Raw genomic sequence first — 144,179 nt, forward strand, 5'->3', positions numbered from 1 at the left:
ACACTGGCAGCTGTTGTAATACATTTACTCATTTAATTTAAAAGGCCATTTGAAAAGGGGACATTTATTTGAAGAAACTGGACTGAGATGTATCAATTTCAGCATTCATAAGCAAGACGGATGACAGTATTTGTTACAATTATACTTTGAATTTCACAGCTGGATATGAATGAGTGTTAAACTAGTTGCCAGATTGGATGTCTTCTGCTAGATTTTTCAAGGATGTTCAAAGATGTACATTCAGATGGAGGCTGCTGGTCTAAAGAATTAACATTCTGTACTTGTTAAAACAAGGAGAGGAAGACAAGAAAATAAACCATTAAAAAATGCTGACATCTTAAAGAGAAGATAATCACACATTTTCTTGACCTGTGAAACCAAACTGAGCTTTCTCCTTCCTATAAAGAAAAAAAGCACAAAAGCATGGTATACTAGCCATGTCTGCATTTTGTGGCCACAAAATTGGATTTATTTGTACGAGATACAAAAATGTAAACATTGCAAAATAAATAGTTAAAACAAGTGATGCAGGACCTATATTCATGCTCATGATCCCAACATGAACTGATGCACTTGTCTTGCTTGCATTTCCAAGTGCAAAAGCATGATGAAAAAAAAAAAATCTAATTTCAAGTAACAGAAATGACAGACTAATGATACAAATATGCTATTTTACAAGGTAGTGATCATTCCCAATTTTGCAAAATGTACACTTATAATATTGACAAATTTATCTTAATATTTTGATATGCTGCTATTGGGTATAAGTCCGTGTAGAAGCGCACAGCTCTCAGCACTCAAGTCTGTGCGTTTATGGTTGGGCTATGTGACCTCCATGGCTACTGTGGTCTCTGATAAGCCATTGAGAGCCAGTCTCTCTGGTTCGTGGTTCTCCCTGCAAATGAAAAGCAACAAAAAAACAGTATTGAGAATAACACAATGTTGTCACGTCATGAGCAAGCACACATATTGTAGGATAAACATAAATAGTGTTAAAGAAATTGTTCACTAAAAAATTAAAATTCTGTCATTTCTGACTCACCCTCAGGTTGTTCCAAACCAGTGTTTATAACAAGGGATAGGGAATGAAACCTTGTGAAGCTCTGAGGCTTTCTTCTAACTGTGCTACAAAAAGATTAAAAGCAGCAGAGTACTGACAACAGTGCCATCTGGTGGTATTTTGTTTTGTAAGACACGTTATTGGAAGACATGAATTCAAAATGTTCTTAAATGGAGGAACCTTTCCTTTGCCTGCATATGCCATGTCTTATTCAAGTAGGTCTGTCTGTCTGTCTATCTATCTATACACACACATACTCACCGGCCACTTTATTAGGTACACCTGTACATCTACTTATTCATGCGATAATCAGCCAATAGTGTGGCAGCAATGTAATGTATAAAATCATGCAGATATAGGTCAGGAGCTTCAGTTAAATGTTCGCATCAACCATCAGAATGGGGAAAAAATGTGATCTCAGTGATTTCGACCATGGCATGATTGTTGGTGCCAGACGGGCTGGTTTGAGTATTTCTGTAACTGCTGATCTACTGGAATTTTCACTCGCAACAGTCTCCAGAGTGTAAAGAGAATGGTGCGAAAAACAAAAAACACCCAGCGAGTGGCTGAAAATGGCTTGTTAATGACAGAGGTCAGAGTATGACCAGACTGGTCCAAACTGAAAGGAAGGTGATAGTAACACAAATAAACATGCATTACAACAGTGCTATGCAGAAAAGCATTTCTGAACACACAACACGTCAAACATTGAGGCAGATGGGATACAGCAGTGTGTGTGTGTGTGTGTGTATATACACACACACACACACACACACACACACATATACATATATACCTAGTACCGCTTAACAAAATTTCAAAGTACAGTAACACTACTCACAATCCAATGCAATCAACCAGACTGTGCCAACTACGACCCATAAACTAAGGTCTGGATTCGAACATTCCAACACCCAAAGTGGAGCACGCATGTGATTAGACAAAAAGAGAGACTTGGTTTGTCATTGACTATGTGACCCTGAAAATACATGCCTCGATATGAAGCTTCACTGAAAATTGCGCTATGTACTTGGTACATGCTTTGCAGCCTCATTGTCAGAAGTAACATCACCATTTATGACAGAATGTCCAAGCTGCTCTTTTCCATGTAATCAATATGAACTATGATCATAATTGTTAAAGCAGGATTTTCAGAGAATATCAACTAAAATTTCGGTTGGTTCCTCACACAAAGCCACCATATGTCTTCAGAAGACATGGAATATTAGTATACAAGTCAAATTGACCTTTTTTTTTATGCTATATTTTTTTAAATATATTTTTAGAGCTTGACAGTCCCTGGTCCCCATCCACTTTCATTTCTTCTCATTTTGTGCTATACTGAAGAAAGTAATACTGGTTTGGAACGACATACGAGTAAGTAAATGACAGAATATACATTTTTGAGTAAACTATCCCTTTAAGGCCAGATCATATCAAGTCTGATAAGTATTTTATTTATTTTGTATAAATAATAAACAAAGGATCAATACAATATTTACAACATTTTTGCAGTACAATATTTCAGGTATTTCTCATTCTAAAAAATTGCTGATAGGGCAAATTCTTTAGTCCTTTTTGGTGTGAATGATTGCTGGCATGTCAGGGTTCAGACCTGGCGATGCTGTCGATGGCACTGGTAGGGGTGACCTTGGGTACCCGGTCCAGACTGCTAGCAACACTGGCCAGTTTTAAGGCGGAGGGGGCGCACAGGCGTGCGCTGTGGTGCATGTGGGCCGGAGACACGGCTCTCACTGTGCTCAGGTGCCCATGGCCGTGAGGCAGAGACTGAGGCACAGGCAGTTGGGAATTGGATCCGCTTGATGCCAATATTAATGATCCTGAATCACCACCTCCACTCTGTGCAGAACAGTTCAATTTGTCTTGTCTAAAGCTTCCTGCAGGAGACAAAATTTTCACAAGTCAAATATTCGATCATACTGGCTTCTGTTTCAATTAACCACTCAATATAAGGCTGATGTTATCATTCAGGTCTAAATAACAGTTTTGCCAAGCAGTCCTATGATTCCCCAAACAGTAGAGGTGGTGTATTTCCAAATGTAATGTATTTCCATTCCAAATATGCATTTTTCAAATGCCTTTATTCCAAATGGTAATATATTTTTCAATGTGTGTGCTCCCTTGAAATCAAACCCACAAACTTATTTTGCAAGCACAAGTTGAGCTAGACGAACAGGAATTTTATCAAACTTATGATATAAATTTAATTGTATAATGTTTGGACCAAACTATACAAATTAACTACTGAAAAGATTCTTTTATCTTCCAATGCCACAGTTCAATTCCTCTTCGAACTGGTGTTCTTAGAGGAGTTACACTTGCCTGAATTGGGAAGGATGCCATTGACACTAGCAATCTGGGGTCTGTTTTCATTGTTGGGAGTGTTGACTACAGCAGAAGCAGCAAAATGTGCACTAGCCGAGTCCAGAGTCTTAGACATGCAGTCAGACAAGACCATGTTCTGTGAAAGCAACATTTTCATACATCATTCAAGTTGTGTGGTTTCTCTAAGCTGTAACTCCCATGAGGTGACCAGTTCAAGCTCTTTTTGGGCTACTGATATGACTGGATTCTTAATCTGAAGTTAATATCAATATGATTCTAAAATTTTTCAAAAGTAATACTTATTTATTTATGTGTAAAACTTTTTCAATAAGGGAAACCTTTTAAAAAGTGTTAATTTTTAACTACAATTAAATAATTGTAGTTAAATCGGTTTAGCCTGAGTGGTGTACTCACAGGTGGGTGTGTGTGAGGTTCTGGTGCTGTTGAGTTCTGCTGGAGTTCTTTTTGCTGTAACTGTTTGTGCATCTGAACCAGCTGTTGCTGGTGGGAGTTAAACTGCTCTTCTGTTATCTCACCTGCATGCGCAAAGCAGACACACTTCAAACCAGAACCAAGAGAACAAAATGCAGACCACAACAGCTGTTATTGTTCTGATTTTAAACAAAAGACTGTCCCCCAGGGTGACAATAAAGACATCTGAGGTAGTGTCCCATTTTCTCCAAGATTTTAAGATCTATGCATCATATGTCTTCATATTTGAGCTTGTTTTAATTGGAAGCATTTGCTGTTTTTATATTGCGTTTATGTTTCATGAAGTTCCAAGCAAAAACATTAACAAACTGTTTTCTCTGGACTTTTACTTAATATACGTATATTTGGTATGCAATGGAAACAATATTTGTTGTATTCTACTCTAGACCTTTCCTAGCTGTATGATGCTTTGACCTAATTGACAGTATGATGTACAGTCAATAATCACATTTCCTAACTTAAGAAAACTGAACACTTCTCATTTATAAGCAAATTAAAAAGCACCTGTTAAGAGTTGATTATATTGCCTATATGCATTGTAATGTCCAGTTTCTAAGCTTTAAAATGACACCCATTTTGTGGTGGTCAAGCAAGTAGTTAATCAATTTGATGTTGTTTTAAGCACGGAGCAAAGTGTGCAAAAATATTTATTATTTAAGCTACTCTAGAGCAAGCATATAGTATATGCCCGATTTATTTTCTCTCTGCATTGCAGACATGTATAATAAATAATATGTACTTAAATCTCAACTTGTTCACATACTTCGATGAACTCTACTAACAAATCCACAAATAACATTACTTTTGTTTATTTATGAAATGTATAATTATTTCAGAAATGAAGGCATTTTCACTAGCATTTTGACCGTTTACTCACAGAACGATGCAGACGCACCAACGCAGAACTATAAATGAAAAAACTGCATTGGCCACTACACAGAGCCTACAGTGTAAGTTCAAATCAGAAGTATAAACCGGCCTTTACGGAACCATGAATCCTGTTCAAGACTGCAACACAGACGCCTCACCTGACACACAGTTACAAAGAGGCGTCCCTCCACCTTTTTCCAGCTGCTGAGTCCCTTTCTTGTCCTCCCCTCTAAAGTTAATCTGTAGCAGCCGAGGGCGGAAAAACTTCCACCTGCGGGCCTGAATGTCACTCAGGAGCTGAGTTAGTGAGCGCTGAGAGTTTGATTTGGAGACGGCGTGAGAGTTTGTGTTTGTATGAACGGGGAGGTCAGGCACACTAGAGTCAGAGGAGGGATAAAACATGTCAGGGTCCAGGTGTCTGAGGGCTCGGTCCAGATCCGAGGAGGTGCGATCCAAAAGAAACCTGATGGAATACAACAAACAGAACACGTTCAGAGAGATGTGGTACCTACAGTCAGTGACCTTTAGCACTGATAATACAGCAGTATCTCCAAGTGTTATCCTTAAAAACAAAAGGACAACATTTTCACTAACTGAAAAATAACCACTCACATATTTGGAAAAACTGAAACTAAAATATATTTTTATGACTCCAAAACGAAGTAAAACTAAGAATGAGCACAAATTAAATGTTAGTGTTCCACAGACAGTACACAGTGGCAAGAAAAGGTATGTGAACACTTTGGAACTACCTGCATTCATGTAATCATTTGTCTTAAAATCTGGTTTGATCTTCATCCAAGTTACAATAATGAACCAAGACAATCTGTTTTAACTAAAAACACAAATTATTGTATTGTTCTTGTACATACTGAATACATCATTCAAACATTGACAGTGTAGGCTGGAAAAAGTATGTGAAACTCTAGGCTAATGGCATTAACAAAATCTAATTAGTGTCAGGAGTTGCAAACCTGGCATCCAATTAATAAAAAGAGATTGGAGGTGTGGGTTAGAGCTACTTTGACTTATAAAAAGCACTCAAACATTTTGAGTTTGCTATTCACATGAAGCATCTGCTGACGTGGACCATGCCTTGCACAAAAAAAAAAAAAAAAATCTCAGTAGACCTACGCTCAAGAATTGTTGCTTTGCATAAACCTGGAAAGGGTTACAAAATCTCGAAGAGCTCAGATATTCATCATTCCACAGTTAGACAACTTGTCTATAAATGGAGATGATTTAGAACTGTGGCTGCTCTCCCTAGAAGTGGCTGTCCAGCCAAGATGACTCAAAGGGCACACCGTAGAATGCTCAATGAGGTAAAAAAAGAACCCTAGAGTGATGGCTAAAGACTTGAAGGAATCACTGGAACTGGTTAACCTCTCTGTTCATGAGTCTACTATATGGAAAATATTAAACAGGCATGGTGTCCATGGCAGAAAACTAAAGTTTTCAGAGAGCAAAAACGAATGAAAATGAAACAATTAAAAATATAACTAAATATTCAAAAAACAATAATCCTGATATCCATATAAACCAGTGGTACCAAAGTTTTTTAAACTATGGCACTCTTTTACAATGTTTTTTTTTCTTCCCACGGCACCCCAAAAAATGAATAATAAAACAAGTATATTAACAAATTAAAAACCTTCATGTTTTTCCTATACATTGCATGTTTTTTTTTAAGTAATTATTCAAGAGCTAGTAATAAAATAGTTATTAAACAGAGTAAACAGTGCTTTAAGCTTTAAGTTTCAGCAACAGCAGCAATTAAACATTAAGAAATAGAACTACTTAAATTATTGAACAGTCATTTTAGTATGATTATTCGATATATACACTAATAATGATGCAGCCAGAGTTTGACTGAGAAACAGATCTGTCGTTGAAATTTATAGGGCGTAAAGCTACTGAAGATATTCAGCCAAGGAAGTGAGTGCTTTTCTCTTTTTCTTGTCAATATTGTTGTTTGGATTAATATGCTGGTACAGATGGCTATAACATTTTCAACTGAGCAGAGATTTTGCAGCACCCTTAGGTAGTCCTGGCAGCATCCAGTTTGGGAACCACTGATAACAACTTTTCTACTTTAATTTAAAGTAACAATCAGGATGGCGATAAACTAGTTCACTACATAAAATATTTTTTACAAAAGGTTAAAAGGGTGCATGAGAATCTGAATAGAAGAAAAACATGTACCTGCCACCTCTGCCCACCCTCCCACGAGCCACTGCAATACAGTGTCTGGGCACAGAGAGGGCGGTGAGACAGTTCCGCTGCCATAGCTGCTCCTGGCCTGTCTGATGCCAGTGTGGAGAGCAGCTCTGGTCCACCAGCGGCTGAGGACACAAAACAAACAATTAGACTAACACTGGAAAAGCAAATTACCAATGCATTGCAGAGCCAAATAATAAGCTGCTCCATCACTTTTGAAGTATAAAACAAAAACAAAAAACATCCATGACACTTTCATAATATACACACACATCTTGTTCATAACTACACATGTTCCATTTAGCCACTGTTTAAACATAAACTATAAACATGAGAGGTGTGTGATATAGGATTTTTGGATTGTATTATGAAAATTGAAGGTAAATATTGGAAGCCAACAATATGATTGCATACTCCTTCTATGCCAGGTGGGCACAAACTAGCTATTTATGTTTTTAGTCATATGAAAGGCGCACAGAAACGTCAATCTCAAGAAACCTGAAAAGAACATCTCAAGGTCATCTTTCACCCCAAAATCAAAAGGCAAAGAATCTTTTTTTGACTCATCCAATCAATATTATGCCTCAAATGTTGTCGATTGAGCTCAACTTGTATTGAACCCGGAACATTCCTTTAATAGTACAATGTAGATGCATAACAGAAGAGCAAATAATTTCACAACCCAATTTTAAAGGCAATTTATGGTTGGGCATGTTAATGTGAACATAGATTATAGAGCAAATGTCACTAACCAAACAAACAGCAGCAGCATAAGGCACAAGGTAGCCCAATTTAATAACTACTAAATAGTACTACGAAATTCCACAGGGTCTGTGCAAAGGGCAAAGCCATCACAGACAAAGTTATGGGAATGAGAGCACTTGACGACCATCAGTATTCATCAAGGATCTGTTGAGGTCCAGGTATTTCGCAAGCTAATTAGAGTATTCAACCCCGTTAAATCATAGCCAAATGTTTATCACTGATGTCCCTCTCTTAAATGGCAAACGTCCTCATTGATTAATGAAAACTGAGATGAACAGAGCAATGCTGATCAGGCATGCATACTGGCGCTAGGTGATATATTTAATATTTATACAATATTCATGATCAATTAAGCAACATCCTGAAAATGACAGTGATTTTAATGAGCTGTTTGCCAGTGGATCTAGTTTCGCACCCTTCTCCCAGTCTCATGACTTGCGAATAGAGATTTTGATTTATTTATATTAAACTGCCCGTTTCAATAGATAAGTTCAAAGACTAATTCAATGATTTGCTTGAATCATCACCTCTAACTGTTTAAGGATGTCCTTGCATGGCATGTTACAGCAAAATATATGTAGGTAAATATTAGGGATGGTTAACTAATTGTCCACCAACTGACTAGTCGATTAGTGGGGTCGACTACTAACATGAATATTTTTAGAGGTGGTGGTTTTAATGGGAGGTGCATTTCTCAAATTAATTACGAACTGCAACTTCTTGGAGAGTGTTTTTGTGTGATAACTTGCTGTGCTTAATAGTGTGCTAACAGAAGTTTCCCCTCTTTAAATGGTTAGTTCACCCAACAATGAAAATTCTCTAATCATTTACTCACTTGCAGAACACAAAGATTTTTAGAATAATATCTCAGCTCTGTTGGTCCATACAATGCAAGTGAATGGTGATCAGGCCTTTGAAGCTCCAAAAAGCTGATAAAGTCAGCATTAACAGAATCCATCAGACTCCAGAGGTTTAATTAATGTTTTCCGAAGCAATCCAGTTGGATTTGGGTGAGAACAGACCAAAATAGAACTAATTTTTCACTGTATATCTTCCCATTGCAGTCTCCTTGGCGATCATGATTTCAAGCTTGATCACACTTCCTATAGTGCCATCTAGAGCTCTGTGCATGTGTCAAGCACTAGGAAGTGTAATTGAGATTTAAATTATGATCGTGCCAAGAGAATGCAATGGCAAGGTGTATAGTGATATATTTTGGTCTGTTCTCACCCAAAACCAACTGGATCGCTTCATAAGACATTGATTAAACCAATGGAGACTTATGGATTACATTTATGTTGACTTTATCTCCTTTTTGAAGCCTCAAAGGCCTGATCACCATTCACTTGCATTGTATGCACAGAGCTGAGGTAATCTTCCAAAAATCAATAATAAAAAAAAAAAGATTTAAACTTTTTGCAGCAAAAAAGATTTAAACTGCTTGATGTCGTGAACAGGGATGTGCGGAACGTCTAATTTCACTGACGTTTAAATGAAAATTTTGGAGTCGACTAGTCTAAAAAGAAAGAAACCCTCAGAAAAGAGTCAAAAACATTGTTTTTAAGCAACCCATTTAAAATACTTCCAACAAACAAATCCGACACTAAATTCAGCTGAAAAGGGGGCATTTATCTGCGATGTGCTTAACTTGCACAATCATCATTGCAGGCTACATTAAATACAGAACATGACATGCATTTAATTAATGTTAGCAAAAACAGGCATAATTATTGAAAACAATTGAGTAAATAGTGCAGGACCCACAGAGCAACCCTAATAGCCTTTTCTAAATGGAAATTGCCAAGTAAACTTAACTTAACATATTAAAACAGTCAGGACATTGTTAAAAATAATTCACAAGTAAGCAAAATCTACGAGAAAAAAAATGCGCTGGAAAGTTATGTGTATTTTACGACGTGCATTAGCCTATGATCTAATATGACAGCTGTTCGGTTAAGACCATTAAACAATAACACAATGTAAAGAAAATAGCTAGGATTGAAAAAAAAAAGGCCTGAGAAATGTACAATAAACCTAATGTATTGTTCTAAACATGACGTGCACACAGAATAAAAGGGTTTAACCCATAGATGCAGTCGGCACATCACTGAAAATACAAACAAAATTAATGTTAACATGGTCCGGTGAAAGACGGGACCTGACTCACCTGACTTATCCTGCGCTTGAAAAAGCCCGCTCGGTGGGAAAATAAATTTTAAGCACGCACAGATTTGAAGACTCAAATGTGAAAACATCCATAGCGACTTTGCAAGCCAACATTTTAGAAATCCGCTTCCCGCACCACCACCAAAGTGATTTCTAAAGCTACTTTGCTGGTCTTGCAAGAGGAAATTTTTCTGCGCATGCCATGAATGAGAGAGGGAGGAATTGACCGACTAGTAATTCGTGTTGACTAGCAGCATCAGAACCATTTAGTCGACTAGTCACACACATCCCTAGACATGAACTAGAGGTGTACCCACAATATTATCTAGCAGTTCTGCCTTTTTTAATGCGCAGCGAGGATTACCCTGAAGCACTCCAGTTACATTGAAGCATGTCATTCTGCGTTCCTAAGTGGTTTTGTGCCTCTCTGAATTGGAGGCTTTCTTATTTCTTACTTTGATAGTTTTGTGCAATATGTTATAGATATTTAGCCTATTTATTTGTTTTTTGTTGAATATCTGTTTGTTACTGTGTTAAAGTGCTGCTCTTAGCGTCCATTTATCCCTCTGAAACGTGTCTGATCGGGGTCACGTGAACATAACAGAGCCTAATTAACACCCTTTACACAGACTAGTCGTTCATACAACTGACCGACTAGTCAAATATGGACATCCCTAGTAAATATAACAGTTTATTACTATGTGTTATATTCGTGCAATTAAATATTGATTAATCCTGCATTCATTTAATGCAAATACATACATATCAAGATATAGGCTATACTGAATATTGTCTAAGGGTTGAAAAATATTACATTTTACAGACACAGTTACAGATGCTCTGATGTACAGCCAGTGCTGACGTTCAATAGTAAAACTCACAGCATGGTAACTGCAGCCAGCCTTCCGTTTGAAGGCAAAGATTCCATCTGGATCATTCTCTTCATCCGGCTCTGAAGCTGGAGACTTGGGTAGAGAATGAAAAAAACAAAAACAAATTGGTAACACTTTACAATAAGGTTCCATTTGTTAACATTAGTTAATGCACTATGAACTAACAATAAACAATTCTGTTTATTAACTAACATTAACAAAGATGACCAAATTATGTAATAAATATATTGTTCATTGTTAGTTCATGATACCGAATGCATTAACTAATGTTAACGAATGGAATCTTATTGTGAAGTGTTACCAACAAATTACAACTCAATTGAAACATTATCAGAAAGCTTTCATAAGATTTAGAGGTTTTACTTCAAGACATGAAATGATTATGGCACACAGCATCAACCACGGAGTACATGTAGCTAAACACTGAGCTGCGTACTGACCAGCGGGTAATCTTCCTCTCCAGAGCTGTGGAAGTCGTACTGTTTAATGTCTGCCTTGTTGATGATCTGCTGCCTCTCTGGCCAACCAGGCTGCCGTAATAAATCGAGTTTGGGCCTCTTGTTGTACTTCTTATGAGACCGCACAAAGTCAAAGTGGGGCTCAGCCTTGATTGTGAAGGGGTGCAGGTGTTTGGGCCCAGATTTGTGGGACTGAAGCAAACACAGAAGAATTGCTTTTATAATGATCAATGATCACATTTTGATACCTGGTATACCACTGGCAATGTACTTTCATGTGCCCTATTTCCCAACTGCTGTTGTCTTTACCTTAAATTTGCTCTCTGTCTTGTGCCGACTGCCGTTTGGTAGGGATATTGGTGCAGGGTAAATGGTTTTCTCTGCCAGAGGTACAGTTACCTCATTTAGAATGTCTCCAGAGAAGTCTCCGATTTGATACCTAAAATAAATAATACAGGGGAAACAAATAAAATATTTCAAGCTAAGTGAGATGTGAAAACCAGCAATGAGAGAGAAATAAGTCACTTTAAGTAAAACATCAAGCTGTTCTAACACAGATTTATTTATAAAGTGCATTTAACAACACACTCAAATCAGCTTAACCCTCTTGTGAACAAACAATTTTAGTCTAGGTGATGAGAGGTAAGGCTGGTGGGACATATTTATGCCACAGTAGGTGTGTGTGTTATGTAAGCATAATGAGAGTGGGGTAAGGTGTGTGTGTACACACCTTTTCTCAACCACCTCCAGCGTCAGATGCAGCAGCTCTCGTTTGCTCTTCTCTCTCTTCTTGATCATCTCCAGGATGCTCATTGTTCGGCTGAACTCTCTCCTCAGCTTCAGCATCTTCTCATAAGACGCCTCGTCATTCTTACGATTCTACAGAGAGAACAGATCCTGTTCCTGTGAAGTAGGTGTGAATTCTATTTCCAACACACTTCTATTGAGGTGAAAATGTGATCTTTTCACAGAATGCTGTAATGCACTCTATAGTAAAAAAAAAAAAATTATCAGAAAGCTCAAGACTATTGATAGGCTGATTAATTATTATATGGTGTGTTTTTTTTTTTTTTTTTGCAAGATCAGCCATATTAACCACATGGCTGATTAGCAGTAGCATTACCTACTAGGGATGTACATTTGACATTTTGCCACCACAATAAGCACAATAAGGGGGGGGGAAACAGCACCACTGTTTCAGGGCTCTACAGTGCGAGTGTTTCACTTGCATTTGTGAGTAAAAATTACAGTGTGCGAATGGGGAAAATTATTTGGCTGCAAGTGACAGCTGATCTAAAACCCAAAGTTATAAACTTATTATTGCAGCTTTCCATCAGAATAAAAACTCCCTAATGCATCTTGCCTTGTATAGCAAGTATTTCTAAAAGAGGATTGTTAGTAATTTTTGCATTAAAAGTGCCGTTTTTTCCTCTCCCTCTTTCATGCGCAAGCAGAGACCGAGAGAGAGAAGCGGCACTCTGCTGCAAGAGCTGAATTCTATAGAAAACACTGTCCCATGTAAAGATGGTTAAAGTGGAGTTTCTTGTTTGTTTTTCAGTCAAAATGACTGACAGTGTTTTGAATAATGACAAATGTCTAAAAAAACCTTGCAATCACAAGCTAGATTCTAAGAAAAATAGCCAGTCAAACAAAAATGTGAAATACCAGTAGGGATGCTCTGATTGATCGGCCACCAATCGGTATCGGCCGATATTCACGTCCTATGACTCGATCGGTGATCGGTAATTTGGCTGAAAGCTTAAACTGATCGCTCCTGACGCAGAAGATATCAGCAGCACTGTCATGGCATCACGGAGTGTGGGGAATACTGGCATAGTGTTGCAGTGGAAGAGGTATGGCGAATATGAAATGTGTGTGTACTGTACTGTTAATGTGGCGTTTCACACGCAACAAGGCAAAGGGAAAACAACGCAAGCTTATTCAACAACTGACTAGTCAATCTCAGTAATAACATGAGTTACAAGATGTGGTTTATTATTCAAACATCTTTATTAAATATCTCCCGATTAAACGGCATTAACAATAGCAGTACATGTAGAGTCCAGAACCATGAGCTCTTTCTCAGCTTTCCTTTCATATCTTGCCCTCAAGAGAAAGTGCGTGTTCCCCTCATTAAAGTTCAAGCAGCAACAAGTGAAAAATGAAATACTAATAAAATCATCCAACTAAATGAAAAAGCAAGGAATTTGTAAATATAATAATTCTTTATACAATCTTAAGATGCCATAATATAATGTATTGAATATAATGCAAAAATAAAACAGAAATAAGAAATAATTATTATTTGAAACAATGACAATGAATCAATAACCAAAAATGTCACATTAAGCTTAATTGCAACTATCAGTTATCAGTTTGTCTTCGGTTTGACACAAAGCTTCATTTTTATAGGGCTAACTATCTTAATACAGAGAATATTTTGTTAGCCTATAAAAGTCTTATTAAAAAAGCTTTTTTAATAACCATTTTAAACTTTGTCTGCAAAACCTAGGCAAAATGATATATACACTGCCTGCCCCCCCAAAAATAAAAAATAAAATATTATTTCACCGTTTGTATTTAAATAAGCAGATACTTAAGATAATTTTTGCAGTGATTAATATGTTTCAGCTGGCAAAAATTATTTTAACCCTAACTGATGCAGTGCGTAGTTTCTCATTTCTAAAACAAACATGAAGTTACTGTGTTTCAGAAGGGGCAAATTATTGGCCAGCATCAAGCAAAGAAAGGAGATTGCTGAAATCATTGGAATTGGGTTAAGAACTGTCCAACGCTTTATTAAAACTTGGAAGGATTGTGGTGAATCGTCAGCCTCGCGGAAGAAATGTGGTCGGACAAAAATCTTGAATGATCGTGATCAGAGCTCACTAAAATGCTTGAAGTCACATCGTAAAAAAAAATAAAACAAAGACAGTAGAACACACTGCTATGTTTAATAGTAAAAGTTAGAGCACTTCCACACGCATAAAGCGACGAGAACTTACAGGATTGGGACTAAACCGCTGTGTGGCCACAAGAAAGCCACTTGTTAGTGAGGCTAATTGGAAAAATGACATCAGTTTGCTAGGGAGCATAAAGATTGGACTGTGGAACAATGGAAAATGGTCATGTGGTCTGAAGAGTCCAGATTTACCCTATTCCAAAGCGATGGGCGCGTCAGGGTAAGAAGGGAAGTGCATAAAGTGATGCACCCATCATGCACAGTGCCCACTGTACAAGCCTCTGGAGGCAGTGTTATGATCTGAGGTTGCTTCAATTGGTCAGGTCTAGGCTCAGCAATGTTATGCGGCAATAAACTTAAGTCAGCTGACTACCTGAAAGTACTGAATGACCAGGTTAATCCCATCAATGGATTTTTTTCTTTAACCCTAACCCACGACGAATGCACACCACAATCAAAGCTAAAGGTGGTCCAGCAAAATATTAGAGTATGCAACTTTTTTTTTGGCCAGACAGTGTAACTGAGAAAAAATTCAATAAATAGTGACAGTGTGCAGAAAGCTTACATATAGCCAGTTGTGACAGAGATCTTGATAAAAGGTGAAATGATCGGTATCGGCCGATCAGGTGACAAGATCTGTGATCGGAATCAGCTGTAAAAAACCTGATTTTAGCATCCCTAATTACCAGTAAAACAGCATGTCAGCATCCTCATCTATATCAACGTGATAAGCGAAATCTTAACAGAAAATTAAATAATAAAAAAAAACACCCTGGTAACTGTAGCAAAACTTCATGAAATGTCGCTCTACCAACCAGATACTCTTTGCATAACTGTGTGAGGATTAGGGCTGCAACTAACGATTATTCTGACAATCGATTAATCTTCGATTATTTCTACGATTAATCGAATAAAAGTGACATTTTATTTCCTGTATTTTACTCAAATATGATTTTTCAAAAAATTGATATGATAAAGGGCATAAGGATTTGGTTTGATTTACATTACTGAATTCACAATTCTATATGCTCACAAAACTTTTAACAAAGTTCATTATTATTATTACTTTCAGGACATATGCAAAACAGCTCCTTGTAAAACGGAACAAAAAGTGCTCTTTAAAGAGCAAAATGATCAACAGGGCATGGAGTTGACAAAAATCAGCCCAGCAGAGGGCAATAGTGACACGAGAACAGAAATATTAATAAATATAGCTGCAAGCAGCGATACTGGGGTCAAGCCAATTATCGGCACCATGAGCAGCAAAAGAAGCTTTGTGACATGTTTTTGGTTAGAGTCTGATGAACAGTGTATGAGGAGTTAGAAAAAGTAAACTTTCAATCACAAAAAAAACAACAGATAGTTCTTAGACTTTTTGTCCAGTATGTGGCGCTGTTCTGAAACTGCTCAGGTAGTATCTGAGCATGATGGTTATCATGCAGGAAAGCATTCAAGAGTTATAAGCCAAAATAGCCATTTTTCTATCTCCTGACCAGTAGGGGGCAGTGTGCCAAAACAATGCAGGTAACCTCAGGGCCTAATATTGATGACACGTACCAAGTTTTGTCCCAATCCCTCAAAGCGTTGCGGAGACACAGCCTCAAGTTCAATTTTGCACGTTCTTCATTGAATTTGTTGAAGCGCCATTCGAAAACAGTATGGTTTATCAAAATTCTGTGAATACCTTTTTGTCGTGAGTGCCTCTAGATGATGCGGGCCAATTTTCGTGCAAATCGGACAAACAATCTAGGAGGAGTTCGAAAAAGTAGGTTTTCAAAACATTTAAAAACGGCAGACAGGAAGTTTGTTCGACCATGACATCATATCAATGTTCTCGGCATGAACCACGGAATCTATCAAGACCAGTCTCATGACAGTAGGCAAAAGGAGCCAATAGCTATTAGCATTTTTAGAAATAGCATTATAATTTGACCACAAGGTGGCGCTGTCCCGAAACTTTGAGTCCCTTCAGAGCATGGTGCCAAAGACACATACCGAGTTTCGTAATGATACGCCAAGTCATTTGTAAAATACAGCATATTTATTTAGTGCTCTTTGTCTAATTCATTGAAGCGCCATTCGAAAACGGTATGGTTTATCAAAATTCTGTAAATAACTTTTTGTCTTGAGTGCCTCTAGATGATGCAGGCCAATTTTCGTGCAAATCGGACAAACGGCCTAGGACGAGTTCGAAAAAGTAGGTTTTTCAGAAAATTCTAAATGCCGGAAAAATGTTCGGGGCTTGACCCCTAATTCTGCCCAGCTGAAAAATACATAATTATGTTATGATACATATGCTTGTGCATGGTCACTGATTACAAACATTTAAGTATTTTAATATTATAGTTTTTAAAATAGTATTTTCACTGATTACATGTTTCTAAACTTTTCTTTTAAAAAAATTGTGTATGCATATCCAGTAAAATAATGTTTTCCATAGTATACATTTACTAGTGAAATCAAACATTACATGTGGCATTATCAGGACTTTCAAATATCAGGACCCTTAGAATTATTATACATTATATTCAGCATTACATACAGTTTAATATAGTACAATAATCTGTAAAACCTGTGCAAATTTACTCTCGCGCTGAAAAGACTCTGAGCTTACATGAGCAGGAGAAAACACTTTAAAAACCAGCACACCTCGACTGCTGAGACATCAGTCTGATATCCATGAAAGCTTCACAACTGATTACATTGAAACAGAAATCGTGGTATGACGTTGGACAGTTTAATCAAAATGATTGCTCTCCCTTTCTCAATTGTGATCGGTTTGATTGACGAGGATGCGCATGCTCGCTTGCTCAGAGTATAACGGAGACTCGCTTGTGGTAAGAACAAACAGTTTTGAGAAATATGTGACTGATTTTGAATTCATAACATGTTTACATTATAAAACATAGAAAACAGCATTAAAATGTAAGTGATGCGCTGGAGAGAAACAACTCTCGCGCATCAAACAGCAAGCACTCCGTTGACGCACCTGACGCAGCAACCGCTCCACATTAAACTGCATGCTTATTATGATCTTCTTTGAAGTGCTTATAAAATGATCGTGCGCTGGACAACTTGGGTCATGTATTTTCTGCTTCAACTTGTCTCCGCTGTTTTTCAAACAATTTCATAACGCAACACATTTTTCACTTGGCTGTGAAGTGACGTCACTGACGGGGCTTCTCCGTGCTTACTGCAAATATCCAAGTAATCGATAATGAAATTCAATGTCGATTTCCATTATCGATAATTATTGATTTTATTGATTAGTTGTTTCAGCTCTAGTGAGGATAACGAACACCAAACTTACAGTATTCTGCTTACTGGATCTTCGAAATTCAAAGATATTTTACATCATAATTACGCACTGCAAGACTGCAAAAACCTCTTCAAACTGCATATCTTGGTGACATGTTCACACTTTATAATAAGATCATCAAGCAGCTGCAAGGCTCTGCGTCGCAGTCAACTATAGACCAGTACAAATGTGTCAACCGCTTGAAATATATGAAGTATCATGTCTTCTGCGGTTAAGCAAAATCCCACCGCATGGCAGGCAATGTGTGTTCCAAAAATCATTGTATTATAATCATACCATTTTTATCCACATTATACTTTTGTATTTTTTGCATTTCTCTCAGCCATGGATGACTGCGGCCTCTCTCGCGCCCATGCACGTGAGCACACAGTGTGCGGGGACAGTGCTATCATCCGTGGCCGTAAAAATGTATAGAATTTCTGATATACAAGTAGAATCATAGAATCATTTTAATAAAAAAACGATTAAAAAAAACAAAACAGCATGAAAATACATGCATATAGTTATGAATGTCTTGAAAGTTTAATTTAATAGATTTAAATGTTGATGAACTACTACTGTTAAGAATTACCTACTGTATATGTTTGTTAATGGCAAATGGAAGTATAAAGTGTCATCAACATATTATTAGTGGATTATAAAGGAGATCAGTCAGGACTGTTGTCATTTAATTCTTTTGTTTATGAATTCTTAAGTAATTCTTAATGCCTGCTTGTGTATATGCATGATCTGTTGTGATACATTAACAGAAACAAAGAAATAATGAATTTCTACTGAGCCCCTAAAATTGTTCTCTTAGGGGTACGAGTGCTCTTAAAAATGTAAGTGAAGAGCCCTGTGTTTTCATCATGGCTGGCTGAACCATGTATTTTTAAACCATCTGCAGTACTGTAATAACCATTCAATAAATTCACATTGTTCATACTGGGTATCTGCAGGTTCGAAGGAACGAAATTTAAGACTTTAAGACTTTTAAGGCCAAATAAAAGAAAATTTTAAGACCACATTAAATAATTAATTAGCAGGTAAATAAAAAACCACTGAGGCTACTTGGATGTCTCTGGACATCTTTTTTTTTTATATTTTATTGTGCATTTATGCGTTTTCTTTTTTAAAATAAGTTAATACAACATTGAAACTCTATATGAATTCATTATGAATGCACGTAGCCTAAAGTATGTAGCCTATATCATGACCCTTCTCTTTAGCCTCTTGCTTTCCAGCAAGACGTGACGCAATAGACCAATGCTTTGGCAATGTCACCGCTTCTGTCAAACACAGAAGTGGTGGCAAAAACCATGCACAAAAAGTAACATTTTATCGGATTACGTTGTTGAAAAATTATTTTGTGGGCTCTCGTTGACTGCTGTGGCTTCAAGCCATCAACAGAGCTGACTGTTTTATACTTTTGTTTAATCATCTAATCTGTCAAATCTAACAAAACAGTCAGTGGGCTTTCTGCCACCACTTTCTGCACATGTGCTGACATTTTTATAAACAAGAGGATTGGTCTAGGTTTGATTTTTAATGGGAATGGAAACAAGGCTGTGAGGGATAGACTTGCCATCTCTTCCTTGGCACACACAGTATAAAGCTGTAAAAAGCTCCTAGTTCCCATCTGATTTTCCACAACTCATGTTGTCTGAAATTTTGTTGTCTACTGAGTGTTCTTTAAAAGATTTTTTTCAAAAACACTTTAAACTGCAGTGCAGCTCATTGAAGTGACTGTACGTTTATCCCGCACAGCCTCGTTGTCATTCCCATTAAAGATCAAATATGGCACTGCTGTGAATAAATTCTAGCATGTGCTGAATAACATTTCTATATTTTTTCTTGGCAGATACCTTTAACAAATACTTTAACAGGTAGTTAAAATGGCAGTTCATTTAAAAATTGTATTTCTATCATCACTGCTCACCCTCGCGTCTGTATGAATTTTTCTCTGCTGTGTAACAAAAAAGGAGACGTTTAGTCTCAGTCACCATTCACTATCACTGCATCTTTTTTTCATTCAATGAAAGTGAATGGTGACTGAAACTCCCTAATAACTCGTTTTGATATCCACTGATAAAAGTCATACATGTTTGCAATAGCATGAAGGTAAGTGATTACAATTTTCATTTTTGTGTGAAATCTCAAGTCAAAACTCATTAGTTACCTTAAAAATGGCCGTTTAAAGTTGACAATATGTATTGAAAATGTTAACAGATTAAATTATGAAAGAGAACTGTGCTGCATAATTAGTTATGATGTATACTGAAAACAGATTATATACTAAATATAGATATTTTCATATCATGTATATTATTAATATTATACTATTTATATTATTATTGTTTTGTATATTATTATAAAATGTTTAAAACTGACTGATTCAGATGGCAGAAATGTATGTGTCTGATCTAGAGAGATATAACAGGTGTAACTCTGCAGCTGAGTATTTCTGTTATCTTTACAATTCTTGTCAAAGGTGAATGTAAAATAAGGAAGCGTCACAATTTGAAAGGTGTCAAAAGACCGCCAATGTTGCAATGTTGACAGCTTTGATGATTTGATGACAGGAGCGATAGTGTTAGTGCTTCGCTCGCTTACAGTGATGCAGAATAATGACATTTGCATTTCGGATTAACAGGTTTATGTGTAACATTGTAAGTTCAGTAAAAATACACTTGCTTGTGCTTCCCTGCGCACGCTCACACTAAACCTCAAGCATCAGCTACTAAATGCTGGCTGCACGAGAGAGAGATATGATTTTGACTCGAGCAGATTCTGCTGTTTTAAGCATCTCCCCTATTCACACTCCAAAATGTAAGACCTCAGCAAACAAAATTTAAGTCTTCTTGTAATTTAAGATATATAAGACTTTTTAAGGCCTTAAATTTTAAAAGTAAATTTAGGACTTTAAGACTTAAGGACCCGCCGGTACCCTGTAATACGCTGTGTTAAGTTGAAAATTGTTTTGAAAACCATGGGTTTTGTTTCATTCAGCTGTGCTATCTAGCTGTTTAAAAGGAAAAACTCGACTGGTGTGTGCACTTCTCTAGAGTGTTGAGTGCTATCTCTGCCTTGGACATAATGGATCCGTTTACACCTGGTATTAAGATGCATCTCGGGTGATCCGATCACATGTGGTCAGGCAGACATATCACTGTTTGCACCTGGTCGCTTAAGTGCATCTCCTGTGACCACTTGTGTTTGGATTTCGAGGAAAGGGTCTCTGATTTCAATTACTGCATAATTGCGCTGATTCTCACACTGAACAATGAAGAAGACACACTGAAGAAGATCCGTGAAGTTCTCCTGCTTGTGTATGTTTTTTTCCAAATTTTCGGTTCAGATGATTATTTCCTTTTAAAGCCGCTCGTAACTGGTAAAGTTTAAACTCCTTTTAGTGCAGCGTTTGACAGACAGGTGATAGATGGTGCTTTGCTGCTGTCCGGGACGCATTCAGGACGGATTACTGTTCACACCTCAAATGCAATGTGGTCACATGCATTTTTGACTACCTCCACGTGGTTTTTGTGATCCGATCACAAATTGTTTTAGAGTCCTTTTACATCTGTATTTAGCATTGACCACATGCGATTGGATCACCCGAAATTCATCTTACCAGGAGTAAACGGGGTCAAAATAACGGTGTGCTGTGTTGAAGCTTGTTGCTGTGATGACTCAAACAGCAAGGTACTGCTGAAAATCATGACATAATCTCAATTATAAATAAGGCCCCTCTTTGATATGCTTGTGCATAGTTATCACAAAATTTTTAATTTAGTGAAAAGTCACGTCATGCATGATCATTACTGATCACTTCCGAGTACCCGTGCCCATCCCTATTAGCTACATGCATGCCAGTTCAAAAATCTACTGACAGCCTGAATTATAAAAGTTCATATATTTTCAGCAATCTAGTGTTTATCTCTTTTGTTGCAAATAAACAGTAGTATATGTAAATATTGCATCCTATTGGACATTTCAAAATCGGTATAAAAAAAAAAAAAACACACGAATGACTTCAAATACTATGTTTAAATATGTGTTGCCATTAAAACATCCATCTTAATGTGCATAAAACATTGCAGAATGCAAGAAAGTGTCCTTTTTGAACGGCAATGTGATCGAGACATGCGTGACATAACGCAGAACACACTGGTTTACCTTTCTGGTCTGCATCTTCTCCGTGCGACGCCTAAAGGCCACGTAAGCGTCGCTGTTGGTGGAGCCATCCCTTTTCTCCTGCTTGATCTGCGGAATGAGCGATGGGCCCCTGCAGTTCTTCCTCTTCCTCATCCAGTAATCATACACTGACTTCAACAGATAGTCATCTTCATTTAGCAGCAGCTTGGCCTCCTGAAAAGTGACCAGCTACAAAACAATAATTGAGAGTTTCAGAGGAATGCATGTGAATGAAAGGGGAAACAATACACAAAGATACACTCCCTGGACAAAAAAAAAAAAAAAAAAAATCACATACTCTAATATTTCATTGGACCACCTTTAGCTTTGATTACAGCACGCATTCGTCGTGGCATTGTTTCGACAACCTTATGCAACGTCACAACATTTCTTTCCATCCAGAGTTGCATTAACTTTTGGCCGAGATCTTGTATTGATGATGGGAGAGTCAAACCACTCCGTAAAGTCTTCTCCAGCACATCCCAAAGACTGTCAATGGGGTTAAGGTCTGGACTCTGTGGTGGCCAATTCATGTGTGAAAATGATTCCTCATGCTCCCTGAACCACTCTTTCACAATTTGAGTGTGATGAATCTTGGCAATGTTGTCCTGGAAAATGCCTGTGCCGTCAGGGAAGAAAAAATCCATTGATGGGATAACCTGGTCATTCAGAACTTTCAGGTAGTCAGCTGACGCATAACATTGCTGAGCCTAGACCTGACCAATTGAAGTAACCTCAGATCATAACACTGCCTCCAGAGGCTTGTACAGTGGGCACTATGCATGACGGGTGCATCACTTCATGCACTTCCCTTCTTACCCTGACACGCCCATCGCTCTGGATTAGGGTAAATCTGGACTCTTCAGACCACTTGATCTTTTTCCATTGTTTCACAGTCCAATCTTTATGCTCCCTAGCAAACTGAAGTCATTTTTCCAATTAGCCTCACTAACAAGTGGCTTTCTTGTGGCCACACTGTTTAGTCCCAATCCTGTAAATTGTCATCGCACTGTGCGTGTGGAAATGCACTTTCACTATTAAACATAGCCGTGAATTTTTTTACGATGTGACTTCAGATTTTAAGTGATCTCCGATCACGATCATTCAAGATTTTTTTTCTGACCACGTTTCTTCCTCAAAGCTGACGGTTCACCACTATCCTTCCATGTTTTAATAATGCGTTGGACAGTTCTTAACCCAATTCCAATGATTTCAGCAATCTCCTTTCTTTGCTTGATGCTGGCCAATAATTTGCCCCTTCTGAAACACAGTAACTTCATGTTTGTTTTAGAAATGAGAAACTACACACTGCATCGGTTAGGGTTAAAAGAACTGTTGCCAGCTGAAACATATTAATCACTGCAAAAATTATCCAATCATAAGCTCTTAAGTATCTGCTTATTTAAATACAAATGGAAACTTTTTTTTTGGCCAGACAATGTATTTTAAACATGAGGCTGTTCTTACCTGGTTTGTGCTAGCTTTCTCTAACCGGTCCATCATGGTCTCAAACTGCAATGGTTTGAGTTCCATCTTGCGGTTAAGTCTATTCAGTAAAGTCTCGTCCTCCGAGTCCATATCATAGTCAGGCAGTTCATAATCCAGACCCAGAGCTAGTGCAGAGTAACAGGTACAGGTCAGCTTGAGATATTAACATTGAGCGCATTACATGAATGTTCTTACACCGATTATGCTTAATAAGCCGACAACGCGCGTGGTATGTAAACGCAATAAACCTTGTTCCTTTATCGGTGTAAAAGCCATAAACGGCTTATGAATAACGCAATCGACATGGGTAGATTTTTGCCCATTATGTCGATTTTGCGTGTCATGTAAACTCTTCACCTGGTGTTATTACCGGCTCATTCAATGTATGCACGTGTTGAGCACATGCCTCTTCACGGTTTGATGTCAAAAGTAGAGAATAACACGATTATTTCAAATGACATGTAAACGCGGATTTCTTGCCTTGTAAGATTTTTTAAATAAGCTGATTTTAGAGAGCAATCAGCTTATTGTGTGCATGTAAACAGGCTCAATATTTTACATTTAGACAGCAAGATAGTGGAGAACTCAACAAGCTGAATGGATTTTCCACTGCAAGTTTATCTTCCTATTAAAGAGCACATATTATGGTTTTTCAAATATTACCTTTCATGTAGTGTGTTATATAGCTGTTTGGGAATGTAAAAAAGTCTGCAAAGTTTCAAAATTCAAAGTGCACGACAAATGGAGTTATTGACTCCCAAAAGAAAGAACCGATTCTGAACACCTGAAACGAGTCGTTAGTAATTCCAGACTTACTTCCTGTACTAACCTACATAATTTGGTAACAAATAACCCGCATCTGGTCTTCACTGGCTGCTCGCGAACAGCTTTGACCCACCCTCAAACACTACACTAAGCGGTAGACCAATCACAACAGACTGAGACATCTGACCAATCAGAGCAGAGTAGGCTCTCTGAAAGGAGGAGTTTAGAATGAATCCTTTAGAACGGATCATTGAACGAGTCGTTTTTGACACTGGGGAAAAAAGGTAATGCTGCAATTTAAATTATGAGCAAATTAAAGTGTTTTTTTGACCTTGGATGCATGTAAATCTATTGTATGAGACCTTTAAAACAAAATTAAGCACATTTAAAAACCATAATAGGTGCTCTTTAAACCAACTGTATTCAAATAAGGAATACTAGAGACAGTTTAGCAGAGACGGACCACTGGTATTAAAATGAATGGGAGAAATTGGAATGCCCAACGGATGTAGCAACAGATGTTGCACAAACAATGTCTCAAAATAATCTCCAAACCGAGCTGCACAGAAATTATAATAAAGAATTAAAATTTTTGCCTTTGTTTAACAGTTTTGCCATTGTAAAGTTAACGATGCAATCGTGAAAAGATGGATTTGAGGCTGTATTTCTGCAACATTTTGGCCTATCGAAACGAAACTTGGTATGCTTCGTAAGGTCCATGTTCTGAGGTTACATGCAAAGTTTGGAGACAGTGTCCCCTACGGGTCAAGAAATGTGGGAAAAGGCTATTTTTGCCCATAACTTTGGAACCGTATGTCAACAGATTCCTTGGGCCATGAGGACTGCAACGATACAATTTTCCCATATCGGCCATGCTGCCTCTACGCCAGAGGTGTCCGAACTTTTTCCTTCGAAGGGCCAAAAATCAAACTTGCTTGAGGGTCATGGGCCGAAAGTAAATGTTGCATTAAATCAAACTGTATTATATTCAAATATAAAAGTTGAACAGGTTTCCCTCCTTTATGATTTCATAATATAAAAAAAATATTACTCTGCAATCTGCTTGACTAGTGCAGTGAAGAGCTGCGTCAATGGCATTTTCCCCCTTTTTTTTCTCCTCGTCATTTAAGGCAAGAAGGGCCAAATCAAGGTCATACTCATAACGGGCCAACTTTAACCAACAGGGCCTAGCTTGGGCATCTCTGCTCCACGCCATTCTGAATTTTATTAAAAAGTGATATATCTTTTGAATGCATTGTCGGATTTAAAAGAAAATTTGTATGCTTTTTTTTTCTTCAACATCATGTCCTGAGGATACCCGTGCAGTTTGGAGACAGTGCCCCCTATAGTTCAAAACACTTGTGTGCTGACTCTAAACTTGGGATGTCCACACTTGATTTCAACAATAATAATAAAACACAAATGTAATGTGAACATATGTAAGTATCCTGTTGGGATTGTCCTGAGGTATGTAGATAATAGAGAGCCACTCACGCTGGATGTGGATGAGTTGTTTGGGGATGCGGAACTCTCCTTTGTAAAGGCGGTCATAATAGTTGATGTTACTCTCTGCCTCTGGCACAGGGATGACCATGCTTTCCTTCTTTTCCCTGAACACCTGCTGGGCGGAGATGGCCCTCTGGAGATGATGCTCCTGAAACACAGTATGAGAGAGAGAGCTCCATGACCTTCTGCAAACTAGATGTGTGTAACCGCCAAAAATTGTGGTCACATGAAAGTTTCACCATGTCAGGTTTTGATACCTAGTGCCATGTCTAGCACAACATGTTTCCACACTGCAATGTGGTAGTAAGTAAGACCAGAGAGTTAAGCTGGACTCAGCAATAAAAAGTTAAACACACACAGACAGAAACAAAAATTCGCTTCTAATGCAGCTGAGAACAGCTACGTGATGAAACTCGCTGCAAAGGCTTACAACCCTCACAAGCATACAAATTCAAATGATCTCGGCACTATGTTCTGCAATTCACTTTTTGTTTTTCGTGCGACAGCAGTTACAGTAGATTGTTCAATAATAGAAAGGCGAGTGGTGAAAGGTGCAAATCTTAACTTTTATTTAATACTAATGTTTACCTCAAGTACCATTATATATAAAAAAAATTGTATATTGAGTCTTAAAAAGAGTTGCTTTTCTATACTACTATATGACCAGGTTGTACACCTTCACATAACAGTTCTGTTTTAATAGAAACTCACTTCACTTACTATCAAATGACATCAGGGTGAATCAAATGTGGGAATACATTAATTGCATAATGATCTGTTGCTGGAGTTGAAGACTGAAGACAGAAAGCCATGACAGGTGAAAGGTAAGTGAACATTATGACAACTAGGATGTTTAACAATACAAAACAACAATATGACTATCATCATTAAAAAATAAATTAATCATGACAACATCAGGGTGTGGATTTGCTTTAAACTGTGCCTTGAGGGGCAAACAAGCAGTTCCTTGAAAGTACTGTGGCGGTACCATGTTATCAGATGGTAAAACCATGGTACTTGTATAATATGGTACTGAATGATATTCTATGTAGCATGGTATTTACGAGTGACCCTAAGGTAAGGGACAAAGAATACAAGGGTTACCAAATGTCCAAAAAGCTATGGTAGTACCATGGTCATTTTTGTAAGTGCAGAACGCTTTAAATTATGGGACAGTAGAATCTAACACCAGGACTACTGAAGAAACTAAACAGACTCGGCTTTCCAGAAGCATGTCGTTCAATCATGTATTCCAGACGTAAAGTACGTTAATCTCTAACACATCTGCGCAAACACCCTGACGTCCATGCGCACCCACCACAAGCGAACATCTCACGTAAATACCTCACTTCACGCCACTAGTGTAAAAACTGTCCCACCATTACGCAATTTTCGTTAAGTTTCAACGTAACCTAGAGCCTCTCTACGCTATTTACGGACCTCTTTGAGCAGTGAATAATCTTACGTAGCGAATCGTGCGTAAACGCAACGTGAATACCAACACCCTGCTATGCATCTGAACCCCGTGAAAAAATCAAAATTTTAAATTATCCACATACCGATTCCTCCTCCTTTTCCATCCCGGTTGGCATTTGCGGGACCGCTCGGTTGATGGACACACAGTCAGTGAGGTCCGGGAGGTCTTTATTGCGGTAAATCGGCAGCGGTTTGGCGGCGTCTAGCGCTCGCGCGCGGAACGAGAGTTTACTCATTGTTTTCAGCGATCACAAACACACTAAACACGGATCATTCGGTACAAATACACACACGAGCCGACGGTTCTCTCCGCGGCCACGCTCACTCGCGTCCCTTCAATCGAAATCCGGCGGTTAAAGCCATCTCTGAGTGAGTTTTGGTGGTTTTTCACGGGCTTTTTTTTCTCGGATGGTGTGAAAACATGGCGGACATGATCCCGACAGCACGCGCGACACACTGCCAAAGAGTGTGAGCGTGAACGCGCGTGTGCCGCTGCGCGCGCACCTCATACAACATACGTGCACACTATATTACGACAGCACGGACACGAGAGATCACATAAGTGCATCAGGGTAGTGCTGTCCGGCTCGTATGCATAACTGGACCGTCCATACAAAATGTCCAGCTTCTTAGACGTGCCTTAAAGGCGAAGATGGCCTTAAATGTTATTAAAATGCTTTTATATGCATGAATTGGCAATTAAAATACACCCATATACTGGTAGGCATAATTGAATGCATAGGCTACAACCTTTACGTAAGGAATTACATTACTGGAAAATAATGGATTTGTGTCTATAACCACATCATAAAATCAAGGAAGGATTATGCCTCTGACTGCCAGAGACTAGTATTAACAGGACCTCAGACTACTGATGCCATCAAGTGCCATATTACTATAAACCTTAAGTTTAGATGTGTAGATATTTAAATGAGATGAAATGACATTTCTTTAACCGAGCTTTCAAACTTTTCAGTGGGACCTGAAACTAAGACTTCATAGAGATTAAAAAAAAAAAAAGTGTTATGGAAATATGGTGTTCTGCCAAAAAATAAATCAAAATAATAATTTAAGATGTCTATACGCCTAGAGAATAAAATTACAATGTTCCTCACAGCTTACTTTGGTAATTACTGTTTTATGATTAATACAATATAAAGCTATTTTTTTAATGTACGTTTCTGAAAATCTGCCAGTAGATTTATTCGTATCAAGTGAACGTGTTTCCTGTGGTGTAAGACCAGTGTTGGGTGTACCGTGTAATGCATTACTAAGTAAATAATTACTGTAATTAAATTACTTTTTCATTGAAAAAAAAGTAAAGTAAGGGATTACTCTTAATTTTTCAGTAATTTAATTACAGTTACTTCTGATGTAATTGCGTTAAATACTGTATAGACTATAGAACAATTCTATATAAAACAATAGTGAATTTAAAATAAAAATTTAATGTCTAATGTTAAAATAGGTTTTCTAATTTAACGCTGCCCTCTTAAATTCTTTGGCCAGTTCATGAATAATTTATTTGATTTATATGATTTATTTGAAAGAATCAAAAGAGCAGTTTAATGTCTATCCTTGTATTTTACATCTGGTTGAGGTTGATAAGGGTTTTAAAAAGTAATTAGTAATAAGTAATGCAATTACTTTTCAGATAGAGTAATTAGTACAGTAATCTAATTACACTGTTGACGATGTAATTAGTAGTTAGTAATTAATTACTTTTTTGAGTAACTTACCCAACATTGTGTAAGACATGTCACCACCCATAAGTTGTGAAATGGTGGTGGAGATGGTGGTAATGAGGCCATTTCATCGCATCACAAGAATTGTTAATTGACTCGGTAATGCAGAGACTGAGATCAGGTGAGATTTGCAAAAACTGAAAACTGTTGGGGTAAAAGATGAAAGGACAGTGTTGTAAGTAGCTGACAAATAAAAGATGATCCACTTACATATGGCACTTTTCCACAGCACGTTACGATTCGACTTGACTCGACACTGCTCGCTTTACTTTTCTGAGCTTGCTTTTCCTCTGCAGTTTATTGCAGCCTCAACGTGGGTGGGATTATAGGCTGATCGTCATAGTTGCACCGCCTCTACTGCCGTAGAGCTACTAACGTACTCCTCGGCTACTAACGAGAGGAATGTCTGCACCTCTTTTATTGACCACGGCTTGGTTTTGCGTACAGCCATTTCTTTTTACAATTCGAAAGTCACGTGAACAAATGATACTGCTGTCGCTGTTGCTATCTTTAAAACTAGCGGGTTGATGTCCCGTGTCGCAAATCCAGTGACGCTGAAAGTGACGATTCTCTCTGACCAATCAGTGATCTGCAGGGTTTTGATGTCACATTTAGTATCAGCTCAGCTCGCTTGGAACCTCGACCGAGGTGGTACTAAAAAAAGTACCAGGTACCATGTACTACCCACAGTGGAAACCCCCAAAAAGCGAGCAGAGTCGAGTCAAGTCGAACCGTACCGCGCAGTGGAAAAGCCCCAAAAAGCGAGCAGAGTCGAGTCAAGTCGAACCGTACCGCGCAGTGGAAAAGCCCCAAAAAGCGAGCAGAATCGAGTCAAGTCGAGCCATACCATGCAGTGGAAAAGCCCCAATAGATAGCCTCCTTTACTCCTCTCTCAAACCATATATCATTCCAAAATCTTGCATATATGTGCAAATATACCACAGATTCCTTTTCAGAGGTATTTGCCCTTCTGTGCAACCTTCAGTGGTTGTTTGGTTTCCCTCATTCAGCTCTGGACATTCCACATCACACTATACTGCATGCATTTATGTTGCGCTTCTTTTCCTGTGGGGTCCCGTTCTTCTTTGAAGTGTTTTGGCAGGTTTTGAAGTATAACTGAATGTTGTGTTTGTTGAAGATCAAGGTTTGGGAAGGCCAAAATCCTCAAGTATGTGAAACTTCCAATTGCAACCTCTGGAGATGAAGTGACAGGTGACAGAAGAGCCCTGCGTGACAATCTAGGCATACTGTATTCATTGCTGTTTTGTTGAAAATGTTTCATTTTCTCCTCCAGGGATGATGTCTATCTCTAATAATGTTATTATCACATCCACTGATGGAGGGAATTTTACTGACAAATGGAGTTTAATTTGAGCTTACAGCACCAGACACAAGTCTAATTGGCCAAAATACAAACAAACACATCACATCCAAACACTAATGTACATTGTTAGATGCTGTCTAGGTGAGATACTAAAGGTTGAAATTACTCTTTTTACAAGCCTAATTTCTGAACTAGTGCTAGCCATTAAGTCAAATGGCTACCATGTCTGGAACAAACATCAGCTCTTAAGATTTTAGATGAAGCTCCAAAGAATGTTAAATAACCACAAAGTCAGAATGTCAAGGAAAGCATATAATTCACATTACCATTTTACTATAACTAACTGTCACATGTATTAGATAACAAAACAAAAACAGTAACTCAGCTGTAGGCCAATTCATATTAAAAACAAATAATGTCACATACACTCACTGAGCACTTTATTAGGAACATCTGTACACCTACTTATTCATGTGGCAGCAGTGCAATGCATACAATTATGCAGATACGGGTCAGGAGCTTAAGTTAATGTTCACATTAACCATTAGAATAAGGAAACATTACATTAGGGGGGTGACAACATATGATGGAGGGGCGTTTCTTCAGTTCCAGGACATTTTGTTAGGGTTAGGTTTAGCTTCATGACAGTACAATTGGACAAAGCTCACCCCAGCAGCCCCTAGATCCGGCCCTGCAGTCACATATTAAATGCTCTCAAGGACATGTTGCTCCTCAGATAGGCCTAACTTTCTTTACTTAAACCAAACGCACATCCTCTATCTTGCAGAGCACAGGGACGTATAAGTGATCTAGAATTTGGTTTGGAGCTGTCTGTTTGTCAAAAACAGCTTTAAAACAGTCATTTTGCAATTCCTTTCTATGACACTATTGATGCAGAAATTACCTGACCTTTAAAATTCAATTTGCAAAGTGAGTGCAATACAGTCTCTGGTCCCATCAGGCCCTGTTCCAAATGGCACACTTGTTGTGGACTTGCTGGACAACAGCCGTAAATATCCAGTGAATCTTGTTTTAGCTCAATTTCATATAATGCTTTCAAAACTGCGTACACATCTCACTGTGGCCTGGATGCATGCAATATGAGTTTTAACTCCCTTGTGTATGTGTGTGTGTGTTTTTTTTTTTTTTTACAGTGCCATAGAGTGTAGCACACAGCAGCATGTTAGGAGAGTGTGATTTGTCGACTCCCATATTGTAATTCAAAGATATTTACAGTAGCCTAACTGTGCGCTTCAGTTAAAATGCTCAGAGTGAAGCAGCAAAAATTCCAACTGTTGACCTGAATTTATAAATGTGCTACAATGGGGGACCGATCATTGTTAAAATATTGCTTATAGATTTGGCTGAAATACTGCATTATTGGAGGTTGAATTGCTTGTAAAAATAAACAATATAGTGAAGATGAAAAATCTCTATTTGTCCTTTGAGTGGAGTTTGCACAAGCAGACTGGGATTACAAACTATTAAATAATTGCATCCACTCCCCCAATTTGAACAAAAATACAAACATATGAGATACAGCAGGGTAAGTGCAAAGGGTTTATGATACAGTTTTACCTCAACAAAAGACAGCGGATCTGTGTATCCAAACAAAAATGATTGGGTTTTAGTTATTGGTCCAACTATTAACCGTGGCCACCCTTGACAGAGGGTTAATTTGTCATTAATATATTTTGCTACTCATCACTAGACCCAGATGGAATCTGCTGACTTTTCTGTGGAACGGATCTAAACATGGTAAAATGTATTAAATGGAGCTAAGTATACTACACTCTTATTGGTGGCTAGAAGCAGGGCCGTTTCAGACCATTCTGGTGCCCTAGACAAGGTCCCTATTGATGCCCCTGTTCTGGGGGGGTGATGGGGTGTTTGGGGAGCATGGGAGTGGCAGTGCAACCCCCCAGCAGGTAGCGCCCTAGGCGACCATCTAGTTTGCCTTTGCCTAGAAACGGCCCTGGCTGGAAGTACAAATTAGTCAAAATATTTAATACGCACGTAAGGGGTTCAGTAGAAAGATACAACTACACAAACTCTCTCTTTTCTTGAACATATGAGTTTTCAATTACATCATTTTTCAAAATCATTTTTGTGAATGGGAAATGTCAGAATAATAGTAGAGGATTCTTTTATTTCTTTCATCACATTCCCAGTGGGTCAGAAGTTTACATACACTTTGTTAGTATTTGGTAGCATTGCCTTTAAATTGTTTAACTTGGGTCAAACTTTTTGGGTAGCCTTCCACAAGCTTCTCACAATAAGTTGCTGGAATTTTGGCCCATTCCTCCAGACAGAACTGGTGTAACTGAGTCAGGTTTGTAAGCCTCCTTGCTTGCACACACTTTTTCAGTTCTGCCCACAAATTTTCTATCAGATTGAAGTCAGGGCTTTGTGATGGCCACTCCAATCCCTTGACTTTGTTGTCCTTGAGCCATTTTGCCACAACTTTTGAGGTATGCTTGGGGTCATTGTCCATTTGGAAGACCCATTTGTGACCCAGCTTTAACTTCATGGCTGATGTCTTGAGATGTTGCTTCAACATATCCACATAATTTTCTTTCCTCAAGATGCCATCTATTTTGTGAAGTGCACCAGTCCCTCCTGCAGCAAAGGAACCCCACAACATGATGCTGCCACCCCCATGCTTCACGGTTGGGATGGTGTTCTTTGGCCTCACCCTTTTTCTTCCAAACATAATGATGGTCATTATGACCAAAAAGTTCAATTTTTGTTTCATCAGACCAGAGGAAATTTCTCCAAAAAGTAAGATCTTTGTCCCCATGTGCACTTGCAAACTGTAGTCTGGCTTTTTATGGCAGTTTTGGAGCAGTGGCTTCTTCCTTGCTGAGCAGCCTTTCAAGTTATGTCGATATAGGACTCGTTTTAATGTGGATATAGATACTTGTCTACCTGTTTCCTCCAGCATCTTAACAAGGTCCTTTGCTGTTATTCTGGAATTGATTTGCACTTTTCGCACCAAACTACGTTCATCTCTAGGAGACAGAATGCGTCTCCTTCCTGAGCGGTATGATGGCTGCGTGGTCCCATGGTGTTTATACTTAAGCACTATTGTTTATACAGATGAACGCGGTACATTCAGGTGTTTGAAAATAGCTCCCAAGGATGAACCAGACTTGTGGAGGTCCACAAATTATTATTATTTTTTTTTTCTGAGGTCTTGGCTGATTTTGTTTTATTTTCCCATGAGCAAAGAGGCACTGAGTTTGAAAGTAGGCCTTAAAATACATCCACAGGTACACTTCCTATCAGAAGCTAATTGTCTAAAGGCTTGACATCATTTTCTGATGACAAGCTGCTTAAAGCACAGTTAACTTAGTGTATGTAGACTTCTGACCCACTGGAATTGTAATATAGTCAATTAAAAGTGAAACAGTCTGTCTGTAATTAGTTGTTGGAAAAATTACTCGTGTCATGCACAAAGTAGATGTACTGAACGACTTCCCAAACTAGAGTTCGCTAATATGAAATCAGGAACAGTATCAGGAACAATTTACAATCTGAATCAAAGTAGTCAGAATGAGTTCAAATGCTGACATCTAGTGGTGTCTTCATACAGGCCAGTTTTTCATTAAGTACATGTGAGGCTGGACATTAGAGAACACAGCTTTGGGGAAAAATAAAATTGTCAATATTTAAATCAATAATGTGTTAATAATGTGTTTAAAACTACAGGAGCAAATTTAATCTAAAAGGTATAGATCTCCTTCCATGAAAGCAGACTGAAATGGAAGCGTGCAATTCCAGAGCCACACAAGTATTTTTTAGGTATAGAGTTGAGTGGCACTCCAGTAACTGAGACACACAGCACACATTTGAGAGCAGTCACTATACTTTATTTGAGGGGAGTAGTAGCATAAAATTTCATCTGTACATTATGTAACAATTACATCTGATCAGGCCCTGAATGCGTTAAATACTCGAGAGAGTGGACAAAAATGGCATGTCCAGCACAATGGTAATACAGCTGCTCGCACCCAAAATGGAGAGTTTTGGTAAAGTGGAGACATTCACTTAATGGTATAGTTCACTGAAGACCTAAAATTGTGTCTGAGAGAAAAGACAAAAGAGAGAAAGAGAGAAGCTGCTGGTCACATCCCAGGAGAAATACTTGCAACGTTGCACCATGTTGTCTGTCGTGCTACACTGTTTGTTCAATCTTATGAACACTGTGTGTGAAAGTCTTGAGGTAAAGGATTGATTTTTTTTTGTTTATTTATTTTTTTGTGTGTTTTGTCAGACCAGTTTTATAAATAGAGAAAGCTTCTCATTTATCCAGAAAAGAGAAATGACAGTTGGGCCATGACATAAATAATAATAATAATAAAAAAAACAACTAAAATATAGATGTACAAAATAAACATTAAAATATTTGTTTAATAATAATAATAATAATAATAATATCAATAAAGTTTTTTTTTTTTTTTTTTTACTTTGAGACTGTAATAATAATAAACAAAACTCATGCTCTTTTCACAATCTAAAACAACATTCATATGTACATACGGTGAATTATTATTGACTAAATGTGGGGCTTATAGGTTTGGCTTTTCGTCTGATGGGTGTGTTCTTATTCAACTTCCTTTAGACCAGATTCACTAAACTTGTGAGAAAACCAGACTTTGAGAACAGACGGGGGAACAAAACAGTGCCTGGTGAAAACACTTTACAGCCCCGCAGCGATCACTCATGTTTTGTTAATCTTCATTACCGTGTTTACAGTCAAAAGTGAATCACAATAACTGACACAAGAACCTCCCTAAACAGAACTATGAAGAGAGGCTCTCAGACCAGGATGTTAAAGAGCAAATGTGACTAGTCACTTGTCCTAACCCTGTATGCAAATAAAACAGAACTTTGGCTCAGTCTCCTAACCGAGCGACCGAAACAAAGTATCTATGGGTTATTTTTTTTTAATGAAGAGTTCAGTTCTGCATCCGCAGAGTCAAAGACTCTGTCCCAAATGCCACCCTAAGCACTCGCGGTCCTTGTCTGTGTCCACACTTTGGTGACACAATGCCGCCTGAAGGGCAAGTATACTTCGGTTTTATACATGCCGCTATGTCTTGCGCACAGTACGCATGACACAAATTGCGTTATTAGCACAGTATGTGCAGACTGTTTACGTGCAGCCCAGTTATTCTAGACAAGGTGTCTGAGTGGGTCTGTGCGCATTGTCTGCACATGCACCTAGAATTGACGGTACCAAAGAGTGGCTGCGGCCGAATTCACGTCAGAGTACGTACTGCATTTTATGAAGAATGTACATCTCGTCCGTTAATAAAGTATGTTCTTTAGATATTCGTATGAGTAGTGAGTAAAATACATTCCCGGACATTGAACATGGGCATTGTCCCGTGACCCGAATATATGATGTAGTGAAAAGAATTTACTCTGGATTTGTTAAATAAGTACAGTTTAACTGTAAAGGAATATTCCAGGTTCAATACAATTTAAGATCAATCGACAGCATTTCTGGCTTAATGGTGATTACCACAAAAATTCATTTAGATTCGTTCCTCCTTTTCTTTAAAAAAAAAAACAAAAAAAAAAAGCAAAAATCTGGGTTACAGTGAGGCACTTACAATGGAAGTAAATGGGGCCAATTTGTAAAGGTTAAAATATTCAAAAGTTTCAAAAGTATAGCCACAAGACATAAACAATATGCGTGTTTATATGATTCTAGTCTGATAAAATTACTTACTAACCTTTAAAGTTATAGCCAATTTTACAACTTTATTGCCATGACTATGTAATGTCAACAAACTCTAAAACAACTGTAAAAATCATGAATTAAACAACTTTACAGCTCAAATAATACATGAATTTTAACAAAAGTGCTTTTATAAAATTATATGCTTCACATTTCTGTCTTTAAACCCTCCAAAATTTGGCCACGTTCACTTCCATTGTAAGTGCCTCATTGTAACCTGGATTTTTGCTTTTTTAAAGAAAAGGGGGATGAAATAATTTTTTGTGGTAATCAAAATTGTGCCACAAATGCTGATTGAGCTTAACTTGAACCCAGAATGTTCCTTTAAGGAACAACTTTCCTGGTATGTATAGCATTCACAGTAAAAAAAAAAAAAAGATTTGTTTTTTTTTTGTTTTTATTCAGCATTTTGAATCTGATGTCCATTCAGCTCCAGAGGGATTATGGGATAGTAGTGTCCAGTGGATGCACACTTCAGATCTCATTGGATGTAGTAGGTCCTCTGGGTATTATATTAATGAATACTGAGGATTTGGATATACTACTCAATTGATATACTGCTTTTGGCATAATATAGAGTGGGAAAGTATGCATATTTGAGTATCACAAAGGACACGTCGGACATGGTCAAAAGAGTCTCCATTGAAAGGCTAGAGCACTGGACTGTGCACAAGAAGTAATGGCACAAGGAAAAACAAAGTATACCCAAGCATTAAACTGTGGGGTCTTGTAGAATCAGTGTGGGTTCGGCAAAAGGGTGCATCGAGGGAACGTAGCGGCTACAAAGGGGCACTGGCGAGCACCGTTCTGAAGCCTAAAATGACAAATGGGGCACCCTGCGGTTTCGTTTACGGACACGCACATGTGTTGGCCATTGTAAGTCTGCAAGTTCACATCAAGTGCGCCATTTGGAACAGGACCATTGTCACCATGTGGGCTTGGAGACGAGGTGAACTCTCTCGTTCTGCCCTTATATTACTGCACCATCCTGATAGCCTTTGCACCAGGGCAACAATCAGATTAAATACAAACATTACGGGCTGATTTGGAGTGCTACAGTAGAGAGAGAGAGAGAGATTTATTGAAAGGGGTTGATTGCATATGGTTGAATAGAACTTAACGTTGTCAAATGAATCATCACATGCAGTATCATGAAAGCAAAACTGACCTAAATGAGCCACTGATTTGTGTTGAAGAGCAGCAGCAAAGAAGCTGTTAATTAGAAAGACTCACTGATCCGTTGGCAGAGAGTTGCTGCATGTATTCGGTCCCAAAAACAGCATATTATTAGTTTAAATCTCTCAGACAACTGGGCATCATAATATATGCATAGCAGTGTCATAAGCCTGAAGTTGACATTAGTTCACTTTGTAAGTTTACGGTCTTTAAGCGATTTGCTAGGCGCTTGTATTTTACCACATTGGAAGTGGCTTTTCAGCTGTGAAACAGTCCCTGCTTATGATGTTATTGCACATAATATGACCACACTATGGTGTTTTGTTAAGGGCCCTTGCATACATAATACAACAAGGGTCACCAGAATGGCACCAGAGGGCTCAAAGCAAAGGAAAACGTTTCCTGAGACATACTGAGATACAGTTCTTGTCGATGTGTGTAGAAGGATGTCTGGCTGCTGATCTAAAACCAGTTTTACTATGCCACTCACGAGGTCATGCTTCATGAGGTGGCTGGTTCTAGTGTAGCGCTTGAGGGTATCTTCTACTCACAGCATAACAAAGCGGACAGTGATCACAGAAGACCAGGATTAGACAAATGAAATGGAAATCAAACAAACCAAAAAAGCTACACCATGAAGACAGGGAATATTTTAGCTTAATGCATAAAGAATAAAAGGGGTTTACATGACTGCTAATGAGATTTCATGAACAAGTTGAAGAACAAAATAAAAAAATGAAACGGAAAATAAATGAAAAACGAAAAGAAAACTCAAGGCATGCACATATGTCAATGTTGTGAGTACACCGCAAACCTATATTGGTAAGTGCTTCTGTATTATTTTCACAAAATTCATATTTTCAGGGATTTTTTTCTTCTCAACAGGTCTCGATAAAGGTAAAAATGTTGATTCAACAAACAAACGGTCACAATGCTGAAAAAACTAAATATCACATTTGAAACAGCAGGGCAACACAGAGAACATCAACTAAAAGAAAGAAGGCAGAACACTGGTTTATGAATGGCCATCGTTTCTTGGCATAATCTGTCATATAAAAAAGTTTCCCCCGTATTTAAAAAGCTTCTGTGCCAAACGGAGGTCTTCGAAAAGCCTCTTTTATATTATTTAGTGTTACAAAACAAACTAATTATTAGGATGAGAAACTGAGGTATACCTTGTCGAGAGGTTGGTGGTTATCTGACAAACTCTGAGAAGCTTTCAGAGGAAACACGTGTTGATGTGGGCTTTTTCGTCACCCTTTCTGTTGATATCTGTACAGCAGCGTCACACTACACATTCATGAAGCTGTTTCTTATTGGCATTATAATAGTCATTCATACAAACACATTAAATGTGTCTTTTGTACATGGACGTTGCCCTTTTTTATAGTGAAATGACACGAGCTCTGTGAGAGTCTGATTTTCTCCTTGAACAGGGAAACGCCAATGAAGAGGTTAATTTTTCATTCAGGGGTCCTCGTTGTGGATTACAATTCCTCTGTCCTTACCAGGGCACCTTGTTGTGATAGTTTTATATATACACATACATTAACAGCTGGCTCCAGGTAAATCTGTATTAAAACCAGATTAGGCGCAGAATTCATTGTCGGCATTGTTCCAGCCGTGAGAGCAGGACATCAAAATGTATGAAGCTGCTCAGAACAGCAGTCCACCATCCCAGACATGTCTTTTCTGTACAGTCAGCCTGCAATTCACACACCGATATCGTCTAGTCATAGACTGGACTCCTTAGGGGGATAGTCTACGTTGGTCACCATGGTTACAACAGTGACTATTTCCTCTGGGGCAGAGATGCTGGTCTGCCGCTGCATTTGGACCACACGTTCCTCAACACAGCCCGCAGAGAGACGCGCCTCGGCCTCGTGGTCCCAACACTCCTCTATAGTCTCACACAGCATGGCCAGGCCCTGAGAGAAAAAAAAAATCTTACATCACGGTATCAGTGTACAGTTTGTAGAACAATTTGAACAAATATGGTTTACATTTCAACAACCATGTGGTCATTTTTGTGTAATCGAGTGAATCAAATACTTCACAAATGAAAGCTTTTTATTAATGCGGGAAAGTGGCAATGTTGCTTGTAGGGCTGGGTATCGACATATTTCCCGATTCCATTCAGATTCACAAACTTATTTGATTCGATTGCACTTTTATTCGATTCAATTCATATGGGTATATTTCAGTTATAATGTCCCTTTTGCTTACATATGAAAGAAATTCTCTCCAAGCTAATGCTGTTAATTATGCAGGGGACCTTCTAACTAGGTACATTATGAAAATATAAATTTTACATTAGGTTTTCATAATTTTGGTCACATTTTAGCTTTTTAAAAATGAACAAATTCATGTATTCAATCAATAAATAAGACATTATATTTCATATATTATTTTGTTTATTGTTTAATTGCATAATTTTTACTATTTACAAGTATTTACATTGATTTGTTGAACACCGATACTGTCTCTATAAAAAAAACCTGCATTTCTGTAAAGAGCGTCTGTAGATGAGCACATGTTAACGAGTCAGGACTCAAATGGCTTAATCTTATCTGTGCCATGCACGATTCGAACTACATTTTTGTTGTTGTTAATAAACAACTGACTGTAAAGAAAAGAAAGGGTATTAAAAGAGACAATATTAAATGACAAATGGGTTGCGTGGATCTTGTCTTTGGACACACATGGAACCAATTTTACTCTCAACACATAGTGACAGGATCTTGCAGCTGAATACTCCACAATTACAATATTACACAATTAATTAACTGGTGAGTGAAATCTAAACATTTACCAGTCAGTTAACAAATGTATAAATTGTAGTCGCATTGCATGAAAATGTTCTCTCATTATAGTAAAGGGTTGCGCCAGTACTTTGGTTGCGCATAGAGTAAAAGATCGATCTTGGGATTTAAGAACCGATATTGAGATCGTTTAAATGAAGATCGCGATGCATCTGAAAATCTTTAAAAATATATATTTTTACCCACCCCTAGTTGCCTGGCAACCATAAACAACTAAACTTTGATTCGCTTTACGCCCCTTCTAACAAGTTATTTTTTTCATTAACTTGTGTATTTTTGCATTACTCAATGTTTCTTTTTTGATCTCATGTGTAAATGACTTAAACCAGTCCTGCCAACATATCTACCAGAGTATAAACGGTACAGAAAAATCTCTACCGTTTCACAGATTTCTACTCTTGCATGTTATATACTGTCATACTGCCAAGCTTTTATAAACATGCATCATACAGAGCATAATATTCAACTGAAATAAAAATTCACATAGTGAAATAAGCCTAGTGAGTGACACTGAGGTTTAACAATTGACGTTACGTACCAGATGTTTCTGCCAACACTCCCTGAGAGTGGGCCGAAGCTTTTTATGGACCACCACCTCCTGCATGTCCTCCAGCGTGGGATGCTGCCCCACCTCCTCCTCAAACGGCAGCATGTACTCATCAACTGGACCTTCAGAAACAAACAAACATGGGCTCAGATTAGGAAGTCCTAACATTGAGTTTGATTGTCAGTGTTCCCACAACTTTTTCAACTATACTACTGGTTAAAAATGAACCGAGAGGTTAAATAATGAAACAACAGAGAGCTAATTTGATGGGTTTAACTTGTAGGGCATGTTATGTGCACACGAGGGTGCTATTAACACATAAAACACTGTCTTCCTCTCAGTCTGAAAGAACACGAACAGTGCAAAGTAAACAAGCAAGTCGTGAGATTAAGAAACATTGATGACTTTTATTTTGAAATTCTCTGCAGTCCAATGGTTCCTATCGCGCACAGAGCGTGCAACAAGCATAGACCTGATCATTTAACATACAAATCACAATGACGTTTTTTTTTTTTTAAAACAAAAAACACTATATTATGTATAAAATGAGCTCTGAATAATCACAAAAAGACAAATAACTGAAAGTTACAACAAATAAAATAGCAGTGTATCTAAAATCGGCAAGAAGTAAAGCTAAGCAGTACACACTTATCTGCATAAGTTATTCATTAACACAAAGCACTGCTGGGAACTGGAGCACGGCTTCTTATAACATTATTATTAGACACATTTGTACACCTTGCTGACTTATGCGCACGCCTGACAGAAACGCAGGAAATAAGTTATGAAAAATATTGCTTTGTGGCTATTTGAGTCTTATTTTTTTGTAAAGGATAGCAGAAACAGCGCTTGTCAAATCATTAGGGCTTTTCACAAGAATAATCTACTGGGGAAGGAATTCAGACACTGTCGATATAACGATGTGAAAATATGAGCAATTAATCAGGAAAATAACCAAACCATCCTATCTGAGGTATATGTTTATTCTTTACAGTTGTTTACAAATATATATTTTGAGGTGTTGTGTTTATAGGCCCTATTTATTTATACATAATTATACACGGCCTGGCCAAAAAAAAAAGTCGCATTCTCTAATATTTCATTGGACTGCTTTTCATTCTATTTCATTTAGCTTTGATTACGGCACGCATTCGTTGTGGCATTGTTTTAACCTTATGCAACATCACAACATTTATTTCCATCCAGAGCTGAACCGCTCCGTTAAGTCTTCTCCAGCACATCCCAAAGACTGTCAATGGGGTTAAGATCAGGAATCTGTGGTGGCCAATTCATGTGTGAAAATGATTCCTCATGCTCCCTGATCCACTCTCCCACACTTTGAGCCCGATGAATCTTGGCATTGTCATCCTGGAATATGCCCGTGCTGAAAAAAATCCATTGATGGGATAACCTGGTCATTCAGTACTTTCAGGTAGTCAGCTGACGCATAACATTGCTGAGCCTAGACCTGACCAATTGAAGCAACCTCAGATCATAACACTGCCTCAAGAGGCTTGTACAGTGGGCACTATGCATGACGGGTGCATCACTTTATGCACTTCCCTTCTTACCCTGACACGCCCATCGCTTTGGAATAGGGTAAATCTGGACTCTTCAGACCACATGACCATTTTCCATTGTTCCACAGTCCAATCTTTATGCTCCCTAGCAAACTGAAGTCATTTTTCCAATTAGCCTCACTAACAAGTGGCTTTCTTGTGGCCACACAGCTGTTTAGTCCCAATCCTGTACGATGCTCTTACTTTCACTATTAAACATAGCCCTGAGTTCTACTGTCGATTTTTTTACTGTGACTTCAAGCGTTTTAGTGAGCTCTGATCACGATCATTCAAGATTTTTGTCCGACCACATTTCTTCCGCGAGGCTGACGGTTCACCACTATCCTTCCATGTTTTAATAATGCGTTGGACAGTTCTTAACCCAATTCCAATGATTTCAGCAATCTCCTTAGTTGTTTTCTTTGCTTGATGCTGGCCAATAATTTGCCCCTTCTGAAACACAGTAACTTCATGTTTGTTTAAGAAATGAGAAGCTACACACTGCATCAGTTAGGGTTAAAAGAATTGTTGCCAGCTGAAACATATTAATCACTGCTATAAAGATCAATTTTAATAAATTAATAAATGCTGGAAATTGGATTTAACATTGCTAATGATACATAATGCAAACCATATTGTAAAATGTTAACCAGTAATTGTCATACTTTCAGTTTCCATGACCTCATGTTAATTGAGACACTAGTTTATGTGTACTTCTAGAAAAAAGTTGAAAGGTGATCAAAATAAGTCAATAAAATGGTAACTTGTCACAGCACCTAAAATACACATATTCCCTTATGCATGCATGTACATTTTAAACTAACATCTTCATGTTGGAGAAAAAAGCTACTGGACACTTTATTTGTCATTTAAAGAGCTATACAGTATAGTGCTTATTTTTTAGTGCTTTCTATTAAAAAAATCTGTTCATCATGTTTGCAATGGTTTTATGGATGTTTTAAAGTCATGACAATTTTCACACCGGGTTGCCCATTTTCATGATTTCGACTAGGGCCCCACAAACCCACGGGCCGGCCCTGAGCATGAGTACAATGCGGTACCATATAAAAACAAACATCTGTAAGCCTCGACATCTAAGAGTATATGTTTACAGCCCCACATTTCACTTATGTTACATGGTAGATGGGAGGGGCGATGCGATGCCAGGCGGGGTCGTCATTGCCTTCAGTGCAGGTTCCCGGACTTGCCGTCATCTGGCTGCATACCATAATGACCTCTGCCCATGAAGATATGTTGATTTTTCTAACCCAAAATGATTAGGATTGCCCAGCAGCACAATATGTGGGTAGGCTATGTTTTTATTCTTTCATTGTTAAACTGATAAAAACCTACGCCTCGTAGGTTAATTTGACGTGCACACGATCCATTCAAAATTAGTTACAAATCAGTTAAAAGTGTTTCCACCACTTCATCTGCCCTAACACTCTTTTTTTTCTATTCTATCCCATCATGCACTGTGCTCAATGGGGTGGTCACACATGATAACCACTGTCACAACATTCCCTGAGGTCTGCTTCATTGTCCAAATCTGATCAATACAGTTCCATTAACGCAGACAACAATAATCAATAACAGTGAGCTTACTGCACTTACAGTGACATGCTGATTCAGGAACCGAGTGGCAATAAAACACATTGAAAATGTGCGAGTGTGTGTGGGAGGGGAGTGCTGCTAGTCGTATTCCAAAGAAATGCAGTCTAGTAAATTTGACCTCAATCCAGTCTAGGGATGGGAATCTTAGGGAATTTAATGACTCTGTTTCTGATTCCTTAGTGATTTTTTGTACTTTTTAAGAGGCACCAAATAATTTATCCAAACTATGTTATACCATAAACTAATATATATACATATGCCGATTAATTAAATCGCAATTAACCGCATATATAAATATTTCAAATAACAATAATTCAATATATAATGATTACATTGTTATAAATAGTTATATTTAAATAATTATAAAACATATTTATATTATAAAAATAATACATTACATTACAGTAACATAACATACAGTTGAAGTCAGAAGTTTACATACACTGTAGTCAAAAACATTTAAACTCAGTTTTTTATAATTCCTGGTATTTAATCGTAGAAAACATTCCCTTTCTTAAGTCAGTTAGGATCACTACTTTATTTTAAGAAGGTGAAATGTCAGAATAATAGTAGAGAGAATTATTTATTTCAGCTTTTATTTCTTTCATCACATTCCCAGTGGGTCAGACGTTTATATACACTTTGTTAGTATTTGGTAGCATTGCCTTTAAATTGTTTAACTTGGGTCAACATTTTGGGTAGCTTTCCACAAGCTTCTCACAATAAGTTGCTGGAATTTTGGCCCATTCCTCCAGACAGAACTGGTGTAACTGAGTCAGGTTTGTAGGCCTCCTTGCTCGCACACACTTTTTCAGTTCTGCCCACAAATTTTCAATCGGATTAAGGTCAGGGCTTTGTGATGGCCACTCCAATACCTTGACTTTGTTGTCCTTAAGCCATTTTGCCACAAATGTTTGCTTGGGGTCACTGTCCATTTGGAAGACCCATTTGTGACCCAGCTTTAACTTCTTTGCTGATGTCTTGGGATGTTGCTTCAATATATCCACATAATTTTCCTTCCTCATGATGCCATCTATTTTGTGAAGTGCACCAGTCCCGCCTGCAGCAAAGCACCCCACAGCGTGATGCTGCTACCCCCATGCTTCACGGTTGGGATGGTGTTCTTTGGCCTCACCCTTTCTCCTCTAAACATAACGATGGTCATTATGGCCAAACAGTTCAATTTTTGTTTCATTACACCAGAGGACATTTCTCCAAAAAGTAAGATCTTTGTCCCCATGTGCACTTGCAAAGTGTAGTCTGGCTTTTTATGGCAGTTTTGGAGCAGTGGCTTCATTTGTCTTGGTGACAAAAGCTTTCAGTACACAACAATACAAAACAGCAACAAGACTTTTAAAAAATAATAAAAAATGTAATAAAAAAGTATTTATAGAATACACAATAGACAATATATATATATATATATATATATATATATATATATATATATATATATATATATATATAAATACACAATAGACAATATATATATATATATATATATATATATATATATACACACACACACAACACACACACACACACACACACACATACATACATACACATTCACATACATAGTGCAAATCTAAATACAAATCAGTTATATATAGTGCAAGGGAATGTAATGGCAGAAGAGGCTGGATGTGTTGGATAATATAAAAAGACTAAGCTGTGTATTGCACATTAATTACTGCTCAATGGAGGAGTTTAACTGTTCATGAGATGGATAGCCTGGGGGAAAAAACTGTTCCTGTGCCTGATGGTTCTGGTGCTCTGAGCTCTGAAGCGTCAGCCAGAAGGCAACAGTTCAAAAATGTGGTGGGCAGGGTGAGTGGGGTCCAGAGAGATTTTTCCAGCCTTTTTCCTCATTCTGGAAGTGTATAATTCTTGAAGGGAGGGCAGGGGGCAACCAATAATCCTCTCAGCATTCCGAACTGTCCTTTGTAGTCTTCTGATATCCGATTTCGTAGCTGAACCAAACCAGACAGTTATAGAAGTGCAGAGGACAGACTCAATGACTGCTGAGTAGAACTGTATCAGCAGCACCTGTGGCAGGTTGAACTTCCTCAACTGGCGAAGGAAGTACAACCTCTACTGGGCCTTTTTCGCAATGGAGTCAATGTGGGTATCCCACTTCAGGTCCTGTGAGATGGTAGTGCCCAGGAACCTGAATGACTCCACTGCTGCCACAGTGCTGTTTAGAATGGTGAGGGGGGGACAGTGCTGGGGTGTTCCTCCTAAAGTACACAATCATCTCCACCGTTTTGAGCATGTTCAGCTCAAGGTTGTTTTGACTGCACCAGACAGGCAGCTGTTTAACCTCCCTTCTGTATGCAGACTCATCGTCATCTCGGATGAGAGTGATGACAGTGGTGTCATCTGCAAACTTCAGGAGCTTGACAGAGGGGTCCTTGGCGATGCAGTCGTTGGTGTAGAGGGAGAAGAGTAGTGGGGAGAGCACACATCCCTGGGGGGCACCAGTGCTGATTGTACATGTGCTGGAAGTGAATTTCCTCTGTCTCACAAGGTGCTGCCTGTCCATCAGAAAGCTGGTAATCCACTGACAGATAGACGTGGGAACAGAGAGTTGGTGTAATTTAGTCCGGAAAATGCCGAACTGAAGTCCACAAAAAGGATCCTTGTATATGTCCCTGGTCTGTCCAGATGTTGCAGGATATGATGCAATCCCATGTTGACTGCATCATCCACAGATCTGTTTGCTCAATAAGCAAATTGAAGGGGATCTAGAAGGGGTCCAGTGGTGTCCTTCAGGTGGGCCAACACCAGTCTCTCAAATTTTACTGTGGATACAGATCCTTGTCTACCTGTTTCCTCCAGCATCTTCACAAGGTCCTTTGCTGTTGTTTTGGGATTGATTTGCACTTTTCGCACCAAACTATGTTCACCTTTAGGAGACAGAATGCATCTCCTTCCTGAGCGGTATGATGGCTGTGTGGTCCCATGGTGTTTATACTTGCCTACTATTGTTTGTACAGATGAACTTGGTACCTTTAGGCATTTGGAAATTGCTCCCAAGGATGAACCAGACTTGTGGAGGTCCCATGATGTTAAGCAAAGAGGCATGGAGTTTGAAGGTAGGCCTTAAAGTACATCCACAGGTACACCTCCAATTCATCTCCAATCAAAAGCTAATTGGCTAACTGTCTAAAGGCTTGACATAATATTCTGGAATTGTCCAAGCTGCTTAAAGGCACAGTTAACTTAGTGTATGTAAACTTCTGACCCACTGAAATTGTGATATAGTCCATTAAATGTGAAACAATCTGTCTTGTAAACAATTGTGCACAAAGCAGATGTCCTAAACTACTGCAGCTCTCACCTGGTTGCCCACTAAAGCTAAGCAGGTTTGAGCCTGGCCAGTACCTGGATGGAAGACCTCCTGGGGAAAACTAAGGTTACTGCTGGAAGTGGTATTAGGGAGGCCAACAGGGGGTGCTCACCCTGCGGTCTGTGTGGGTCCTAATGCCCCAGTATAGTGACAGGGACACCAGCTATACATAAGTTACAACTTAGCCTAGTTGTGGCATAAATGGGCACTAAGTCACAATTTACGAACAACTAAATATTTGAGCATTGCACCATTAAACTTGGGTAGAACGTAACCCTACGTATAAACTAAATATTTACGGAAGCCTCTGAACAGGAGTAACGGATGGAATAAAGCAGACTGATTTAATGACATCAATGAGCTCATTTTTTGAGTGACAGGCTTCAATCCTTTAGACATATATGATGATACTGACATTTACACTCGTTTATATTTCCGAGAGAGTACCTTACGTAAAAAACGTACTTCTTAGCACTCTTCAGCATGAAACCAATCTAAAATTGTGCACTTTCTGGGGTGCGTAGCAAAAGTTTCAACACATACAAAATATATAGGACATTAAAATGAATAAATGTACATTTTTTACATTTGGCTCTAATTCATTTTAGATACAGTTCCGGATTCTAAATAATAGGCTATTATTTAAATAGGCCAAATATACTATTTATTAAATCTACTTTTATTACATATCATATTTCAGTGGGGATATAATTTATTACAGCTGACAGTTTTGTGAGAAAACAAGGTTTACACATCAACCGTAACAAGATTAAACTGAAATGCATGGCATTTTAACACTTCGCCATTCAAATTTGAAGGCTGCTTATTGGATCAATACAGGTAAGTGTCATATTATGCGACTACGCATTACTTTACGGAGAGTTTACGACCTACTAAGTCTTGCCTTAAAAACAGGTGGTGCAACCAAATTAAGCACTGACTTATTTACAAACTAACTAGTAGTTACTAAGCCCTTAGTGTGAACTTTACATCCCAACTTAAGTGAGATCTTACACATAGCTGGTGCAACCCTACCATGGAGTTTCGATTACTGCCCCCTGGAGAAAACAGGTGGTACTCCAAGCTTGAATTGCTCAGATGGAAGGAACAAATTCTATTTACAGTCCAGGGACATGATTAATTGCATTACTTTTTTTAATGCGTTATTTTTTATATAATTAATCGCACTAAATTAACACGTTAAATTGACAGCCCTACTATATACACAAGCAAAAAATACTAAGCAAAAACAATACCATTTTTGGTAACACATTTTAAAGTACCATTTAATCTAACAAAACAATGTTTCTATTATATATCTTTAATTTCACATTGACCACGTTTACCTGCACTTCAGAAAACGGTTTGTCATGTAAACGAGAATGCAATTTTCCTTGCGCCATTTAAGGGATTAAGAGAAAGCAGTTTAACACACACGGGTTTCTCCCGGAGAACGTGGTTTATGTGGTCATGTAAATGCGTAAGCTTTTTGAAGAGTGGGCACGTGCATGAACAGACCGGATAACAAACGTCATAGGATAGAGTCCAACAAGAAGTTAACACAGTGGAAAGAATTCAACATGTCTGTGAGTACAGAGGGGAAAGCACATACACTATAAACTATACCCATGTATACACACTAATATAAAATATCGAGTGTCCCTCACATTCGTGTATATGCGCTCATATATTGGGGATCCCGGAGTTTTACATAAGAGGGAAACCCTGTTATTGCTGCGCAATTCTGCTGCAGTTTGCGATAGAAAATTAATGAAACAAACACAGCAACAGCTCTGGAATATCTGGAAATAAAGCAAAGCAACGGAGAATAAAATAGCCAAGTCTTCCTCGGATGCCATGCTTGTTATTTACACAAGTGTCGTGGGGAAATTACCTTGCAGTGGATAAAGCTGTTTACTGACCGAGCCGCATTTATACAGGAGTAAAGAGTACGCTGCTTAAGCCAAGCATTCACTGCACGACTTTCAGTCAGCGTCCTACGATTCACAGTCTGGTTTTTCATTGTGCTGGTGCAAACACTTCAGGACTGTAGGGTATCAACTACACAACCATTCCTCCCTGACTGAGACCATGTGTACACCTGGTATTAAGATGAGTTTTGGATGATCCGATCACAAATGTACAGGCGAGACAAAACCGTTACACCTGGTCGTCTCGGTCGTTTAGACCACTTGTGTTTGGATTTCGAGAAGAGAGTCTTTGATTTCATGAGGACATACATCAATCATTACGTCTGTGTTTTAATGAATGATAATAAAGCGTAAAAAGTAAAAGATGAGAAAGAAAGCAATGAAAACCGGAGCACAGTTTCTCTTAATGATCCCAAAAATGACATTTAGAGCAGAATTCTGAGGTATTTTAGTGCAGTACCTGTAACTGACCTTCTAGTGTGCCTGCTGCTGCTATCTGTGTCCCTACTGTACATGTTCATGCATTCGCTTTTTTTAAATTTCCGATTGCATGATTATTCCCCTGAAATCAGCACCGAACCAGCGAAAAAACAGCCGTTTCAGCTGCCCTTAGCACCGTCCCAATTCAAACAGATCTCCAAAAATGCATCTTAAAATTAAGATAACAAAATTTATTCACAAAATCGCGCAGTTTATTGTTGATACATGTCAAAAAACATGAAAGAACGGCTCGTCCATTTTCGTGCTTTATTGGCACCATTAATAAAAAAAAAAAAAAAAAAAATAATAAAAACACCCGGATTGAGGTGAGTAACCGCGCCACCACGAGTACCTAGTTAATAGTGGGAATTGGGCATGCCAGATTGGGGAGAAAAGGCAATAAAATTAATTAAAAATGTAAAATAAAAAAATAAAACACCGGGTAGGGAGATGTGGGTGAGGTTTTATTTTATTTTATCATTGACTCATTTTACCCAATACCTTGCTCTCCTCTTTCAACAAACACAAAAGAACGGCCTGCGCCCATTTTGCTATTTGCCAAAGGGTTGAGAGATGTGAGTGAAGTTTAATTTTATTATATTCTCGTCGGGACATGACGACAAGACGTCTAGATGTTGCAGAGTCTGGGATGAGCCCCAGACCCCTTGGCTTGTCGCAGGAGTGCGCACACAACACAACCTTTCGTCATGAGATCCGAGTCTTCTCGTCGCAGACCAGTTTTCGACTCAAAACATTAAAGGAGATGAGCTTGAGTCGTGTAGTGTCCACTAGGCATTATACAGTGCATGTAAACGGGAACGCCACTTTCTTGCAATACGCCACTTTCTGGTGTCCATGTAAACATGGTCACTGTCATATGTAATTACCCTCATTAAGGCTCGCAACATAATACAGTAACAGATATCTCAAATCAGATATGAAATTAACAAAAGTAATAACTTGGAGTTAGGTGAATGAGTCCGATGTTATTCATTAATCCAGGCTGGATGTGTGAGTGTTAAAACACACTTATTCTCGCAGCACAGTGAACTCAGTTAATTTGCAGTGTAGTGCAGTGTGTGATGTGAAATGTTTCAGAAGAACAGCAGCTCATGTGTTCATACCATCAGATGCAGTGCAGCGAGATGCCAGTTCCCACAGCACCAGCCCCACTGCATACATGTCTATCCTGAGGAAAGCGTCCCGCTGGAAGTTGATGGCCCCCTCCAACACCTCCGGGGCCATGTAACGCCTGGTTCCCACCTGAAGCACACAAAATGATCACAACCCCTGATTAGAACAACAGTAAACATCTCTAAACAACAGCCACACACACTACCCCAGTGATTTTTTTGGGCATTTTGGCACAGCAACATTTTCATTGACGTATGTGAAAATTTGTTAATGATCCAAATACACTGGCTTTGAATGCTCAAATGCATCCATAATGAATTAGAATGCCATGTAGGTAGTAGGGACTAATACTGCAGGATCAAGTACTAATACTAATACTTCAGGATCAGGTTGATACTACAGTTAAATATAATGATAATTATTCCTTTTACTGCAGTCAAGCCAGCTGTGAGAAAAAAATACTGATGTGTACATATTACAAACAATATGGTAATCTCCAGAAAGAGTAGAAAAGTGTCACTTTCTGATTGTTTGTCCATGGAGTAGGGCGGTGAGTCTTGTAAGTTAGATGTAGACACGTTGTTAAAATGTTCTGCCTTTACAACATGCATTGTTTGTTACCGATAGTGTTTGAACAACTAGTCACAGATGAATTACATCATTAGGCTTCAAAGGACATAACTATAGACTACCGTTAGTGCCGATAGCCTAATAAGTGCATGTGCAAATGTCCTAAGCGTGGACATCATTGTTTTTGTACTTTTTGTAACATATTAATAAGTAGTTTTATTTCCATCAGCACTTACCTGCCCATGTGTGTCCCCAGCTGACTTCCCTGCCTCAAACCTCAGAGCCAGACCAAAGTCAGCTATACAGGCTGTCAGGTTTGCCTTCAGCAGCACGTTCTTGCTCTTAATATCCCTGTCAATTTAAGGGAATATCCGTGGCACAAAATTTAGGCCAGTGGTCACCAGAATCAATATATCCAAGTCCTGTGATGGTTCTGCTATTCTTACCTGTGTGCGATTGCTGTTTTTTGGCCGTCTCTGAGTCCTGGGATGTCGGCATGCAGGAAAGCCAGGCCTCGAGCCATGGTCTGAGCAATGAGACACAGCTCGTTCCACGTCACTACATTTGCCTTCAGGTAGTCCGTCAGGGAGCCCTGGACACAGACAGCATAGAAGTTCTGATCAATCACAGCTGTGCAGTGCACACTAAACAACTAAATCCCTTTAACCGATAACAATAGGAGAAAAACAGGCTGACAGACTGCTGATGAAGTATCTGCAGATCTCACTTTAAGTGCCACTATTTTTTGTTTTTGGTAATTTCAGTCAAAAAGTATTTTTAAGTGCTGTCAGTCAATTAAACCTTTTAATTGTGACTAATCGCATAATATTTCGTAGTTAATCTCGATTAATCACAGATTTAGAAAGTGCTGAAATTTGATTCTTCTTTTCTCGTCAAAATGCATTTATTTACTTTTTTAGGAAAGAAAACAAAACAATATGTAGCAATACAGTGTTTCCCATTAATTACCTAGACTGGGGTAGCCCGCCACAGTCTAATTTGTCCCGCCACAGTTTCACAATGAACCAAAAATATTTGTACACTTCTCATAATAACATAAAAGATCTCTAACGTTGTGTTTCGCACCGTTGCTTCGGCAAAGCATCTCTCAAACCCAGTCAGTCAGCGCCCCCTCCTCGCTCCCCCCAGCTGTACGCACGCATGCTCACACACACACACCAAGACACCAAGGCATTTTGGGGACACACCATCGTTTGAGGTAAGTAACGTTAACTAACATTACAGTATCCACTGCAGTTATCCACTGGTCCAAACACAATTTTATCATTATCAATGTATGACCGCAAACAGATAAAGTTACTGCAGAAGTTATCATTGATAATTAACGTTAATCTAACGTTAGCTAAGTGAGGTAACGTTATCGTTAGCTGTCAGTCTCCTCGCTTATGTCGGCTCACATATCCAACTGCTTGTCGTGAAAACCAATGTATAACATATGTAACCTTGTATCTAGCTTGTTAACGTTAGCTAATTATCTAATGTAAATGTTATTACCAGCGGCTCTGACAACGTAACTATTTTCAGCATCTGAGGAGCAAGTTCAACACAGGTAACCACTTTTGCTTCATTTATTTGATGGCTCATAGGGCTCGACATTAACACTTGTCCGCTTGTCTGGGACAAGTGGATTTTTGAAGGGGCAAGTGAAAGAGAATTTTACTTGCCTGATCGGACAATCAGACGGATTAAAACGTCAATAACGGAAAAATAACCGGCTCTATTTGTGATAGGGCCTGTCTCACTTATTAGAACACTCCCAGCTTTGTGGGTGTGACTTTTTTGCCATGTCATCACCATTTATGATTAAATTACTACTAGAGCACAAAGTTCTTCATAGATCTAGCCTCTTAATTTTGCTCTCAAAGTGCACCAGATTGATACATTTAACTTCAAAATGTACAAAATTTTCTTACAGGGGAGCATGCCTCCAGACCCCCTTAGAGGGTCTGAGGTCCACCCACCACAGTCTCACAAAATCCTGTGGGAAACACTGTAATATAATGCTTTATTAACATTTTCCAAACAAATCCTTCCACAGTATAAAGATAGAAATGCACTAAAATAGCAGCAATTCAAGTAACATTAAACATTTCCCAAAGTCTAAGTGGTAGTTTGACTAATTTAAAGAACTAGACTCCCCATAGGTTGCATTTTCATTGCAATGGGCATTAAATCTCTTAAACTCTCATCCTCCACAATATTAATCAGCCGGCAGACTGTGGCTATCCACTTTGCTACAACAATCGTTCATGATTCGCGTCAGGGCGTCAATGCTAGTGTCAAGTGCCACTTTGATCTCCACTTGAAAAGCAGTGCAGAAAACATCTCATTCTGCATTTTCGTGATAGTTAAGACTTGACCTGCTTCTGTGGTAATTAAATTGTGCCTTACAGAGGCTGCAAAGTACTTTCTTTCTGTAACAAGTCTTGCTTTGTACATTCAAATAGCGTTAAGAGGTCCTTTCCCCATCGTTGTTGTGGTGTGTGCGTCAGTGTAACTCCAGTGTAACTCCAACCTCGCAAAGGTTCCACCCTAGTCACGCAAGTGTTTTTGCTGGTTTATACAGAGGATACGGAATTCAATACAAAGTGCTCCTATTTGTTTTTAAAGCTGTTCATGGTCTGGCTCCAGAGTACACCTTGGATTTAATCAGTGTCTCCCAATCACAAAGATCTCTTCGTTCAACTGATCATCTGTTTCTCTCTGTCCACCGCTCTCGTCTGAAGCGTAAAGATGATCTCGCCTTTTCGGTTGCGGCACCGAGACTGTGGAATGACTTACCTCTGTACCTTAAATCATCCTGCACTCCTGACATGTTTAGAAGTGGTCTTAAGACTTATTTATTCTCTTTGACTTTTGATTAGGTATTTTTATAAATGGTTTTATATGTGTAATTTTCTGCTCATGATTTACTATGTAATTTATTTTTATCTTTGTAAAGCACTTTGGCCTACTTTGTAGAGTTGAAAGTACTTTATAAATAAAGTTTGAGTTGAGCAAAGCATGGCACAGAATTTTCTAAGAAACAGACTTTTTTTAAAGTCTGTACTTTATAAATCACTGATAGCTTTTAAAATGCATCTTTTAATAAATAAATAATAATTAAAAAAAAAAACGATTGCAAAAGAATGAAATGTGAACTACTGCTGACATCTTGGTGGCAGAGAGAATAATTTTTAAACTTTGACAAAGAAATGATGTTTCTCAACAGAAAATCCATAAACTCTCACACTTGGCTGGCAGTGAAACTTGGTGAGTGACCCAGTCATAAACGTGACCCTGACACGCTTCCTGATATATGCATTAGTGCATGTTAAAGCAAAGAACACAGGAAAAAAATAAATCAATGTTACAACGACAAAAAACAACAATTACCAAAACACCACCCCATTTAAAGTGTGTCACTGAAGCTAGCCAATAATTTACAACCAAGATAAAGCTCCAAACCTTTTCATGGTAAGCCGTGATGAGCCACAGCTCAATGTCCAAGTTGCTTCCTCTTTTCTCGGCTCCGATGAAGTGCAGAACATTCTCATGCCTCATGCCGGGGAGATTGTAGATGTCATATTCGTTCTGCCAAGACAGCTTGTCCTGAGAAAAACATAATGTAAATTGTTATTACAGCACACTGGCAGGATGGGAAATCCTCTAGAATATTGATACTCTGTAATGTAGGGCTGCTAACTGACCATTACAAACAATTAATACAACATTCCCTGTCAACTCAGATTCTGTAATCGAGACCTTTTACACACCGGATGCAGAAGGAGCACATCATTTTTCCAGCACCAATATTAACAGCATATACACCGGACGCATGCCCACTACAATATGTGTAGCGGTTTGGAATAGAGTCTATTTTTGCTGAACACATGCTAACTCAGCAAAAAACATATGCACTGTAAAAGGATTTATTAATATGATTGTTTGCATTATAGGCTTATGACTGAATCCAGACAATTTAAGCAGTTTATATTCTAAAATTTGAGGTTTAGCTTCTGTTTCATGTAATTTAATTATAATTTTCTCATCATTTACTCACCCTCATGCCATCTCAGATGTGCATGACTTTCTTCTGCTGAACACAAATTAAGATTATTAGAAGAATATCTCAGCTCAGTAGGTCTCTATATAATCCAAGTGAATGGTGACCAGAACTTTGAAGGTCCAATAAGCACATAAAAGGCAGCATAAAACTAATCCATAAGATTCCAGTAGTTAAATCCATGTCTTCAGAAGTGATATGAAAAGTGTTGGTGAGAAACAGATCAATATTTAAGTCCTTTTTTACTATCAATTCTCCTCCCTGCCCAGTAGGTGGTGATATGCACAAAGAATGGGAATCGCCAAAAAACAAAAGAAGAAGAAAGTGAATGTGGAGACTGATAGTAAAAAAGGATTGATAGAAAAAACAATTTATCTGTTTCTCACTCACACTTATCAGATAGCTTCTGAAGACACTGAAGTCATATGGATTACTTTTATGCTGCCTTTATGTGCTTTTTTGGACCTTCAAAGTTCTGGCCACCATTCACTTGTATTGTATGGACCTACTGAGCTGATATACTTTCCAAAAAATCTTTGTTTGTGTTCAGCAGAAGAAAGTAAGTCATACACATCTGGGATGGCATGAGGGTGAGTAAATGATGAGAATTTTTATTTTTGGGTGAACAATCCCTTTAACTGCTGTAGTGCATGTAAAAATGAGCATCCACTCAATTCTATGGGTTCACAGTCTGACATGGCTCAGCTCCACTGGTTAAACTGGTTAGATTAACTCAGCAGCTTTAGCTTGAGCAGATTCTCTAGCCTTGTTTCCATGTGGTACCTGAATGGGGAAGATCTTCACTGCCACATAGTCATTTAGCAGCTGAGCTTTCCACACACAGCCAAAGCGCCCCCTAGCTTTGATTTCCAACAACTGCAGTGGCTTCTGGACCAAGGTGGGAGATGGTGGCATGGGTCCAGGGTCCTGAAAGACAAAAATAATAAAGGTTATAAGCAAAACATTTTAGAGGGTTGAGCTGTAGGTGTAACAACCGCTACAGACTTTATCACAGTGGTGACCATCATCACCCATCCAAGTTTCATGGTGACAAAATAATACGCTGGCTGTGGTACGAACTGATTTTGAACACACTAGGCAGGGTCATTAGAGTGATGTTTTCAAACACCATAAAGGCATTCCAATAAGATATGTTTACAACAGATCAGTCTGAAGGACCGTTCAAAGTGAACATTTTAGAAGAACACTGTCCAGATTAGAAATCAGACTAATTCATGATTCTCTGCATGGGATATAAGCTTGAAAATGAAAACTGCTTGTATGTATTACTTAAATATACAGTATATGAATAACTAATATGTAAATTCTAAATCACAGACTTTACTTGTGAATCAGCAACATAGTGAAATGTTATCTCCCTTCTGTTGATCAGTGATGTGAATTGTGGTCCCCACTTTATAGGGGGTAAGGGCCAGTCATACTACAGTACATTTTGTGTTCACTTTTATTTATATACATGCAAACACAGGAGAATGGAGACATAATCACATGCAAAAGATTTTTGTCTTTCACACAAATTTGCAGCATACCCCAAGTTGAAGTGAAATTTGACCTGTTAATTGGTGTAGTAAGAAGTCATTTGACAAATGAAGGATCTAAACGCCACAAGTTGAATTCTTGCCCTAAAATCGAACATGGAGGATACTCTCATTTTGCCAGTTTCACAGTCACACCATCCTGTTTTATTTGACAAGTTCTACAGCAATGGTTCATCCCTGTGAGGGATAGACTGTTATTTCCTTCTTCATAATATAATAATTTCTTCATGTTCAAATAAATTACTAAAATTTGATAAACAGTAATCAGAAGAAACAATACAATCTTATTTTTTTTTTTACAAAGTTAAAGTTTTGTGTGAATTTGACTAAATACAGTGCTAAATAAGAGTTTTTAGCAATTTTATGTTTATGTTATTTACTATATTAAATTGTGTGATATATCGGCATTGTATCGGCCATAAAAAAAAAAAAAAAACATATCGGTTGACCACTACTATGAACTGTTGTTTGGCAAGAGCGACATAAAGATTCTTAAAAAATTTCAACTTATGTGTTCCATAGAAAAAAATAACAGCAAATGGGTTTGGAACAACATGAGGGTAAGTAAATAATGACATGATTTTTATTTTCAGATGAACAATTCCTATGAAAGAACACAGCTGAATGGCTAGTTAGAAACTGGAGAAGATGGTACATTTTCAATTTATTATCGCAACCACAAATAATAAAGCTGGCCTGAAGTAATCTAGTGTGACCACCAACTTTACACTTTTTTAAGGAATAAGGCATAAAAATGAGCACTTCCAAAAGGACCGCAACCACTGTTATAGGAGAGGAGAAGTGAACAGATCATATCATGCAATAAAAACCCAGCAGAAGAACTGCTTTAGGGCAGAACTGTTGTGCTTTGCACCAGGATTATAAATTGCTGGAATATAAACATGCAAACATTACAGTTGGGGCAGGAACCTCGTACAGTAGAAGAAATAACACATGCAAATACTACTAACTTTTCATTGCAATGTGTGCACTGAATGACTAAAGTCTTGTGTTAAGTGAGATAAAGGTGGACCATACCCCATGGCTGAGCTGCATAAAGCGTGGACAGAAGGGGCTTATGGGAGTTGCAGTTCAGAGCTTGTTAAACATAATCCACAGTTTCTGTAAGTGGACCGCAGATTTGATAAGCAGCTGACCCAGTTTGTGGGGGGCCGTCAAGTGTACTGGCATATGAGAGGTGGGTCTTTACAGTGCCGAGGTCTAAACTCCACAATGGCGGGGTGAAGACATATACCATGATAGAGTACTGAAATGTTGTTTTCAATCCACATGAAAAACACAGTAACCTTTACAAACATTATTTGTGTAAGCGGAGAGCAGTTCACCTAAATGTTGGTGTGTGTGCTCAAACCATGTCTACACCCAACATGACCTTTTCTGACCCTTTGTCAGCAAAACACAACAGACCATTTTAAGAATTTAAACAAAAACAAAGGAATTAGAATGGTCCAGACGTATTTCCGGGTCCTTTCAACAAAGTCTCTTTTTCAAGGTAAGTCAGACCATTCTGCAGCTGTTTTTGGAATGTTTTTGGGCAGTTTTGGCAGCTATTTTTCCATGTAAACAAGCGGCATTAAAGTGCAGCTCCATTCTACATGAATAAGGAAAGACCGAAATCTCTAAAACTGTTGGAAAAGATTATGATAAAAGAACATATTTCAAATAAGCAGTAAAATCTGACAACACAGTGCGGATTTACTCGAGCCGTCCGGCTTCCCTGGGCCTCGGCACTTGAGGGGAATAGTGGCCCGGCATTCTGGCCCATCGGCCGCGATGCACGCTCCAACTCGTGCCGGGGTTCCAGAGTGTGGGTCCGGCCACGCATCTAACTCACACCAGACCATCCCTGCTCCGTTCCTGGACCTGTAAAAATGCCAACAGGTAGAGACCGGTCTCCCGAGGAGAGGCGCGCTCGGTGTTTAAAGGCAGCAGTGATGAGGCTCTTCATTGGGATCACGCGAGCAACATGACAAGCGTGGTATAATAAATTGTGTATCTTTACCTCAGATTACACTATAAACACAATTATACCGTCTTGTATAGCTAATGCACATGCATGTTGTGTTGATTGACAGGCGATTTCTGTATCTAAAAGGTGATTGGCTATTTTACCTGTAAGGCGGGTTGACCGTAGGCTGCCACTGGGCATTCCAAACATCCAAGAAATTATATTTTGCATAAAGAACATTAAGCCTATTTTTTACTAAGCCCATATGCTAATTACTGCAATGCAAGCAAAACATTTTTTTGGAATTCATATTATTCCCAATGGTGATTCACAGTACTGCAATACAGTAATTTTTGACTGCAATGCAATGATTATTTTTTAAATCAACAAAAATTAAAGGCAGTTAAACAAATACTACCATGACACCATGTTTTTGTGCAGAAGACAAAAATTTCTTTTTCCATTTTAGTTATAAGACGTTTGGCGGGGGGGGGGCTTAACTGTCATGAAAATAATGTCACAATGCAATAAATCTTCATGGTCTTTTTTTGGGGGGATTTTTCCCCTTTTTCTCCCAATTTGGAATGCCCAATTCCCAATGCGCTCTAAGTCCTCGTGGTCGCATAGTGATTCGCCTCAGTCCGGGTGGTGGAGGACAAATCCCAGTTGCCTCCGCGTCTGAGACAGTCAACCCACGCATCTTATCACGTGGCTTGTTGAGCGCGTTGCCACGGAGACATAGCGCGTGTGGAGGCTTCACGCCATCCACCGCGGCAACCACGCTCAATTCACCACGCGCCCCACCGAGAACAAACCACATTATAGCGACCACGAGGAGGTTACCCCATGTGACTCTACCCTCCCTAGCAACCGGGCCAATTTGGTTGCTTACAAGACCTGGCTGGAGTCACTCAGCACGCCCTGGGATTCGAACTAGCGAACTCCAGGGGTGGTAGCCAGCGTATTTTACCACTGAGCTACCCAGGCCCAATCTTCATGGTCTTTAAGCAAAATATAATTTCTATCTTTTGATTCTGGGGTAACATATGTTCTGGGGGAACATGTTCTTGACAAATTTCGTGAGATTTGCCCAAAAATGCCCGACAAACCTACTTCCTTTCGTTACTCTTACGTGCTTATATAGGGAAAAACAGCTCCATTTGGCCTCCTCTAAAAAAATAAATGCTCAATAAATAGGCAGGATGAAGAAAGGCTTTCCACAGAGCACCTGCTGGATTGTGTTTTGGAGTTCAGGCAAAAGTAGGACAATGCAGAACAGCTATGTTCTTATACGTGGCCTACATTTCCACAAATTAAACATGGGGGAAGGCACCGATTGTTCTGAGCAGAGACTCCTTAGCATATGGATCTGGGTTGTTCACTAACTTCTTCCAAGTCCTCACAGAAACAAATGTCAGAGAAAAGCACATCACATGACTGTGGGTTTGATAAGATGAGGTTAAAAGACAGAACATCCATCATGCAGTGAAGGAAAACATGAAACGGTCAGGACGCAGGCAAGAAAGAGAATACTTTGGAGATGTCATTGCTTTGCTGTTACACAAAGCCTGAAAGCTGACATCTAATGAGGGAGGATGGAGGTACGAAAGGGGTCTGAGCTCCTGAGGGGGACGTAAAGAAAACAATCCACACCCTGACCTCACACACCAACACCCACATGGGTCAAGGTCATGTTTACCTTTCCATTTGCCCAAATGTCACTCATTAAGTAGACACAAGTCATAAACATGACAACAATAGGTCTTTAGGGTAGTATTTGCCCCTGGGGTTATAGTTGTGCAGAGGCACAAGACTGACATTTTTAAAGTATTCCTGTTTTGAAATAAAGAATAAGCAAGAGCTGTCTGTAGGTAATTTAAGAGGGCTATCTGTCTACCAGACGCCTGTTGCAGATATAGTATGTCGGTGCATGGGCTACTGGAGTTGTTTGTTGTTCAATGTCTTAAAATAAAGAGACCAGTGGAAAAAGTCCAACGGACGTTTGTTTTGCATGTGTATGCATGTGAGAAACCAGTAAGAAGTCTTCTTACATTAATTTATTGTCATACTGTAAAAGGTAAATATTGAAAGAGAAAGTTCACCCAAGTTCAGGAAGTGTTCATCCAAAGTAAATATACAGTGGAGCTCACATTGAAATTCATCAAGACATGTTATGGTGTAAAATTAATGCAATATTTTAATGAACAGTGAAACTTCACATTTGTGCAAATGCTTTTATTTAGTTTATTTTTTTCAAATTTAACATAGTATTTTTCATAAAATGTATTATCAGCATTAAACATTTTGGGGATTTTTGGTCTCTTGTGTATTATGTATCTACAATTATTCATTTGGCCAAAAATTTTATTTTTGGTTTTCAGCCAAAAAAAAAAAAAAGCTGAAATCTTGGCCGAAAATTTGAAAATAAACTGTTTCTTTAAAACCCGGTAACAGAAACACTCACATAGAGAAAAAGCATTGCTTATGTTGAACATTAAAGTACAGGGTAGGGTTGCACCAGCTGTGCATAAGGTCTTACGTAAGTTGGGACGTAACGTTCACACTAAGGGTTTAGTAACTAGTAGTTAGTTTGTAACTAAGTCAGTGCTTAATTTGGTTGCATCACCTGTTCTTAAGGCAAGACTTAACTAGTAGGTCGTAAGCTCTCCGTAAAGTAATGCGTAGTCGCATAATATGAAATATAGCTGTATTGATCCAATAAGCAGCCTTCAAATTTGTATACAGAAGTATTAAAAAGCCGTGACTTTTAGTTTGATCTTGTTACGGTTGATGTTTAAACCTTGTTTGCTCACGTAACTGTCAGCTATAATAAATTATATCCCCATTAAAATACGACACGTAATAAAAGTACATTTGATAACAGTATATTTGCAATGTGTAAATATAATGTATCTAAAATAAATAAGGGGTGATAAATAAATACTAATACAAGAGGCTGGAAAAATAGACATTTATTCATTTTAATATCCTATATATATTTTGAGTGCGTTTAAACTTGACCCCAGGCGACGCACCCTGAAAACTGCACCGTTAGATCGGTTTCATGCAGAAGAGCCGCTTAAAAGTATGTTTTTTTCCCTCTCTCTAGTAAATGTAAACGAGTGTAAATGTCAACATCATACTGTATGTCGAAAGGATTGGAGCTTGTCACGCAAGACATGAGCTCATTGATGTCATTAAATCAGTCAAATGCTTTTTTTATTCCATCCGTTACTCCTGGTCAGAGGCTTCTGTAAATATTTAGTTTATACGTAGGGTTATGTTCTACCTAAGTTTAATGGTGCAATGCTCAAATATTTAGTAGTGTGTAAATTAGTGCCCATTTACACCACAACTAGGCTAAGTTGTAACTTACGTATAGCTGGTGCAACCTGCCCCACATCCCAGAAAGTGAAGTGTTTGCTCTCTTGGTCATTAGCGCATTAATAAAGAGTGTTTTCCAGTGCTCTGATATGCGTGTTATTGTGTGTCTTAGCCGTTACTGTCAAGCTCCAATATGACATTAAAGAAGCATAAAAGCACCAAAGTAGTCCATATGACTCGTGTATTATGCTCAAAGTCTCTGGAAGCCATACAAAAGTTTTGTGAATCGCAAAGGATTCATTTAATATTATTAAATTAATAAGTAAATATATCGTCTGCATGCGCAGTGCGCTTACATGAATGGGTGCTGCTCTGTTGTTGACACACACTCATAGCAGCAGCATGCACACAAATAGCTAGTGAAGCTACTGTTTTTAGCGCAGCTCAAAGTTCTTCCTGGAATATCCTGCCAAAATAAAAGCCAGAATTGTTATTATTCTATAATATAAATGTATTATTATTTCAGTAGTATTATTATTAAATTACAATAATAATAATGCGATAATCCTATCACAACTAAAATGAACACAAAAGAGATCCACTAAAGAATCCAGTCCACATACAATGTGTGGAAAAACAATGTGCCAACAGAACTGGCTTCATGTTCACTGAATATTTTTACTGGAATTACTGTTAAATTTTCTGCTGCATTATCCAGTAGAGCAGTTTATAATAAAGGTTTTCTTAATAGGCTACACATTTGAAGTAATTCTCTGTCTACTCTATTTTATATTGAAGTGTGTAGTCATAGAAAAAGTGGTTTTGGTGCATCCCTAATAATAACATGTAGAATTAGTCAAATTATTCCAAACAAATTCTAATTTAAAATAATAATTTTCAGGTTTCGGTTTCCAGCCCAGAGTTTCCAGAATTTTTGGTTTCGGCCAAGAATTTTCATTTCAGTGCATCACTAGTTTTAAAGTCGCTAGGCTATATCTTACACAATCGTAGCATATAATTGTTTCCCCTGAAGTTCACTATTAATGTTATTCAAGGTTTCCTGGAACAAAAACAGTCATAACTTAGTTAAACACAATAGGCTCTTTTTGGCACACGCGGGCAGTCATATGACAGTGATATCATCCCCATAAAGATTTTAGATAGATCCGTTTCACAGCTTAGTTTCAATAAATGGTCTAGGTGGACTGGGCAGCAAGTTTTGAGTTCTGAAAGTTAGAGTATCTGTATGTCTACATTAAACATCAAAGAGCATGAAAAAATGACATGACCACTTTAAAACTACCAAAGCATGATTTATATTTGCTGTTGTAGATATATTTAGCTTACGGTAGAACATCTGCTGAGAAGCAAATTCATGCCAATTTAAAAACAGCTCTGAACTCATTAGGGAATAATCTCAGGTCCAAAAAGAATGTAACATTTTTCATTTCAGTTTTAAAAGCTTTGCTTCTCTGGCCAAACCTTCCACATGGTTTGGTAAATCAGGGCCGCACAGACACATAAAATGCATAATCAAGTTCTATATAGCAGATATTAGTACAGACCTGTTGACAACAAAGTGTTAGCTGGCAATTACACAGTTATACGTTGTACTAAACTTATGGGGATATGTTGCGTGTGCATTCATTTGGTGATGACCAAATGTTTGCAGAACCAGAGAATGTCCAAGTAGTGACACTGACACAATATGACACAGTGTGCCATGAATCTTTCAAATATGACTGCAAATGTTTCATACTTTATGTACAATAAAAGCACTTAAGCTGTTCCCCATTCCCACATTCATAACATTCATCTTTGCATACATTTGCTGCATGCTTGGAGACGTGCAATCTTAACCGCAGGATCGCCTTTTTAAAAAAATTGTTTTTTACATGCACCTAAATTAGAGGTGTGTGTCTGAATCCCCTGAAACAGAGAGGATTTAATTTTTTATCCGTGCACTGAAAGTCAGAACATAGATTGATGAGGCAATGTGCAGGGATAAAACACAAAATAAAATCAGTGGGACTTTGACTTTTATCTAAAAATGTGCTTCACAAAAACACAAGGGTAGTTTTGAGAGCAAGGAAAAAAGGTTTTAAAATGATGTTCCAACATAATTTTGAAAAAAAGAAGAAAAAAAACAAATAAAAGAAAAAAGATGAATGAATTAGGCTTCTCTTACCTCTATCATTATATGAAAGGCGTGCTAGTTGAGGAAGGAAAGAGGAAATCAAGTGTTAGTTGTAGTTTAGTGTATATGAGATGGAGAGACGAGATGGAAAATTGAAGGTTTGAAGAACGACCATTCCAGAAGGAACTTCGATTTGGCGGCCAGCAAAGTAAACTGCTACAGGTTAACCCAATTATGTCTTTCCAAACAATAGAGAATTTAAGCCAAGACAAAATGTAGAAAAAAGATTGTTAATAGACTACAAATTCTAAAAGGTGATGTGAAATGTTCGGGAAAACGGTTTAAAAGGTCATTATTTTTAGCAATTCAGTTTGGTGCTGCTATAGGCACAGAAATGACACACTTCACATTTAAGGTTATACAAATTTTTGATTTGTGCGTGGTCTTAACTTTATGTAAGTAAATATAACTGGAATGAATCTTTTGCCACAAGGACAAGACTCAACATTTGCCACTCGCACCAGAGGCAAAATCTGCATGTTTCTGCAACTGCCAGACTTCTACAAGATACTGTGAAACAGGCGTGTGATCAGCAGAGGACAAAAAAGCAGGAAAATGTACAGAGCAAAGACTATGAACAGAGCAAAGACTGTGGCACAGCAAACAATCTCTCAGTAGCCTCCGTCTGCGCATTCTCAACTCTAAAGTATGTGCATGACGCAGCAGTGGCTCCATCCTAGCGAAGGTTCAATTACACTTGTTTGTGTGAAAAGTGCTCAAAGAGAATGCACAGAATGCACATCTTATCGAGAATTCACGTGGGTCACAAGTTTATGTTGTAAATACTGGAATTCTGGTTAATCTGGAAAAACCTGTCAACAAGGAATATTTTAGGATCTCTCAAAAAGAAAGAAACAGCAGAAAGTGTTTTAAGAAAATGGAGGATAAATCAAATCACTACTGTTCAGACAGCAGTACGTGTCAGGAAAAATTACAGCCTAACAGTGAACACATTAGCAGCTGATTGAATTTCCTGAATATTTTCCATCCACAATATAAATAAGAAATAAGGTATGAGAGGCTGTATTATATTGAATGTGCCATATTATCTTTAATACTTTTATTATGTGGAAACCGTTTTATCAATTGCAGGCATTCCGCTTAATGTCGTACCTAACAATTCCATTCAGTTGTGACTATATTCACAATATGGCACAGCACAGAGTGTCTTATTGCTTTTATAAATTGGTTGCCACATAAAAAAAGTATTACAGCCTCAAACTTTTTTTTTTTTTTTTTTTTTGTGAAATGATGCCATCCTCTGCTAGAAGATATAAGGTGCATCCCAAACCGCATATTTCTGCACTATTTTGTAGAGTAGAGAGATTCGTATGTTAACACTGAAAATTGTGTACTTCGAGTACCCGGATGTTGTAGTTCTTCAACCGTCAAAACGGAGTGTGGAATGTTGTACACGTTGTGCACTCAACACTCGTGGCTTGCCGTACATAGTGAAATGGGCGGAGTTACCTGGCTGCGATGCTGGTCTGACAAAACAACTTTAAATAAATGGAGAATGTGGCAACTAGCGAAACTTCAGTGAAGACAGCACCTTACAAATGTGAGTTGAATGCTTTACCATCACCCCACACTGTGTGAATATGTACATTATTTGAAGGGTTGAGCTGAGTTTGGCTAACGCACTAAAAATAGAGGTAACATCACGTGCGTTTGAAAGGTAGCTTCCATGCTTCCGTGTAGTAAAATAACACTAAGTGTTCCATGTGGGACAATACTAGAATTTATAAAATTGATACACCACATAGCTGAGTGCATAGAGTCTAGTGCATCATTTGAAACACAGCTGTCTCTTATAGAAGACAGATCATTGCTATGCAGCAAAAATAACTGTCAGCTATGGGAGTTGCACAGTGATACAAATCCACAGTTTTCCTGACTAACCACAGGGACCATGATAATTCTCTGTTTATTGGTTTCTGTCTCCATAAGAAACAAGGCAAAAACGAGCGTTGAACAACAACCATTTTAAGTGTTAGTTGGAGATCAAATTAGTTCAGGCTCAACTATGACAGCCAACAACTGCACAAAAGTAGTTTATTATTATTAATGTAACTCAACTTGGTTCATAGCTTCACATCATCCACCCACTCAACATTTGACAGGTGAGGTATTTAAAAAAAAAAAAAAAGAAAGAAAACTGCCTTTGTGACTAAAATAAAGGCACTATGCTTTATTGACAATTTTTACAAATGTATTACTCTAAAGGTCACATTATCTGCTAAGAACAACTGCCAATGTGAGTGAAAACACTGGAGACCGGAAATTGAAAACAGGCATTCGTTATGAATCATGGGACACTTCCGCATTCAGGAAAAAAGATGGATAAAAGTGAATAAAGCATGGCTAATGACCAATCAGCATCCAGGACCGGAACTATCCATTTTCAATTAACATTCAATATAATACTGTTACCTCCTTAAAACAAAATGCTTTGTTCCAGTGTATGTGCAGTGAACCACTTAACCATGACTTTAACACAAAAAACAGCAGCAATAACAACAAAAATGTGTTATCTGAGCTGTGGTGCAGCAGTTAGCACACATGCTCCAGACATGTTGAGCTGTGGTGCTCATGGAAGGGTTGTGACTCCATATTAGGGTTGCTCCGATCCTAAAATTTTGGCTTTGGTACAACACCAGCCCTGGTACCTCGGTATTGATACTAAATTGATACTTGGGTAACAAATAAAAAGCTGCAGATTTGTGATAATTACACAGAAAATGACTTGATTAAAAGAACTGCAAGTCTTGCAGATACAAATTCTGCATTTTCCTTTTTAATTTTTCTGGATTCCATGTTTAATGTTTTAATTAAATGTTATGATCAAATGGTGCTTAATCAAATTAAAACATAAACAGCTTTAATCAAATAAAAATATAATACATTTTTAACAAAAAATTGCTATTTTATTTTTGGTCAAATAAAATACTGCACAACAGAGCTTCACAGCATTAATGAAAAAAAAATCTGATTACCTTAGGCACAAGGCTGCTAAGGATTAATCACAACATGCTGATAATCAGTACACTGCTTTTGTAAAATGTGCTTACAGATAATAATGCTAATATAACAATAACAACAACAACAACAACATGTAATATTATACTATTGTTACTATGAGTATCATTGCTACTTTTTGAATATTACATTTTTATAAACTAGTTATATTTTTCTGTCATCATTTTTTTTTTTTTTTTTTTGACAGACTTTTATTTTGACAGACCTTTGAGTTCATCCTTTTTTTGACGGGCTAGTTATATCAAGCTTCCCATTAATGCTGGATTCAATACTCCCATCATGACTCGTGAGCTAAAATCTCTGAGCTGCACCGGAGAAGGATATTTGAGTGTTCACAGCCATTTATAAACTAAACACACTGCATGAAAATCGAACACCAGTAGTATGTGTTGCGTCTGTGTGTGAGCGCATGTGTGAAGTAGATCATAGAGCAGCAGCAACTTTCGCTCATTCTGTAATGCGCTGTGAATGTGACTGTATATTATTTAATTAAATGACATCCTTCAGCTGTATAATCACATTTGGCTATATCGAGACTTTTTACATTTTATTTTCAAATTGTCTTTGATTTCATCTCAAAACTTTCATATCTCATAAGATTTTGCTAATGGCAACATACTGTAATATGGTACCGAAATCAGCAACAAAATGACATCGTATCGTGTTAATTTTTTGGGTATTGTGATATATCGTTAGTACCAGTTAATCAACCCTACTCCATATCGATACAAATCTCCTTGATTTCCTGCCACTTTTCACTGTCCAAAATTCCCCTGTAATAAAGCATAAATCCCCCCCAAACAATTTAAAAAAAAATAAAATAAAAAAAATAAAGTGTGTTGGTGGATTGGAGAAAGACAGACGTGGAGTGAGCCATGTTTAGACACAAGTAACCATATATTATTAAATGCCCCAAACAACCTTATATAGTAGTCATTATTTATATAAGGGTATTTCCTTATGGTATATCATATACAGTAGTTTTTTTTTTTAACATTTTTTGTTGTTTTTTTGTTTTTTTTTTCAAGAGACATCAAAACAAATACACACAAAAAAATAACTGTACAGGCCAACAATTATTAGGAAATAAAAAGAGAGGAAAAAATAAATAAAATGCATACACAAGAAAAAAATTAAAAAGAGAAAAACTAAATATTTAAGAAATAATAAATAAGAATAATAATCTTAATAAAACTACCATTAAATAGAGAGAGACAAACATCCCTAAATAATCAATGTGAATAACATGCACCAAGAATAAATACAACCATAAGATTTTACCCACATGAATTGACTTATTTTGGGACCAACTCAGAAATAATAATAATAATAATAAAAAAAAGTAATAAGGCAATAGAGTGCAACAAAAATAAAAAAACAGAGCAGTGGGGGAAAAAAAAAGGGTTTGGGGTAAAGGGACATCTAATTCATAAGATAGTCCCGTATAAGCAAAACAATTACCACCCATGATTGTAAAGTATTTGGTCTAACCTTATTGAGCCGTGCAGTCGTGCATTCAAGAGAGACAATGTATTGGTAACACATCAACCAGTACTGAATTAGGGATGTATTGGGATGAAGCCAACGCTTCAGAATGGTCTTTTTGCAGCAGTGATGCCCGCTAACATAAGTCTCCGTTGATTTAAATTCAGAGATAGAGACGAGTCATCATTGAGGAGACAAATGCAAGGAGTAAGCCTTCTATTAATTCCTAGAAGTTTAGAAATGACAGTCATAACATGGGTCCAGAAATCCCTAGTAATAATAAAACAAATTATTATTGTAATAATACAATACATGGCACCCCATATGCCTTCATCACAGATCTCAGTCTCAAATAAAGTAAGTGGAGCTTGGAAGGTCATATTTCTTACGAATATCAACAAACCTTTTCCCCATCATTTTTCTATCTTTTCCCATACTTCTATAGAATTACTTATAATGCTCCCATATCTCAACATAGTACTTCTACGTCACCTACCAGTATAAAGCAAATCTTGTAAGCGATGTGGCCATATGCGTGCTGCCTCTATAACCCGCCAAGGGACCACAGAATCTTGATCTCTCCATACATGCAATGGCCTTATTTGTAAAGCATAATAATTGAAATTAAGATTCGGAACAGCTAGGCCAACTGTAAATTTATGTCTTTGTAAGGTGGAGAGTGTAATTCCTGCACGTTTACCTCCACAAATGAACTGTGACATAAGAGAATGCATGTCAGGGACAAAATCAGGTGGTGATGCTAATGGATCATAAAAAACAAGAAATTAATCCAAGGCAGAACATTCATTTTAATAGTGTAACTTTACCTTGTAGAGAGACATTAAGAAAACTAAATCTCTTTAGGTCATCCACAATTTTATTTTTTATACTCACAAAATTATCCTGAATTATCATATTGAGATTAGAGTGGATATAAATAAGTAAAAGATACGCAAGTAGGAATTTTCAATTGAAATTGATTGTTGCACAAGCATTTCTTGCAGCAGTATTTTGTGGCAAGAGAGCAGATATCTCTTTAAATAACTCAAAATGAGTTAAGACAAGAGGTAAGGACGTATGTATATAAGAAACAAAAAGGAGAAAATCATCTGCATATAATGAAAGATGATGTCTTGATTGATCAACTGTAATGGGGAAAATCTTATAATTTTCTCTAATAGCCTGTGCCAATGGCTCTAACGGTAGGGCAAAGAGGAGAGGCGAGCAAGGACAACCTTGCCTTGTTCTTCTCTGTAGCTGGAAGGCAAATGACAGACAGGATCCTGTGACATCACGATATATTAATGCATATGAACGCACACATCCCAACTGTAGAAGTACTATGTTGAGATATGGAAGCATTATAAGTAATTCTATAGAAGTATGGGAAAAGGTAGAAAAATGATGGGGGAAAAGGTCTGTTGATATTCGTAAGGAATATGACCTTCCAAATCTGCTCTCTTGCCACAAGATTTTAAATTATTGTCGCAATCAATTATCTTTGGTCTTTGGACCATTTTAGTCACAGTCTGGAGCCCTGCAAACTTAGGTTTTTAAGAAATGAAGTACACTTCTGTATGTCGATGGGTTGGTCTGGTGTATACAGGTTACTATAATAAGACTTAAAAACGTCATTAATAGCAATAGGATCTGTGACCACTAGGGCTGAAATGATTAGTCGACGTTATCAACAACGTCGAAAATAAAAAATTGTCGACAAACATTTTCGTTGTCTAATAGTCGTTTGATCTTAACGTAACATAAGATCATATGAAACTGATTGCACACAAGAGCAGCACTGCAGCTCGCGCCTGACTGAGGAGAGGAAGAAAACACATCTCACAGTCCAGACGCACTCTAATCTTTCCAAACAGCTACAGATGATGTAGATCGCAAAGTATGAGGGAATTATAATGCAAAAATACAAAATACGTAAATACAGAAGCACTCTTGTTGTGGAATAAGCGGAGCCGGAGCTGACGCTCAGCTTAAGCAAAACTTGCGTGTCGAGCGTCTTTAAAGGAAACACCCCCGGCGTTACATCTTTAATGCAGTTCTATTTAATGCGTTATAGCTTTATTAAAGTTCAAATAATAAGGAAACTGCATTTCTCTGTGCGGTCATCGCCTCTTCTATGAGTTGCGTGAAGTGTCCCGATCTAAGGGGGAGAGATTGAAACTGCACCCGGCTGAGGTACACTCTGTTGCGTGGACGCTCATCCCTCGAGTGCGCGCGCTTAATGCAGCCAGATTATAACGCGATGGTAACTTATTGAATCATAATATATGTCACTGTGCATTTCTTATCGTGAAGAAAATTGGCAAAACGCAGCATTATTAATAAGTGAGAGTTTGTTTTTTTTGTGAGTTAAAGATGGATTGAAGTGAACAAAAAGGTGAGAGAGGGTAGTCTCCGCCCCATTATACACTGAAACAAAATACATTTTTTATTTGTTTTTTGTTTTTTTGGCTTGTTTTCCAATATAAATATCTAAAACTCCTTTAAAACAACGTACATTTACTTTAGCAGCTATATTGCAGAATAATAATATTTTTTTTTATTATCTGAGAATGTTGAATATAATATTAAAAATACAAATATTTTAAAATATCTAAAAATCCTTTAAAAAAAAGATGCATTCACCTGAGAAGTAGCATATAAGATATTTAGACTTGCTTTTAGAGAACATCTTGAATACAAGTGTATTTTGTCTTTACTGCACTCGCAGAAGTATAACCAAGTGAAAAAATACACTTATATACAAAATACATTTATATTTAAGATACATTCTCTTAAAGCAAGTCTAAATATCTTATATGTTACTTCAAGTAAATGTATCTTGTTTTAAGGAAAAAAGACAAATACACTTGATAACAATAGGATTTTTCTGTAGTGAAATTGTTACTGAATTAAACATAATAAAAAGTATTTTTTCCCTTTAATTCAGTGAATGTCATTTAGAGGTATTTTTAAAAAATGATTTTGTCCTCTTTATTGTTAGCGAGCACGTTTAATACAACCTTTTAAGTCGGAGCACAAGCTGAATAGTCGGTTTAGAGCTAATGATTTATCGTTGCAATAATCGCCCAAATAGTCGAATAATCGTTCTAATAATCATTAGATTAGTCGATTATCAAAATAATCGTTAGTTGCAGCCCTAGTGACCACCCTGCCCTGTGCTGTAATAATAGCATTAATAACAGCTTTCGATTCATTATGTCTTAGTTGCAGGGCTAAAAATCTACTTGGTCTATCCCCCTCATAGTAGTATTTCTGTTTAGTCCCATGTAGAATTGATTCAGCTTTATGCACGGATAGATTCCTATATTCTCCCCTCAACACATTAAGTATACTGACGTTAGCTTCAGAAATTGTCCTTTATTGATCGCTCTCCAATTTCTGTATTTTCCCTGAATTGCTTATTACGATCAGAACTTAATTTAGAAGTGAAACAGATATATGTGCCTCTGATAAAACATTTAGTTGCTTCCCAAAGTATTTGGGGATTGCCACAAGTATCTTTATTAAATTCTAAAAATTCCTTAAGTTGTTGTTCCATCAGGAATATATAGTTCATACTAGTAAAGAATCATTTAGTCTCAATGGGCGCACTTTATGATATTCAGTGAATGGTGCTACAGTACACACCACTGGAGCATGATCAGATATTAAGATAGGGAGCATATCAATATGGGGTATATTATATATCAAAGAAGGGCTAAAAAATATATAATCAATTCTGGAAGAGGAGCCATGACGACTGGAATAAAATGTGTAGGCCTTCACTTTATAATTTAATTAAGGCGCCAAAGGTCGACTAAATTCAGATCAGCAAGAAAAGAGTTAAGAGACAAAGAAGAGGGCAATGCAGAACGCTGTAAGCCTGTAGAGCGGTCTTATTCTGGACATAGCATGGTATTAAAATCTCCTGCGACAATACAATAAGGATCTCTGTAACGCAATAATATCTCACTAGTGCAGGGGAAGACATTTTCATCAAAAACGTTAGGAGCATAAATGTTAGCCATCAGAATTTTGACACAGTTAACAGAGTAGTGCAAAACCAAATCTCCCATCACTATCACTGCCACTTTCAACAACTTCAATCTGCAATTTTCTTTTGGCTATAATAAGTACTCCCTTAGTTTTCCTTAAAGCACATGAACTAGCTATAATTTTATAGTGCTTGTTTTTAAACTGCTGCATCTCCTGTGCGTGTGTCTCCTTAATCAAGGCGCGAGAAATATGTTTGCAATTAAGGAATTCTAGACATTGTGTGCGTATTATAGGCGAGTTAAGTCCACGAACATTCCAACTAATGATATTTAAGTTGGCCATTCAAAGTGTGTGTATACAGGAATTGCATAAGACAATCCATTTCTCAAGAAATAAAGAAAAATATTTGAAAATTAGAATATGTCTCTCAACAAATATTGGCCGTAAAGTACAAAAAAAACATTGATAAAAATAAAATATATTAGCAAAACTTTATACAGAGAAGCAAACCACCAGGTCATAAAAAGTCCTAAGGTTTGCGCATAACATAAACTAGCCATACTGGTGGCATACACGCCATAATGCAACCCTACACAACCCTTCCGCCTCTTTAATGTAATATTTAAATTTTTTTCAAACCTGTGGCCTCACGTACAGATCCAAAATTAAGGACCTGCCCTTGTTAAGTGATTTTTAACTGAGCAGGGTACAGTAAAAACAGCTGCAATCCGAAAGAAGTCATCCGTTGCGAACTTGTGCGAAATCCATACTCTTGGCTGTCATTTCTCGACTGTAGTCAGGGAAAAAAGTATGTTGCGATCCTCGTGCTTAACAGGCTTGGCTCTGGCTCCCTTCAGAATAGTCTGATGGTTGGAGTAGTCCAACAGCTTGAAGATAACTGTATGCGGATGATTGTCATCCCTTTCTTTGCTGTAGAGTCTATGTGCTCTCTCTCTGCGGATGTCCCGATTTCCCAATGAAGGAATTAATTTTGGCAAATGTTCTCTCAAAAAGGCAATGGCATCAGATCCTTCCTCACCTTGCTTCACACCAATGAGTCTCAGGTTAGACCTTTGGCTACGATCCTCCATTTGGACCATCCTTCTGGTAAGCTCATCCACTTGATGCTGAGAATGTTAACCTGTTGTTTGTTGGCTCCTGCAGTAGCCTGAAGTGAGTCAAACCTGGCTATATTATTTTGCATCATTTTATTAGCTGTTTCCATTTCCTTAGTGCACATAAACTATCTTCGGTTCACTGGATTTGAGGCTTTAGGTCCATTAACTGTGGGATAAGGACACTATTTACTGCATCTTTCACTGCTATCTGGATCAGCATGTTGAGATCATTTAGTTGTTCTTGTAACGCCATTCTCACCACTTCAGCAATGGCATTGTTGATGTCTACTTTGTGACGTAAGCATCTGCTTTTTCTTTAATGGAGAGGTATTATCCCTTTCCCACTTGGCTCCAAGCTTTCCCTGAGACATTTTGCGCTCTAATTTGTCATCTTATTCAGTGAAATATAGAGATTGAGGGGTTGTTGAGGACGGCCTAGAGAGCTACACGTACATCATGGCTGAGCGTCACCGGACACCTCTTCAGGTTTCAAAAGGTCTGAGTGCTTAAAGAAAATCTGGGATTCAAAACTAATTTAAATCTGGAAATAAACATGTTGTATCAACTTAAGTTGAATCCTTCCTCATTTTGTAAGTCACTTTGGATAAAAGTGTCTGCTAATGAATAAATGTAAAAATGTAAACATGCTGCCATTACATAAAAAATATGTTCATTTTTAATCCAACTTTTCACTCAAATTGATATGTTCATCATCTAATTTGAAATGAAATAAACTAAATAAAATATAAAATACAAATGTGTAGCCTAAATAAAATGAGAACTCCTATAAATGACAAAAACTAAAAAATAAAAGCATTTTCACAATAGACATTTTAAAGATCAGACCTTCGAATCTCACTGTATGTCAAATGTGGTGTTTCATGAAGAGCCTGATATTCCTGACTGCACAAAGCTAAAACCAGGTAAAAAAAGAAGGTAGTAAAAGCATCTACTATGGAACTATGGCAAAGGGCTGCATATAAAGCAGGAGCTGACCCCTTGTCCTTAAACACTGCAAAACGTGCAACTGAACAAGTTGCCGTCCCTTTCTGAGGACTTCAAACATAATAACTCACCTTCCTCACTGTGAAGTCAAGCACTTAATACGGCACAATGCACACTACGCTCTCTCTCTCTCCTTATGGGCATGTAAGGGATTGGGCCCTCGTAAGAAAACTGTTAAATAATGAAAAAGCTCTTCTCCGCCTTCTAAACAACACAAGACTAAAGTTGAGGCTTGGGGCCAAACGTTATGAAAGAGGATGCAAAAAAATATTTTTAAACACATGAATTAAAGCCTGAGAAATGATGATGGAGGATTTTAATTAGGGATATTCTGAACAAAGTCCCTGCTGAGGGCATTATAAAAGAAATCTGCTTGATAATACACTCACTGCACTTTTTTTAAGAACACCTGTACACCTACTTATTCATGCTATTATGTAATCAGCCAATCGTGTGGCAGCAGTGCAATGCAAAAAATCATACAGATATGGGTCAGGAGCTTCAGTTAATGGTCACATCAACCATCAGAATGGGGAAAAAATTAAGTCAACATGAAATCAAAATAGATGCCATTTACTTTCTTAATACATATTACTGGTCTTATTGAGCACAATTTATCAGTGCACGATATTCCAAAGGAAAAAAATAAATAAATTTGCTCTGCCTCTAAAATTACTCTTTCGGTTTATGTCACCAGGATAGTGATAGACCGATATTTGACTATTTTGAAATTATAGGCATGTGCCAATAACTGCCCAATAAACCAATTAACAGGAGAGGTCATTTCACAAAGTGTCAAAATCTACAAACAGCCTCATCAATGGATAATGCACATTTTTTGTTTTCATATATTTTTTGTGTGAAATTTTTGTAAATATTGCGTAAAAGATGTGCTCATTAAAATTGTGTGTACATATAATTTGCAATTATTCAACTGTAATACACACACACACACACACACACACACACACATGCAGCTATATACAACCCCGTTCTCAGCCATTATTTATTTTTTTCAAATTATCAGCCATTAAAAACCCATATGCATTTTGCAGCAGCGCTGACAAAGAAAACAGAAGAAAACCTAAATTAGAAGGCTTTTCCATTCTCAAATCACAACACCTACAAAGATGTACCATGGATTTACTGTAGTAACACTAAGTGTACTGTATTAACTATGGTAGTTGTAGCAGAAAATGCTTCTAAATGTATTTAGACTGCTGTTTTTTCCATTACAAAAATGCCACAGTTCTTTATATAGAAACCATAGTTACTAATTATGGTAGTGAGGAGCCATGCATGGTTTTACCTATGGTTACCATGGACTTAAAACTATGGATTTTAAGGAAGGACTATGGTAAATTTTCACTATTATTATGGACCAAGCTATCAGTTTTCCAACTGTATAAAATGTGTTCTCTTGTAATGCTCTCTGATTGTAGGAAAATTTAAGTTGTTTTGTTTGCCTTCAGACATTCTTAGACATGACTGTAGTTTAATGAGTAGGAGCCTGATGAAAGGAATCTGTAAAGAAGACCCAATTTAGTCACACTGTCTGAATATTTCAATTTAGCCCTATAAAAATTAGGTTTTCATTTTTTCCCCACAGATGTTAGTTTTACTATATCATTTTCATCTGCATCTCAACCTCAAAATCAATGCCAATCAATCAATGCCTCAAAACATGTATTATTATTGGTAATTGCATGGGTGCTACCAAAGCAGGTGCTGGTGCCACATTTTCAATGGGCCCTTTGAAGGCACAAATAAACCGTGATGTGACCCAGGCTGAAATTGAGTTTGACACCCCTGTTTTAAGCTATCCCTCAACCAATATGCTTTAACATGGGTCCGGGGTTGCAGGCTTGTGCACGACAGCACCGTTGCTGAAAAAATAAAATCCTAGGGGAAATACTATATTGGTCTACCACTACACCAAGCCCTTGAATTTTTCAATACATCCCCTACAACTACCGGTCATAGGGACCACTTTTCACAATCCAAAGAAATCCTCATGGATAAAATAAATTCCTGCTTGACATTTTATTTTTATTGAATATACTGTTTCACTCAGAAACACATTGTGGTATCGTGGTAGCAAACGGTAGTGAACACTGTTCCATGTTGACTTTGAAGTGTTTGAAAAGTCCCTAAAGATTTTAGACTGCTGCATTAAGAGCTAATAAAGTTTCCTACATATCAAGAACAAGTTTGGGCTTATCATGATATCTGATATCAGCAGCAATGTGAAGACAGTTCATCTGTTACATCTGGCCTACATAACGCTGAAACTCAATCGGGGAAATCCAAAAGTTCACCTGACACATGGGTAACCCTTTGTGCTATCTTTTAGTCCCCATACATCACAGTCAGCATACAAGTGCATCACGTGTAAATGAATCTATTACAAAACCGACAGTTCAGACTCTAAATTTTGATTGGATGAGGCGTGTTCAAAGCTGTTATTAAAATGACTCTGCTTTGCATCGTGCCCAACAATACCCCTTTACCGTGTAAAATTAACGCATGGCCTCTCGTGGCTTCTTGCTTTATTCTGAGCTGCCAAATATGTCCTGAAACCTGCTTTCTGAAAATAAATCAATAAAGATCTGTTATCTTGTTCAGAAGTAGACAGCAGTCACAAACCAGGGGTAAAGATCACCCGATTGCTCGTGTCTTGTGTTATGTCAACTCTGTTATCTTATGTTTATAGTGGGAGAGCAGGGCATTGAAACACAACATTGTCCTGACTTCTCATGTCTGATTCCAGCTGACAGTGCGTTTGAGTGTGAATGAGTGTGACATTGAGCACATTAGATAACTGAAATCACTGTCACACACACATCAAAAAATGCGCTGCCTAGGGGAAAATAACAACTCCCAATAAAACTTGTGACATTAAGGTGTTCTGATACACAAAAACAGGGTTCCCACACTTTTTGACCAATGAATTTGCATATGTCCTTGGCTTTTCCAGTCGTTTAATTACAGGAAAAGGATTTTTTTTAAATAATTTGAAATCAGACTGGTTCGCTAATCATTCACTAATCAGAAATTATTTACAGGTTTTCAATGAGGGTGGGAACCCTGCAGAAAACATGGCCTGCTTGTGAGCTACACCGAACAGAGCAGATGGATTTAAAAACATTCTGTTGTGCAAGTGATTCACTGACATCTGAGTTTAACTGGAATCAAATCAAAAATACGATATGAAAATATTTGAATGTCTGTCCTCATAAGTGCAGGCTTTTGTAGAAAAACACATGCATTATATTAAAGATATCAACTTACCTGGGTGGGAACCAGAACAGGAGGATATGCAAGCTTGTGATGGCGATACATCCAGAAGGAGAGAAGGACAATGGCAGCAATGCCCATGATGGGCACGATCGAGTAAAGGAGAGTGCTGAACAGAGGTGGGTTCTGGGTAATAGGGTTAGACGTCGCTGGAGAAAAAGCAAGAAAGAGAAAGAGAAAGATCAATACCAATCAACACAAGCTTTTTATACACTCAAGCTTGCTCTCTGGAAATACAATTGCAGGAAAAAGTATGTGAACCCCTTGGATCTATTTGTATTTCTCATTTCTAGGTAGAGAAGCAACAGTGCTGAAATTTAAAGACAATATTTCCTAACATGGACTGATCAGGAATTGTATAGATACTTTTGTAACCCTTTCCAGCTTTATCCAAGTCACCATTTCTTAATCTTAGGCATCAGGAAATGGTTCTTGTTAGTAGTATACTCAAAATTCGAGAACTATGGTAGGGCGGCTCTGACCAACATCTCCGATCTTGTTGCACTGACTGGATTCCAGGTTAACTGACTCCTTACTCCAGTTAGCATTTGGAGACGTCATTGGCCTGGGGATTCATATACTTTTCCCAGCCTGAACTGTGAATATTTACACAATAAGAAAAACACACACACACACACACACACACACACAAAAAAAACCACACGTAAACCTATCACTATGTGTGTGCTATTTGTTTAAGCAGACTGTGTTTGTCTATTGTTGCAACTTAGTTAAATTGTATTCCCATAATTGCTGAAACCGTTTGTCGACAGAGTGCTACAGAGCACTATTACGATTGCTTCTTTAAAAAGCCATTTGAATGTGAAAAGGATGATGTCATCAGCATTTCACATAATGACTTCAGAATACATTAGCATTACTCAGCATAACCTCATGAAGTCTACTACACACCTGCTATGTGTTACATTCGCAAAATACACGGTGTACATTCAGAATGTCTCACTGCATACTTTTTTCCTACCTGCACCTTCAGAACTCACTAATTACACATTTTAAACTGTGGCCTTATTAAAGGTTGATAGAATCCCTGAAGGCTGTTGATACTTTCTGCCTCGAGAAACTTTTTATTCAAGGGATGTGCAAAATTACATATTTTCAAAATCCACTAGGCGGTGGGTTTCCTGAATGACTAGTCGACTAATCAGTCTTAAGGAAGCCCTATATATTTAATCTGGTTGTGGGTTTAACCCAACAGCAATTGGACGCATTTCTAGGGAGCCGTTTACATAGAATACATTTGTGCGTTTTGCACAGGACCGGCACTGTTTAAACACCGTATCAAGTTAAAAATAACTTACAATTTTCAAAAATGCCTGTCGAGACACCTGCACTCTGTTTCATTCTTTGCAATGCGTCTAGATGTTTTTTTAGCGCAGGTGTCACAAAGATTCAACGTTCTGAGCAAGTTCATGCTGCATAGAGGGGACTGTTGCATTGTTTCATATTATTCCAGATTGTTCTGCACCAAACAAAGTTTCAGCACATGAACGGTAAGTCAATGCTAGATGCTACTAGATGGCGCACAACGAAAAGGAACAAATGTTGTGACAAATTTTTAAAAATTGGAATATTTTTAACTTCACACACCATCTTAAAAAAAAACAAACAAAAAAAAACACAATGCTTGTAATGGGACACTCAAAAACAGCAAGAATGTCAAAAAAAAAAAATGCATATGGCTGTAGTGGCGGTGCTCTACAGAGGATGAATTTAAAGATGCAACTTCACCAAGAGGTTTTACCATGCGAACTGTCAAACAGCTAACGCACAAGAGGCAAATCAAAGTACTACCGCAAACATTATCAGAGTTTTTCCTGGTTCAAAAATGGTCTTTGGTTGTAGCTGACGTACATGGTCAACCACACGTGTGAAGTTGATTTATTACATAATTGCGATTAAGTCATTCTTAACCTAAGGTTTTTTCCGGAATACAAGTCTGAAGGGACGTTTGCTGCTCCCGGGTCCTAAAGGTAGTTAGTTCTTTAATGATTTTACGCCATGCCAGCTTCCAAGGCTATTTTCATGGCGAAAAACAAGTTAAAATATTTTAAAAGGTAGAGTGATTAAAAAACCTATATAAGGTTTTTAACATTTATTTTTGATAAGAACTCTAAAACTAATTCAGGATTGACTTTGTTAAAAATCTCTTCAAAAGTGTTTGCAGAGTAAAATTATTTCCTAAAAGAAATAAAACCAGCACAATCAAATAAAATATGCTTTAAGGATATTGGATTCTGGCATGTGGTGCATAATGGTGGACCTTCATCTGATATTAAAAACATATGTGTGAGTCTGGAATGTCCTATTCGGCAAAGCGATTACTGAAATTAAAGATGTCTTTTGCCCACAACAGGGTTGATTTCATGCATGAATGATCCCATTCAGTTTGCCATTTCCCAGGTCCTAAAGCCTGCCAAATAAAATCTTTGTCAAGCTTTTAGTGCAACTTATACACAGATGTGACTTACAGTAAATACAGTAATTACCTGAAATTGCATTTCATGTTTACATTGGATATTAGAGTTATTTTTCACCATCTAAGCATTTAAGAATAAAATTATAAAATAAAGAATAAGAAAAAAATCGAAATAAGCTAATCAACTGGACAGCTAGACCACCATCCCCATTTTCCTTCAATGTACATGCTCCTATGAAAATGAAAATTCCTGTTAAGAGAGGATCAATGAAATCGCATGTGTGCGCTTGCTGGAGAAAAAAGTGTGCATGCTTAGTCAGTGCACACTCTGGCTCTCGGTTTCACTTTGTCTTGTGCCAGAGATTGGTTTGGGCCGTGTCTGTTAGTCAGAGATGCAGCGATCCCTCACACTCGTGCTATAGCAGAGCATTTTCCGTTTGCCTGGGCTGACCACGGTACCATGTGTACAAGGCCAGGCCACAAGTGCAACCCAGCTGAACCTTGGCTAAACCTGTATTAGCTGTGGTTACAGAGAAATCCTGTTCGTGACACTTTCTCTCTGCTCTCATGCCAGATCTGGACTTAAGCTGGAAGTTGGTTAAGGACTCTGGATTAGTCCATGTGTGCAGAAATGCACATCTACCCCCTACAAACCCACCCTCAACCATCCCTATTCCACCCTTCCCCCACTTAGTAGGGTAGGACTGTCACACGCAGCCGCAGGGCATGAAAGTACCCTGGTCACAAGGTCATTAAACGCACTCCATTCCACACTCACAGTGAGGGAGTGCTGAGAAGCTCTGGTGCGCTTTGTGTAGTTCTCTGTGTCCCTGTGGGCTTTTACATTTAATATCAAGATCATTCCATATGGAGTGAGTCACTGCTGGAAATAGATCTATTGCATAAACACGAGTGAGAACACAAGACTCTCAATGTCGCTGCCGAATGTTGCTTGTAATTTGCATAAAGTTAAAATTCTCAAATTTGTCTTGTCACTCGCTATGGCGACCTCTGTCGCCAACGGTCACTGCAGCTCGTGTCACCGGAAGTTGCTCTGCTCTCATTGAAAATTCATGGGATCGTGTCGCTTTGTTGCGCGATGTCGACGGCGGTGTGAATGGGGATTTATTTTTGGCAGGAATGAAAACAAGGTTGTGAGGGATGGACTTATTCTTCTATGGGTTGTGCTGTTGTTTAAAGGGTTTTGGATTTGTTTCCGCTGACGAAACATTGAAAAAAATAAATAAATAAATATATATATATATAAATAACTTTATATAAATTAAATAATTAAATACATTTTTGTAGACAAAAACACTTTAAAAAACAAGAGTCAAGGAAAATGTATACCTTTATACAGGACCTTTATACAGCTTTATGCCGTGCTTGCCTTTGAAGAGACTGGAAGTCTATCCCTAACAGCCTCATTTTCATTCCTGCTAATAATCTAATTTTGGTGCTACTGTGACCAAGGTCTAATGTTTTTGATTTGTTAAATTTTAATTCTGACTTTATTTTTTGATTATTTGTTTTTGTTTTAATTTTATTTGTTAATATTTGCTGTGGTATCAAATTTGGTATCGGAAGTTGTGAAATTTCACTGGTTTTGGTATTGACTACTGAAATATTGGTATCGTGACAACCCTAGCAGATAACTCATGATTGCTGAAATGTACAAATGACCCCTGCAGGGAGCCTCAAAATTAAAACCACCAATACCAACAAGGTCAGTAATTACTCACAGGCCTCCATCACTCATTTAGTTAAGAGGATGTTGATGTCAGTGTTAAAGGCGATCAAGCGACCAGATCAGCCCTTGTAATCTAAAAGGGGCTGTGAGAGCACGTTATGCTGTTAAAAGCCCAATGACAGGAAACCAAACTGGTGCTAGGAAAGATCTAGCCAGTGTTAATGCCTTCTATATGATGCACTCCATCATTTTCTACATGTAGCTGTGTTCTACAGCATGTCCGTTTAGCTACTCTTGCATTAACTGAACTACAGTGTAACTGTACAAAGTAACTGTAACACAACATGCATGACAATAGTTACTCCTAAGAGTACTACTAAAAGTATTTGCTCTGACAACAGTCAAATGTAGATTTCTCTGCAGCTGTGCTGTTGTCAAGTGGGATGACGACCGAGATGAAGGCAGTGATGCCCTTCAAAACCTTAATAAGAGCCATCAAACGTTACATAGAAGGTCAATTTTTATTTACTGCCTTGATAAAGAGGGGAAAACATTTCTTTCTCTACACTGCAAAAGCCGTCTGCAGCAAAATTACCAATTCTGTGTCCAGAGGCAATGGAAATACTGAAGTCTAAGAGTCAGAGATTCATTAACTGTATGTCTACGCAAAATGTTTGTCTATGCCAACGCTTTACAAACACATGAAAAACAATCAAATCCAAACATCTCAAATAATTCAGAAAATGCACATCCAGGCCTGGGAATCTCAGCGATTATTGACGCTGACTACCACCCCTGGAGTCACGAGTTCGAATCCAGGGCATGCTGAGTGACTCCAGCCAGGTCTCCTAAGCAACCAAATTGGCCCGGTTGCTAGGGAGGGTAGAGTCACATGGAGTAACCTCCTCGTGGTCGCGATTAGTGGTTCTCGCTCTCAATGGGGCACGTGGTAAGTTGTGCGTGGATCGTGGAGAGTAGCATGAGCCTCCACATGCTGCGAGTCTCCACAGTGTCATGCACAATGTGCCACGTGATAAGATGCGCGGATTGACGGTCTCAGAAACGGAGGCAACTGAGACTTGTCCTCGGCCACCCGGATTGAGGTGAGTAACTGCGCCATCACAAGGACTTACTAAGAAGTGGGAACTGGACATTCCAAATTGGGAGAAAAATGGCAATAAAAAACAAAACAAAAAAACTAAAAAAAACCTAAACTGCACATCCTTTATGTCACCGTCTGTAGCAGGACATTCAAAATACAGAAAAACACAATGAAACAACTTAATAAATACATCAGTTACTCAAGTTTCCAATTGGGAGTAGAATAATGAGCATTCACACCAGTGAACTTTTATGGAACTAAACACATTAAGCGCGTCTCCAATTTCCATTTCAGCACACAAAATAAAACGGTACTTGCAAGGAAAACATTTGATTTAATATGAACATCATAACCTTTATAAGTAAGACGAAGACATAGTGAAAGATAATGTGCATGCATGCCTATATATTATTCACAAAGCTGAATTCATAATGTGCATGTCTCAACCTTTTCGTTAAAGATTTATGATCAGAAATGACTGCTCAAAATGTAGCACAGAACATTGACGTACATTTGAAATTCTTAAACAGGCTTCACAAAGAAATAGGACTAACAAAAAGCATTCCATCAACATTAAACAAAACAGTAATACACTGTGTGAATTATGTTGTGGCGTTACAATATTGATACACACACACACACACACACACACACACACACACACACACACACACAAAACAGCTCACAAATCAAGAGATACAAAACACTAGTGGTTTGCAAGAGGAAAGGAAAAAGTATTGAGCTTGATATGGCACTGAACAAGCATAGTCATGAAAAAACGCCTGAGAGGTGCTTTTAGGTAATCGGATGATTTTGATTATGAGATTGAAAATTCAGGGTTATGTTGGGACACAAAAACAGAAAGCTGGGTTCACACCGACAGAATCAAACACCAAGCACAATTACATCAGAGAAAGGGGTGATGAGACAGGGGGATATAACTGAAGAACTTCCAGTACCCTTAAAGACTTTGCTGTTTGTGTCGCTGAAGGAAGCCTTACTCTGAACTAGCTGTGTATATGGGTTGTAGAAGAACTTCTCGTTGCACATGTTGCCTTCACAGCAGCAGAAAAACACATCAGGGTCCTCCTTCTTCTCCACGCACTCTGTACTGTAAAACCAAAAACAAACAGAGAAGTCAGTGTCCAGCCAACTTCCCTGTTTTTATTTTATCTTCAGTATAGTTTAGTTTTATTTGATGCAAATGAAAACGAGGCTGTGAGGGACGGAAAGACAATCATCAATTGGTCAGCCACCAAACATTTTAATTTACAGTGGACAACGCATTTTCAATGTTTCATTGGCTAATATGGGATATCTGAAGTATTGCAATATTATTTTCTCTCACAATACTGTACTAACGATAAGAGTCTGTATTTTTTACATTAATATTTTCTGGGGGAAATACACAACACAGAGCAAGTGTGTAAGCAGACAAAATGCGTACCGTGGCATTATGTCTACGAACATTCTACTTCTATTTGATCAAAATGCAAAATAAGGCTGTCGAACATTTGTCGAATTTAAGATAAAAATGCACATTTGAATGCTAAATCTGTGCATTCAAATTTAACTGCGAATGACTTAAAGGGATAGTTCACCCAAAAAGCTCTCGCTAAAATTCTCTCATTTACTCACCTTCATGCCATCCCAGATGTGTATGACTTTCTTTTTTCTGCTGAACACAAATAGAGATTTTTAAAAGAATATCTCAGCTCTTTAGGTCCATACAAAGCAAGTGAATGGTAAACAAAACTTTGAAGCTCCAAAAATCACATAAAGGCCACATAAAAGAAATCCATATAACTCCAGTGGTTTAATCCATGTCTTGTGAAGCAATCCAATCATTTTTGGGTGAGAACAGACCAAAATGTAACTTCTTTTTCACTGTATATCTTGCCATTGCAGTCTCTAGGCACGATCGTTTCACTTTAATTCTTGACTGTCTAAATGTCTTGAAATCAAGATGGCACTAGGAAGTGTAATCCAGCTTGAAATCATGATCAATAAAGAGACTGCAGATGTCAAGATTTATAGTGAAAAAGGAGTTATATTTTAGTCTGTTCTCACCCAAAAACGATTGGATTACTTCACAAGACATGGATTAAACCACTGGAGTTATATGGATTACTTTTATGTGGCCTTTATGTGATTTTTGGAGCTTCAAAAGTTTTGTTTACCATTCACTTGCTTTGTATGGACCTAAAGAGCTGAGATATTCTTTTAAAAATCTCTATTTGTGTTCAGCAGAAGAAAGAAACTCATACACATCTGGGATGGCATGAGGAAATGATGAGAGTATTGTCCTTTTTGGGTGAACTATTCCTTTAGGGCTTGGGTATACTGCTCGGGCAGTGTTGCTTGCTTAACAGCGTCTCATAACATAAGCGAAGTTCAATTTCAAAAAACACCATCTCAAGATCCCCGTGTTTTGTTCCATTCTGTTGTGCTCCGTCTAGTGTCCTGTTTGAACAGCCCCTATTGCAGCACTGGGTTTAGATATATGACGTTACCAAAGCGAGGAAGCGGCTGATGGAATTGTCTTTTGTTAACAGTTTACTATGTTCTTTGCAATAAAGAATCCCACACAGTGCCGTTTGATATAATTTGTTTTGTTGCACCCTCTTTTGTACATATTTTTAATATCAATATAATTCATATTTTGGTAATATTTAGGTGAAAAATTACAATTAATTATCTAAAATTAGTTTTCATTTTCAAATAGCACCCTAGATTCACAAAAGTCTTTTATTCTATATCAAAATAATTTTGGCAATAAAACAAAGATCACGTTAAGACATAAATAAGACATGCCTATTCAGAAAGATGACAGATGAATTTGGATTTTGTTTAGGTTAGACAGCAAAAAAAAAAAAAAAAAAAAGAATAAATACACATAAGCAGAAAATGCCTTTGCGAAAGAGATACTTTTTAATCGGGCAGCCCACATCAAAGCTAAGCTCTCAAGTTGGCTTAAAAAAGATAAACAAAGCTTAGCAGCACACAAATAATCCTCAAGATATGCACACAGGTTTGTATTGCACACACAGGTGTAAATGAACAAATGCGAGGGAGTGGATAACATTCCAGAAGGAATTTAGTTGGAAAAAAAAAAGCAAACCTGTTACTACATTTTCAATGTACAAATGCCATTAAGAGGTCCCATTACTTACTGAGCTAACTAAAGACATGACATGGCAGCTCAACATACATGAAAAAAATTACTTCCAGTTCCAGCAAGAGAGGTAAACAGGTTCAGCAGCATGCTAGGACAGGAGAAGTGCTGCTGCCTTTGCACGCTATCAAAACACCTCCGTTAAGGAGAAACACTTCCTGATCTGCCAGCAGCTACTACTTGTTGCATACGGGGCAGATGCAGAGATAAAAGTGTTTTTAAAATCTTCCCTATTACCGTCGGCTCTAAAAGGATTCAACCAAACCCCAAAAAGGAAACATGTTTACACAAGATTTTATCTAAAATAATGTTAAAAATGTACACCACCTTGAAAGAAAGCATCTGGTTTAGTATTCAAATGTGTAGTATTCTTTCTTGTATACAATACTGACATATGCCTAATATTGCAATATTTTTAGGGTTCTCAAAACTAACATTAATTTTGAATGTGAAATGTGTAATTTCTGCGGCACTAACATCACCAAACTTATGTCATTAGTTGAGCCAATGAGTAGGTTTACATGGGCATTTACAATGAAACTACTGGTGGTTTAGCATTGTTGAACAACAGCCTTTATTTCTCTGTCCAAGTATACATGACACTATGCTCAACTGAATAGTTGAAGACAGAATGTCAGGTGAGAAATTGACATATATGTTTTCCGGTTGACCTTTTGTGTCATAGTAGTGTGTCGAAGAATTCAGCTAACTAACTTGTGAACAGCGAGATGCACACAACAGCACAACAACATAGAAAACTTTACAGCCATGTGCATTTCATCCATTCTTTATGTGTTAATTTTGGTGCAGGTCAGATATACAGTTGTGCTCAAAAGTTTGCATACCCTTGGAGAATTGGTAATATATGTACCATTTTTAAAGAAAACATGAGTGAGCAGGCAAAACACATTTATTTTATTTCTTATGGGATTCATATTCAACTGTAGGTTATAACAGAATGGCACAATCATAAAACAAATCATGGCAACAATGAAAAAAATGAAATGACCCCTGTTCAAAAATTTGCATAACCTTAGTTCTTAATACTGTGTATTGCCCCCTTTAGCATCAATGACAGCGTGCAGTCTTTTGTAATAGTTGTCTATGAGACCACAAATTCTTGCAGGTAATATAGCTGCCCATTCGTCTTGGCAAAATGCCTCCAGGTCATGCAAAGACTTTGGTCATCTTGCATGAACCGCACGTTTGAGATCTCCCCAGAGTGGCTCAATGATATTAAGGTCAGGAGACTGTGATGGCCACTCCAGAACCTTCACCTTTTTCTGCTGTAATCACTGGAGGGTCAACTTGGCCTTGTGCTTAGGGTCACTGTCGTGCTGGAAAGTCCAAGAGCGTCCCATGCGCTGCTTTCGTGCAGAAGAATGCAAATTGTCTCCCAGTATTTTCTGATAACATGCTGCATTCATCTTGCCATCAATTTTCACAAGATTCCCCGTGCCTTTAGAGCTCACACACCCCCAAAACATCAGTGAGCCACCACCATGCTTCATAGTGGGGATGGTATTCTTTTCACTATAGGCCTTGTTGACTCCTCTCCAAACATAGCGCTTATGGTTGTGACCATAAAGCTCTATTTTGGTCTCGTCACTCCAAATTACAGTGTGCCAGAAGCTGTGAGGCGTGTCAAGGTGTTGTCAGGCATATTGTAACCAGGCTTTTTTGTGGCATTGGCGCAGTAAAGGCTTCTTTCTGGAAACTCGACCATGCAGCTCACTTTTGTTCACTTATCATCATATTGTGCTCCTTGAAACAACCACACCGTCTTTTTCCAGAGCAGCCTGTATTTCTCCTGAGGTTACCTGTGGGTTTTTCTTTGTATCTCGAACAATTCTTCTGGCAGCTGTGGCTGAAATCTTTCTTGGTCTACCTGACCTTGGCTTGGTATCAAGAGATCCCCAAATTTTCCACTTCTTAATAAGTGATTGAACAGTACTGACTGGCATTTTCAAGGATTTGGATCTCTTTTTATATCCTTTTCCATCTTTATAAAGTTCCATTACCTTGTTACGCAGTCTTTTGACAGTTCTTTTCTGCTCCCCATGGCTCAGTATCTAGCCTGCTCAGTGCATCCACGTGAGAGCTAACAAACTCATTGACTATTTATACACAGACACTAACTGCAATATAAAAAGCCACATGTGTGGGAAATTAACCTTTAATTGCCATTTAAACCTGTGTGTGTCACCCTGTGTTTCACCTTGTGTGTCTGTAACAAGGCCAAACATTCAAGGGTATGTAAACTTTTGATCGGGTCCATTTGGGTGATTTCTGTTATCATTATGATTTAAAAAGGAGCCAAACAACTATGTGATAATAAATGGCTTCATATGATCACTATCCTTAAATAAAAGACAGTTGTTTTTGCATGTTCAGTCATATTTTCAAAATCAATGCCAGAATTTCACAATTTCTGCCAGAGTATGCAAACTTTTGAGCACAACTGTATGTACGCTATCTGTTGTGCTTATGGTGGCATCTGAAGGCAAAAGATGATGCAATTTGCTCCTATATTTTCCCAGCGATCACTGGTATTTAATAGGTTTGTTGTCTGGATACTTGAAACAGTTGTGTATCTGTACCTGACATTTGCTTCAGGCTGAATATTGAATAAAACTTATGCTTTTTGCCTCATTCTTTGAAAAGTATCCACATGAGATCAGTAAGAAGCTGTTACAACCACTCGATGATAACTCCAAGTAAGATATATACAGTAGATAATGTGTAATGTTTACATACTGCATTCATGGCACTAGGGCTAATGCTAGCATGCTAACCTTGGCTATAGTATGTATCTGTTAATCTCTTTTATTGTATTTTATGAAGGCATTTGTGAAAATAGTCCATGGAAGATCATTAAAAAAGTTTTTTTTAATAGTTGTTTTTTTAATAAAGAAAGACATTTGATGCTACTTCAAAGGGGAAGGGAGGGAGAAGGGAAGGAGGGAGAAGGTGTAACATAATAGCCATGCTGTAAGATCGCTTCAAACTACATTTTCAATAAAAATTACTTAAAAAGGTGAGTTCCGAATGAAAGTTATTTTTGAGCCCCTCACCTTTCAGCCCTCCAAAGCTCTCACAGTGGGGAGTCTTCGAAGGAAATAGAGCAGTGGTACTCAACCTTTTTTTGAAGAATGCCCCCCTATTTCATTCCCTTACCCTACTTTTGACCCACTGAAATGCTTATTCTACATTACAGCATTGATTTTGAGTTGGAAGTAGATGTAAATTTACTGGTATCAACAACAGTAAGGTTATCTATAACATCTATAAAAAGTCAAAGTTACCACCTAATAGGGGTGTGATAATACACTTAGCTCACGAGACGAGACACGATACTGGGTTCACAAGAACGAGACGATATTTTAACACTATATACACTAACGGTCAGAAGTTTTGAAACACTTACTCATTCTTTATTATAATTTTTTTTCTTCACACTTTAGAATAATAGTAAAGTCATCAAAACTATGGAATAACATAAATGGAACTACGGGAATTATGTTGTGACTAAACAAAATCCAAAATAAATCAAAACTGTGTTATATTTTAGCATCTTCAAAGTACTCACCCTTTGCCTAGAATTTGCAGACATGTCCTCTTGACATTTTCTCAACCAATTTCTTGAGGTATCAACCTGGAATGCCTTTTAAACAGTACTGAAGGAGTTCCCATCTATGTTGGGCACTTATTGGCTGCTTTTCTTTATTATTTGGTCCAAGTCATCAATTTCAAAAACTATTTTAGCTTTGTAATGAAATCAATTAATATGGTGGCACAATTATATTTTTGTCTACAAAACTAATTTCAAACATTTAAGCATATGCCTTCAGATCAAAAGATTTTTAAGATCATGAGAAACATTTCAGTCAAGAGTTTCAAAACTTTTGACCGGTAGTGTATATGACTGGAAAAATAGTCTGAAAGTCACAAAATGCAAAACAATGCAGGTGCATTTTGAAATGTTTTAACTAATCATCTTGTAATGAATGTCACTTCAGTTCTACTTTCTGAGTATGAATTATCATATGCAGTGAAAGACAGAACAATATGCAAGCACAGTAAAAGGTTTTGCCACAAACTCAACTGACTGGCTCCTCTCCTGTATGATTTCACATGAGTCTCTTCAGACCTGGTTGATTTGAGTTGAGAGCTGCGGTGGTTCTGTAGGTGTCTTTGCATAGTGCTTGTGTTAGCCGCGGTGTACGGCACTATTTTCTTACAGTGCTTACATATTTGCTGTGTCTTGTTTTGAAGGTTGCGTCCTCCGGATGTCGCATTTGTCGGCCGCATACGTCATCGAGGCGGTCTCGTTTCATTTTTTTTTTATTGGGAATTCAAAAAAGGATAACAATTGTATAAATGTAAGTGCATATACATAAAAGGCATTGACAATATATAAAAAATAAGAAAAAGAAAGACAAAAAAATGAAACGAGACAGCCTCGATGACGTATGCGGCCGATAAATGCGAACTCTGGAGGACGCAGCCTTCCAAACAAGACACAGCCTTTGTTCGTGTCTTGTCTGTCACTCTGTCGCCGTTTATTGTTCCCACCGGGTACCTAAAATTATGCCACACAAATGATTTAAAAGTGGCGGGGGCATCTTCTATGCTAATTTCACCCTCACACTCCGTCAAGCTGATATCATGAGACAGCTTTTCACCGCAATGATAATATCGTCACGTTTTAATATTGCGAGATCTCGTGCCACACCCCAACCACCTAATCTATGTGACTAAATTATTCTAACACTGTGACTGAGTTGGAACTCCTTTCATCAGGATCTTACTGATTCAAATGAGTCATCTCTTGGAATTTCTGAAGGTAAACAAAATCAGTTATATTTTCTTACACTCAAACAAAAATATTTTAGCCTATTTTTTTAGAATTTACGCATTTCTATTTCATCTAAAAAAAATATATATATATATTTTGCATTTACCCTTATGAAAATTTAAATGCATTTATTTATTTATTTTTTATAGTTTTAACAGTGGTATTTGTAACAAGACTATACATGGAAGCATGGATCTTCTTCACTACCGTGGTTAGATGTAACATGATTTCTATAAAACAAATTATGGCATTTTGTAATTACAAACAGTAGGCCTACTCTAAACGCATATAAATACAAATACAAATACATAATACAAAATATAAACATTTAAATGTTTTAACAAAAATTTATTATATTCCATAACTCACCTAATGTGGCTTATGACAAATTTAATAGAGCTGAAGTAGTGATATGATAATATGTATTATGAATCTATTTCCGCCTACAGTTAGTGTTACTATAGTAAATTCAAGGGTGGTCGTGTAGCATTCTGTGCCGAATTCAAATGGTTTCCGTGTCTCGCGCCATGCTTCTCACTGGTTCTCGCAGTGCTGCAATGATCAGAGGTGCGTGTTTAAGAGCTTGAGACCGGACTGTGAGTAAAAACGCACCTGCGTTGCGCTTATGCTGCTCTGTCCATTGAGACGTATCCACCTACAGAGCCATACAGGTGCATTAGCGGAGGTTGTGACTTTGCCTGTCTATTTGACGCTGCAGCGCTAGACTTCAGAGTCAGATATACCGCGATACAAATGCATACCAACCCGTATAATGGAGTCTAGATAAACATTTTAATGCAAACAGGAACTTGACGATAGATTTGATTAACATGACAGATAAACGCCCCCCATTTGTAACCTAACGCCCCCCCTTCTACTAATTTGCTCTCAGCGCCCCCTGGCATCCTTTGAACACCCACTGGGGGTGCAGCACTGCCCCCATTGAGAACCCCTGGAATTGGGTATAGGGATGATCGCTTCTAATGAAATGCACAAATTTGTTGTTGTTGATCTTCTTTTTTGCTTTGTGTTGTGTTTGACTTCCGGGTTAAACACACATCACGCAACACCCGTTTTTCGGAGCATGCACATAACGCCGAGGCTTACTGCAGTCAGACTGACGTGTATACATACTGGACAGAACCGATCTACAATCGCATTATCTAGGTCTGTTAGTTAGATTTTGCAAAAATTTCAGTCGACTAACGTTTACATGACATTAAAAAATTATTTGACAAATTAATAAATTATTTTAATCTGACTGAAATAGAACTTTTAAAGTGCAATGTTGCTGTGTTGGGCTGGTCGGGATACTTAAACAGAGCAAAGTTTTGAAAGCACCACAGGGGAATCAATCTACAATTGGCTTACTTATAGTTGTCTTTGCATAATAAGCGAGTAAAATAATTTTTGCATAACATTTTTTTTTTTTTTACAGCTAACCTTTAAGGCATCCAATTAAATATGTTTTAGTTCAGTTTTATAACAGTTAATGCATTCCAATCCATTCTGACATTAAATATGGAAATGTCAATGAAATAAACAGCACTGGACTGCAGGCCAGCTGCAAAATCATCTCTATACATGTAAGATTACATTTATAAAGTGTGGGTAGATTTTTTAGTTATTGCAATTATTGAGATCAGTGTTTGCACTCCTTGTCGGTTTTGATGCAGTTCTAGAAATGCAGGATGTGTTTTCTGTGTGTGTGTGCACTAGTGAGATGAGTAAAGAGCACTGTTGCATTTATCTGCCTCTTCGATATAGTGTCGCTGAGTGTCATCCTCACAAATGGCAAGAACAAACACTTACACATATCATTTTGTTTTCTTTCCTTAACAAAATTACTTAACGCATTAACTACAAAAAATATGACATTAATCAATTACTTATTTTAATCGACTGACAGCCTATTTTGTATACACACACAGTATATACAGTGTATACTATCCTGGTATATTGGATATGTTAAATAGGCATGAGAACTAGTGATTACCTGTCATAGCAGTTAACGTCATCCAGCCAGCAGCCTTGCCTTACGATTTCAATCGATCCTGACACATTTCGCCAAGTTGAATAGCAATGAAGTCTCTTGTCCTTGTCTCCCACGCAAGACTCAATCCCACTGTGGTTTCCTCGGTTCTCCAAACTGGGGTTATAATTGAAGAAAACACACTTTTGTGTCTCTGAGCGGCCAAGGATGGCACCTAAAAACACAAGTGCAGGAGAGGAAGTTTAAGACTGAGAACATGGATAGCCAGTGGTGGGAAAGGAAGACTTTACTCATCACAAAACTCAACATGCAAAACCATAACACACAGTCTTGTACTATGTACTTTTCCAACAACGAATGTTTTTGAACATGGTGAGTAAAGGTTCCAGTAGCATTTCCAATTGAGCACGGTTCCGCATGCTATGATTACAAACTGTTCCCGGCAAGCATTCTTAACTAACCAAGCTGAGGACAGAGAACCATGCAGGTGAAACGGCTTATGATGTGGCGACTCACAATTGGTCACTTGCCCAGTCAGTCCATTCTAATGCTGATTTAGCAGCACCACAGTGTGAAACCAAAAAGAGCCCGGATTCCTTAACAAGAACCGATCGGCCCGATGGTGGAAAAGTGGCTATTGATTGACAGCTGAATCACAAAAGATATTGGAGCTGTATAATTGTTGTCTCTTGTCTTTAACTGAGGTCTATAACTGATGTGAAGTCATACGGGTTTGGAACAACATGAGGGTGAGTAATCAAAAAAATGTGGGATTTTTGGGTAAACAAGCCCTTTACTATTTAGCCTGCTGTAAGAAAACTTGTACAATTCAAGGGGCACAGAGCATATGTAATACAGGGGGTTAAAATAATCTAGAAAGTGAAATTCACAGATGGGACCTCATATGGTTTGTAAAAACCACCCACGAGTCACCATACAGTACAAAAAAGAAAGCTAAACACTAGAAAGTGTTGTGGTTAACCAATAAAAGGAAGAAAAAAAAACTTAGAGAAGTGACTGTGATTAACACAGAAGAACCATTCTAAAACAGGATGTGGTGGAGAGCGGTTTCACATTTACTTCCTGAAACAACCACAACTCATGACTCAGACCGTGTGCGAACATAGCACTGATGTAAAGATTGTTGTGAAAGTATCCAAAACATACCATGTCATCCCGATCACTTAACACACAAGACAAACAGCTTCTTGAAGATTTAATGATCAAATCCAGTGTACACTGCATTACTGCTGGATTCACTCACTAATCCCGACACATGGGAACTAGTGCTGGGCAATATGGCTTCAGAAATTATATCTCGATATTTTTCAGCAAATTGACGATACTATATATATATATATATAAACATTTATGCTATTTCAGAGGAACCATCATTTCATCTAAACAGCCATTGTAGCCATGTAGAATTAATATTTCAAAGGCATTAAATAAAAATCTATTTAAAAATGATGAAGGTATGTTTCCCACTGTTTTTCACTAAATTAATTTTATTATTTTCATTGATCTGCACATGTATACTTACATTTAACATACAATCATATATGGAAGATTAATACAAATCTTATTTACCTTCATATATTTTAACTAAAACATTTTTCTTTGTGAATGAACAAGGTGTGCAAAACTACTCTTCACTTTCTTTTTTTGGAAAACAGATGAATATTGCTTAGTACTAAATGAAGTTTATTATTATAATATAATACTGAATTACTATTACTTTCAGGATAAGATTTGATTAAGGTAAATTAATATATTTCTGTCCTATTTACTTTACCCTAAACTGGGGTTTTTATTTTGACACTGCAAGTGCAGTCATGTTTATTTCACCTTCAATGAAGTGCAATGTTTGTTTGACAGTTGTAAGTTTCGCATCTTATGAACCGCTGTCTCCTTTACTGTTCTGCGTTTGTAGAGTTGTAAAATAACTTTATAGCGGTTACTAATGTTTCGAATTGCGCGAATGCTTGAACCAGTACTTCACAATGCAGGTGAACTGCGCTAAAAACACTAGCCCCGCCGCGCGCTCACAGATCAGCGTGTCGTCGGTTCATTCTGAAGCGCACAAAGACCATGTTTATCTGTCTTTAATCGTAGCCTTTGGCAGTTAAATAATCCCATAAATTCATATCTCCATTTGATTTTATTTTGATTAATTATTCAGCCCTGAAGGATCGTGAAAATAGTCTATTGATGCACTCTATGAAACTTAATGGCCAAATAAAAGGCTCAATAATATTATCGCGATATTCACAATATTGTTGAATTTTATATCGTCAGCAAAATCATCGCGATTATATCCTGGGCATTCGATGTATTGCCCAGCCCTAATGGGAACTATGTAGGTCGAGTTACTAGGCATAATTCGCAGTCTTTCCTGTAGTCACTTTTTAGCATACTGGCATGTAACAGAGAAACGTTGGATTAGAAACAACTGTATTATTGAAAAAATTGCTTCAATTTCTCAATAAGCTTAATCCTCCAGTGTGGCCAAATTAGTAGCCGTATATCCACTATCGGGCCAAATGAGGGTGTGCTAGTGCTTGCTTGGGCCAGTTGCATTCCCACTGACACTTTCAGGGCTTCATCATGCCTCCTCTGGTCTTTCATGGAACCAATGCCAATTACCCTTGGGCCAAACAAGGCCAACTGGAGATTGAGGTGGGTCATTAAAGGCGGAGTTTTGCCGAACTTGCCAGGTTGTGTATACAGCACACAACAGCACAGGTTAGGGAAAAAGTTAAAAAAAATACAGGTACAGAACAAATCCGTTGACACACATTGGACAAAGCGGTGCCCAAAGAAAGAACTTTATATGGTTCCAGATCATGGACGGTGTGCTGGGACATCATCCCGCTGTTAGTGGAGAGACCAGTCGGGACACCGGGGCAGTTACAGTTGGAAAGTTGTCAATGCTAACTTATCTTGCTAGCTAGCTAATGTTTACAATCAATATAAACTGGATATACTAGATAACATGATACCTCAGCTTAAGCTTGCTTCTTTCTTGTGAAATGGGTGAGGTGTATGATGTTGGCACCAGGGCAGCGTGTTAAGGCCGGGTTTTAGGACAATGCTGCGGTTTATAGTGATATCGTGTAGATATAGGGGCAATAGTTATGGGGCAAAATTTGTCAACTTAGTCAAATACTTCTGAGACAGCAAGATGCTTTTTATGAGTAACAAATTAAGATAATACTTCCTCAAATTAACTACTTCATGAAACACTATCCTTTCACTTATTGGAACGTTATTAGAAAAGTTTGATTTAATCACCTTGAATCAATCAAAACCAAAAATGAAAAATAATTATATTTCTCAAAATAAATGTGATAATTTCAGGGATTCTCAAACTGCATTAATTTGCAACATTTTAAAAATGGTTTAATATTAGATCAAACTACCTCAAATTCCAACTTTAAACATTGCACGCAAAGATCTCACGAATCTTGAACATTTTGCAGTGTATTATGACAAACAGCTGTTAAGGAAAGTACTGTGGTAGTTTTTTTTTTTTTTTTTGTGCTTTCTGAGAAAATAAAATAAAAGGTGCATTTTATACTGGGGGACCTTTAGCCCTGTCGTACCCGACTATTTTCATTTTTTTTTTACTTGTTTATATTTATGTTCAAGCACAGTGATTAAGAAGAAAAATGTAAAATGGCACTTCATGTATAAAGGTTGCCGACTCCTGATCTACTGTAATCTACTAGGTCTTTTCTAACTCAAACAAAAAGTTGTTTGTAACTGTCTCCAAAACAAGAGTTAAGACAACCGACTGCGTTTACAACAATACCTCGACAAGATGGGCATTTTGATGAAGAAGTGCATTCGGTCACATTTGCAGCCATGAGACGTGAGGTGTGAGCACTCTTTACAGATCATCTGCACAACTATGCACATGAGCATTCAAAAGTAGTCAAACAGGGTGGAGGTACCAAATTGAGTCAGTATTAGCAATACTGAAAAATAAATGGTATTGTTACATCTTTTCCAGTATTTTAGTATCGACATCCCTAGACAGGAACATTGGTGATAAAAGACATGGGTTGACATTTGAGGTGACATTTATAAACTCATAGACTTTTAGACTTTTATTTTCAGCAAACTTAACATGTGTAAATATTTGTATGAACATAAAAAGATTCAACAACTAAGACATAAACTGAACAAGTTTCACAGACATGTGACTAACAGAAATGGAATAATGTGTCTCTGAACAAAGGGGGGGGGTCAAAATCAAAAGTAACAGTCAGTATCTAATGTGGCCACATCATCTGCATTAAGTACTGCAGTGCATCTCCTTCTCATGGACTGCATCAGATTTGCCAGTTCTTGCTGTGAGATGTTACCCCACTCTTCCACCAAGGCAATCGCAAGTTCCCGGACATTTCTGGGGGGAATGGACCTAGCCCTCAACCTCCGATCCAACAGGTCCCAGACGTGCTCAATGGGATTGAGATCCAGGCTCTTCGCTGGCCATGGCAGAACACTGAAATTACGGTCTTGCAGGAAATCACACACAGAACGAGCAGTATGGCTGGTGGCATTGTTATGCTGGAGGGTCATGTCAGGATGAGCCTGCAGGAAGGGTACCACATGAGGGAGGAGGATGTCTTCCCTGTGACGCACAGTGTTGAGATTGCCTGCAATGACAACAAGCTCAGTCCGATGATGCTGTGATGCACCGCCCCAGAGTACAGGCCTCGGTGTAACGCTCATTCCTTCGACGATAAACGCGAGTCCGACCATCACCCCTGGTCAGACAAAACCGTGACTCGTCAGTGAAGAGCACTTTTTGCCAGTCCTGTCTTGTCCAGCGAAGGTGGGTTTGTGCCCATAGGCAACATTGTTGCCGGTGATGTCTGGTAAGGACCTGCCTTACAACAGGCCAACAAGCCCTCAGTCCAGCCTCTCTCAGCATATTGTGGACAGTCTGAGCACTGATGGAGGGATTGTGCATTCCTGGTGTAACTCGGGCAGTTGTTGTTGCCATCCTGTACCTGTCCCACAGGTGTGATATTCAGATGTACCGATCCTGTGCAGGTGTTGTTACATGTGGTCTGCCACTGCGAGGACAATCAGCTGTCCTTCCTGTCTCCCTGTAGCACTGTCTTAGGTGTCTCACAGTACGGATATTGCAATTTATTGCCCTGGACACATCTGCAGTCCTCATGCCTCCATGCAGCATGCCTAAGGCATGTTCACACAGATGAACAGGGACCCTGGGCATCTTTCTTTTGGTGATTTCAGAGTCAGTAGAAAGGTCTCTTTAGTGTCCTAAGTTTTGATAACTGTGACCTTCATTGCCTACCGTCTGTAAGCTATTAGTGTCTTAACGACCGTTCCACAGGTGCATGTTCATTAATTGTTTATGGTTCATTGAACAAGCATGAAACATTGTTTAAACCCTTTACAATAAAGATCTGTAAATTATTTGGATTTTTACAAAATTATCTTTAAAATAGTATCCTGAAAAAGGGAGGTTTCTTATTTTGCTGCGTTTATATTGTGCCACATGGAACAGTTCATGCTTTGGGCCAAGTATTTTAAAACTGGTTACACAGGTCTAGTGAATACATTAACAGCAACACCAAACACTGTGAAGAAACGGACAAGAAATGTGTAGGAACATAGCAATCAAGCCATAACTGGAACATTAGAATAGTCTTGAATACTATTATTCTGATTAGTCTTGCATGTCACAAACAGCAGGCAGTACATTCCAAAAATAAATATTGCTGTTTGTGAACACCTCTCCATTTCAAGAAATTCATGTGAACATGAGGTATATTCACCCTGCAACACAATATAATCCACTCTTGCTCAGAATCAACCACCGCAGATACAGTCTTACAAGAGCTTCACTGCACCGCAGTTTTTTATGACTGTGTTGACAACACTGGAACTGCTCATTATAAACAGATGCATGCACGCATGCGCAGCATAGACAATTTTGTTGGTAATGAATTTGCTAATTGCCCTTTAGTGAGTATAAATCCACAGGATTTGTTCCAGAGAGACAAGTCACCATTATCGGGATTAGGAGTAAATCTGCTGGAATTACTGTCACATCCAGATTAGGGGTTGCACCGACTACTCAACTAGTCGATTAGAAAGGTCGTAGATCACATGCAGTCTAGTCGTAGATCACATGACTTCCATTGTGATTGTTCCATACTGTGACAGGAGGAGGAAATTCCTCCATCCACAAACTGCATCCAGGTAGAACTGCGTGCAAACATTTTTAGAAATACACAAAGAATTAAAAACATAAAACTAGGGCATTAAGCGTTCACAAAGCATTATACAAGTGAACAACAAACAAATGTAAAGTGTTCACAAACAAGCAAAAATTCCACACTGAAAGTGTCGCCCGAAGGCTGACAGAAACTATAATCGAGTGGGACATGAGCGTTTTTGCCATTGTTCCTCACAATGAACGTGTTTACATGCACAATCTTTATGCTTTATAGGCCCATACAGAGCCTAGATTTTTTGCCCATTTACTCCGATTTTCACCTTTACCTGCTTATCCAACGTGTGCAAAAGATGTGCACACTCCTGTTTAGGTTTTGGCATCAAAAGCAGGGAAAAATCCAATGATTTTAAATCTCATGTAATCGTGGTTTTCACAGTTCAAAAGATCAAAGTTTTATTATTGTCAAATGTGCAACAAACATAGCCGCCAGCAGTACTTGTTGACAATGAAATGTATTTTCTTACAAGCTTCAAATTAAAAAACGAACTCTGGTGCGGTTCGATTGATATATGAACGCAACCTGGACCAAAGACGTCTAAACGGACCAAAAACAGGAAGTAATTTGCCTAATACTGACCTCAAGCATAACTGGTTCTTCTCATCATAGGAGCTATGTTGCCCATTATAGTTCAGTACAGGCGTAGGAACTGCCATCAGCCGTCCTTGCAGCATATCTTCGTTTGTGTGTGCAACAGAGGAATTCCTGGCGCTTTTCTGACTTCTTTACACATTTTATTAGCTCTTCGTTTGTTCTCAGCTGGTAAAAATCCCACAATATATACATACACTATATGGACAAAAGTATTGGTACGCCTACACATTACACCTACAGGAGATTTTATGACATCCCATTCTAAATCCATAGGCATTAATATAGAGTTGGTCCCCCCTTTGCAGCTATAACAGCTTCCACTCTTCTGGGAAGGCTTTCTACAAGATTTTTGAGTGTGTCTGTTGGAATTTTTACCCATTCTTCCAGAAGAGCATTTGTGAGAGCAGACACTGATGTTGGACGAGAGGGCCTGGCTCGCAATCTCCGTTCTAGTTCATCCCAAAGGTGTTCGATAGGGTTGAGGTCAGGGCTCTGTGCAGGCCAGTCAAGTTCTTCCACACCAAACTCATCCAACCATGCCTTTATGGACCTTGTTTTGTGCACTGGGGCAAAGTCATGCTGGAACAGAAAAGGGCTTCCCCAAACTGTTTCCACAAAGTTGAAAGCATAGAATTTTCCAAAATGTCTTGGTAAATTGAGGCATTAACATTTCGGAAAATTCTATGCTTCCAACTTTGCATATTGCCAATTTTTTTCACAATAAGAAATGCACAGTGACACATATATTATGATTCAATAAGTCACGTGCCATCACGTTATAATCTAGCTGCATTAAGCACGCGCGCTCGAGGGAAGAGCGTCCCCACGACAGAGTGTGCATCAACCGGGTGCAGTTTCAATCTCTCCTCCTTAGATCGGGTCATTTTGCGCGACTCATAGAAGCAGCGCTGACCGCACAGAGAAATGCCAGTTTTGGAGTTTGTAGTTATTTACATGACCTGCCTGACATTATTTAAATAGGGGTGTAACGATACACTAAGCTCACGATTCAGTACGGTTCACGATACAGGGTTCACGGTTCGATACATTAAATATTTTGAAAAAAAGAATATTGAAATGAAAACAATGCATTTATTTCCTGAAACATCAACAATGTTCAACAGACAAGTTTTCTTATTTGTACATTTTGCAATCAAAACTGCAGTAATGGGAATTTAAGTAATGACAGCTTGGCCCTAATATAAATGCCAGACATAAATGATCTTGATATGTAAAAATAAACAATCTTCAAACAGTTTCTTTTGGATCAATTAACACTAACAGTAGTCAAAGTTTAAACTTCCTTCTCTGTAAATTACAAATAGAATTGGGCTGTCACTGAAAAATAAACTAGCTTTAGTATGAAATTAGAATTAGGAAATTTGCACCCTAAACTTCTTAATAGAACTACTAAAGTAACAATTAAACTAAACTTTAAAAGGTAAAACATAAACAAATAGTCTTGAAACAAATTAGGCGTAATCCGTCATTGCCGACCACAGAAAGTGGCCTCATGTCCTTTGCCATAAAAACGCATATGCATCTGGTTATTTCTTGCACATGAATGCGACAACGGGGCTGTAAAACTACTTTGCAAAGATGTTTGGCCTTTGATCGCTCTCTTTGTCATATGCTGTTCACAGAGTTTGTCGTTATAGTGACGTTGCACATGCAGCATCATATTGGACGTATTGGAAGATGTGTACTTTATAGTTCTTTAACAGTATTTACATACTGTTCTTGTTTTATCTGTAATCTTTTGGTTGAGCAGTCGTGTAACAGGAAAACCAAAATGTTGCCATACATCCAACTTAAGAGAATGGGGTATCCTCTATTTCCACGTCAGTTTCAGCCGCACTCATTATTCAACATGTTTCAGGCAGCAGCTGTTAGTGTGCTATAAAGCGACTCTGTTCACGTCACCGCATGACGTAGGCGTAGTACGATACGCGTCATGCATATAGGAGAGAGAGAACAGACAAAAAAAAAGAAACTGTCTCCACGACACATAGTCATTTTTTTCACCGCGATACACAATATATTGTTACACCCCAATATTTGAACTTTAATAAAGCTATAACGCATTAAATAGAACTGCATTTAAGATGTAACGCCGGGGTGTTTCCTTTAGACACTCGACATGCAAGTTTTGCTTCAACGGAGCAGCAGCTCTAGCTCCACTTACTCCATAACAAGAGTGCTTCTGTCTTTACTTATTTTGTATTTTCTCATTATAATTCCCTCACACTTTGTGATCTACATCACCTGAAGCTGTTTGGAAAGTTTAGAGTGCATCTGGACTGTGAGCTGTGTAATTCTTCCTCTCCTCAGTCAGGCGCGAACTGCAGTGCTGCTCTTGTGCGTCGTCATCATCATTAGAGTTTAATGTGATCTCATGTTATGTTAAATGAGATCAAATGACTATTCGACAAAAATTTTTGTTGACAATTTTTTATTATCGACATTGTCAATAACGTCGACTAATCATTTCAGCCCCTAATCTGCATGCTCATTTTTAGTCATGTCTACATTGGTTGCTTTAGTAAGGATGCAGGCATCAGTGCTCTTCTGCCACACCTGCATGCAGTAAGAGACAGAACACAAGCAGCTGTTAATGTCAGCAGTGCTGATATATACCGCAAAAAAAGGTGCACTAACACTGCAAACAAAGGGAATGTCTACATAGGAATCACAAGCACAAGATACAATGCAGCCTATCACTCGCTCAAAGCTGACCAATGTCATGCTCTTCCCTAAAAAAACAGAATTCACACTAATTGACAACAAAAGCATTTTATTTACCCCAAAGAAAAGCCACAGAAAGCTGCGCCGCTGCTGAATTATGAGCGCCGCTCTTGGGATTTCACATGGTTCATTTAATATTCTTGATGCAACATAATGCTTGCCAGCCCGAGTCAGCTGTGCGCTTTCTGCACTGCGAAAGAGACCCCACCACACACACACAAAAATACACACACTCATAGTGACATCACCGCAAAACACACGTGTCAAACTCACTTCAGTTCAAGTGGCCCGCAAGCTCATTTCTGAAACGTAGTATGGCAGGGGATTGCAACATTTCACTGAACAATCAGTTAGTGCTTTCCTTGTGAATATTAATGAGCCTTCCACCATCATCTGTATGTTGGAGCGCATTTTGCTCGCTTCAAAAGCAGAATGAAACAGCACTACACAGATCAATTATCAACACGGCTCAATCATGGATAAAGCAGCACGAGCGTTGAACAGGTGCTGTAATTCGCAGACAGGTCTCAACCGAGCAGACTATTTTAAATGTGCTTTTGAACTAGTGAGATGCGCAGCAGCGATTGTGAAACCCATTTGAATGCAGTACAGAACTGTCTGCTGCAAAACTCTTATGTCTCAGTGATGAAACTAATTTAAAACAAACAGCCCCCACATTCTAAACGGCACTGACAAAGAAAACAGGAGAACACACAAATTAGAAGGCTTTTCCATTTTCAAATTACAACACTTACAAAAATTTACCATGGATTTACTGTAGTAACACTTACTGTACTGTATTAACTATGGTAGATGTAGCAGAAAGTTTCTAAATGTATTTAGACTGCTGTTTCTTCATTACAAAAATGCCATAGTTCTATATATAGTAGGGTTGCGCGGTATACCGGTACCAACGAAATATCACAATACCAAAAAATTTTAAATGGTACGATATCATAATTCGATATCATATTAAAGTATGCTGCCATTAGCAAAATGTAATGTGAGAGTTTTGAGATGAAATCAAAGACCATTTGAAAATAATAATACAAAAGCCTCTATATGGCCAAGTGTGATCATTAAACAGCAGAAGGATGTCATTTAATGAAATAATATAGTCACATGCGCTGCGCGCCACAGTATGGATAAGAGGCGCCTCTTTGCCCTGTCATCTCCTTCACACACAGACACACACACAGGCATGCACACGAACACACACAGGCACAAACACACACACAAATGCAACACACACACAAATGCTTGATTTTCATGCAGTGTGTCCAATAGTATCCATCTGCAGAGCCACAGATCAGTGTCTCGAGTGTATAAACGGCTGTGAACTCTCAAATTAACTGTTTCTCCGTTGCATCTTGGAGATTTCAGCTCACAAACTCAGCAAAAAAAGAAATAAGATAATTTGGTAAAAATCCAAATAACATTACAGATCTTTATTGTAAAGGGTTTAAACAATCTTTTCCATACTTGTTCAATGAACCATAAACAATTAATGAACATGCACCTGCGGAACGGTCGTTTAAGACACTAACAGCTTACAGACGGTAGGCAATTAAGGTCACAGTTATAAAAACTTAGGACACTAAAGAGACCTTTCTACTGACTCTGAAAAACACCAAAAGAAAGATGCCCAGGGTCCCTGCTCATCTGTGTGAATGTGCCTTAGGTATGCTGCGTGGAGGCATGAGGACTGCAGATGTGTCCAGGGCAATAAATTGCAATGTCCGTACTGTGAGACGCCTAAGACACACTACAGGGAGACAGGAAGGACAGCCGAGTGTCCTCGCAGTGGCAGACCACGTGTAACAACACCTGCACAGGATCGGTACATCCGAATATCACACCTGCGGGACAGGTACAGGATGGCAACAACAACTACCCGAGTTACACCAGGAAAGCACAATCTCTCCATCAGTGCTCAGATTGTCCACAATAGGCTGAAAGAGGCTGGACTGAGGGCTTGTTGGACTGTTGTAAGGCAGGTCCTTACCAGACATCACCAGCAATGTCAGTTATGGGCACAAACCCACCTGACAGACAGGACTGGAAAAAAGTGCTCTTCACTGACGAGTCACGGTTTTGTCTCACCAGGGGTGGTAGTCGGACTCACGTTTATCATTGAAGGAATGAGCATTACACCAAGGCCTGTACTCTGGAGCAGGATCGATTTGGAGGTGGAGGGTCCGTCATGGTATGGGGCGGTGTGTCACAGCATCATCAGACTGAGCTTGTTGTCATTGCAGGCAATCTCAATGCTGTGCGTTACAGGGAAGACATCCTCCTCCCTCATGTGGTACCCTTCCTTCAGCCTCATCCTGACATGACCCTCCAGCATGACAATGCTACCAGCTAGTAGTTAGTATCGATACCGAGGTACCAGGGCTGGTATCATACGGAAGCCAAAATGTTGGTATTGGAGCAACCCTATTATATAGAAACCATAGTTACTAATCATGGAAGTGAGGAGTCATGCATGGTTTTACCTATGGTTACCATGGACTTATTACAAATATCATTGTTAAAACTATGGATTTTAAGGAAGGACTATGGTAAATTTTCACTATTATTATGGACCAAGCTATCAGTTTTCCAACTGTATAAAATGTGTTCTCTTGTAATGCTCTCTGATTGTAGGAAAATTTAAGTTGTTTTGTTTGCCTTCAGATATTCCAAGGCATGACTGTTGTTTAATCAGTAGGAGCCTGATGAAAGGAATCTGTAAAGAAGACCCAATTTAGTCACACTGTCTGAATATTTCAATTTAGCCCTATAAAAATTAGGTGTTCATTTTTTTCCACAGATGTTACTGTTGTTAACATCATAATTTTCAACGTCAAAATCAATGCTGTACTGTCAAATGTGTATTTCAATGCACATAACATGTAATATTATTGATAACTGCATGGATGCTACCAAAGCAGGTGCTGGTGCCACATTTTCAATGGGCCCTTGGAGACAACAAATAAACCGTGATGTGGCCCAGGCTGAAATTTAGTTTGACACCCCTGTTTTAAGCATTTATACACATTAATAGGGGTCTGGCATTGCAGGCGTGTAGATGCCAGCACAGCACCACTGCTGAAAAAAAATCCTAGGGGAGACACTGTATTCTATATTGGTGGTCGGAGCAGGCATATTTTAGTACAGCTTTTAAGCTGAATGTTTAAACAGAATTTGGCACTAAACCAAAGATTTGGTTTCCTACCTGGTTAATTAAATAGTAAGATGCGTATAGAATTTTAGAATTGGATCATAATTCACTAAATCTAAATCAAATCAAATTAAGAGATGCCTTAAGATTCCCACCCCAATGATTAACTTGTACAGTGTATCAGACAGCAAAATGGCTTGATACATTAGGCATTTCAAAGTGTGTAGTGTAATGGGATAGTGACACACCTGCTACTTTATTAGTCCAAAACACATACAATTGTCCATGTAAACACACCTGAGCATTTTATGTGGTCTGGGACAATTGTATTGCAATTAGATAGTAATCCATTTACATAAGATCCTTTTTTATAGCAAGGGTTAACAGGGCACAAGCAAAGGGTAGGGTGGCATAAGTCGCTCTATGTCATGCCACCATCACTACTACCACCACTATGGTGTCACTAGTCAATGTCAGATGCTGGGGGAGAATCCTGGAATTCCAATACATGTGACCAGACTGAAACACTCCTGACTCTGGATTTCAAACTTTCAGCAAATGTGTTTTAGGAAATCTACCTACATATTTTATATTTTTGGAGTTCTGACCATTTACAAATAGCGTTTGAGTCAGATATTCAAACAATGGTTTTGAGATGTCACAGTAAAAATAAAAGCATTATAGCCTGTCCCAACTGTCCACAGTATGAAAGTGTAAGAAATTCAACTCAAACCGAAACAGTCTTAACTTGAAAACAAAACTCTCTAAAACTTTGTAGAACTAAGTGTTGAAAATAGAACTAAGCATTGAAACTATGTATCAATGAATATGAAACATTTTATAAAAGTGTTGAGTCTCAGTTACAAACCATCATAAACTGTTATTTTAAGAACACTTTACTGCATATTTTGGCATCCTATGTGCTACCATTGAGAAGCTCAGAAAAAGCCCTCTCAGGTGTGTGACCTTTGCACTTTGCCATTGACACACTTCCTGAATGCACCATTCATGCATCTTAAGTTCTTTCTAAGAATTCTTTAAACCCGGATACTGTGGAAATGGAGCATATTCTAAAGATTCTTGCATATGTTAATAGTATACTCTCCCCAATAGACTCTATGCACGGTTGCTTCCGTATTTAGCTTTAGTGGCCACCGCAACTTCCGGTGCAGCGCCAAAAGCGATCTTTGCCTACCGTTTCTCAATGAGTGCTGTCAATATGAGTTTTTACACTCACTGTTTGCAAGATCTTCCACGGACTACTGTGAACGATGTCGATCACATTATGAGGCTAGCACCTGTATTTAAATTTCTGGAACTCATCACAAAAACTATATTTTAATATAATATACTGAAATTTTATGTTTACTCTAGTTAATAATTAAATATATCTATTATAATATAATTAGTTGTGATTGATAGTTAATCAAAATATATAATAGTGTTTGCTACTATCATAGCTTGCTATCGGATAAAACTATACCAGAAGTTCGCGTAGCCAGAGATTTTAGCAGAAATACGTAGTCAATATGCCGTGCATAGTCTATTGTAGGTATTTAAGCACATTTTTAGTTGCCATTTTGCTGGAAAAAAAAAATTATTTGTATCAACACAAACGACTGATTCATCAACAGACATTGGTGTCCCACTACTGCAGGGGTCGGCAAGCTATGGCACGTGTGCCAGCATTGGCACACGGAGGGGTAATCATTGGCACGCCAGCAACGGCGAGAGAGTAGACTATTTTATTCATATGAAAATCCGCACATGCATTCTAATTTACACCTTGATGTAATCCTTCCTCATGATCACGCAGTGTTTTTATCAGCTGAATGGGAGGCTAAACAAAAAGTTAAAATGTGACAAGACTGCAGTATACCCAACAGACTCGTGCACTGTGTGCAAGCCATTCACGCATCACGAGCAGGCAGCGCGTCACTTTTGGTTAATCGCGCGAATAAACGCGCCTGCTTTGCTTCGGTCAGGCTGTGCGGATGACAGCCTACATTCCGTGTTTCATTTGTTTCTTTTTGCTTTCAGAACAACATGTAATGCAATAAGAAAAACACAACTGTTAATTCTTGAGATTTCCAACCCAGCATACAGGTACACGCTCCTTAAACCATGGACATTCAAAATTACGTTAAATGATTAAAAGAGAAAACATAAACCCACATCGTGGGGTTCAAAAATCTTTTCAGGTCTATTCAAAAGATAAATTAAACCTGGAAATAAAGTTTTAGGATTTTGCAGGTGTGATTCACCGAAAAGGGCTAAATAGTTGATTGGCTTGACACTTTAATAGTGTTTAGTCTCCAATTCAGCAGATGAAAACATGCTGCGTGATCATGAAGAAGGATTACATCAAGATGTAGATTGGAATGCAGGTGCGAAAAACTTCATATAAGTAAAATAGCCTGCTTCTCTCTCACTGTTGCTTACGTGCTAGTGATTAAATGATTACAGTGACATAATATAAGAAATATTTAAGATTCCACACAATTTCGTGATCAGTCATCAAATAAGCAAATTTGTGACATTAACTGTGTAAACTCATTTTGTACAAAAGGACCGGCTTTCTTTCATTAAAACACTTTCACAAGATGCTCTGCGAAAATTCACACGCGGGTTTTGCACAAATCTTTCACTCGAACTTTATACTGATAATATAATTTGTAATGAAAAATAAAGGCTTAAAATAGAAAAATGCAAAATAGAAACATTTTCAAAAGTGGACTAAAACTTCGAAAAAAATCACATACATGCGCATGTTTTGATTTGACAACTATTTTTGAAAATCACAAAATAATGATTAAATAAATGACCTTTCAAGGCATTTTTTTGTAAATATCATACATTTGAGTCACAAATATCATTAAGACTCTTGCGGTCATACCATCTGAAAACCTGAACTTATGTTGATAATATTAATATAAAACACTACTTCAATACTTTTTTTTTTTTTAAAGAAGCTACTTGATAAATAAAAAGCTTTTGTAATAACTTATTTCCTTTATTACCATATTTTTGACAGTGACTTAAAAAAAATTAAGATCACATCCTAGTAGAGATTCAAGTATTCAAGTCAATGTCTTCATGAATTGCATTTTTAGCAATAAATAAATAAAAGAAAATGGGCATCACATGAGTGACTAACATATAACATTTTTGTTCATTGTGCATAATGGTGAATCAGCTGTCAATCAAGTAAAGCACATTTTATTGTGGCAAATCCCTTTAATCTGCTACGATTCCCCTCTGCCCCCCTTTTCACAACCACAACCAGTAACTACCACAGGACAGACCAAAAACGCATGTGTCCTACTGACAAGCACAGAACTATGAATTCACGATATGAGCAATCACACATACAGCAGCATGGATTTACAGGATCAGACTTTGTTCCTGTGCCCAACTGTCATAAAGCAACTTGTCTTTGTGTCTCGCTGAATGTTGTTGGTAAACACTGAAATTCATGTGTAGATATGAGATGAAAGACTATGCTTTCTGTGTCACTTGCAAATCTGTTTCCAAGGGTTGAAAACACATCCGGTTATGATAGGTTTAATCTGCTGTCCTTTGAAAAAGCCTTCATATAAAAGAATACTGGGGCGAAATAGATCTTTTTCTCTAAAAATCTTCAACACATCTTCTGTTACAGTGAAAAACGGATGGGTTTAAAATATGGGGTAAAACTCAATATTTACTCTTTCATTATTTAACCACACAATTGCCTGTGACAAAGCAAATGTGACAACTACAGCACAGGTCAAAGAAAAGTGTTAGAGGACAAAGGCAGCACATTTGATTTCAAACAGCCCTTCTATCAGCAGTGGTCAACCGTGTTTGTAAATTATTCACAGAGGCATCTGCATCTTGGGCAACAGTGGCTGCAACCTGCCTATGTCATGGAAGTCCAGTTGGCGGGTATCAAACTACACTGCGAAGCAACACAAGGTCAAGATATCAATCCCGCATTAGTGTTTTAAACTAAAGAAAACAAATAGGAGTATAAAATGATAATGTGTATCATCAAGATTGCATTGAACAATACTAAAAAACTTCAATGAAAGGACTGTCCATATGCAGGAGAGGTTTTTTTTTTTTTTTGACAGTCCTGTCTCTCTAGTCTTCTGTTTGAACATAGCTCTTTGTGACTTTCCTTAAGTATTGTATTATAACAGTCCGACAAACTGCACAGCATGTGTCTTCATACTGACATCCGATTCTTTTGCCATTAAAGAAACATGGTGCAGGCAAGAACACTGATTACATCTGGGTAAAGATACAGTACTTTGCTGAGAAAAACAACTAAAGGAGACTAAGGTCTAAGTTGCAACACCTTATTAATGCTGAAGTGTGTAATTTTTTCTGTATTAAATTTCTCCTATCCCAGCTTAACATGCAGAAATAACTAACTAAACCATTCATAGGTTCATTTTCTCGAAAACTGTAAACACTGAGTCTCTGTGGATCTATAAAAATTCCTCTGTTTGTTATGAGTGTCAGATTAAAATGGTTTTTTTTTGGGGGGGGGGGGTAATCCAGTTTACACGCTACTTGCCATTATTCTGATTATTCACTTAGAAATGTGACACTTTAATGTTTATATATATATATATATATATATATATATATATATATATATATATATATATATATATATATATTTTAGAGCTGCACAATTCTGGATAAATTGAGAATCACAATTTTTTTTTTTTTTGCTTTGAAAAAAAGATCACGATTCTCTCACGATTCTGAAGAAAAAAAATGATTATGTGATTTACAAAACCTGGACATAAGGGTATTGAACAAAGTAATGTACTAGAGGTTCTGACAAAATATGTAAAATATTCTCTGCTTCAATCTATGCAAAAATGCAATAAAGTTGTAAATCAAATGTATACATTTAAAATGTCCTAAGTCCACAAGAGGGCGCAACATATACATTACAAACTAAACAGCACCTTGTTATTATTGCAAAATAAATAAATAAATATTTCTGTTAAAAAGTGCATAAAAAATAAATGAAACAATTTAGCCTTTTTCACATGCTAAGTAAAAATCTAAACGAGTGGAAAAAAGCTTCATTAACAGTTTTATGTCAACTTAGTTTTGCACTGGTAGGCAAATCCCATCTGTTTACGCTCTCATAATTCATTAACAGCTGTGTTTACATTAATATCGCCTAAAGAGGGGTATTTCAATCTAAGAACAACGCAGAGTCTCGTGCAGGAGCCCTGCATTCATATTTTTTTTTGCACCAGTCGGTGGCTATTAAAATACTGAACTGAGCAGAGATTCTGTCACACTCCTAGCTAATCGTGGCTGCACCCTGCAGTTTGTAAAGCACTATGCTGCAACCGTCTTTGGCTGTTGCGTTTTAGTTTATTCAGCGTCTCTTGCAGGAGCGCTGTGTTTTGTAAATGCCATATAAAGTTTTAAAAGATCAACATTTATAAACGCATCTTGAAGTGAATATCTCATTTAAATTTGACCGCCTTACAAAGGCATGCCAGAGGAACGTTAATATACATTGCAGAATCATTGTCATTTAGAAATGAGTTTGCGTGGGTGTCTGAATCGAGACTGCGATCTTTTAACGATTAATCGTGCAGCTCATATTACATATATATATATCTATCAGGGATGTCATAAATTATTGATATATCGATTATTGATCGGCACGTTATTTTATCGATATATATTTTGAGGCATCAATATATTAAAATTAGCCAACATTTAAATTAGAATCCCAATTTGCATGCTTTCCAATACACTCAGTTGACCTCGGTTTAACAGACTGGTGTAATAGCATTGGAAGACCACAAGAGGGCGATTTACTGTAGCGCGCACACACACACGCACACACACACACACACAGGACGAGCTAAAGCTGCACAGGACATCAAGGGTGCGTTCCATTCCAAAGGGCTCATCCCTATGCCCTAATCCCTTTAGAAGGTTTACCCTCCAGAGTGAAAGCTTCGGAAGATTTGAAGGTTAGAAAATATTGGTAATTCGGAATGCACTTCAGCATCATCTATCCAAGCCAAAGGAGCTGCTGCTGTCGCACAAAGGCTGACGCTAATGAACATAACCTGCACCTAATCAGATTATTTTTACACATGATTTTGCATCACTAAATGCTTTTAGAATGCAAACTGAAAATAAATGTTTAAAATCTTTATGAAATATTTGCTACATGAACTAAAAACATGAGACACACAACCAATGAGTCGAAGGAACGTGCCAACACAATTGCGTCAAAGGAGCACTCAGGTAAATTTGGCCATTTGTCAACGCCTGACTGGAAGCGATCTTTTACAGTTAAAAAAGTACTTAAATATCATTCTTTTTCACACACAAAGTGATTGATTCGCTTTAGAAAATGTCACTGCTGGAGACAGGATAGTTACTCTTATGCTGACTATCTGTGCTTTTTGGACCTACAAATATCTAATCACCATCCTCCCCCATTCTAAGGACCTGCTGAGCCTGGATCTTTTTCTACAAATCTTCAAAAGTGTTTTGCAGAAGAAAGAAAGTCATACACATCTCAGATGGCATGAGGGTGAGTAAATTATCAGAGAATTTTCATTTTTTGGTGAACTATCCCTTTAAGCATAACACCATCCGTCTGCAGCACTGGCGCAGGCGCACTTTGGTCAGAGTGGAAGAAATGCAATTAAAGTGTTTACATGCCTGTATAAAGCTATTAAAATAAGAGTACTCCACATATCTTACTGTAATTATCATTACTTGTTAGCATAATCATAATAAAATAAATCACAGTATTCTGTTTACATGAGCTACAGTTTAATCGCAATATTGCCTTAAATCGCATTATAATCGCTAATGAGGGTGCATGTAAATGTGGCCAATGACTCAACTAATGCTGCGAGTTCGGGGCGGAACTATGATGTTGATCAAACAAACAGAGACGGGGGTGCATATTGTTTATTTTTGCAATTCTGTTTGGTGTTGCTAGAGGTGCAGAAATTACACACTTCAGTTTTAATGTGCTTTCTTCCTAATAAAAACAAGAATGCATGCATGAAGTACGGCTTGCACACAATGAACTTTCCATATGATTATTTGTCAAAGACTTGTCAACATGAAAACGTACTCCTTTAAAATAAAAAAAGGATGTTAGGATCCATGCATGAGCATCAATTTTGAGCAGAAGGATCTCTTTGGATGTTCAAACACCATCACAACATGCATAATAAAGTAAATAAACAATAAAAGGACTAATATAACATTCATAGGCTTAATCAGCTACATTAAGTAAATTAACGGTGTACAGACCCTCGGTTAGCTATTCAAGCTAAAAGTGTAGACTATGGGAACAGCTATGTTTAATTATGTTTGCTTGATCCAAATTACCATATAAAAAGACTAATTAGCACAGTATTCTAGAAATAATGGCAAAATAAAAAAATGACCTATTGCTTTTGACAGTTTTCTTGTGTAGCTTCATAACAAACAATAACTAGCCTATTCACACATATGTACAAAAGAGATTAGAGGAAGGCAACAATCTTTGACAGCTTGTGTGATCATGTAGACTCATACTGAAAACATCAGCTATAATCCTAATGCACATGGTTTATCAAATTGCCCATCAGCAAGCTTGTTGTGGCTGTACAAATGAGGCTATATAGGAAAACGTATATTATCCTTTGTTTTGGGGATTAGTTTTAAAAGTATTGTTGCTGTACAATACACCCCCCCCACCCCCCACCCCGCCCCAAGCTAAGCATTCTGGGTGATATAAAAGGGAAATAAACGTGTCCTCTTACTGCCAACAGCTGTGCCTATAGATGACAATGCATAAAGCCTGTAGAAGATCAACCACCATTACTTCCATTCTGCACTAATATGAACAGTTTTTTTTTTTTCACTACATAAATGTGTCATTTGAATACACAAACTTATTTATGCTTTTATAAAAATAGAACACAGCAGACCTCATGTTTATTTTTGATCTCTAGTATACAGGAAACAGGATTCACTAAAATACTAAAGTTAGGAAAGTTGAACTTGACAGAAGGGCTAGGTGTCAACAACGTACTGACATTTTATGGCCAAATAAATTGCATCATTCATCAGATTTGAGGCATTACGTGCCTTACCCTCAAAGTGGTCATATTATAAAAGTAAAGTCACACCTTTAAAAATCACACCACTGTGTACTGGGAGGGACAAAGAAAACTAAAAATAGTTCAATTGAAATTTCAATATATTTAAACACATTAATGGCAGACGAGAATCTCTTTTGAAAGATTCTTGTTTCTCTATGTACCTTGGTCAGATGTTGCTGATTGTGATTTACTTTAAGCGTCATGACATTTACGGCACAATATACCTTCGGCTGGGCAATCACTCAGGCCCTTAGCAGTCATAAACTCTGGCCCAGGCAAAACTTCTGTACTAACTAACCATTTATTGTGAAAACTTAATTGGAGAACGCAAAAATATCAAATGCGGGACACACACAGACAAAATCAACTTCAGTAACATTTCCATTCACACTGTCTCACAGTGTGAAAGAAATCGGCAACTACAACCTTAAGCACACGCTTGGACTGGTGCTCAGGAAATATCTTTTAAGAGGAGTAAACAAGATTTAAACAATAATCAGGTGAAAGGTTCCTCACATCACTTCAAGCAGAGGTCTACTTTATATGCTCATCCCATTACTGAACAGCACTGATTCCTCTGAGAGAGCATGTGCAATGTGACCCAAAAGATTATGTTTCTCATACCATCCTAGATGCTCTATAATACTTTTGCCTTTATGCTGATAAAAATAGCAAAGTGGTGTGCTCAAATACAACATTTTATTGATTAATTGCCTCTGTATCCAAAAGAGCTGGTCTGTGTGGGCAAGTACAATCCAGGATGAGGGATGTAGTGGGAACACAGAGTACAGGCACAGACTGATCTTTCAATAAAAGCAGAATCCAAACCTTATCGCAGAGTCTGTTTGCTTTGAAGACTGGATATCTTTTTGAATAAAGGTAATCATTAAGGTGTATATCAGATATGCTCATGTAACTTTAGCACTTGTATTGAGCGATATCTTATCTTGTGTTCTCACATGCAAATATGACCTTTGGCCTGGCCAGCCTCATCAAATGATTTTTCCTTTGTAAGTCAGTCATGTACTGTTATTCACAAATGTAGATTTCCTTATCATGAAAACCCTAAAAATGGGAGCTACCAGTAGAGGGGGTTTACATGCAACATATAAAACATGCATGCATGCATGCAGTCAGCACAATAACCATTGCCTGTATTACATAAACATACAGTAGCTCAAAACAAGTGTGTTTTCAACTCCACCGAACAGGGCTTCATGTTAAGAACTCGTCAGACCAGGTATTGTGAAAATAAGTTGCACAATCCTGGCAGTAAATGTTGCTCCTGTTTGGTGCACGCTTAGATTTATTCAGATAGTGTTGTGTCGCTACTTTACGAGAAACCAGTGAATTCGATCTCATTGCGGAGTAACACGAGAAACGGCCTCCGGTGGCACATTATACATAAAAAAAATAAAAATAAAAAAAAAAGACATATCATGACTCATGATACAAATTAACACTGCACTCTGACTTCGATGCAATAAATCTCAATTTATAGGGGTTAAAACATTTCCGTGCACACATTAATACCCACCTGAGGAGCAAGAGATGAGGAACACTCCAAACGCCAGCTTTGTTGCAGGTCCCATGTTTTCAATCTACTGTCCTTTCCCACAAAATCCAAGCGTCTTTGCATTCAAGTTTCCTTAAAAAACACTACTGATCAGCAGTCAGTGAAACACATCCATGTCACAGATTCAGTGATATATGCCAATGCACAAATCCAATGCCAGTTTGTAGTCCTCGGGTTCAGTGATTAAGAGATAGCAAAATGTCCACTGGTGATAGTTCATTCAAAGGAGAGGAGCTATTAGAAATACGATGATCTACGACTGTCCACGCAGTTGATCTTAAACCCCATATCAATAGCGTGATTCAATTTCAATCAATAAGAATACTGTCTCTATAAAAATGTTGACCTGTCGCGCGCTCAGAATGAACGAGTCCGTTCAATAAGCTCTTTCAGCAAATGGGCCAGCTCCCATCCCCAATGATCAGAACAACTGGACAACCTATGCATAGAACCCGCCATACAATATGCATTTATCTATACTTAGTGATGCAAAGGAACTAATATTTCAAAGTAATGCCTCTGAAAGGCAATATATGAAATGCATGTGCATTTATGGGGATAGCAATTAAATTAACACCCCCAGAGACTGTTTTCACATCTCTCTTACTTGATTTATTCTATACGCAAATCGTGGTATATATGTAGCGTAACAGATCATAAATAAAGTGAAATAAACAGGGTCACGCGCACGATTAAAGGCACGCACGCGCCCCGCGCGAGCTCAAGTTGACAGCGAAGGACTTAAATATGTCCAAACATGCTAATATCCACATTCCCGTCGGGTTTTAATAACTCGAACCTGCAATTAACAACCTCAGAAAGCGTCTCAAGAAAAGCTATGGTGAGTAGTTAAAACGGCCAGTCTTATCGAACTAAGAAATGTCGACGGCTGTATAAAGCTTAGCACGCGCAGCCTTCGAAATAACTTCATCAGCCCAGTCTGGAATATGACGCCAAAAATTAGACGGATTTGATCGATAACAACACTAAATGTAATCCTTCGGTCTGTATTGCCCGGGTTTTCGCAGTCGATTGACTTCGCAGGGCGGTCTGAACTCAATGTGTCGCGATTTCCCCGACGTTACCGTCAATCAACGTTAGCTTACTGTATTCAAGATGGACGCCCGGGCGGATTGTTTTTTTTTTTTTTTTTCCCTTCTTTTTTTTTCCTTTTTTTCTGTCCTCCACTACCTTTACCCGCCCATCCTTTGCGAAAGCGGCTTAGCCCAGCACTGTACTGATTGACAAGACCCTTTATCCAATCAGAGAAGCGGACACAAATAACCGAAACCAATCAAATTCTTGTGTCCACATAAATCCAGACCTCCCTGAGAGTGGTTTGTATGTGGCACAGTGGAGTTGAAGACGTGCATCCCCAATGTAGCCTGTAAAATATTTACTCGAATCTAGGTTAATAGTAGTGTACTATCCTATCTGTGACATACTGTAACACACTTCCATTTATCCAAATTTACACAATACTATTGTAATGTTTAACTCAAATTGCAGTTTTGGTAGACTTTTACACATTTTTCAATTCTTGAACATAAATTATTTGACATGGAAAGAGGTTTATGGAAGAAAAAGAGGCTCTTACTGTAGAAGCCATTAAATGAATCATGAAAAAAGCATTCATCAAATCATTCATGAAAGCATGACATCTTGTGGATGCTTCATCTTTATAACATAATTAAGAATTTGCCTTTAAATAGCATCATGTGTTATTTTATTAACTATTACATTTTCCGCCACTGCTCCAAGACTTTCTAAGGCAATTAGAAATTCCTGCAAGAGAATCCATGGGTTAAAGCAGAGATGCCCAAACCAGAGCTCGCGGGTCAAAGTTGGCCCATGATGACCTTTGATTTGGCCCACTTTGCTGTATATGTCTAAATTGCATTAATTTAGCAGATTGCAGAGTAATGTTTGTGTGTGTGTGTGTGTGTGTGTGTATATATAATGAAATCATAAAGGAAGGGAACCAGGACAACTTTCATATTTTAATATAATACAGTTTGCACAGCCTGAAATTTGGCGTGGGATTGTGGGTATTGCGCACAATTGTAATAATTCCCGCAAGTTCCATGTTCATAATGCAGAAAATTCCCACACACTTATTTTCACTTTACAGTGCAGCTGCAAATTAGTAAACCAATAGATACAGATGAACAAATCAATAAACTTGTTTTTGCATCAAACTGTAATTCCAGAAGCTGCGCGAGTAAATCCACTCTGTCTCTCCCTTTCTCTCTCGTGCAGCTGTCAGCAGCACGTTTGAGCACATGTTGAATTTAGTGTAAGTGTGCACAGTGAGGAGCGCTTTGTCACATAGTTACTGAACTTAAGATGTTACAGATGTGTAAACCTTTCTAAACCTTTAAATTCCACATGCCAATGGCGTTATACCGCGTCTCTGTAAGCGAGCAACATAATAAAACGATATCGTTCCTGTTTATAATCAACTAAGCTGTTAACATTGCAAGCACGTGATGGCGAACGCCTTTTATATCTTGGCACTCCCTCATAATGCTGCACATTTGCAAGAAAGGCAGAAAGAGCAAAAATGCTTTGTGTAATGTACCAGCTGCATGGTGAAAAAAGACACTTAAACACCTGCTACATCTCTCATCTCCATCTCTAGTTCCATCCAGCGTCAGAAATTAATGGGGGCTCTGGGCAAAAAAAAATTCCCCTGCAATCTGATATAGTTCCAAATACATACATCACAGATTTCTTCATTAGATTTTTCGCTGAACATTATTTGTTTTTTGCTGTACGTTGTGCAGATGTTGCCGAGTCAGTGGCGAATGCTCGAGCCATAAACGCGCACAGACGGGTACTCCACTTCTCATGCTCCGCATCAGTTTGGTGTCATGCTTCCGCACTAAAATTGTCAAATGCTACAATGTAGTTTTTTTTTTTTTTTTAAATAATATTAACAAAAGTAATATCTGGATGTGTTAAATTGCCTTGATGTTAAATAAAACATTATTAATTATAGTATAATAATTTTATAGAACATTAACCACTTTTGGTGTATGAATCGTATCTCTGATGTTCATTGCTAAATGTTTATTTTTGCATTGACTTGCTAAGTTTTTTTTTATAAGCTCCTTATTCCAAATCTGGAGAAATGCTGTCATCTACTCCTCTTTGTCGGTGCATTTGTTTTGCTAATGTTAATTTAATAGCCAAAATATTTGGAAATAATTTATGTGAATGAGAAAAAATGTTTTGTTTCTGTAACAATGCACATTATGCAATGTAGAGATCATGCAACTTTGTAATTATTGAAACATGCCATTTTAAAATTGAATTGATTGTTTAAATTAAATGATTTGGTATAAAAGGTATATGACCTTTGTAAAGATAAAAAAAATGCCCCCCATATTAGCCTATGAAAGGGGGAATTCCTCCCCAACCCCCCATTTTCAGAAATTAATTTGAGGCCCTGAGTTTGTTATAATGCAAGGTTTACTTCCAACACACAGCCCTTAATCAAATTTGATTCCTTCGCAGGAAAAAGTTTGGGCACCTCTGGGTTAAAGGGATAGTTCAACCAAAAGTGAAAATTCTCTCATCATTTACTCACCCTCATGTATGACTTTATTCTTCTGCTGAGCACAAATTATGATTTTTAGAAGAATATCTCAGCTCTGTTGGTCCTTTCAATGCAAGTGAATGGTGGCCAGAAATCTGAATTTCAAAAAACAGATAAAAGCAGCATAAAAGTAATCCATAAGACTCCAGTGGTTAAATCCATATCTTTGAAAGTGAAAGTGGAGATTTATAGTAAAAAAGGACTTAAATATTGATCAGTTTCTCACTCACACTTATCATATTGTTCTGAAGATATGGACTGAATCACTGGAGTCTTCTGGATTACGTTTACGCTGCTTTAACCATTTTCATGAGTAGGGTCTAAATTCCCCTGCAGTGCCCCCTGGAGTGAGTTATTTTTGCACATGACATTGCACAGCCGGTTAGGGCTGCAACTAATGATTATTTTGATAATCGACTAATCTAATGATTATTAGAACGATTATTCGACTATTTGGGCGATTATTGCAACGATAAATCATTAGCTCTAAACCGACTATTCAGCTTGTGCTCCGACTTAAAAGGTTGTATTAAACGTGCTCGCTAACAATAAAGAGGACAAAATCATTTTTTAAAAATACCTCTAAATGACATTCACTGAATTAAAGGGAAAAAATACTTTTTATTATGTTTAATTCAGTAACAATTTCACTACAGAAAAATCCTATTGTTATCAAGTGTATTTGTCTTTTTTCCTTAAAACAAGATACATTTACTTGAAGGAACATATAAGATATTTAGACTTGCTTTAAGAGAATGTATCTTAAATATAAGTGTATTTTGTATATAAAATAAGAACAAATAAAAAATGTATTTTGTTTCAGTGTATAATGGGGCGAAGACTACCCTCTCTCACCTTTTTGTTCACTTCAATCCATCTTTAACTCACAAAAAAACAAACTCTCTCTTATTAATAAAGCTGCGTTTTGCCAATTTTCTTCACGATAAGAAATGCACAGTGACATATATTATGATTCAATAAGTTACCATCGCGTTATAATCTGGCTGCATTAAGCGCGCGCACTCGAGGGATGAGCGTCCACGCAACAGAGTGTACCTCAGCCGGGTGCAGTTTCAATCTCTCCCCCTTAGATCGGGACACTTTATGCAACTCATAGAAGAGGCGATGACCGCACAGAGAAATGCAGTTTCCTTATTATTTGAACTTTAATAAAGCTATAACGCATTAAATAGAACTGCATTAAAGATGTAACGCCGGGGGTGTTTCCTTTAAAGACGCTCGACACGCAAGTTTTGCTTAAACTGAGCGTCAGCTCCGGCTCCGCTTATTCCACAACAAGAGTGCTTCTTTATTTACGTATTTTGTATTTTTGCATTATAATTCCCTCATACTTTGCGATCTACATCACCTGTAGCTGTTTGGAAAGATTAGAGTGCGTCTGGACTGTGAGATGTGTTTTCTTCCTCTCCTCAGTCAGGCGCGAGCTGCAGTGCTGCTCTTGTGTGCAATCAGTTTCATATGATCTTATGTTACGTTAAGATCAAACGACTATTCGACAACGAAAATTTTTGTTGACAATTTTTTATTGTCGACGTTGTCGATAACGTCGACTAATCGTTTCAGTCCTACAGCCGGTAGAGGTGGGCAGAGTGTAGAGGAGTATTTTTCATTTATTTTATTTAAATTTTGTATTTCTTGTCATATAAAATAAAATACTGTATATAATATAGTAAATGTGAACAAATGGGTTATGTGTTCTGTACTGTATTTGTTTTATTTATTTAATTTTTATGGCTGTAAAAAACAAATGAACAAATATTGCCTATATGCACTGTTTGACTTCTCAGACATTTTGTGTGTGTGTGTGTGTGAGCAGGTTTAGGTGGTTTACAAGGACTCTTTTTTTAGGTTACAAACTGGTAATTACAAGGGTAATATGTTATATATGTGGTTTAAGAGGAGATTTCTAGTGTCCCCATAATTTAAATAGCTTAAAAAAATATATACTAAGCGATGTTTTTTGAAAATGTAAAAATGCAGAAAGTTTTTTGTGAGGGTTAGGTTTAGGGGATAGAATCTATAGTTCGTACAGTATAAAAATCATTATGTCTATGGAGAGTCCTCATAGGGATAGCCGCACCAACATGTGTGTTTGTGCACGTGTGTATGTGACAAGCTCTAATGTAAACAGACTTGGCTGCGTGCATAGGATAATCACACTTGATCAGAATGTTTTCACTGTGAGTATACCAGTTTTAAACTGTTATTGTGGTGCTTTTGTGATAGTATGGCTATCTGTTTCAGAAAACAAAAGTATTATATGCCTGAAAAGACTGCTTGAGTTGCTGTTTGTGTGAATGAAAACCGCATCTGCACCTAATCAGCAGACATGGCTGCATGCATGAGAAGATCGCGTTTAGATATGATGGCTGTGCATATACAAGCTATGAACTGTTATCGTGGTACTTTTGTGACAATTAGGCTTTTTGTTACATAAAATAAACTTATTATGTGCTTAAAAAGACTCTTTGAGTAGCTGTTTGTTTGATGAATGACAACCGCTACTGATGGAACAAATGGCAGCACGGATCGGAGGAAGATTGCATTTGATGTATTGACTGTGCACATAAGAGCTGTAAACTTATTATTGTGGTACTTTGGTGACAAGTTGGATGCATGTATATAAAATAAACCTATTCTGTGGTTTAAAAGACTGTATTAGTAACTGTTTGTGCGAATATAAATTGACCAGCTCAGCCTATGTTGGCGCGAAAGCTGATTTGAATCTGGCAGCTTGTAATGTAACTGGCTTTTGTCGAAACACATGTGTGTGACACTTCTCTGCGGGGCCCAGTTATTAACCGTCACATATGTGTGACGGTACGTATGAAAGGGTTAATCTGCTTTTTGGACCTTCAGATTTCTGGCCATTATTCACTTGCATTGAAAGAACCAACAGAGTGGAGATATTCTGCTGAAAAAAATTGTTTGTGTTCTGCAGAAGAAAGAAAGTAGGGTGGTACATGATGAGATAATTTAAATTTTTGGGTGAATTATCCCTTTAAAATGCACTCATACTTGAAGCTTAACTTGCATTATAAAGCAAATTTATCCAAACATAAGCAGTAATACTGTTTTGAACTATTTTCAAACTCACATACTCATGTTGCTTCTAGGCTAAACAGTTGTTTATGTACATATCTTTTTACACATTTTAAATAACTAGTGTGATATTGTCATTATCAGGAGTGACTTCATGATGTAAATCAACTGTGTATTTTAACTGTCCAATCTCACGTCAATATTCTTTTTGCAATAATACATTATCATTGACTTAAATGACTTACTTAACAAGCATATCCTCTGCTTTAAATGTGAAATTTCATATTGTTAAATGAAAAGGATCATAAATCTACATCACAAGGTCTGCACAGAGAACTGCTCTTTGTGATTTGTGTGCTGCTCTCATTGTAACATAATAGCAACTCCCAACCTGGCCCAGTACAGCCTATGTAATCTGATCCACAAATATTCACACATAATCCTGATGCCCTATTTAACCATAAGCATTTTTTTTTTTTCATTGCTGCAGTGATCTGAACCTCTGTTGATGTCCTTTAGTTCCTTCATTCATTGAATGCTGTAAACAGCTGAAAGTTTTATAACCCAATGTCTGAAATAAAAAGCTCTTTAAAACAGATTGCACAATGAAATGTCAATTTACCACCAACCGAGGTGACTTTGGAAATGTACAAACTAAGCTACTGTGAAGGTCAAAGACATGTGATCAATGACAGTGCCCACCGCACTTTTGTCTCCCTCTCCTGATATTTCAAACCCGAGAGAATGCTGAAGAACGCTCTTTTCTACCAACCTCCACACCTCATCTTTCCCTTGTAAAAACATGGAGTTTGAACCAATGTAGTTCCATAGACAGAGTTTGGTAGGCCTATATTTTATAGATTTTTCAACACTGTCTTCTTTTTGTTGAATATTATTGGCAAATTATATTATTAGTACAAGGCATAGGCTACTTATACACAACAGTTTTTTTCATCCTTGACTATTTCCTTATATTCTTACTGCAATCACTGAGATCACATTGCAGTCCATTTGCATGCAACAACAATCAGAGGTATTTAAAATGTGGTCAAGAAAAGTCAATTAGGTATAACTGCGGGCCGGAGATCTCCAAATGGGGGCAGAATCTCCCAAAGAGGGCAGGGATTGCTCCACAAGGGGGCGGGGTTACTCCAAAAGTGGGTTGCACCAACTCCAAAAGGGTGCGTCACTTCCACACACTGTTAGGGTTAGGGAAAGGGATAGGTTAGGGGCTCGCTATATTTTTGCTGGCAGTTTAGAGCTCCCACCCCTTTTTGGAGCACTGCCTGCAGCTATATCCTTCTCAGAAAAGTAGCCAAAATAGTCATTTTGACTATTCAAAACATCTTTGAAACATTGATTGTTTCACATAATAGTTCACTAAAACTAATAGAATGCTGTTTTTTAAGGACCTAAGTCATGATCTATCTTGATGCAGTCTTTCACCATAATATATAGCAACGCTGAACACACCATCAGTAGATGGGCTTTATGATTCCAGAGCCAGAATACTCTCCATCAGTAACACATTCCCAGAAGTAGGCCTACATTAATCGGTCAAGACCAGAACAAAAACACCCTATACCTTACAGCTTTTATGGTATCAACCATATTATCTTGCTTTTGGCATTACCAGGAAACCTTATTGTCCATACTGCACAGATAGTTTTTTTGGTTTATGATCTAGAATGGAATTACTCATTTGCAGCCTGCGATGGATTGTTAACTTGACCATGAGTGGCTATTAAATGCTTAAATCCAGTAACAACCCTGAAAAGGCAAAATGATAATTGTTCAGTTATGGCCAGGTTTCAGATACCTTTACAAAAGTTTATTGAGGGCTAGAAAATAGGCATTTATCTAAACATGCACTCTCATTGAAGGCCAGTACAATAACCCATTTAAATAACATTCCCTCATGTGCTGGGTTCCATTCGATTGACCTTGTGTTACACAGGAGTCACTTTGCTATGTCAATGAATCACACAACACAATGCTCGAGTAGATACTTAACACATACTTCGCCTGACATGTTGTCAGCAAAGTGTTTCGGTGACAGTGCGCACACACACTGTCAACTGAACCACGAAGAATATTTTGTCTCAGGGTTGACTGCTGAAATTCTGCAGATGCCTAACATATCTCGTCTCCTGAGTTCATTAACTTTTAATCAAAGTTCTAAGCATGCCAGAGATTATCCTGATAAATTTCAAAGGCAGTGTGTGAGATGGCAGCGCATCTGTCAGTGCTTGTCATCCCTGTCAGATTGGGCGTCCTTAGGCAGATGAACATGTGGCTCTTCAGTGTGGCTAATTAACATTTCCCTCAGTGCTTTCTTTGCCACTGTTGCTGCCCAATAATTATGAACCACCTATGATCAGGTGTGAAATCCCAATCGCCTTGGACCTGTACATCTGTTTGTACTAACATCAGTCTAAATCAGTCAAAAAGCCATTTTACATGCACACCAAAATCAGCTTATTAAAAAAACCAAAGCAAGAAAACCGCGTTTACATGAAATTTGAAATAATCAAGTTATTTTCTGCTTTTGACGTCAATACGTGAAGAGGCATGTGCAGAACGTTCATTGGATTAGCAGGTAAGAACACTGGTAAAAGTGTTTAAATGCAACGCAAAATCCAGTAAAGGGCAAAAATCTATCCTTGCCGACTGGTTTGCTCATAACCGATAAAGGAAAGCTGTTTAATGCATTTACATGACCACACACATTGTTGGCTTATTAAGCATAATTGTGTAAGAATGCGAATGTAAACATGCTCATTATTGAGTGTGTTTATATGAACACACTACACTAATAACTACCAAAAACTAGCTTATTCATAAAAATCTGACTACAGAAGAAAACCACATTTACATGAAATTTGAAATCATCAGGATATTTTCTGCTTGAAAACGTAAACAGGTATGCACACAACACTTGTGCACATGTGATAAGTCGGTAAAAGTGTTTACATGCAATGCAAAATCTGGATAATGGGCAAAAACCGATGTGTGCTGATAGGTTTTTGCTTAGACCGTTTATGACCTTACCCAGATCAAGGAAAACTGATTAAGGTGTTTACATGGCCACACAAGTTGTCAATTTATGAAGCATAATCAGTGTAAGAACATGCATGTAAATGAATTCACTGAGTTCATGTACAGTAAATACATCAAATGTTTTTCTTTTATTGGTGTAATGTCATAAACAGTTTAAGCAAAAACCGATCAGCATGCATAGATTTTTTCGCAATACCCAGATTTCACTCTGAATGTAAACATTTACCAGCGTTCTGGCAACTTATTCAGTGCGGATGTCTGTTAAATGTTTTAGTGTCAAAACCAGGGGGTCAGGAATTGGCTGGTTAACAGGTCCCCATTAGCCCCTGCTGGTAGATGCTGGAACTACACCACCTGATGGCAAAAAGCATGTTTCTCCATAGACAGCCATTCAAAAGTAGCCATGTTTAATGTCAATTTTTTTTTTTCCAAGAACCATTTCAATCTAAATTATTTCATTACATTATAGTAAATCTTCATCCGGTGACAGATTGTTTTTGAATGGTTCTTAAACGCGTGAAATTGATTTAGATTTTTCCCTATCTATTCCCATTGACGAGTGATCAGTCACATGACACCCGATCCTGGAACTGAGCGCCCATGAGCAAAGATGACTGCCTCCATTTCGCAAGCTTCCTGGGAACCCTGCGCTAGCTGAGCACAGCCATAGAGATGAATGGGGATGCTAATGGATAGCTCTCTCCAGGTATTTTAAAACTCCATGGTCAAAACCGAAGGAAAATACGTTATTTTCAAATCTCATGTAAACAAATTTTTCTTGCATTGTCAGGCTTTTAGAATGAGATTATTTTTTGGCAATTATCAGCATTTTGGTGTGCATGTAAACACACTCACTAATTGGGCCAGAGATCAGAATCAGTTTTGTCATATTGGGTGGTAGCTTGAGTTGACGTTGATGCAAACATATCTCCTGCCTGTGAAATGAGCTCTCAAAAACTAAGCCACATTCTTAAGTCTTATATTACCTCTTCCTGCTTATGTCTAAGCACACAGCCTAAGCACTGGCAAATCACATTACATCCTGTTCTCTTAAAGCACATTAATGCTGAGCCTTGACACGTGGCAAGAATACCCCTATTCATTCACCATAACAGCAAATAAAGGCATCATCTTCCATTTCCCCTTTATTCTTTGATTTGATTATTTTATGGTAGCCTTAATGAGGCCCTATCATTTATCTCTGAAAGCTGTAATCAAGTCTTAATGCTAAATTACAGCTATTCCACTGACCACCATTGAACAAGTATACTGTATAGCTACAATGATCTAAAAGCAGCCTTGAAATGTATTCTGGTAAAAAAGAACTTATACGTATGATGTATGCTTGAGATATTCATGGTGATGTGGGCTTAACCATACATATGATACCGTAGTAAATGCACTGTGCACTACCGGAAGGTAATTTTCCATCAGTGTCAGAGGACGAGTCTCTCAAAGCATATTCTGTCCCCACCTCTGGAAAATACGAAGAGATTCCGTCTTCCACTGCATACCAAAGTTCAAGCTTGGTGAACTGTGACCTGCAAATTTGTATAATGAAAAAGACTTGCCAACAGAGGATTTAAACCTCACAGATTGGCCTATTGGCTCAAAAACAAAGAATACAAACTTTAAAGCTAGATAGTATATGTGAAAGATCCAAGTTCGTGGGCAATGGAGGAGTCAGGAGACCGCGAACAGTTGAGTATTTATTCTCTTCATACTCTTCATACAAAAGAAATGTCTCTCAGTGGCCAACACAAACAGGGCTTTCAATATATGCAGTCTCTGGGTTTTGCTGCTGGTCATTCAGACACCACTGCTCTTAGCCACTCTCTCTCCCACTCTGATGCTCTGGCGTGCCTTATCAGGTCTCCCTCCACCATCACTATAATGAGAGACAGGTGTTAGAGTAATTACAGCCCAAGTGATGAGCCTTACCGCTTTCCCTCTCCCGCAGACAGACACATGACCACGCACCCCAATCCACATACACCCACCACCAACTCAGACCGGGGCAAAATCCGGACTGAGCCCTGCTCTTCGATACCAGAACTACAAGGCTGGCCCAATCGCTGTGCGACTCTTGTATTATGCCCATTTGAAGCATTGCCTCCAATTGTTCCTGAACAATCTTTTTTTTGTGTTCAGGAAGACGATAGGTGTGGCTACGAACCACCATCCCTGGGGTGGTCTTAATATGGTGCTCTATAAGGTACGTGCGACCAGGAAGGGGTGAAAACACGTCGTCGAGTGCCCCTGTCATGCAGTCGGCGTTGATGTTCTTGCGCTTAGAGCAAATTCTCCTGTGTTACCTGCCCCAAAGTGTGGAGTTTTGCTCAAGGAGGTCAAGAATGGTTTGAATTTGGTTTTTGCTATTCGAAGGTCCTTCCTCCTAAGCTTCCCGTATGACGTCGAGCACGCTGCGCGGCCGACACCCATACAGTAGCTCAAATGGGGAAAACCCTGTGGAGGCTTGCGGGACCTCTCGTACTGCAAATAGCAGGGGTTCGAGCCACTACTCTGTACAAACTTACGAATCATGTTTTTCAAGGTCTTATTAAATCAATTCGCCAACCTATTGGTTTGCGGGTGATAAACGCTGGTGCGAATTGATTTAATGCCTAATAATTGATACAGTTCACGTAGTGTACATGACATGAATGTTGTGCCATGATCAGTGAGGATTTCCTTTGGAATCCCCACTTGGAAGATCATTTTGAAGAGTGCCTCTGCAACACTACGTGCTGAAATGTTGCGTAGAGGCACTGCTTCCGGATATCGCGTTGCATAGTCCATCAGAACTAAAACAAAGAGATGGCCGCATGCAGTCCGTTCTAATGACCCGATGAGATCCATGCCAATTCTCTCGAAGGGAACCTCGATCAACAGCAGAAGGCACAATGGCGCTTTTGGTGTGGCCGGTGGGTTCACCAACTGACATTTGCAGCACGCTGCACACCATTTGCTTACGTCACCGTGAATGCAATGACCTAAGTGACCAGCCATTGGCTTATAGTGAGCTGCCTGGAAGAGTGTTTCCTGATGGCTCTTTGGTACTAATAGCTGAGTTGTATTCTCTTTGGTCTGAGTGTCCTGCATCACTCGATACAACCGCTCTTTAATCATAGAAAAGTATGGGTATGTGAGCACCACATTAGGCTGCAGCTGTTGACCATCAATTACTTTCACTTGGTCAAAGGCATGCTTGAGGGACTTGTCATGCAACTGCTCCAGAGGGAAATCCCCCTCAGGGAAGCCCCTGAGTACAGGAATTCCCTCGTCTACATCATCATGACGCGGGGCCACCTCTCCAGCCATAGCATCGCACATCACACACCGCAACACCCCTTTGCAGGACCCATCCACACACATTACCCTCAATACATTTTTAAAACCAGGCCAATTAGGGACCTGGGTAGCTCAGCGAGTAAAAAAGCTGACTACCACCCCTAGAGTCGTGAGTTTGAATCTAGGGCGTGCTGTGTGACTCCAGCCAGGTCTCCTAAGCAGCCAAATTGGCCCGGTTGCTAGGGAGGGTAGAGTCACATTGGGTAACCTCCTCGTGGTCGCTATAATGTGGTTCGCTTTCGGTGGGGCGCGTGGTGAGTTGTGTGTGGATGCCGCAGAGAATAGTATTGGCCTCCACACGTGCTACTTCTCCATGGTAACGTGCTCAACAAGCCACGTGATAAGATGCGCGGGTTGATGTCTCAGACGCGGAGACAACTGAGATTCGTCCTCCGCCACCCGGATTGAGGTGAGTCACTACGCTATCACGAGGACTTAGAGCACATTGGGAATTGCAATCTAAATTGGGGAGAAAAAGGGGAGAGAAAAAAAACAGATCAATTGTTTCCCAGAATTAGTGGATGGGTGAGGCGGGAATTAACCGCGGCTTCGACTCTATGCCTTTTTCCCCTGAATCATATCTCAGTGGTAACCACCGGATACTTGTGAATGTCACCATGCACACACCTCACCCTCACCTGTTTATTCTAACCCAATGCCCGGCCTTGCACCAAGCATTGGTGGACAGAGGTTTGGGAACAACCCGAATCCACCAAAGCTTGATGTGTATCTCCTTTTACTCTTACCGATATCCGATACGCCCCTGGCCGAATGGAGGCGACCTGTGTTGTGTCAGGGATCCAGATCAGTGTCCCCACCTCCATCACCGGACATCGATCCTGGTCGTGCTCGGCTTCCCCACAGCTCCAACAGACCGGCCCAGGCTTTCCTTCTACACTCATGGTGGCGGTCTTGCCAACCTGGGGGGGATAGCGGAGGGAGACAGGGGGAGTAGGAGGGACAGACAAGGGGAGAGGTCCCCTGGACCGGGGATGGGGTTTGGGCGGGGCTCCTCCCCACTTCTGGGGAGCCAGAACTGGGCGGGACTGGGAGGGAAGAGTGACACACAGGGGGTGGAGAGAGAGCAGAGGGAGAAGAAAAAAACACTCTATCGCTGCCTCCTGGAAACACCACCATGTAGTCCTCTGCCAGCTGGATGGCCTTTTCCAGCAACGTCGGTCGGTGGCACTGGACCCACTCGGACATTCCTTGAGGAAGTTGGGAGACGAACTGCTCCAGTACCATCAGATCGACAACCTCCATGGCGCCGCGGGTTCCCTCCACCAGCAACCATTTCCAGCAGGCATCCCGGAGCTGTTGGGCAAAAGCGAACGGGCGGCCGTGCTTCCCAAAGCTCAGGGATCTTAAGAGCTGACAACTCTGCTTGGCTACGACCCACCCGTTGCTGGATGGCCTTCTTTAGATGTTGGAAGTCAACGAGGCTGGCGGCGGGAAGTTGTTGTGCCACAAGCTGTGCCTCCCCGGAGAGTAGGGGCCATAAGCGGGCCATACTTCCATACCTCAGCCGTCTTCTCAAACAAATCTAGGAAGGCCTCCGGGTCATCATTCGGCCCCATCTTCATCAGGACCACGGGTGGGGTGGGCTCCGGGGAGGTCGCAGTACCAGCCCCCTCTCTGGCGATCAGGCTCCAGAGCACCTGCTGGTCCTCTGCTTGTGCCTGGAGCAGGACTTGGAAATGCTGTTCCTGCTCCAGGCGTACGTCCATGAGGGCTTGATGCTGATTTTGCTGGATGCTGACGAGGGTCTTGAAGACTTCACCCAGCGGTACGGACTCCATAACGGCGTTCTCCTCCATAACCGGGTTTTCGGCACCACTGTGAAATTTCCAAGTTCGTGGGCAAAGGAGGAGTCAGGAGACAATGAACAGTTGAGTATTAATTCTCTTCACACACTTCAGATCAAAACAAAAATAAATGGCTCTCAGTGGCCAACTCAAACAGGGCTTTCAATATATGTCTCTGGGTTTTGCTGCCGGTCATTCAGATACCACTCTCTCTCCCACCCACAATTGGCATGCCTTATCAGGTCTCCCTCCATCATCACTATAATGAGAGACATGTGTTAAAGTAATTACAGCCCAGGTGAATAGCCTTACCACTTTCCCTCTCCCGCAGACAGACACATGACCACGCCCAGCATGCCACAGTATACTTTAACATTTTGAAATTATTATAATTTGTAATATGGGACATATTATTTATTGAAACCAGAAGCCTTGGAGCATGACTTCATATCCTGTTGTTGATATTCACTGCGGGGTGTGAAGTACTTTTGTATGATCAAAATTAAACCTTTAGACAGTGTGGACCATTTCACAGCAGTGGCTCTCTTCTATCCATCTTTAATGTTATATGTCATAAATATAGTTATATATACACAAAACTCTTGGCTTCAAGGCAAAGGCAGAGCTAATTGACCAACATTTGCTGGATGACAGGAGCGCTGTTATTGCATACTACAAAGTTATGATTAATGTCTGCATGCTCCTATAGTGGGTGCAAGAAACAGATTTGTTTTAAGAGCAGAGGCTTAATATTGAATGTGGCTATCTCAGAGACTAAAGGTGACTGGAGATTACCTGAGTGACCCATGCCCATTTAGCTTTAATCTCACTAATGTCTTGTTGTTTGTGTGTGTGTGTGTGTGTGTGTGTGAGAGAGAGAGCCAATTAGAGAGGAAGGAAACTTGTGTTTAGAGCCATTTCAATAATTTAACCACATCTGATATGTCTAAATACATATACTGTCATGTCATCTATAGACTATTTGTTGAATTTAAGGCTAAATTAAACACATCAATTAAATATGTTCCAACCCTTGGGGATTACAGGAATTGTTCACCCAAAAATGAAAATTCGGTCAATATTTACTCGCCCTCATGTCATTACAAAATTTGTATGACTTTCTTTATTCTGTGGAACATAAAAGGAGAAATTTTAAACAATGTACTGGTTGATCTTTTCCCATTACTGTACAATGAATGGGGAATAGAGCTTTCAAGCTTCAAGGACACAAAAACACCATAAAAGGTAACAGAAACATGGTTCATATGACTCATGCACTATATACAAGTACACACACAGTATGATAGCTGTGTGTGAATCGTGAACAAATCGGTTTTGTGATTTTGTCAACCTATTCATTGAAAAAAATGTTTTATGTGAATGATGTGTTCACGAATTGGACATCTCACCCACAGCTGTGGTATGGCTTCAAAATATAGAATGTCTTATGGACCACTTTTATGATTATTTACTTTTATGGTAGTTTTGCATCTTTTTTGAAGCTTCATTCATCATTCATTGTTGCATGGAAAAGACTGACTAGTACAATTTTCAAAATGTCTCCTTTTGTGTTCCAAGGAAGAAAGAAAGTCATAAGGATGAGAAAATAATGACAGAATTTTTATATATGGTTAACTATTCCTTTAAAACTCAACTGGCTCCCAGACATATTCAGTCCCTCAAATGAAAACTGAGTTCCAGGCTTCTCATCTGCACATGCACTGACTGCCATCCTGTTTTCAAATATCACTGACCCCGTCAATGTCCTGCTTGTCTGTGTCAGGCTCTAGTGTGTGGACCCGTGTTAAATAAATCTGAAAGGAACATGAAGAAGCTGATGCCTCACAGCAAACACATAAAAAGCAGAGAAAGAGAGAGAGAGCTCTTAATTACTTTCAGTTCCTTAGATGGAATCAATGCCTCTGGGTCACAGACGTGGGAGGAGAAAAAAATGACTTTCCCCTTGAGGATAAAAACAGCTCACGAAAAGGTAGGAATAAAGACGCAGCATATGGTGAAATTAGAGCCTGCACACCTCACGGTTTGACTTCTCACTGAAAAATACTCTCACATTACATCCTGTTGCCCCGTGTGTGAATTATACAGTGACTTTTAGGGGGGTCAATGTTTTAAAAGGAATTTATCTGAAATTTTCAGGGCATAGTCTGTTGAGGTTCATCTTGTGCATCTTGTCTCTTTTGCCGCCTCTTGTACAGATATATATATATGTATATACACACACACACACACACACTCACCAGGCACTTTATTAGGTACACCTGTACATCTACTTATTCATGCGACTATCTAATCAGTCAATTGTGTGGCAGCAGTGTAATGTATTAAATCATGCAGATATGGGCCAGGAGCTTAAGTTAATGTCACATCAACCATCAGAATGGGGAAAAAAATGTGATCTCAGTGATTTAGACCGTGGCATGATTATTGGTGCCAGACGGGCTGTTTTGAGTATTTCTGTAACTGCTGATCTCCTGGGATTTTCACATGCAACAGTCTCTAGAGTTTACTCAGAATGGTGCCAAAAACAAAAAACATCCAGTGAGGTCAAAGGATAATGGCCAGACTGGTTCGAGCTGACAGAAATGCTACGGTAACTCAGATAACCCCTCTGGACAATTGTAGTGAGCAGAATAGCATCTCAGAATGCACAACATGTCGAACCTTGAGGTGGATGCAGCAGCAGAAGACAACGTTGGGTTCCACTTCTGTCAGCCAAGAACAGAAAACTGAGGCTGCAGTGGGCCTACCATTTGTGTACCTCAGCAGAAATCAAGATTTGTCAGACCAGTTTATGTTTTCCAATCGTCCACTGTCCAGTTTTGGTGAGCCTGTGCCCACTGCAACCTCAGTTTCCTGTTCTAAGCTGACAGTAGTGGTACCTGGAGGAGTCTTCTGCTGCTGTAGCCCATCCGCCTCAATGTTTGACGTGTTGTGTGTTCAGAAATGCTTTTCTGCATAGCATTGTTGTAACGTGTGTGTATTTGGGTTACTGTCACCTTCTTGTCAGCCATACTCCATACCAGTCTGGCCATACTCCTCTAACCTCTGTCATTAACAAGCCATTTTCACCCACAGAACTGCCGCTCGCTGGATGATTTTTTTTGTTTTTTGCACCATTCTCTTTACACTAGAGACTGTTGTGCGAGAAAATCCCAGGAGATCAGCAGTTACAGAAATACTCAAACCAGCCCATATGGCACCAACAATCATGCCACGGTGTCATGGGTATTCTGTTGATTCATGTCTTTTATTTTGAAATTCAAGTTCCTGGTTCATGTCATGTGTTCCTGTTTCCCTTGTCATGTGATTTCTGTTTTCCCTTCATGTTCTTGTGTCATGTTTTCATTGGGTTATTGTTTAATTAGCTTGTTATGAGTTCTGTTTCTTCATTGGTTTATGTTCTCCCATGTCTTGTATTTAAGCCCTCATGTTTTCATTGTCTAGTGGTGAAGTATTGAATGTGATGGTATGTGTTTGGTAAGCCGTAGTCAAGTCAAGCCGTAGTCAAGTCAAGCCGTAGTCAAGTCAAGCCGTAGTCAAGTCAAGCCAAGCCATAGTCAAGTCTAGTCCATGTTCATGTTTTGTTTTGTCATGTTTATAGTTAGGGTTTGGATTTCACGTACTTTGTAAATAAACTGCACTTGGGTTCTCATCTTCATCATCGTCTTCGTCTTCATCATTGCCGCAGCCAACAATCGTTACAGAATACTTCACCAACCATGAACCCAGCAGTTTTACTTCTGCGCCTACGTCAGGGGAATCGTCCCCTGGAGGACTATGTTGAGGACTTCTGCGGTCTAGCCAGCCAGGTGGACTTTAATGAGGTTGCCCTCAAAGACTGTTTTAGATTTGGTCTGAATGAGTCCATTTCTTTTTTGATGCCTGGTGGTCACAGTTCCCTCAGCCTGGCTCAATATATCGACCTCGCCCTATGGTTCATTGGTTCCCCGTTCACTGTGGGGGAGGCGGATGCCGAGCCAGAGTTCCACGTCATGGCCGCCGCCGAGCCAGAGTTCTACGTCATGGCCGCCGCCGAGCCAGAGTTCCACGTCACAGCAACGCCTCAGCCTGCTCCATGCCACGTCACAGCAACGCCTCAGCCTGCTCCATGCCACGTCACAGCAACGCCTCAGCCTGCTCCATGCCACGTCACAGCAACGCCTCAGCCCGCTCCATGCCACGTCACCACAATGCCTCAGCCTGCTCCATGCCATGTCACAGCCACACCTGAGCAGTGGGACCTGGAGATGGTTCCCACCCTTATACCCACCCTTAGTTCTCCTGAGCAGGCAAGGGGAACTTTCGGCCCTCCGATCCCGCCTGGACCCTCTGAGCCCTGGACTTCGTCTTGGCCTGTCGGTCCCTCGACATTGCCTCAGCTCGGTGTTCCCTCGGCTCCACTACGGTCCTTCAGCCTGTCGGCTGTGCCGGGGTCCCTCGTCCCTCCGGCTCCTCCTTGGTCTGTCGGTCACCTGGTGCCGCTTTGGCTCTCCGATCCTCTGGCTGCGCCTCGTCCCTCCGATCTGTCAGCTTCACCGGGGACCTCCTTCCCTCACCTTGGTCCTCAGTCCCACCGGCTCCACCTCAGTCTTCCGATCCCTCAGCTCTGCCTTGCTCCTCCGAGCCTCCAGCACCGCCTTGGTCCTCCCTGCCATCGGCTCCACCCTGGCCCTTCGAGTCTTCGGCTACTCTCCGGGCACCACGTTCCATGGCTCCACCCCTCGAGCCTCTCACGGCTCCACCTTCCATGGCTCCGCCCCTCGAGCCTCTCATGGCTTCACCCCCCACGGACTTTGCCCTGGTCTCATGCCCCTCGCCTTTTCTCGCCACGCCACGCCCCACGCCTCAAGACACCCCCCCCCCCCCCCTGCTCCCTACAGAACTTTGAATTATGTCATGTTTTACATGTTTTGTTTATGTGTTGGGGTGTCGGGAGCCACCCCTTAGTGGGGGGGATATGTCATGGGTATTCTGTTGATTCATGTCTTTTATTTTGAAATTCTAGTTCCTGGTTCATGTCATGTGTTCCTGTTTCCCTTGTCATGTGATTTCTGTTTTCCCTCCATGTTCTTGTGTCATGTTTTCATTGGGTTATTGTTTAATTAGCTTGTTATGAGTTCTGTTTGTTCATTGGTTTATGTTCTCCCATGTCTTGTATTTAAGCCCTCATGTTTTCATTGTCTAGTGTTGAAGTATTGAATGTGATGGTATGTGTTTGGTACGCTGTAGTCAAGTCAAGCCATAGTCAAGTCAAGTCAAGTCTAGTCTAGTCTAGTCTAGTCTAGTCCATGTTCATGTTTTGTTTTGTCACGTTTATAGTTAGGGTTTGGATTTCACGTACTTTGTAAATAAACTGCACTTGGGTTCTCATCTTCATCATCGTCTTCATCATTGCCGCAGCCAACAACGTTACACACGGTCTAAATCACTGATATAATTTTTTTCCCCCATTCTGATGGTTGATGTGAACATTAACTGAAGCTCCTGACCCATATCTGCATGATTTTATACATTACACTGCTGCCACATGATTGGATAATCGTATGAATAAGTAGATGTACAGGTGTACCTAATAGAGTGGCAATGAGTCTATCTATCTATCTATCTATCTATCTATCTACACACACAGTACCGTGCAAAAGTTTTAGGCAAAATTTTGCATAGTGAGGATGTCTTCAAAAATAATGGCATAAATAGTTTTCATTTATCAAATACAAAGTCATGCAAAGTCCAGTAAACATAAAAAAGCTAAATAAATATTTGGTGTGACCACATTTGCCTTCAAAACACCACCAGTTGTCTGTCTTAGGTACACCTGGACCCAGTTTTTCTTGGTTGTTGGTAGATAGGATGTTTCAAGCTTCTTGGAGAATTTGCCACAGTTCTCCTATCTTTTTAGGCTGTTTCAGTTGCTTCTGTCTCTTCATGTAATCTCAGACTGACTCCATGTTCAGTGGGGGTCTCTGTGGGGGCCATGCCATCTGTTGCAGAGCTCCCTGTTCTTCTATTCTATTCTATTTGCAAAAGGAATATTTGGGAGTCTAAAAATTATATTTCCTATTGATACACTAAAGCTTCAACTTCATCTGGAACACAGCTTGAGAACCTTATTGGTTTTTGCGGCATGACGATATGACTTTTCACGAAACGCGGAAGAAAGTGAGTCTCTATGTTCATTAAAATTCATTAAAATTAATGGGAAATTCATTAATTTATTTTCTTTTGTATTCCACAGAAGAAAGAAAGTCATATAGGTTGGAAAAGGCAAGAGAGTTAATAATGGCAAGATTGTCATGTAGTGAGATGTGAGTTTGATTCTATTTCCTAATCCCATTCCACCCTCTTCTCTTCATCATTTCCTGCCCTGTCTCCACTTTTGTATCAATAAAAAAAATCCATTAAACTGTATGTACATTTTGTTCTTAAGCTGCTGTATGGAAGACAATAAAAAAAACAAATTAACTCAAGAGTTCCCCTTCGGAAAGACACATACTGCAGTTTTCACTCCCTGATGGTTGGGTTTGTCTGTGGCTGAAATGAAAAGCTAGTGGCCGGTGCCAAGTGGGGTATCAGCCAAAGACTGGCAGCTTGGCTGGGCAGAGACTGATGGAGCCATAGTGATAAATTCCTCACAGCACGAATGTGTCTGTCACTAGACACACTGTTCCACTGGACATCTTCACTTTATTGTTAACTTCAGTGCTACTGACAAACAGTGAAGAACAGAAACATTTGTTTTGTAAGATCTGAGGTGTAATTGACTCTCTATGGATGCAAAAATATTTCCACCTTGGCACTGCAGCTATCGAGAGGAGTTTTGTCAAAATATTATTCCAAGTCTATTTAACTGCTTGTCCAATAGTAATGGTTACATTATCTTCCAATATCATCCATACATTTACTCAATAGATAGTTGTAAACCAAGCAAAACTGAAAGTGAAGTGCAATTGACAGCCAGATTTGTTGTATGGAAAAGAGCATCTTTAAAACGAATAATAAAAATACTCACTAATTACTCTTTTTGTGTTCCATGGGGAAAATGATGAGTTTCATGCATGAAAAATCAGTGTGGGTAAATGATGTCAGAATTTCCATTTTAAAGCAAACGACCTGCAGAATGTATGACTCGATTGGACAGTCAAAATGAAACATCTGAATGGGCTTCTTCTTTTTTTTTTTTTTTTAACCCACAATAATCAAGCAACACAGTTATCAGAAATAGAAATAGTTGCAGTCAGTGATATTACTGATAGTGAATGATAGTATGTGGTTCCTTACACTTATTGTGACAGTTTTGAGGTGAAATGCCCACTCTGTGGCGCTAAAAGCAAGTGAAATGTTCCCCCAAACCAGACTGATCTCGCAGTGAAATCGGAAACAGTAGGTTGATTTTTTTGTTGTTGTTGCTAAAATCGGTCTGTGTTTACCGAAATTTGAAACATTGCCTCTCGTGGCCAAAGCGATAAGTGTTATTGGATGTATGGGCACGTGTGATCTCCATTTTCCAAGTGAAATGTCCACAGAGGAGCACCAAATGCAAGTTGTGAAGAGAGTTGTTTTAAGTTGGATGTAATACAGTAAAGAGTAATACATATTTTATAAACCGTACCCCCCAACCCAAACCCCAAACCTAAGCCTAACCCTCAGTGGAGTTAAAATTCAATGTTACGGGGAAAAATACAACCTCCGAATCGCACTCGCCACTGATTATGCAAACACTATTATTTCCTGATTTCAATGCAAGATACGAATCCAGGTCTGTGTTTGCTCCACAGGGGAAGGTAAATGCTGGAGCAGATGCAAAAATGTCTGATGTAAGATGCCACTTGTCGGTGAGTTGGCAAAATGTGTCAGATCCTAAGCAACATGCAGACATGCAGCGTGAAGCATTTGCCATGTTTCCATTGATCATGGTATAAATAATGGGGGGGTTGTACATACTTGTTTTGAGTGCTGGGGGGTTACCTGGCTGCATGGAACACTCTCAGTATTTTATTATTAAGGGACGCTTACACTAAACTTCGTGCTCCATTCACTTCCATTCAAATGCATCTGAACGGGGGAGACTGGAAATGCAAGCTACTGTGAATAAAGTTTGCACCACGCTCAGGAGGAAAGTTCAAGTTTGGTGAACTCTAGATTGTAGAATAGACTGAAATGTCACACACTAACACCTTGGTTCAATTTAAAGGATACAGTACATACTGTATTTCAAAGCAGCATGTTTTTAATGTTGCTGAAAAGTGAGTAGACTGTTGCACGTGACATCATATTCTGGTCAGTTATGATGTCTGAAAAAATTTTGCATGTTCAAAGCCTAGTGTGACTGGGGCTTTAATCTTTTAACTGTTAATCTAACACATTTACTATATGGTGATAATACATATCATCTAATTATATTTTTTCTAAACAGGTATTCCTTTGCACTTAAAAACTCACAAACAGCTCACTTTGGGAATCGCCCAGAGTGGTTTTGACAGCATGACTTTCAAGGAAAGATTGCATGAGCTATCTCTGCTTTAAAGGTTGCTCCCTGCTCCCTGCTGCGGTGTCACCCCACACCTCGGCATGCTGGTGGAGTCGCACTTTTGTGTTTGTCTTTACCTGGTGGTTGCAGTGTTGATGCTGCTGTTGTGACTACATGACCTGAGAAAGTGTTCCTGTCTGTACCTCTTGACATCCACTTGACCCAACATTGCTAAACTCTTCAGACACTGAAGCATTCTGCCCCTCATCTGCACTATTACAGCTGTTTGAGAGTGGTGAAAGAACATTCTCAGTGATACACTCTGAGCACTTTATTAGAAATACAATGGTCCTAATAAAGTGCCCGACATGGTCTTCTGCTGTTGTAGCCCATCCGCCTCAAGGTTCGATGTGCTGTGCATTCTGAGATGCTATTCTGCTCACTACAATTGTACAGAGTGGTTATCTGAGTTACTGTACCCTTTCTGTCAGCTCGAACCGGTCTGGCCCTTCTCCATTGACATCTCTCATCAACAAGGCATTTCCATCCGCAGAACTGCCGCTCACTGGATGTTTTTTTGTTTTTGGCACCATTCTGAGTAAACTCTAGAGACTGTTGTGCATGAAAATCCCAGCAGCAGTTACAGAAATACTCAAACCAGCCCGTCTGGCACCAACAATCATGCCACGGTCGAAATCACTGAGAATGTTTTTCCCCCATTCTGATGGTTGTTGTGAACATTAACTGAAGCTCCTGATCTGTATCTGGATGATTTTATGCATTGCACTGCTGCCACACGACTGGCTGATTAGATAATTGTGTGAATACGTAGGTGTACAGGTGTTATTAATAAAGTGCTCAGTGAGTGTATTTTGCACACACTTTAAAATAAGGTTGAATGTTAACTTTAATTAATGCAATAGCTAACATAAATGAACAATAAACAAAACTTTTACAGCATCAATTGATCATGGTTGAAGTCAACTTCAACATATCCTTTTACCTTTTTAACATTTGTTAAAAGGCAGAGGCGGTTTGCACTAAGTTCAAATAGTGTGCACCCCTAATGAAATACTATCATACAGTAAAGGGGCATCACTGCAGCGTATTTATTGTGTTTACTTAGAGGCCCTACACCACACCTTCCCCTAACTATAGAATCACCCTGGTATTTTGTAGTAAAATCATAGTAACCACAAAATTAAACATGGTTACTATATTAAAACTATATTAATGTAGTAACGCCATGGTGAAATGCATTTAACTAAGGTTTCCACCAAAAAAACATGGTAACTACAATATTGCTACAGAAAAACCATGGTTCATTTTATCTGGATCAAACCCGTGACCAAATCACTGTGAGGAAATCAACCTTTATATTCATTTATATTTATTATTGTAAGTAATATTAAAGGTAATATTAAGAGGGGAGACAGGAAACAGGATGTGAAAAAGTGAGACAAAATCGAACCTAGGTCATCCGGACGAAAAAATTACACCTACGCCGTCGTTACACCCTACAAATAGCCTTTTTGCATGAACATTAGTTAATGCATTTTGAACTAAGATAAACTATCAATTAACAATATTATTTTTTATATCAATGAGCATTAATCAAAGATTAAATAACGCTGTAAACAATTATTGTTCATTGTTAGTTTATGATACCTATTGCATTAATTTTAACATATAGAACCTTATTGTAAAGTGTACAAAACTAAACAAAAACAAAAGGAGTAACAGGTAAACTTGTAACAAGAAGTAGTATCTGTGGGTAACATGCAGGAAGTGGGTAGTAAAATATATTAATATCTAGGCCAGCATCTGTAAGTTCAAGTGTGAAGTTAGTTGTTGCTTAAAAACTTGAGCAATGAAGACCTGTGTGTTGGGAGATGGCCGTAGTCAAGTGATTTTTATTACTGGTCCTTTCTTTTGAATAAAATTTTCATAGCGAGCACTAATGTAATATTGTGGGTTGTAAAACTGCATTTTGAGTCATGACACCTCTAGATATTCATATAAGAAAAACCTTTATGACCATATAGGGGTTTTTCCTTTAATGAATATCCAGTAATTATGTATAAAACCGCACATTCTGAAAATGTAAAGGTTCAGAGGTAACGGCTGATCTGAGTTATACTAATGTTGTTTCACATGTACGCAGAAATAAACGTCCTTGGACTCTCTCCAGCATGAAATGGCTAATGACCTTCAAATGCACAGCACAGATAGTACTGCACATCCTCCAAACACAGAACGGCTTCAATCTTCAAACCACACATTTAGATTACAGATTCTCATGGGGAAAATATAGTAAAACATGTTGATTGTGTATTAAAAAAAAAAAAAGAATACATAAGGATTTGGTGATTTGGAGTTAATGGGCATTAACACATTTTAAAGTTTTCTGTCCTGTGTTGACGTATTTCCTATCAAATCAGGATGTGTGAGGAACATATCGGAGGGCTCATCCCCCTTTTAAAAATAGCCAATAGGCTTTAGTTACACAACCATGGACCATAATTTGCTGCTTGCTGGATGGTTGCAGAGGGAGATACATTCTCATTCTAGAGAAAATGTGATTGGACAAAAATTCCATTTGTTAAAATTAGTTAACAACATTAGGTAACATGAACTAACAATGAGCAATACTTTTACAGAATTTATTAATCTTAGTTAATGTTAATTTCAACATTTACTAATACATTTTTTTAATCAAAAGTTGTATTAGTTAACATTAGTTAATGCACTATGTACTAACATTAACAAAGATGAATAAATTCTGTAAAAATATATTCTTCATTGTTTGTTCATGATATCTAATGCAATAGCTAATGTTAATGACTGGAACCTTATTGTAAAGTTGTAACACATCAATGGAAAGGAGGAGGCGAGAACCGGCTTGATAATATAAATAATAGTTTAATTATAAACTGAACCAAAAAGACAAACACACACAGGTGTCGGACAGCTGTCCGTAACTCTCTCTCTGTCGCACTGCCATCTCCAGTCGGCCTTTATCCCTCTCGGGCTAATCAGCCTGATTAGGAGCCGGGTGTGTAGAATCATGACCCGGCCCTGCCCTCCGCCCTGCCACATTCCTCCCCTGTTCTCTCAGGCCGGGGAGCCCCGGCATGACGTACATCCCCCCTCTTTCTGCCTCGTCTGCCGGCAGGTCATCCCTGTCTACCTGAATCAGGGGAGGGGACAAGGGGAGGGAAACAAAAAAAAATGTGGCACCTACACGCCGTAACGGCGATCGTGCCAAATTAACAAAAACATTTAAAAAGAGAGGGAAAAGGCCAACACAGAGCGGCAGTGGGAGAGAGAGAGGAGAGAGAGAGAAAAAAAATTCACTTGCCGGTTCTCCAATATGCCATAGCCTGGTCCTCGGCCACTCCTCCACCCTCTGGTGGATGACAGCCACGCTTCCCCGGGCAGATCGGAGGCAGTCCTCAAGCCCCTGGCGGACGGAATGCCCCGGCACGTTTTCGGTGGATGGAAGGGTCTCCCCCGCCCCTGGCAGCGGTTCTCCCGCTCCAGGCGGTCAGCCAGGAGCCCCTCCCTGCTCGCAGTCAGCGGTCTCAGGCCCCGCCACGTTTCAGCGGCTGGTAGGGGCCTCCTCCACCCCTGGTAGTGGCCCTGACCGCACCAGGCGGTCGGTTAGGAGCCCCTCCTCCCCTCGTGGTCGGTGGCCGTTCCTCTGCTTCCAGGCGGCCGGGCTCCTCCGTCCCCCGGCGGATGGCCACAGCTGCTCCATTGGGGTGGATGGTAGTGGCGAGGACTCTACTACAGTGCATCCTTCCTCCTTCCCGGGTCTCAGCACCAGTGTAACACATCAATGGAAAGGAGGAGGCGAGAACCGGCTTGATAATATAAATAATAGTTTAATTATAAACTGAACCAAAAAGACAAACACACACAGGTGTCGGACAGCTCTCCGTAACTCGCTCTCTGTCGCACTGCCATCTCCAGTTGGCCTTTATCCCTCTCAGGCTAATCGGCCTGACTAGGAGCCGGGTGTGTAGAATCACGACCCGGCCCCGCACCGCCTTCCGCCCTGCCACAAAAGTGTTACCAGTTAACTCTTAAGCAAGAGTTTGTTTACCCTTTTTCAGCTTGCTCTTTGTTTGTTTTTCTGACCCCTATGTCTTCATGTCCACACATTTAATCTTGCCCTTTTCTGTAATAATCATGTCTGCATTGATGGTGAGTGAATCTCCCTGCTGTTTTTTCCTCATCTGTCCCCATCAATTTTCCTCTTTAAAAAAAATAATATATATATATTTTTTTCAGTGAAATGTAAGCAGAGCAGAGCAGGTTCTGAATGGGCACATCTCTCCTGTAATTAAAAAGCCACTTTATTTGATCTTTCTCAGTTATTGTTATCAGTGATAACTCTTTAATGTGTCCAGTCTATGAGGACAGAACGGTCTCTGCATGGCTGGAAATGACTCTCCTCTTTAAGGCTCTTTCTGTTGGTTCTGTACATTTCACATACCAGGCCAGCAACAGGCTTAATCAGAGATAGTAATCATGGAGCTTTAATAGCTTCAATGCAAGTTAAGCTCAATTGACAGCATTTGTGGCATAATGTAATTACCACAAAAAGTAATTTAGACTCAACCCTCCTTTAAAAAAAAGCAAATATCAAGGTTAGTGAGGCACTTACAATGGAAGTGAATGGGGACAATTTTTGGAGGGCTTAAAACCAGAAATGTGAAGCTTATACTTTTATAAAAGCACATACATTAATAATTTTATTAAAACTCATGTAGTATTTGAGCTGTAAAGCTGTTTAAATCGTCATTTTTACCACCCATGGAGTCGCGTGTTAGAATCCAGGGTGTGCTGAGTGACTCCAGCCAGGTCTCCTAAGCAACCAAATTGGCACGGTTGCTAGGGAGGGTAGAGTCACATGGGGTAACCTCCTTGTGGTCGCGATTAGACGTTCTCGATCTCAGTGGGGCACGTGGTAATTTATGCATGGATCATGGAGAGTAGCATGAGCCTTCCTTGCTGTGAGTCTCTGCGGT

The 144,179-nt window shown here is 38.7% G+C and overlaps 2 protein-coding genes across 6 annotated transcripts; both read right to left on the reverse strand.

The window, feature by feature from the left end:
* Positions 1 to 429: 429 nt before the first annotated feature.
* LOC127446904 (enhancer of polycomb homolog 2-like) lies at positions 430 to 27,423 on the reverse strand. Of its 4 annotated transcripts, XM_051708224.1 has the most exons (15): positions 27,040 to 27,188; positions 26,201 to 26,274; positions 25,469 to 25,628; positions 23,189 to 23,334; positions 21,704 to 21,910; positions 11,998 to 12,146; positions 11,577 to 11,706; positions 11,250 to 11,459; positions 10,798 to 10,881; positions 6,971 to 7,110; positions 4,927 to 5,231; positions 3,821 to 3,942; positions 3,404 to 3,542; positions 2,676 to 2,958; positions 430 to 895 (listed from the first exon to the last, which is right to left on the reverse strand). In XM_051708224.1, the coding sequence occupies exons 3-15, from the start codon at positions 25,566 to 25,568 to the stop codon at positions 823 to 825; spliced, it is 2,088 nt and encodes a 695-aa protein (XP_051564184.1). In that variant the 5' UTR covers positions 25,569 to 25,628; positions 26,201 to 26,274; positions 27,040 to 27,188; the 3' UTR covers positions 430 to 822. The 4 variants fall into 4 exon arrangements, 3 of the variants coding, with proteins under 3 accessions (XP_051564184.1, XP_051564182.1, XP_051564183.1); XR_007898262.1 differs by lacking the exon at positions 26,201 to 26,274 and having other exon boundaries at positions 1,043 to 2,958; positions 27,040 to 27,423; XM_051708222.1 differs by lacking the exon at positions 26,201 to 26,274 and having other exon boundaries at positions 27,040 to 27,423.
* A 6,452-nt stretch (positions 27,424 to 33,875) lies between these two features.
* LOC127446906 (activin receptor type-2A-like) lies at positions 33,876 to 116,894 on the reverse strand. 2 transcript variants are annotated; one of them, XM_051708226.1, is made up of 11 exons: positions 115,737 to 116,894; positions 93,273 to 93,483; positions 84,245 to 84,354; positions 78,009 to 78,163; positions 55,809 to 55,952; positions 54,428 to 54,571; positions 51,406 to 51,551; positions 51,196 to 51,310; positions 50,380 to 50,518; positions 40,311 to 40,441; positions 33,876 to 38,878 (listed from the first exon to the last, which is right to left on the reverse strand). In XM_051708226.1, the coding sequence occupies exons 1-11, from the start codon at positions 115,789 to 115,791 to the stop codon at positions 38,684 to 38,686; spliced, it is 1,545 nt and encodes a 514-aa protein (XP_051564186.1). In that variant the 5' UTR covers positions 115,792 to 116,894; the 3' UTR covers positions 33,876 to 38,683. The 2 variants fall into 2 exon arrangements, with proteins under 2 accessions (XP_051564186.1, XP_051564185.1); XM_051708225.1 differs by having other exon boundaries at positions 84,203 to 84,354.
* Between the last annotated feature and the right edge of the window lie 27,285 nt (positions 116,895 to 144,179).

Source organism: Myxocyprinus asiaticus, chromosome 10 (genome assembly GCF_019703515.2).
Source record: "Myxocyprinus asiaticus isolate MX2 ecotype Aquarium Trade chromosome 10, UBuf_Myxa_2, whole genome shotgun sequence".
Lineage (NCBI taxonomy): Eukaryota > Metazoa > Chordata > Actinopteri > Cypriniformes > Catostomidae > Myxocyprinus > Myxocyprinus asiaticus.

Bases quoted from the DNA above. Each gene is read 5' to 3' on its own strand.
- LOC127446906 (XM_051708225.1), bottom strand. From the start codon at position 115,791: ATGGGACCTGCAACAAAGCTGGCGTTTGGAGTGTTCCTCATCTCTTGC. The intron at 93,484-115,736 runs GTGGGTATTAAT...TTGTGTTTTTAG, and splicing joins CCTCATCTCTTGCTCCTCAG to GTGCCATCCTTGGCCGCTCA. The intron at 50,519-51,195 runs GTAAGTGCTGAT...TGTGTGCTTCAG, and splicing joins CTGGGGACACACATGGGCAG to GTGGGAACCAGGCGTTACAT.
- LOC127446904 (XM_051708222.1), bottom strand. From the start codon at position 27,192: ATGAGTAAACTCTCGTTCCGCGCGCGAGCGCTAGACGCCGCCAAACCG. The intron at 3,543-3,820 runs GTGAGTACACCA...TTGCTTTCACAG, and splicing joins AACCTCACACACACCCACCT to AACATGGTCTTGTCTGACTG. The intron at 896-2,675 runs GTCTGAACCCTG...TTTCATTTGCAG, and splicing joins GCCATCGACAGCATCGCCAG to GGAGAACCACGAACCAGAGA.